Source organism: Doryrhamphus excisus, chromosome 10 (genome assembly GCF_030265055.1).
Source record: "Doryrhamphus excisus isolate RoL2022-K1 chromosome 10, RoL_Dexc_1.0, whole genome shotgun sequence".
NCBI classification, from domain to species: domain Eukaryota; kingdom Metazoa; phylum Chordata; class Actinopteri; order Syngnathiformes; family Syngnathidae; genus Doryrhamphus; species Doryrhamphus excisus.
In genome coordinates this window covers 1,067,521-1,211,699 of record NC_080475.1, presented here as the reverse complement: position 1 = coordinate 1,211,699, position 144,179 = coordinate 1,067,521, and the positions used below count along the sequence as shown (strand labels likewise).

Genomic DNA, 144,179 nt, shown 5'->3' with positions numbered 1-144,179 from the left:
CCATGGCATCTCAATTTGGGATACAAAGCCACTTTATTTGTATTGTTGTAGACAGAACCGACTGGCCTAGTCGTCAATAGAAGGGTCAGTCTCCTGAGAGGGGTACCATGGGGGGGTGCTGTCACTTGAAGGGGCATGCATATACTGCAAATAATCTGATGTTAATTTCGGACAGTTTGCACATCACTATTTGTGATATGGGCGGCACGGTGGACAAGTGGTTAGCGCGCAGACCTCACAGCTAGGAGACCAGGGTTCAATTCCACCCTCGGCCATCTCTGTGTGGAGTTTGCATGTTCTCCCCGTGCATGCGTGGGTTTTCTCTGGGTACTCCAGTTTCCTCCCACATTCCAAAAACATGCTAGGTTAATTGGCGACTCCAAATTGTCCATAGGTATGAATGTGAGTGTGAATGGTTGTTTGTCTATATGTGCCCTGTGATGGGCTGGCGACCAGTCTAGGGTGCCCGAAGACAGCTGGGATAGGCTCCAGCACCCCCGCGACCCTTGTGAGGAAAAAGTGGTAGAAAATGAATGAATGAATATTTGTGATATGCAAACGTGTGTCACACAGACGGTGAAAACCTGACTTTATAAATATTCATTAATTTTCTATACCGCTTGTCCTTAAGAGGGTCGTGGGCATGCTGGAGTCCATCCTTGCTGTCTTCGGGCGAGAGGCGGGGTCCACCCTGGAGGCCAGCCAATCACAGGGACCACATTATGCACAATGGAGAATCTGGATTTGACCATTAACCTAGTGTTTTTTGAATGTGGGAACGGATTTGAACGGGGAAAACACACGCCACACAGAGATGCCCGACGGGGAATCGAACCATGGTCTCCTAGCTGTGTGCCCTGCGTGTTAACCACTCCAACATCTTGCAGCCTGACTTTGTGGATTTTACAATTATTAGAGCTCTCTAGACAAGAAATAACATCCCTATAGTTAACTTTACACTCATATTACCTAATATAGTGCATATAATTAGAGAAAATAAGCCATTTAGGACATAAAATGTGTGTTTCAATAAATATCTTCCAGACGTGTGGACACAAAGTGACATCAGGGATTCAGAGTTCAGTTTTAGCTGCACTATGGCCACAACAGTAGCGTGTGTTATTATAATGATGATGATAATGCTGATAATTATTACATCGCAAGTCAATTTTTCATCTATTCTCATATGTGTGACCAGAAGAAAGTAAGACGATTAAGTGGCAAAGAAAATTAGTGAATAAAAAAAAAACATGAGTGAGCGATGGCAGTAGATGCTATAGTGACATATATTCATGTTTTTCATAATGTTCATCATGTTTTTAATTTATTAATTCATTTTCTACCGCTTTTTCCTCACGAGGGTCGCAGGCGGTGCTGGAGCCTATCCCAGCTGTCTTGGGGCGGGAGGCGGGGTACACCCTGGACTGGTCGCCAGCCAATCACACGGCACATATATTCAAACAACCATTCACACTCACATTCATTATATAATTTATTAATATTATTAAGTATTCCATTTATTTACAGGATTTTTATGTTGTGCAAGGGGGATTTACTGTGTGCTGGGATAGGCTCCAGCATACCCACGACACTATTGAGGATAAGGACCATATAAAATGAATGTATGCATTTGTAATTTGCAAACCACGTACATTGGGTGACATGTTATCTTACAAATTAAGAGCAATGATAAAAACAACGCCATTTAATTTATTTCGGAAGTAAATTGTAATTGTAAATTGCCGATGGAGAGTGCTGCCATATAAAATCACGCCTACAGCTTGATGCTCTCTGAAATCAATTTACTTACAAGTGACAGGAAATGGGCATATTTAAATTAATTAGAATTTTTGAAAATAGACGTGCCTGCCAGAAATGAGGGAATAAATACTGTAGACAACTAAGAGTGTCATTCTAAGTCCATTTCTGAATCAGGCCTACCCAGTGATGAGGACAACATTGACGTATAATATTAAGGCATCGGAATAATGGTGAACATAGTCACTATTGCTGGCATCACAATTCTGGATGAATACATCACAGACACACTCGGAGTTCAGAAGCTTTAATATCTTCTTATAATATCTTCTTGTAGGTGCGTGGTTCTTCTGATGCTGTACAGACTGAAACCAGACTGAAAATGAAACAGAATGGACAGCTGTGAAGCAGGTAGTGTCCTAATACTTTTATCCATATAGTGGATTCTGATTCATTTAGACCCCACGTTCTTTCAGGGATGAGCAATTCTGATATGGTTTGGAGGCCGTAATGAAATGTACTGTTTATTAGGCCTGTAATCCAATTGGGAGGGTTTTAGGGTGGAAGGCGGCTGTAGTGATGGCCTCCATGGCAACGATGTCTGAGAGTCGTATGTGTTTAGAAACACATTTGTTGGACTTGAGAGGAGGAGTGGGGGTTTCAAATGGTTGCCTTTTCTCGGGAAAAAAATCTATCTTTCTATCTATTTTGTGTTTTGCTTATCCTACCCAGGGTCAAAGCATAGGTTGGAGTCTATCCCAGCTCTCATACATAGACTACAGTAGTGGTTTTCTAAATCACATAGCCCTTCGGACATCTGATGAATGAAGCATACTTGATATTCATTCATTCATTTTTTAACGCTTTTCCTCACGAGGGTCGCAGAGGGTGCTGGAGCCTATCCCAGCAGTCTTCTACACCATGAATTAGTGGCCAGCCAATCACAGGGCATATATAGACAAACAACTATTCACACTCACATTCATACTTATGGACAATTTGGAGTCGCTAATTAACCTAGCATGTTTTTGGAATGTGGGAGGAAACCGGAGTACCCGGAAAAAACCCACGCATGCACGGGGAGAACATGCAAACTCCACACAGAGATGGCCGAGGGTGGAATTGAACCCTGGTCCTCCTAGCTGTGAGATCTGCGCGCTAACCACACAATCGCCGTGCAGCCCGTGCTTTATTTATCACTTCCTTATTATGCAGGTGGAGAGGCAGCATAGCGGGAGAGAACAGCAAAAAAAGACAGTATAAAGGTCTTCAAAGACGGCATCAACCATGTTTACCGTCTGTCGTCATGGGGAACGTGAGATGGTGCTAACGGCGCTAATATGATTTTTAGTTTTATTTGCAGTTTTATTCTCTGTTTGGTGAATGTATTTATATTTTGTATTTGTATCTGTATTTAAGTGGTAAGATGTGGTGAACTGTGACTTTGATGCTCTTTTGCTGTTATTTGGTCTGAAATAATCAGTACGATGCTAAACTAAACGTTAATGAAAACAAAGGCACATAATGTACAGAAATCAATTAGGAAATGAATTCAATACAAGGCTTATTACTGAGCCAAATGGAGCGTATATATAGCATGAGATTATGCACCAAGCAAAAATTCACAGCAGTACAGATTAGTAGAACATTATTAAAGATCACCTCTGTGCATTTACGCGCAGCGTTAACATTTGTGAACAAAGACGAGATGAAAGGAAGAATAGAAAATACACATCTGTCTGTGCAGTGTCGGGAAAAGTCATATACTATTCTCAATATGCATCACACATGGTGTGTTTAAGGACCGATTAAAGCCCGGAGAAGTTAGGCAATCCTACTGTTGTCATTGACTAGTATTATTTTCCTATTCTAGTCCTTCACAATAACACCCGTTGATAGCATCAATGATGTTACACAGTATTTCTTCTTGTGTTCACCGGGCGATTGAGCATCATGCCGCAGTCACAGTTCAGTCATATTACTCCTTGTCCCGCCTCATCACACAGACCAAATGAATGTCGTCGCCCCCACAAGTGTGTCAGGTTAAAGATGAACGCTCTTGAGGGCAAGTGCATCTTTATTAGACACTATCAGGAGCTGATCATCACAGCCGCAGTTTGGAACACTCCTTGACACAAAGAGCGAGAACAATACAAAATTGAGATATGACATCTTCTTCCAATACCGCTCCATCAACATTATCAACATAAGAGCTCATAAAAAAAAGAATCCCGTGTGCATGTAGGTAAACCGAAGAAATACAGACGTCCCTCGCCACTTTGTGGTTCAAATTTCGGTGCTTTTTGACACGATTTTTTCAGATTTTCAGATTTAATCAGCAGTAGAGCACAGATAAGTTTCAGGAAAATATCTGTTCCCAACTAAAAAAAAAAGATGGACAGAAATTCATACATCTAAACAACATAAACAAGACATCAATTTTTCACATTTGGAACTAGGTGCTTTTTTAGACGATTTTTTCAGATTTAATCAGCAGTAGAGCACAGATAAGTTTCAGGAAAATATCTGTTCCCAACTAAAAAAAAAAGATGGACACAAATTCAAACATCTAAACAACATAAGCAAGACATCAATTTTTTACATTTGGAACTAGGGGCTTTTTGAGACGATTTTTTCAGATTTAATCAGCAGTAGAGCAGAGATAAGTTTCAGGAAAATATCTGTTCCCAACTAAAAAAAAAAAAAGATGGACACAAATTCAAACAAGACATCAATTTTTCACATTTGGAACTAGGTGCTTTTTTAGATGATTTTTTCAGATTTAATCAGCAGTAGAGCACAGATAAGTTTCAGGAAAATATCTGTTCCCAACTAAAAAAAAAAAGATGGACACAAATTCAAACCTCTAAACAACATTAACAAGACATCAATTTTTCACATTTGGAACTAGGGGCTTTTTGAGACGATTTTTACAGATTTTTCAAGGCATCCAGAATACTGTGTTCCTTGGCTATAAACACACCTACCTACCTTTTCATCAGGGAATAAAAAGTTTGTTTCTATCTTTTTCTGTTTTTTAGTAATCAGCAGTAGAGCAAAGATAAGTTTCAGGAAAATACCTGTTCCCAACTAAAAAAAAAACACAAATTCAAACATCTAAACAACATAAACAAGACATCAATTTTTCACATTTGGAACTAAACTGTGGGAGTTTGCCCAAAAAATGTCTTTTTTTTTTATAGCTAATCTGCATAAAACAGACAAGACCACTGGTCATTCATGGCTACCAGATATCCACAGACACACACAACTGGTCCCTGAATGGCAATTAACAATTTTCCGTCATGCTGTTGTTACATGTTATTACATGTAACATCAGTCTCTAAAATGAGTCAATTTGTCACTGTCATTAGCTGACAACAATGTAACTAGTACAGTTGCACAGTAATGCTGTAATGCTTGCAGTACATTCCAACATGGCAGCCTCCGGGCATCCATGTAATCAAGGCTGATAGCACCTTTAACTTTCATGATGAGTGATTGAAGTGGTAATCAACATGGAGAGTTCACGGAGCTTGTGTGACGTTCCGAGGAACTGACATGACATCATGGATGACAGTGGTTCAAACTCTGGGTTTTGGTGGATTAGAGAAAAATATTTCACCTCGAAATTGTGCTTTTGAGATTTCCTCAGATTGACTCACTAAATATGAAATATGACAAGGAACATTTTATGTGACACTACTGTCAGGACATTGCCTTAAAGCAGGGGTCTCAAACTCAATTTGCTTGGGGGCAACTGGAGCTAGGGTCTGGGCGAGACTGGGCCGCATCAGGTTTTCCAAAAAAAAACAAAAAAAAAACACATTTATTAAAAACAGAAAAATGAATAAACTTTGCTTTGGTTCCGATTTTCTACAATAAAAGCTCTGATAAAACATTCCACTGTTCTCAAATATCTTAATTTTTATTTTTCTGCACAAAATAAGATGAAAAATAAACAAACAAATCAAGAATAAAGAAAACCAATCAGTAATAAATAAATATAATAATAATAGTAAAACGGCAAATAAAAACTTAAGAAACCACATATAGTTGGTGGGTAGACAAATTATTTTTTTCAGATTAAAATGAACAAAGCATTATTAGAGCCCTGTAGACATGACAAAACACGACTATAGTCACATTTATACTTTTTTTTATTTACAACATATTGCGCAACTGCAGGGTCTTGAGACACATGCTAACTCGCAAACTAGAGAGCTAGCGACCTAAACGGTAGCCTTCAAGTTATTTCCTTTCAACTTAAATAGCCAAAAACGTACCACTTCCACACGGATAGGGAGGATAACTATTAACAGTTATTTAACCTTTAACATGAACATTAATCAAACGTAATAATTTTTTCTGGGTACATGATACCATACAGCATCCATATCAAACTTGCGCGGGCTGCACTAACCAACTTTCATATCAAGCCGGGGGCCTCAAACTAGTGTCCTGCGGGCCACGTGTTTGAGACCCCTGGTGTAGAGGGAGTCACTGAGACCAGGCCCACCCGCCTCATTTTTGACACTTCCGCATGTTGGCAAGCACAACAGCAAATTTTTTCTGGGTACATGATACCATACAGCATCCATATCAAACTTGCGCAGGCCGTGCGAACATTAAACTTTCATATCAAGGCGGGGGCCTCAAACTAGTATCCTGCGGGCCACATTTGGCCCCTACCTTAAAGCATTCAAATTCACTGTCTTCACAGCCGCCAGTACCCGGACATTGCTATGGTATGCTGTCATGTTTTAACAAGTGTCACAAGTCTTTGCCATTTCAATTCGGTGATAACATCTGTTTGTATAATGCCACCTAAAAATGACTGGCCTGATAGCGATCACCGGCTTTTGGTCACAGTGGATATGACAAGTGTGTGACTGATAATGATAAACTGTGCACACAGCAGCACAATACAAAGCATACATAAATTATGCATGCATTGTGAACAACACTTGAACGCATACTTTGTGACCCTTTGTGTCTGCAAACAGCTGTTGAAGAATTCAGTGTCTTATAAACCACACATATCCCTCCGTATTGCTAATGTTTAACACCCCCCCCCCCCCCATCCCCCACTACCATATTCATGGCGAGAAATCAAGTGTCATAGTCTGCTGCCTGTTGCTGTGGAAAAGGCCCACACATCCTTTTTGGCAGGTGCTATTCTGTTAGAGGACAAGATAGCAGGATTGAGCTAAATTAGCATTTTGAATTGACATTCCACTCCATAGCTCGAACATGTTAGCTGTCTACTTGCTTGTTTACGGAGTCCTTTGAGAAATGAATGTGAGATTTTTTAACCAACAATCACGTACAACGTGACCAGAGTCCAGACTTGGAATCAAATGTTCATAAGGGTGCTTGACGATTGATTCTCTGTCAACAGCATCATCGGATTAAACATACTTGGCAGCTGGATGGGACACAGATGCTGCAGTGTTCTAAATGTTATTTCAATTTAAATGAGGGATAGCATAGTTCTCTGTGTTGATCGAGGGTGTCCAATATGTGCTTAGGGCCACGTGTTGAAATATCTTCTTTCTTTTTGGGCTTTTCCCTTCAGGGGTCGCTACAGCAAATCAATCTCCATTCAACCTTGTCTTCTGCATCTGTCTCTCTCACACCAACTACCTCATGTCCTCCTTCACTACATCCATAAACCTCCTCTTTGGTCTTCCTCTACGCCTCCTACCTGGCAGCTCTAAACGCAGAATCCTTCTACCAATATATTCACTATCTCTCCTCTGGACATGTCCGAATCATCTCAGTCTGGCCTCTCTGACTTTATCTCCAAAGCCTCAAACATGTAATATCCCTCTGATGTACTCATTCCTGATCCTATCCATCCTGGTCACTCCCAATGAGAACTTCAGCATCCTCATTTCTGCTACCTGCAGTTCTGCTTCCTGTGTTTTCTTCAATGGTACTGTCTCTAGACCAGGGGTCTCAAACTCAATTTTACCTGGGGGCCACTGGAGCTAGGGTCTGGGCAAGGCTGGGCCGCATCAGGTTTTTCCAAAAAAAAACAAAAACTCATTTATTAAAAACAGAAAAATATACATTTGGTACCATTTTTCATTTTCACATACAGTATAATAAATCAATCCATCTTCACCACCTAGAGGAACTATCTTACTTTTTGCATTTGAAACTCTACTACATGATTATGACAGTGTAAAATGTAAATTCTTATAATTTTTCAACTGGTCTTAACATTTTCGGTCAGGAGTGTATGAACAGTATGTAGTTCAGTTTTGACTATGTGGTCTGCTGTAAAGCTTTTGTTGTCCAACCAGGTTGATACCATGACATTTTCCTTAGATAGACCTGTTATTTTCTTGCTTGTACAACAACTATACTTCTGACAAAAATAACTGAAAATTGGAATACAAGTGGCAATTTTGTGTGCGATGACCCCAAATTATTTTTGCCATAGCACAGTGTGTTGGGATACAAGTTCATGCTACAGTTCATGCTAAAGTTCATGCTTGTTATGATGTAGGATTCAGTTAAGGCTTTTGTCTCAAAAAGGTAGAAATGTTTGCACCTTGACTGAAATAGTGGTTTTGATATCGCCAACAACTTTTCAAATCTGTCTCCACTTCCAGCTTTTTTTTCACTCGTCAATGCATGGTCATCTTATCCCTCGTCTTTTTCCGAGCTAAACGGTGCTTCAGTGATTTGAAAAACGGTGTGACCCAGCACCTCACCCTTCTCCTGGGTAACAACAAACCATAACAAAATCTTTGCAACCGCTAACCCAGAGCAGTTTTCTGCTTTTAAAACCGTGCTGAATCGATGCGTTTCATGCCTCTTCAAAAAATAGAATCTGTAATTCAAGACAAGCAGAGTCAGATTCTTTTACTTTTTAGAAAAAGAACTGTCGCTCAATTGTACTTGCACTCAGGTTGAAGTTACTGATAAAAGTTTAACAATTGGAGCAGTTTTGGGAGAAAGTATGAAGACAAAAAAAACACCATCACTAGATTTTGTCAGACACTACAGCTCCTTTTCACAAAATTTGTTAAGGCCATATTCCGTATTGCTCGGAATGAATGCTGAAATGTACTCAGCGCTCGTGTACGTCAACAATAATAAACAATATACAGTCAGACATGCAATTCACCACCCTAGCATACACGGTCATCCATCTGTATTTGACCTCATGACATATGTCACGATTTTTTTAGACTAGGTTTGTGCATAATTCTCATAGTTTAACGTCATATTTTGTTACGATGTGTATTGGATCACTCACACAATAAAATAAGCCCCCTGTCCATTTTCTTATGTACATTTCTCGTCCTCAGTCGCGCTATTGTGGTGTAACTTGGGTTGCCAAACAGTTTTACTATGATCACCCAAGCTGAGGAGCGAAAAATGATAATGTCACGGTGAGCCCGCTAGCTGGCCCAGTGAGGCGAATCTGAAATCTGATTGGCTGGATGGCTCTTGTGATGGCTCTTGTGCCAGGTGTTGAGGATCCCAGAGCCAATGTAGTAAAAAAGTATTTCCTAATAAACAAAGGGCGCTCACAGGGGAGAAAGACACCAGTGACAAAAGGTCACTGGGAAGCTATAAGTACAAACAAAAGAGGTCAGAGTAGCAAATAAGGATTAGTAAGTGGCTCAGCTACTTACAGACAGTAGGCAGCAAAAATACGAGTTACAGGGCATAGAAACAAAAGGTCAGGAGCAAATGTGCTGGCAGGACAAGGCACGCCAAGGTAAACAATCTGAACGGGGAACAGTGGATTTGGAGTGGTATATGAAGGCTTAATGGCTGATATAACAAGTGTTCAGATCAGGAGAACAAGGCAAGAGTCCGCTGCAGGACAGAAAAGAAACAACAGGGGGCATCATAACATCCTGATTCTGAAGGCTATTGGTAGATTACAATTGGCAGGACATACAGTAGAAGCTGAATTTGATTGGACAAATACATTTGCAGTGCAAGACAATATCACAAAAACATACAACGGTACCACATTCACAGGATCATAAAAGAAATAAAATGTGTACTAGTCAGGAGGAATGTACACTACGGAGTACAAACATAAGTGGCCATGAATACTTGCTATACTTAATATATTGCACATGGTTGGAGTATTGCACAAAAGAAAAATGTACTGATTGGTTGCCTTGGTTACAGAGTGTATGCATATACTGGCAGCATGCTATATAGGGTCATTCACACAATAAAACCAGCTCCCTGTGGCTTTAAACTGTGAGATATGAAGCTTTAAATCAAGGTTTCCCTGGCAGGTTCGAATATAAAAAAAAACAAAGTTAACATTTTGCTGTCTTTATCAGTCCAAGTATATTCACAAAGATTATAAATGATTGGAAAATCAGTGAGGACGCGAAATCAAAGTTCTCTTTATACCCCCGCAGATGTGCCGGTGAACAGAAAAAACAATTGTCAAGTGGCGGAAGATGATGTCGATAGGTGGATTAGAAGAAAGCTAAACTCAAGAGAGACTCCAGAGCTCCGAGATAATTCCCTAATGTGCTTGAGGAGAGGAAGCTGGAATTACAGAGCGGTAGATGAATGAGGTACAGTAACCACAGATTGTATTGTCAACTAGTACTACATTCAACTCATCAGATGGGTTATTAAAGACTGGAATTGAATGTTCTTAAACACCCATACCCAGAACCAGCACCGTATTTTAACACACATAACAAACACAGTAACTGACAGCAGCATGTGGTATTTAATACCGTCTGAATGTAGCCCATAATGTACAGATCATTAAATCAGATCATATTCATTCATTCATTCATTTTCTACCGCAGGGGTGCTGGAGCCTATCCCAAGCAGTCTTCTACACCCTGGACTGGTGGCCAGCCAATCACAGGGCACATATAGACAAACAACCATTCACACTCACATTCATACCTATGGACAATTTGGAGTCGCTAATTAACCTAGCATGTTTTTGGAATGTGGGAGGAAACCGGAGTACCCGGAGAAAACCCACGCATGCACGGGGAAGAACATGCAAACTCCACACAGAGATGGCCGAGGGTGGTATTGAACCCTGGTCTCCTAGCTGTGAGGCCTGCACGCTAACCACTCGGCCACCATGCAGCCAAGACCAAGGCAAAAGTAGCAAAAAGTCATTCATTCATTCATTTTCTACCGCTTATCCTCACGAGGGTCGCGGGGGTGCTGGAGCCTATCCCAGCTGTCTTCGGGCGAGAGGCGAGGTACACCCTGGACTGGTCGCCAGCCAATCACATTATTTCATAATAAACAAAGGGCGCTCACAGAGGAGGTATATGAAGGCCTAATGGCTGATGTGTGCAGACCAGGAGAGCAAGGCAGGAGTCTGTTGCAGGAAAGAAAAGAGACAACAGGGACAGCAAATCATGACAGGGTGGAATTGAACCCTTGGTCTCCTAGCTGTGAGGCCTGCACACTAACTAACTAATTACAGATCATAAATCAATACCAGTGGCGTAATGCATAGTTTACAATAAACTACATTTAAACCAACGGGAGAGTCAATCCAGGTCAACTCAATAGTATGCAATGTTCATTTTTCTTTTTTTTTTTTTCTTGTATTTTTTCAATCGCGTAGCCTCGAAAAGCCTTTCCACCAAAAGTAACTTTTAGACCTTTTCTAATCTCAAATGGAAAAGATAACTCATGCCAGACAACAGATTATAGGGTCAGTTGGACGTATATTCCAAAATTAAATGGCTAGCCAACCAATGAAAATATTTTTCAAAGAAAGTCCACCGTCTGTGTATGAATGTGAGTTTAGTGCATTTTTTTATATCAATAACAGATTTAGTTTTTTCTTTTGTCCAAACCATGTATTGTAATTGCACGTTTTGTGCACTTATTACAACTGCTCAATAGTAAGTAAAAGTTTGTGATCCTTCTGGTTGCTGAAATGCTTTGGCATAGAGGTATTTAAATTCTTTGAAATGTTTCATTCCCAGATGTACAAACGGTAGTGTTTGATTAAATATTCTGTCTGAATCCCCCTGTGTTATCATAAATGGAGCCATACTCCTTATCGCCACATGCCAGTCCCCTGCATAAATATTTAGGCCAGAGAGCCGGGCCAACAGAAGAATACCAATACTATGTCAGCAGACCTTTATGCCACGGGGAAGCATTTTGTGGCCTGTCGCCGTGGAGATGACGGGATTCATTGCAAGAAAATTAACACGGCATTTGTTTTCACCTGGCTTGAAAATGTTTGGACTCACTTTTTATAGATGCTCTACCTTAGGGGTCTCAAACTCAATTTACGTGGGGGCCACTGGAGCTAGGGTCTGGGTGAGACTGGGCCGCATCAGGTTTTCCAAAAAAAAAAAATGCATTTATTAAAAACAAAAAAAAAACTAAAAACTTTGCTTTGGTTCCAATTTTCTACAAGAAAAGCTCTGATAAAACATTCCACTGTTCTCAAATATCTTACTTTTTATTTTTCTACACAAAATAAGATGAAAAATAAATAAACAAATCAAGTATAAAGAAAATCAATCAATCAGTAATAAATAAAAATAATAATAATAAAACAGCAAATAATAAAAACTTAAGAAACCACATATAGTTGGTGGGTAGACACATTATTTTTTTTTCAGATTAAAATGAACAAAGCATTATTAGAGCCCTGTAGAAATGACAAAACACGACTATAGTCACATTTATACTCTTTTTATTTACAACATATTGCGTAACAGCAGGGTCTTGAGACACATGCTAACTCGCAAACGAGAGAGCTAGCGACCTAAACGGTAGCCTTCAAGTTATTTCCTTTAAACTTAAATAGCCAAAAACTTACCACTTCCACACGGATAGGGAGGATAACTATTAACAGTTATTTAACCTTTAACATGAACATTAATCAAACGTAATAATTTTTTCTGGGTACATGATACCATACAGCATCCATATCAAACTTGTGCGGGCCGCACTAACATTAAACTTTCATATCAAGGCGAGGGCCTCAAACTAGTGTCCAAATAGCATAATGTATGATGCCACATGTGACCCGCCCACAGCAAATTGATCCCACCGTATGTATATGCCCACCACTTCCCAAAGGACAGTTTGGTAAATAAGCTTTGCCAAAGTCAGTCAGCTTCAGATGTATCTAATATAAGTACTGTAGCTAATACATGCTCTTGATATATGGTATTGGACACGTCAATTGAATTATATTATCAATGTATTTTCTGTATAATTTCAACATTTTTTAAGATTTTCTTCCGTAAAAATTGCTGCATTGGCAGTATTCCTGAGCAAATATAGGAAATAAACCTAAAAAAGAGGTTGCCATACGCATTCCTTCACGGCTTGGTGCGCAATCCCTGCGTCAGTGAGCCCACGCTGAGCCTGCCAGTTTGTGTTTGTCAGCATGTCGGCAATAATTGAATGTCGCAGAAACATTTATTATACACCATGATTTTCTACAGCCTGTGTAATGTCTTTAATGTAAGTGTGTCATTATCATTCTTGCTAATCGGGCAATAAAATACATGGAAATGTCATATGTGGAGCTAATTGCAGTAGCTACTCAATCGAATCTTCGAATACTGGAATCTCCGTTGAGTATGTCTATGTGGAGTTTGCATGTTCTTTCTGTGCATGCGTGGGATTTTTCCGGGTACTTTTCCTCCAAAAACATGCTAGGTTAATTAGCGACTCCAAATTGTCCATAGGTATGAATGTGAGTGTGAATGTGTGAGTGTGAATGGTTGTTTGTTTATATGTGCCTTGTGATTGGCTGGCCACCAGTCCAGGGTGTACCCCGCCTCTCGCCCAAAGACAGCTGGGATAGGCTCCAGCACCCCCGGCGACCCTCGTGAGGATAAGCGGTAGAAAATGAATGAATGAATGAGTTTTAGCACAAATAACAAATCGAATAGAGCTAGAATAGGTGCAGATTCTGGAAGAGCTAGACAGTTTTCTGTGGGGGTTATTGTGTGTAGCTGCTCTATAGGAGTTCACAACTCAATACCAGGCACATATAAGTCTATATGTGCCCTGTGATTGGCTGGTGGCAGGGTGTATCCCGCCTCTCGCCCGAAGACAGGAGATGCTGGGATAGGCTCCTGCATTTTTTATGCCGTTTATCCTGACTAGGATCACGGCGGTTGTGATCCTAGTGAGTATAAGCGGCATAAAAAAATGGGTGGATGGATACACTTTCATCAAAATAAAAACATAATTACTGGCACATTCCTAGTTTCAACACTAGGGGCAGTGCAGCGATTAAGACTTTTAAGACTTTAATTTTGGGGAAATGTCATATGATATACTACGTATTGTGACAATTGTATGTCAATGTTTATGAACTGAATGTAAATAAAGCCCACTAAGGAGGCTTGTTAGCTCGTTTTAGCAGGCAAACATAGCCTCCATAAACAGTTGAAGTAATAACTGTGCATGGCATCTCATACTGAGACCTGTAATAGTAATATCAACATAACATTTTTTTTTAACTAAAGTGAATTATTTTCCTCTTTTTCTTGTTATGCTCTTAATGAGCAACTTGTATTAACAGACAAAAACAACTTCAGCCAGGAACCTCACCACACGTCACTGCTGGAAGTGAAGGAGCACAGGGGTGCTAACTGAAAATAATCCCCCCCCTTCCCCAATTGCTTTGGCGCCCCCTCCTATAATGCATAACCACTCTTAGTGCCTCTGCTTATTAGCATTAGAGCTAAGTGTTCTCAGTAGGGCTTAGCAAAATCACTGAAACAACCTCATATTTTACGGCGGACGAGTGGTTAGCGCTCAGACCTCACAGCTAGGAGACCAGGGTTCAATTCCACCCTCGACCATTTCTGTGTGGAGTTTGCATGTTCTCCTCGTGCATGCGTGGGTTTTCTCCGGTTACTCCGGTTTCCTCCCACATTCCAAAAACATGCTGTACTGTAGTGTTTTTGTATCCTTGTTAGAACATATTTCCCATGTACAGTATGTCGATGTATTTTCCTGTTTTATTCCTTAGCCTGCATGCTATACAGCTAGGAGACCCGAGTTTGATTCCACCTTCGGCATGTTCTCCCCGTGCATGCGTGGGTTTTCTCCGGGTACTCCGGTTTCCTCCCACATTCCAAAAACATGCTAGGTTAATTGGCGACTCCAAATTGTCCATAGGTATGAATGTGAGTGTGAATGGTTGTTTGTCTATATGTGCCCTGTGATTGGCTGGCCACCAGTCCAGGGTGTACCCCGCCTCTCGCCCGAAGACAGCTGGGATAGGCACCAGCACCCCCCGCGACCCTCGTGAGGAAAAGCGGTAGAAAATGAATGAAGATGCTAAATTCATTCCATAAAACTTAATTCAGGCAGAGTATTTTAATAGCCAATAAACTCCCCCCGCTTAGACAGGTGTATTGTTTAGATTCATATGGATGAGAACGACATCTGTTCCAACTGTCTTGCTTTTTAATGCAAAGTAAGTAAAAAAAATATGACAAAACAGATTTGCTCTCTTGTGAAAGCCATCCATCATCCTGAGTATAGACGAACCTAGACAAGAGAGCAAAACTAAGGCAAAACGCTCCCTGATTGGCTGGGACATTTCTATTTAGATTTTGTTAAGATAAACTTGTCACTGTATTTGCATTGTTTCATAGTGATAGGCATGGGTTGGGATATATAGACATATGTATTTCTCTTCCTTTTGTCCTTATATTTATGCCATATGAGCTGGGAGCACTGTAAAAACATAATATATATTATTCAAGATATATTTTAGCCCAGCGCTTTCATCTGAAAGCAGTACAGCAGGCGCTTGACTAATGAAATAGTGTGTATTAAGAAACAAGAAAGAGCCAAGGAAGCGGATTGAGAATTCAACAAAAATGATTCCGAGCCATCTGTTGTCATTTGAGGAAACTCTACTTGCTGTGGCGGGAGAAGGAGGAGAAGAAGGAGGAGGAGAGTACTCTTCACCAGATGATGGATTTGAAGCCCAAAAAATACTACATTTTATTTTGGGCAGCAAGAATAAACAGCAGAATCCACAATATGAGTTAAATAAGGTTAGTGATTGGATCCCTTAATCAACACATGAATAGTAATTCTTGAAAAATTATGTTTCCAACTGCATGGTGTGCGAGTGGTTAGCGTGCAGGTCACAAAGCTAGGAGACCCGAGTTCGATTCCAGTTTGCGTGGGTTTTCTCTGGGTACTCCGGTTTCCTCCCACATTCCAAAAACATGCAGGATTGGCTGGCGACCAGTCCGGGGGGGGGGGATTCTTAAGGGGGGACGATCCTTAAGGGGGAACCCATTTTGGCGCAGTCCAAATTCGTACACAGAGGTGCACTGGACCAAATTACCAGTGCGTGGGGTGCGCCGGGGTGCGCCACTCTCCGCCCCCACTGCACCATCTTGTGCTGTGCCACCAAATTAAAGCCCTGTAAGTGTTGTTGAGGGCTGTGTGGCGGACTAGTGGTTAGCACGCAGGCCTCATAACTATGAGACCCGAGTTCAATTCCACCCTCTGTGTGGAGTTTGCATGTTCTCCCCGTGCATGCGTGGGTTTTCTCCGGGTTCTCCGGTTTCCTCCCACATTCCAAAAACATGCTAGGTTAATTAGTGACTCCAAATTGTCCATAGGTATGAATGTGAGTGTGAATGGTTGTTTGTCTATATGTGCCCTGTGATTGGCTGGCCAATAGTATAGTATAGTCACTCTGTTGTCTCTTCTAACCCCATCAGGCCTTTCAAAGCTCAGCATTGGAGTTAAGGGTGTGCGGTGCAATTCTAGAGTGCTTTCCCTGTGAGAAACCATGATGCTGGTGAGCTATTTTGCTTGTTATCTTCACTAAAGAACAATGGTAATTAAAGTGACATGGAAAGTGGGACTGGAACTGATGATTAAATGATTCCCTGGACAAAATCTGTCTATAGTGTCCCAACTCTAAAAGAACTGTGCATTCTTCACAAAGACTGAGTTACCAATGTGTGGATGTTTTGTTTTGGCACTCAACTGGTTTGTTTAAGTACACTCTGGCTGTAGAATAACCGATACAAGATGCTAAACTCATTCCATAAAACTTAATTCAGGCCTGTCCTATGTCTGCCGCAGGGCCTTCTCCCGGCTGGGCATGCCCGGAACACCTCCCCAGGGAGGTGTCTGGGAGGCATACGGACCTCAACTGGCTCCTATTGATGTGAAAGGGCAGCGACCGCATTACTGCAGATGCTGCGCCGATCCACCTGTCGACCTCACGCTCCGACCTTTCCTCGCTCGTTAACAAGACCCTGAGGTACTTGAACTCCTCCACATTTTCTTAGCATATTTTAACAGTAACATAAGGCAAGCTTTATTTTAAGATCTGTAGCAAAGCCTGTTGTTTAACAAAGCTGTTTGCTGGGAAGTGGTGGGCTTTTTCGTTACGATTGCCAACAAGAGAGGAACATGCTAAATGTTTCTCACATATGGTACTCATATTTCCGCTCGGGCATCATCCGTGCATGCGTGGGTTTTCTCCGGGTATTCCAGTTTCATCCCACATTCCAAAAACATGCTAGGTTAATTGGTGACTCCAAATTGTCCATAGGTATGAATGTGAGTGTGAATGGTTGTTTGTCTATATGTGCCCTGTGATTGGCTGGCCACCAGTCCAGGGTGTACCCGGCTCTTGTCCCATAGACAGCTGGGATAGGCTCCATGTCTGCGACCCTTGTGAGGATAAGCTGTAGAAAATGAATGAATGAGTTTTAGCACAAATCACAAATCAAATAGAGCTAGAATAGGTGCAGATTCTGGAAGAGCTAGACAGTTTTCTGTGTGGGTTAATGTGTGTAGCCGCTCTATAGGAGTTCACAACTCAATACCGGTTAAGAAAACTGGTGAATGCCTATGAAAAGTATAAAAGTATCGAAAACTGGTGAAGGCCTATAGACAAATATTACTGGTAAAACATAATTTAAAAAGTACGTTTAGCATAATAGGGTACTTTTAACTAAAGTAAATTAAAGTTTCAGGAAAATATTAGTTCCCTACTTTAAAAAAAAGAGAAAATCAGCTTTTTGTGAAAAGAAACATTTCAAGCCTTTCAAATTTTTTTTGCTTTTGTGACAGCTCAAATATCTAAACAAGTATATCAATATAAACAACACCAAAAGGTTTGAACATGAACTATTTCCAGTTTTCCTCTTTGGAAATGACGTGTGTGTATGTGTTAAAAATTCCCTACAATGTGTAACTTTCTGCACGCTACACTCCTCCACATTCTCTCACTTCCCTCCTCCTGTCATGTGTGATTTTCCTGATATTGAATGGCCTAAAAATGCTCGGAAATTCAACAAAATGTACTTAAACTTACAATTCCCGATCATAACAAATACAGCTTTAAAGGACTCACACAGTCCAGACCTCTTGAAGTTTTCCACTTTGTAGTTCTCCAAGTACGTTAGGAGTCTAACCCTGTTCTCTAAGAGGAGGTTAAGGGACACAAGGAGGGAATTCATTATCCTTGAGCAGCTCTGGGTTTTGGCAAAAGAGAGACATTGACATAGGGGATACGTGCTCCCCCCCCTTACCTCCACCCTCCTCCTGTATCTCCTCCACTAGCTCATGATAAATGGACCTGACTGGCAGGCAGGCTGAATGTGATGCCAGTAGCACAGAGGCAAACTGCAAAGAGAGAAATAAAGTAAGAAAGTGTCTTTCGGTGGGAGTGCAAATTTATTATGTTTGCATTAAATTCTGACTGTATGAAATATAGCATAACAAGATACCGTCTATAAGGGAGGGACCATAGCAGCATATCATGCACTATCGTGACGTTTCCAGCTGCAAATGGGCATCATCTGTTTTTGAGCTTTGGAATTTATTGTTTATTATCTGGATTTTGAATCACTCGAGGAAAGACGGAGTGCATTATTTGTCCTCAATCAGCAGAGGCACTGTTGATTCCGCCTCAACTAGTTTGCAGTTTCAAGAGCACCAGCATATCAGCTATGGAAAGTTGAGCTAAAGCTTTAAAGACTTCCACAATGTGCAGAATACTCTGTTCAATACACTCTGGCATGGAAACAGGAGTTGAGAACATTCAGAGGGAGATTCTGCCTTACTATTAAAGGTAATACAATCAGACAATAAGGTATTTTAGAGCTGGGCGATATCCCGATATTCATTCATTCATTTTCTACTGCTTTTTCCTCACGAGGGTTGCGGGGGGTGCTGGAGCCTATCCCAGCTGTCTTCGGGCGAGAGGCGGGGTACACCCTGGACTGGTGGCCAGCCAATCACAGGGCACATATAGACAAACAACCATTCACACTCACATTCATACCTATGGACAATTTGGAGTCGCTAATTAACCTAGCATGTTTTTGGAATGTGGGAGGAAACCGGAGTACCCGGAGAAAACCCACGCATGCACGGGGAGAACATGCAAACTCCACACAGAGATGGCCAAGGGTGGAATTGAACCCGAGTCTCCTAGCTGTGAGGTCTGCGCGCTAACCACTAGACCGCCATGCCGCCCGATATCCCGATATAAACATGTAAAAAAAAAAAAAAAAAACATGTAATGACCACATTCCCACTACCGATGTTGCGCCAAGATTGTCTGTAGTTAGTAAACGCGGCGCCCTCATGTCCGGCTTCTGACCACCACGGCACCAGCGGCAAAGTGTGTCTGACAATGAGTGCTCCTCCTCAGGCAGGCAGGTGGACGCAGCCCCCTCATGTCCGGGTTCTCCCGAGCTCCATGGCAGAAGCAGTGCTTCTGACAAAGTGTGTCCAACAATGAGTGCTCCTCCTCGGGCAGGCAGGTGGACGCAACCCCCTCATGTCCCGGTTCTCCCGAGCTCCATGGCAAAAGTGGTGCTTCTGACAAAGTGTGTCCTGACAATGAGTGCTCCTTCTCTGGCAGACAAGGTTGGAGGAGCACCAGCGGTGTCAATTCCACCCTCGGCCATCTCTGTGTGGAGTTTGCATGTTCTCCCCGTGCATGCGTGGGTTTTCTCCGGGTACTCCGGTTTCCTCCCACATTCCAAAAACATGCCCTGTGATTGGCTGGCCACCAGTCCAGGATGTACCCCGCCTCTCGCCCAAAGACAGCTGGGATAGGCTCCAGCACCCCCGACCCCCCCCCCCCCCCCCCCCCCGCAACCCTCGTGAGGATAAGCGGTAGAAAATGAATGAATGAATGAGTTTTAGCACAAATCACAAATCAAATAGAGCTAGAATAGGTGCAGATTCTGGAAGAGCTAGACAGTTTTCTGTGTGGGTTAATGTGTGTAGCTGCTCTATAGGAGTTCACAACTCAATACCAGTTAAGAAAACTGGTGAATGCCTATGAAAAGTATAAAAGTATCGATGCTATAGTTGGGCTACAGGGTTTTATGCTGTGACTGACGATGACAAAGATTAATTATACATTTTTTTGGTCAGATGTGTGTTAAAAATGCCGTAAAGCATTTTCATAGCAGACCAGTGTATGAACATACACAATTCGTATTCATGATGTAGAAACTATAGCCTGGTGGATTAGGTTTTGTGTTTACAGCTGCTAGTTTCTTCCAGGGTTTGTGAAAGTCATCGTGTCATCACATGAAAATGCCTCCAACTTCATTAAAAACAACAAAAACAAAGTGGAAACAATTCAGAGGAGATTTGATAAAATAACATACAGTCGCTGCTTTGTCTTGCTAGTTGATTCTGCAATAAAAAAAAACAAAGATACGAGACCATGCCGACCAATATTGCCCCGGCAATCTTTACACAACGCATCATACAAAGCAAATTAACTGAAGAACGCAAAGGAGCAAATGTTTTTCAGCATGGCATGCCGAGACAGAGCTGAAAGGATGTAGACAAGCTGAAGCAGACGTGTGAAAATTGATGTAGTCCAGACGAAGCAATGGACAGAGGAAAGGAAACGGGCTGTAAGGCAATTATCACTATCTCTGCCATTAGAGTTCGGACCGAGTGTGGAAAATTGTGAACTAATCACATACAAGGTGGATACATTAAAAGGAGCCCATCTCCTGAGCCTTACATTACAGTGGCGCTTCATCATTGGGAAATGTGTTTTAGAGATGTTCAAATTTGCATTGCATATGATTTTGCACTTACTAAAGGGGTCAGGGGGGTGTCATGGGGGAGGTAGGTTGAACTGGACTCTTCCAACAGCCCATCACCCACTAACATAGTCAATTATATCCCATTAAATGCCTACCAATACTTGCAGTACAAGTACTCTTTATCATTAAACTTAAGTGGAGCGTTTGACTTAATAAATTCCAATTTGAAGAATTTAAGGATACTTTTATTTTGCCAAGTGTCTTAGTGACATGTGACAAGATTTGCTGTTTTGTCTTTAAAGGTGAATTGAATGGATGTTTATTAGCTAAATCAATACCAAATATGTATTTATACATTTTAATGAGGCAAAAAGAAGTGATGATGCAACTCTCCACTGATGCATTTCACTTCAGAGCAAATTGAAGCCATGAAAACAGCCACAAGGGGGCAGAAGTGCATTTGATAAGAGCACGGCAGGGATCATTTGGTCTAGAGACAGGAAGCAGAACTGGAGGTAGCAGAGATGAGGATGCTGAGGTTCTCAGTGGGAGTGACCAGGATGGATAGGATCAGGAACAAGTTTATCAGAGGGATATTACATGTTAGAGGCCTTGGAGATAAAGTCAGAGAGGCCAGACCGAGATGATTCGGACATGTCCAGGCGTAGAGGAAGACCAAAGAGGAGGTTTATGGATGTAGTGAAGGAGGACATGAGGATAGCTGGTGTGAGAGAGACAGATGCAGAAGACAGGGTTGGATGGAGGAGATTGGTTTGCTGTGGCAACCCCTGAAGGGAAAAGCCCAAAGAGAAAGAAGAAGAAGTTCAGTTCTAAATATGTTATATTTGTAAATATATGGTTATTTTAATGTGAAACAACCCCTTTTCTGGGTTTTGTTCCCTTTTCTAGTCCAGAACTAATATTTTCCTGAAACTTACCTATGTTCTACTGCTGATTAATAACAAATAAAAAAAAGTAGAAACAAAGTTTTTCTCTGATGAAAGAAGTAAGTCAAATCTTTCTTTTGTCGGCTCCCATACTTATATGTATAATAGAACGCAATCTTCTGTGTCCCTTGAAAGATCAGTCAAAACTGTAGTCTAAAAACAGCCGGTACTGAAGTTATTGTGATGAATTTGTACTGCATTCAATTGTAGCTGATCTTTCATGATGCTCCACACCCAAGAGAACAGCATAAGTGAATACTGTTATTTGTCCCCCTTGTAAACACATTTAATACATATTGTTCTTTGCTTATATTTGATACAAAAGTGTCAATAATATAGAATATACAACTGCAAGAAACAAAGATGGCCGCGTTGAACGCAGTGATAAATCAATTATATTTACCAAACTAATGAACAAACCTGTTATTTACATTTGATATATTTGCCAGGAAAATATTTACAGTCAATATTACTTGCTCAACATTAATTTCAAGCATCTATGGTATGTTTTATAATATCCACAAGGGAATACATTTTTGGTAATTAATAACAACTAATAAAACATAATTCTAAGCAAGATTTGACAGCTGTTTTCCCGCAAAACATACACAGTACAGATAATGTTATTATTTTACTATTAAACACATCATTTGTTATAGTAAAGTACGAGGCTGCCCTCTCGTGGTCAAGTCGCGAATGACATTGGACAGTGTGTCATTACAGTATGTAGAAACTCCGGCTGGGACTAACTGGTATAGCTACGTATATCTATAGGTACATGAAAAAACACCTTTTTTGAAACAGTAATCGTTTTCTTAAAAGTCGGATAGTCTAGTTGTTTTTGTAGTTAATTAAACATTCATTTCGTGATATACTAAATCTACATTGTTGTTTCATTCGGCTTTGTCCTTAAGGTGTCGCCACAGCAGACCTTTCTGATTCGTCTATTGATTTTTGACTTGAGCCCTTTTATATTGTTTTAGTCAAATTATTCATTAGGGAATTCAAAGTATACATTAGAAATAAACAAGCAACTATAAATCGTCGTGTTTTTTTCACCTGCACTGCTGAAGTTTTGATGGCTTCATTTGATAAGTGAGACTTGTTGTAGCTAGTTTTTTTTTCATTTTCTAGTTACAGTACTTCCTGTTTTTCAGCCAATCAGCTTATTGCCTCTTCTCACGTGTTCCCCAACGATTCTTTAAGTACGGGTATTTAGTTCAGGAGTTTTTTTTCTTACTTTCACCTTTTTTGGTGAAATGGTCACTGTTTATTATTATTATTTACAGTCACTATTGCTTCTCTAACTGAAATCAATGAATGAGACATTTTAATTAGTTAATGTAACACTTTATTTCTCTTGAATATAGAACATTAGTACAGTCAATCACACACACCGAGTCAAGACGCAGAAGACATTCTGGCCCTTCTCACCCTGCTTTCTATAATGAAGGCAAACCTGGGTGGCGTCATTAGAGGCTTTGTTTACACATTCACTTATACTAGTGCTGCATGTTCCAGTTAACATCTCGTTATTTTCACAGCATGCAACTTACACAATACGTAACCATGTATTTGCAGTAAAAAATAAAATAAAATACTGCTCACAAATCTGCTCAATGGTAAAAAAAAATGTTTAAGTGCATTTATAAATTAAATTAAAATAAATACCTGGCTTAAACTTTAGAAAATGTTCCCATGTATGACTTAGATGCACCAAAAAAGAATCGCTTTTCCAACTGAATGAATTAAGATGTGGTCAAATATGAATACAAAAAAAGTACAGACAGTAATAGTATAAAAAAATCATGCATGTAAACATAGCCAACATAGTCAGCCACAGTATATACAGTGTTAATTCAGGTAGTGCATTATGAAATTGTCAGTTAAAATCCCACGACATGCACTCCCATGAAGACATCATTCAATGCATCTTCCAAATTCTTTCAGTAGTGCCATCAGTGCTGCAAAAACACATTCATTAAACACCATCAAGAACAGAGAGCGCTGCCGTGAATGAATGTTTTTTTTTTTGACATCGCATTTAACATTTTGTGAGCTAAAACTTGGCAACATTATCAGTGAGCCAAAACAAATGGATATTTCAGAGGAACGGTACAGCAATAGGAAATGATGTATTCGTAGCTATTAAATCTGATAAGCATGAAGACATTGAAACATGAAACGTTTCCAAGGATGCGGCAAAATGGCAAAGTGCTGTATTCCTGCAGAAAAATAGGCATTTATCTCTGAGTGCTATTAGGTGGAGATCAAAGTGATAAATGGTGAGTTTTTTGGGGAGGAAAACAGCTCGTTTATACGTGTGTAGCAAAAGCTTTTATATACGTCCACAGTATTACATCCACATTGTATACCAAAGACATGCTTAGAGGCACGTACAATTTCTTTGTACAGTAACAAAATCATAGCAAAAAAAGCACAATCACACACTAACAAAGACCACAGTGCACAGAAAAGCCTTGACATCATGGGAGGTGAAAAGGCAAAAAGCTGAACTTGCAGCCCTTGGAGTAAAAATATCAACATTGTTGGAACAAAAAAGAGATCAGGCATCTCTCTCATCCCTCTCTTGAGAGTTCCAGCGTCAACACCGTTTGACAATGTCACTCAAAATGTAGCTTTTCAGTAGGTACGATATTTGGTTGTCAAAAAAGTTTTCAACTTTTGTCAAGACGAGACTTGCCCTCATTTGGTCTGGGATGAGCACAGGCAATACGAAAAAGCCCATCAGTCCAATTCCAATGGGAATGGAATTAAAGGAATTAATTTTTTTTGTTCAGGTTAATTAATAACTTTGAATGTATGAGAAACAACCAAAGATGCGATGTGATTTTTGGCCCAGGTTGAGATCTCATATACTGCTACAAAGACGTTACATATAAAAATGTGGCCTTTAGGGACTGTGGAAAAAAATACAATACAGTAATCCCTTGTTTAGCATGGCAAATGATTCATTATTATTATTAATAATTAATATTATGTATAAATTATTATTTAAAAATCAAATGTTAGAGCATAAAAAACCTGTTTAGAACCTCCTAAATACCTTTTCCTTAACATAGAGCCCTCTAGACATTACATAACACCCCTATAATCACCTTTAGGAGGCATGATCAGAGAAAAGGAAGTGACAGGAAGTGACATCATGGGTTACAACAATTAGCCCGTGTCCGATAATTATCGGTATAGATAATTGTCAGTCCGATAACAGCATAAAAAATTGATATCGGTTGATATTTTTTCCCAATCACAAAAAACGATATTTGAAAAATGCTGTATACAACACATATGTTCATTCCACCACAGGAGGTATGTCATGTTACATGTATTGGTATCGTATTGGTTGATATCAGTATCGTAAATCGAGAGTTGGACAATATCGGAATATTGGTTTTCCGCAAAATTTTCCATTTGTTCTTTTTCTATTCCGCTTATCCTCACGAGGGTCACAGGGGGTATGCTGGAGCCTATCCCAGCTGTCTTCGGGCGAGAGGCGGGGTACACCCTGGACAGGTGACCAGCCAATCACAGGGCACATATAGACAAACAACCATTCACACTCACATTCATACCTATGGACAATTTGGAGTGGCCAATTAACCTAGCATGTTTTTGGAATGTGGGAGGAAACCGGAGTACCCGGAGAAAACCCACGCATGCATCGGGTCTTCCCGATCTCCACTTGACCTCCGTGCAGCCAGTATTCAGTAATATATTTCTTAAAAAACAGTGAGAGTGAATCCACTGAATTGGCTTCACTCTCAATTGACAACATTTCTCTTATAAGGGGTCTAGAGTTTTACACAAGCAAACCAGAAGGTGGTGCTAAACAACTTCTCCCAAAAAAAATCAGAGCTTTTCTTTGTGCCACTCACATGCACCCATAAACCTGTAGGGGTGCTAACTTTGTTGACCGTGACTCAAAGGTTGGGCAGGTTGGTAAACAGAAGAGTTATAATGCTATTTTTAGGATAATGGTAACTATGATGATTATATCCTTTTTAGATTTTTATTCCACTGATAATGAAGAATTTTTTTATACTTTGAATATATAAAAAGATGGGGTCAACGCCACTTTCTCTGCCTTTTGTCTGCGTCTCTGTTGTTCCACCAATAGACTGCCATCTGAGTTAGTATAAAGAACGTAACAGAGGAAGGACGGCCCCTGTGTGAAAGGAAATACAGTAATAGTCGGACAAGTTTCACACCGGACACTCGTTCTTTTTCCCCCACATTAGCCACGTTTACATGAGGAGTTTTTCTCTTTCCGAATGACTTTTCCGAAAGCAATGGTATACATGGAAAGGAATATTCCAATCGTGTGTCTACATGCGCCGCTATAATCAACCAGAATAGTCAATGGGGCATGCGCAGTAAAGCGTAAACACCAACATCACGTGATACCGACTTCCTCCAGTTTTTCTTTCACTTGTTGGAATAACTCCGTATTGCCAGTTTTTCCTTCGTCCAGTCTTGAAATTTAGTTTGGATAAAAACAAACTTTCCGCAGCAGTCCAGTGCCGATTGCTAGCCTCCATTTTTTTAAATCAAAGAACGTCTGGAGCTGCGTGTTACGTCATATCTCAGCATTCGCTGAAAGAACGCACCCGGGAACAGGAAAAGATAAAGTTCAATCTTGCTAATATTTTATAATTAAGCTCGGCACATGTTTTATATAGATATGTATTTTCTTTTTTAATAAAACTGGACTTGTGAATGGCGTATAGAAGGGTTTAGATTCTGTTCCACAGATGGCGCTAATGCACACGAAAGCTGCTTGCCAACCGCCAATAAACAACAGAAGAAGAAGAACGCAGTCTGACAACTTTCCCTTTGAATCAATCCGATTGGGGAAAGGAATATTCCACCCCTGTGAATCCGATTATATATTCATTCGGACTGGCACTTTTCTTTCGGAATGAGGTGTATACAAAGGTTAGATTCTTTCCGTTTGAGCAAATAACCGGAATGGAATTGGAATATTTGGGTCCATGTATACGTGGCTAGTGTTGCTATCCGGCAACCAGATGCTAACCGGTCCTGAAAGATCCCACTTTTGCTGGGTTCTGTGTAAAAGGAGACTTATCACCGTAACTCCATTCCCAGCTCTGATGGTGTTATTTCTGTTACAGAGGCTACCGTCACAAACAGTTAAGATGATAAAACATAAAAATGACCGGTCACCGAAGAGCAACTTGGGAGTTCTAACGTCGCCTTCTTTAATGGTCTTTCTCATGGAGAGAAGCATGCACACGTTTGCGCACGTAAAAAGCAGTCAGAGCGCTGCAGCAGGTGGTGAAGATGAAAAGCGCGATGGCGTCGTGAGCCAGATCGCCGTGAAGTCGCTCGTACAGCGGCCTCCGCTCGGTGAAGTCTATTCGCAGTGCTTCGATCTGCATCAGGGTGCAAACCATCACAAACACGTGAAAGATTTGGTGGCCCTGACCAATGAAGTCGCACTTTCCCGGGAACCAGCTCTCCGGGTGGGGCCAGGAGAAGAAGTAGGCGCTGATGAGGAAAAAGAGCACATGGTAGAGGTGGTACGCTACCACCGGGTCGGAGCAGCCTTCCTGGTAGCAGGTGTAGATGCGGTGAACGACAGGGCTGATGTCCAAACAGTAAGCCAAGGCCGAGGGCACCACTTGGAAAAGCTTGTGAGTAAGCTTAGGCAAGGCGGGACTAGCATATTTACCGTAGCAGCAGCCAAAGCACGTAAGCCAGGCTAAGAAAGCAGCAGCGGGTAAGAAGAGCCCTTGCACCCTGGCGTGCCAAGTCTCCTCGATGGCATAGTAGTAGTGTGCCAACGCGCTCCCGTACTGGTAGACGGCAACCCCGACATAATCCAGGAAGTAGAAAGTGTAGTGGGAGAGCTCGGACTTGGCAGATAAGAGATGAGCGAGCGCACTGAAGGAGAGGTAGGTGAAGGCCGCGAGGAGAATGAGAAAGAGGGGCTGAGCGTGAGGGTCTCGCAAAAAATCCACCGTCTCTGAGATCTCCTGCCACTTCACCAAGATGACCAGGGCGGCCAAGAGATGGGTCCATACGTTAATGGTCTCGTTGTGCCTTTGGAAGAGGGTGAGGAAGTAATAGCGCCAGCTTTGGTCCGGCTGCCTGTAGCCGGTGAGGATGTGACGCTCTTGGAACACCCAGGGAACGTCGGTCACCTTGACGGTGCAAGGCAGCGTGGGGAAGGCCGACTCGAGCAGCTGAGGGATCTGACGCAGCTGCTGGGCGTTGATGAACAAGCGGCCGATCTGCTCCATCACCACCGTCGCCATAGCAATCTACAAGAAGAAGATGGCCATAAGAAGTATGCAAAAAATACTACACAATTTTTTTTTTTCCTGCCCTGTTCTTGTCAGAGCACATGCTGCTCATTCCATAAACTTATTACTCGTTAAACTTATAACTGGTTATGTCAAATGATGGGACATCCCTACAAAAATATGGAGGTGGAGAGGCAGCATAGCGGGAGAGAACAGCAAAAAGACAGTATAAAGGTCTTCAAAGACGGCATCAACCATGTTTACCATCTGTCGTCATGGGGGACGTGAGATGGAAGCGCTAACGCCGCTAACCCGGCTGCAGAGACTATCGTGAGTGCACCACTATTGCACTGAAGATTGAATAGTATTTTTAACTTTGTCTATTTTTGTCTACTATTGATATATATATCTGATATATGATATTTTACCTAAATATATCGGGATATGAGTTTTGGTCAATATCGCCCAGACCCATAGTCAACCCATCAGAAATCGCAGGAGGTTATTACTCAATACAACAGTCTGACTCAGCGTGTTATCTTACAAAGAATGCTAAAATCATCACACGGCAACTTAACACTCACAAGGTATCCTTAAGAAATGTGCAAGGCAAGTACCAATACAAGGTTAAAATAAGAAAAAAATCTATTTCTGTTTCTATTTCTTCCAATGGTTGCTTGGCCATTGTGAGCCCAGCCCGCAAACTGTTTGGAAAATTGCAAACACACAAAAACAATCAGACAAAACTACTCCTCTGGTGTTCCAAAGAGATAAAATATAAAATATTTAGCACAAATTGCACAACCATTCTTATTGAAGGTGCCAGATTGCAACCAAAAATCACAATAATTTTAATACACATGACAAAAAAACCTACACCACTAACTACTATACTCTCAAATAACACATTAAAGCGTTTTAAGACATTTAAGACATTTTCTCAGTTTAGCTACACAATTCTTAGACGGGAGAAAACACTTGCTAGCTGCCTTTTTCAAGAAAAAGCAATTAACATGAGCAAAATTGCAAATGAATATATATCAAAAAGTTATGTTTCCTATTATTCCAACCCTGACACAAATAGCTCTAAAGATTTGCACTTGCTCACATTCATCATTTGTCTCAATGGGGCTTTTCATCTTTCGTCCACACTTCAGATGGCGCCCACACACACGAAGTCTGACCCACCCCTTTTCAGATTAATTTCACACATAAATGCAACATTCCAGTTCTGCAAAATGAAACTATAATTCAGTTTCTGGATTACAAAGATAGTAGCAAACATGCATAACAAGAACCTATTAAGGCAGGGGTCTCAAACTCAATTTACCTGGGGGCCACTGGAGCTAGGGTCTGGGCAAGGCTGGGCCGCATTAGGTTTTCCAAAAAAAAAAAAACGCTTTTATTAAAAACAGAAAAATATACAAACTTTTTCAGTGCTTTGGTTCCAATTTTCTACGATAAAAGCTCTGATAAAACATTCCACTGTTCTCAAATATCTTAATTTTTATTTTTCTCCGCAAAATAAGATGAAAATAAATAAACAAATCAAGAATAAAGAAAATCAATCAATCAGTAATAAATAAATATAATAATAATAATAAAAGGTCAAATAATAAAAACTTAAGAAACCACATATAGTTGGTGGGTAGACAAATTATTTTTTCAGATTAAAATGAACAAAGCATTATTACAGCCCTGTAGACATGACAAAACACGACTATAGTCACATTTATACTTTTTTTATTTACAACATATTGCGCAACTGCAGGGTCTTGAGACACATGCTAACTCGCAAACTAGAGAGCTAGCAACCTAAACGGTAGCCTTCAAGTTAGTTCCTTTAAACTTAAATAGCCAAAAACTTACCACTTCCACACGGATAGGGAGGATAACTATTAACAGTTATTTAACCTTTAACATGAACATTAATCAAACGTAAAAAAAAAAAATTCTGGGTACATGATACCATATAGCGGGCCGCACTAACATTAAACTTTCATATCAAGGCGGGGGCCTCAAACTAGTGTCCTGCGGGCCACATTTGGCCCGCGGGCCACGTGTTTGAGACCCCTATATTAAGGTTTGGTTGACATTAAAATAGAAATATGGATATATTAGAAATGTATCATCATTTTGAGTTTACCTCCCCCTGTTCCAGACAGCAAATGGTTCAGTCATTAATATAAACATGGCTTCTGCATGGGACACCAACAAAACATATAGCTGACATTGTATCAAATGTATGTACAGTATATTTTGGTGTTATTGTAGGATTACTAAATTGTATTATTTGGTTATTTCATAAACACATAGGTATGGCAAAGAGCCATCATATAATTGTATTGCCATTTGCTGCCCTCTTGTGACCGTACAATAATATACTACTTCTTTGTAATATACTACTACAACTCTTACAGTAATATCAATGTGACAATATGTCTGATATTTTGGATGTACAGTCCTGGACAAAGGTTTTGAGAATGACACATGAGTATTGATTTTCACAAAGTCTGCTATTTCAGTTTTCAGATAGTTATCATATTGTTCCAGAAGCCACGTAGATATCACGTAGAATTATTTGTCACCAAACTCATCTTGGATGGTTGAGAGAAGCTGCTATGGTGTTGTTTTGGTACCATTCTTTATCCATGCTTGTTTTCTTTAGCAAAATTGTGAGTGAGGCCATTTCCTGGGGTAAAGAACCAACTCTGCATGTCACAGGATGTTTTTACTGTTGGTCTGACACAAGAGTGATGGTCGTGCTCGCATTTTCTTATCTGGACAAGCTTTCTCCTGGACGCCCCCCAAACTATCAGAAAGGGAATTCATAAGAGAAAATGGTTTTACTCCAGTCTTCAAGTGTCCAATGACACTTTTGCAGGACACCATTCTGTGTCTTCTATGCGCTCTTCTTGACACCAGGCCAAATCTTCCCCCTAACTATGCATGCAGATGTACTCATACCTACTATATGCTACCATTCCTGGGCAAGCGCTGCACTGGTGGTGTCCTAATCCCGTAACTAAATCAAATTTTGAAGACTGTCCAGGTGCTTCCTGGACTATGTTGGGGACCCTGAAACCTTTTTCAAATCAAATCAACCTCTCTCTATGAAGTTATTAGTAAATTTGATAAATGGTTGGTTTAAGTGAAGCACTATGTGTTTCCTCGTAGGCAACCATGGCTAACAGACGAAAGAAAAAGATTTCAAGCACCACCCATACTCGCTCAATTACGATGATAGCATCTTCACCAGCCTTTGTTCATGTCAACACTCAACTATGTCAAACAGAGTATCACTAACAGATCAGCTGGTCCTTTTGTGGCAGGGCTGAAATACTGTGGAAATGTTTTGGGGATTAAGTTTGTTTTCATGACAAAGATGGACTTTGCAATTAATTGCTGTTAATATTAAATTAATATTTGTGTCAATCGCAAAACTTTTGGCAATGACTAAAAAGCCAGCCAGTGGCTAGCTAGCTGACACAGTCACGAAAGATGTGTGTTCAAAGAGTGTTTTGTTTAAATCAGAGGTCTCAAACACAACTCAAAGGGACCTCCGGGTCCAAGTCCAAGTATTCAGTCCAGAATCATGTTTCAACCAAGTAACTAACTCATCAACCAACAGGAGGTCATTACTTACTATAAGTCTGACGTACAGTCTCATAAAAAAAATAATGCTAAAACCATCACACAGCAACTTAACACTCAACAGGTACACAACGCATACACAAAGAATGCACAGAAGCTGGCATCACTCCCAGTGACGAGAGTGATGCCAGCTCCCAGCATGCTTTTCAAGCAAATAACCACTATGTAAATACTAAACATGTAATTTTAGCACCATTTACAAAACTGGTGACAGGTTTTCTATGTTTTAACAACAAAAATATTTGATTTAGAAAGTAAGGAATCTTACTTACTAAAACTTACTTACTAAATTTACTTATCAGTCCGGCCTGGAACCAATTAAACGTGATAAATGAAGGATCGTCAATGAACTTCTAAACAAGTGAGTACCACTCACCACAGTGACCAGAAGAGATGTAGCCGATACCCGCTGGACAAGTTGTACAAGTTAGCAACAAATATAAGGATAAGAAAATGTAAATTTAACAGTTGCATTGTTAAAACGTGTGCTGTTCTCCAAAAATCTGCATGCTACACTCTTGTGTAGCACAACTTAGCAGCAGTGTATAGATATATATAGGTCGTTTACAGCCGCACAGTAGGGCATTTTAATGCCTTATTGTGTCCACAATTTCCGAAACCATCAGTAAAAACGTCGAAAGTCGCAAATGAACAAGGTTGTGCTACACAAGATGGCGGATTCACGGCGACAAAAACATACGGTTCATGAGTTTTCAACGCAATGTAGTTCTGTGAGTATCACATCTTGGACAAGACTAATTGCTAAAATGCTAATGTGCTATTTCTGTTGTTACAGGTGAGGGTTAATTGTGTATGATATATTTGAGTAGCAGCAGTGATGTACGCGTGTGAATATTGGCCGTTTAGCCACACCGCTTGTATGTACAATAAAAAAATGACACCTTGTGAATGTAGCTAAGCTAATCTAAGCTAACAGATGTAATGCTATCGGTATCATAATTGATAATTAAATGCACTTATTACTGTGAAACGTAAGATACGGTGCTATTTAGTATGATGTATATTGGATTGTATACTAATACTGGAATAATTTTAATAAGTAGAAGAAGGAATATCACATGAACAAGAACATGTGACAAAATGCTAATGTGCTATTTCTGTTGTTACAGGTTAGAGTTAATTGTGTATGATATATTTGAGTAGCATACAGCGATGTATGTGTGTGAATATTGGCGGTTTAGCCACACTGCTTGTATGTACAATAAAAAAATAATGACACCTTATGAATGTAGCTAAGCTAAGCGAGCTAACCTAACAGCTGTAATGCTAACCGGATATGGCTATCAGTATCATAATTGATCATTAAATGCACTTATTACTGTGAAACGTAAGATACTGTGCTATTTAGAATGAAGTATATTGGATTGTATACTAATACTGGAATAATAAAGTAAAAGTAGAAGAAGGAATATCACATGAACAAGAACATGTGACAAAATGCTAATGTGCTATTTCTGTTACACATTCAGTTAGCTAGCGTGTTACATTCATTAGTCGTGTGTGCTACATATTTAAAAGAACTCTTATCTTTAAAATATTAGAAATGCTTAGAAAAAGTCGTTTTATATTCACAGTTGTGGGGTAATGGATATTATTACGGCTAAATTCAACATACACTTTAGGAGTATGGCCAGGGGCATGGACGATATCATTTATATTTGCCCTAAAAGCACATTTTAAACTGTTGCTGTATTGGATATCATTCAATTAAATGGGTGAGAAGTGTTGATATTTATACGGTTTTAATATCGATCATAATAGAATGCAATGGCAATAAGCACTCGATTTCCCAGAGGTATGTGTGTGTGTGTTGGGGGCACCAAGAGGAAAAGGCGTATAGTGATGAATGGTAGAAGATTACGTAACATTATCCATCCGACGTCCACACCCTTTTTTCTCAACAAAAGGTTGTGTGCACTCTTTTTAAATAATTTATAAGCAAGAAAAAAATGGTGGAATATAACCAGGAATGATACTAACATAGACTGTAGCTACAAAGACCCGGGCCTGTTGAATTGGTGGTACTCTTTGGCAAATCGCGCACCTGATCGACTGTAGAAATTCAACATGCAGTGCATTTTTTAAAAAAAAATCCAGATCTGATCCCTTAGCGGTGCTGGTTTAGCTCAGCAGATGAATAGTTTAGTGTGGAACTGGCGAGATAACCCTTCACATGTCTGTGCTTGGAATGCTCCGGGCGTATTTCAACGGAGCTCTCCCTTTTATCATCTCCGAGCGTTAAAACGAACCAGAAAAAAGACTCACCTACCTGAAAAAATGGTGGAGTCAAACCAAAGTCTTACGAAGGACATACAGCCTGATGAAATATTAAAAACATTGTGCGACGAGTTACACGGATAGAGGATGGCCGTGAGAGGGGACAGTGCTTTGGCCGCACCGCACCGCGCAGACTCCTCGTCCGCAAGGATGTCAAGGCTTTTTGACACACGGCTCATCCAACCAATGAGAGGTGAGCGGCATGTTTCGTTTCCGCCAATGAGACTTAGGGGTCTGGCTAAATCAGCCCGCCCACTCAACCGAGACGTTTTAACACAGCCAAATGATTTGTAGCACTAAGATGACACTTCCATCATAGGGGAGGTCATCAAGTGCATCACCTATTGCAGTTGAACATGTCTCTCATATTAATTTGTAGCCATATATATGTACTGTATATTAAAGTAAGTAGTAAATTATCAAGTCATTGTGATAAGACTCGTGAATTGTGCACCAAGTGTTACCATACCATAACTAAATCCATTTTCAAAATAAACTGTTCTGGGCCAAATGTGGCCCGCAGGACACTAGTTTTCAGAAAAAATTATCACGTTTGATTCATGTTCATGTTAAAGGTTAAATAACTGTTAATAGTTATCCTCCCTATCCGTGTGGAAGTGGTAAGTTTTTGGCTATTTAAGTTTAAAGGAAATAACTTGAAGGCTACCGTTTAGGTCGCTAGCTCTCTAGTTTGCGAGTTAGCATGTGTCTCAAGACCCTGCAGTTGCGCAATATGTTGTAAATAAAAATAGTATAAATGTGACTATAGTTGTGTTTTGTCATGTCTACAGGGCTCTAATAATGCTTTAATTTTAATCTGAAAAAAATAATTTGTCTACCCACCAACTATATGTGGTTTCTTAAGTTTTTATTATTTGCTGTTTTATTATTATTATTATATTTATTACTGATTGATTTTCTTTATTCTTGATTTGTTTATTTATTTTCCATCTTATTTTGTGTAGAAAAATAAAAATATTTGAGAACAGTGGAATGTTTTATCAAAGCTTTTATTGTAGAAAATCGGAACCAAAGCAAAGTTTATTCATCACAGAAATAACATTTATGATGCATGTGTAGGTGCATATATGTAGTATCTTGAAATGTAGGTAGTCAACAATATTATTAAGTCTGACAAATTTATAGTCTTATTTTATTTTTTTATTAAATTTTTATTCATTTATTTTTGTGTCCCATCCAGCCATTAGGACAGATAGTATTGTTGATCTAAATGCCTTTTTAGTCTTTTAAATGGGCCGGTAATTATCTGACTGACTAAGTTCAATAATCGTCGAAATATCGGTCAGAAATCAAAACAAAAATATGAAGCAAGCGGAACTAAAAATGGGGGCTTGTACATTGGTGCGGTGAAATGTACACATGTATCTATGCCATCCAGATGACATTGGAAGCCTACAGGATGTCATTTTGTTGTCAAGTCAATGGGACTGGCTTGCCATTCCCATGTTAGGAATCCACTAACAAAGTCTCTTTTGTTTGACTCAGAGATCTTCATTGTGTTCTCCCTCAAGCCAGTGACAATTCTTTACCCCCACACCCACCCACACTGTTGAATGTGTTCTCAGTGTGCGTTCCTAACCATTTTGACAAGCAACATGAGGCAAGAAAACAGCAAAAAAAAAAAAACACATGGAGTCTGATTTTAAAAACTCACTCCTGATCATGAGCAAGCAAAAACAGACACTTGATGAGGTTCCTGTGTGGTTTTCTGACGCCACCACAGTGGGGTACCACTAAAGACCAAGAGGGAATATGTGGTGGTGACCACAGAACCAGAAATTCAGCTAATTGTGAATTGTTAAGTGTTAGCTGCTCAGTATAACATGCACTATAGAAAAGAAACCATGTTTTGACTACAATGGAACAGTGCATTTTATACACAAAAAACAGTCAGCTGGGATAGGCTCCAGCTCACCAGTTACCCTAATGAACCCAAGTAGTATAGAAAACATATGGATGTTTTCTCCCTCTATAAATAAGTAGGAGTAAAGAAGCAACGGATCATTAGCCTCATTGTTAGGACTGCTAAAAAATATCTTACCAACTCAGACATCCTGTGTGTCAGCAGGCAATCTTCCGTCAGAATGAATGGACAAAAATTCAGTTGTATAATCTGTTGCACTTCCCATTGGTTGAATGGCCTGGTGTGCCAAAACTTCACACTTTTTATGACTATTTTTGATATCTATAGTGGTTCCGGTGACAGGATTGCAAGCATCTATCAAATTCATCCAAGCTTTCATTATTTTTTATGACAGAAAGCGTTTTGAAATTGTGAAAAACACAAAAAGTAATACTTGCCTGCAGTAAATAGAACCGCCACTAGATGTCAGTAGTGTAAAACTATTGGGCAGAAAGAACAGCTTCATTCATATCAAGTTTACTGGAAACAACGCAGGGATACAAACAAGGTAAATCAAGGTACAAAAAGATGAGGATATAGACAGTACCTGAAATTTGGAACAGCACTGAATATATGGACCAGTGTATTGGTTATAATACCTCCAAAACAGGAAATATACCGTACCTCACACCTTAAAGACTACAATGTAATCAGCTGCCATAAGAACCTACTCATGCAAAAAGGACACTAAATATTGAAGTCACTACTACAGCAATAATGTTAAGCAAAAATGCCCATTGAGAAGATTTATGAAAAAAAATATTGATCCTTTCTTCAGACTCTTGTTTTCTTCAATTCTTCAATCTTCTTGTCCTGTTTCAAGACATAACAACAGGACCGTGATTTCTGTTCTCACTGATCGTGTGTCATTCTTCTCACCTTGTCTTTGAGTTTTTTATCAAGAGCAGCCATTCGTGCGTTGCGGTTGTCCTGGTTGGCCTCCATCTTCTGATTGAGCTTCTCTTTCGTGGTCTTGCTGAAGTTGCAGCATTCGTCAATAGCCCGCTGGAGGACTTCCCTCTCGTGCTCTCGTTTCTCAGACAATTGTTTCAATACTTCAGCCTCGTGGCTCTGACAAAAAAAAGGCACAATTTTTACTATGTTTTGCACACGGCTCTTTTGTAGATTTTTTTTTATTTACCTTGTGTCTTTCTTCCGCAGCCTCCATTTTCTGGTTAAGCTTCTCCTGAGTGGTCTTGCTGAAGTTGCAGCCTTCATCGATGGCCCGCTGGAGCACTTCCTTTTCACGCTCTCTTTTCTCAGCGAGGTTTTTCATTACTTCCGCTTCGTGGATCTGGCAAAAATGCAAAATGCAGTGGAGTGGTTAACACGCAGGCCTCACAGCTAGGAGACCCGAGCTCAATTCCACCCTCATGCAGCCATCTCTGTGTGGAGTTTGCATGTTCTCCCCGTGTATGCGTAAATAAATTTTTTTTTACTTTTTTCTAATTTTTTTGTCATCGTTTTTTCTCTTAATATTTTGACTTTATTTTGTTAAATGACAGCAGTTATTTTTAACTATTTGATTTTCTTAAGGTAAATTTGTTCTCATAATTATGACTTTTTATGACCTAATTTTCCAAAATTGCAACTCAAGTTTGTTTTTCATAATAGGGTTTTCTCCGAGGACTGCGGCTTCCCCCCACATTCCAAAAACATGCTAGGTTAATTGGCGACTCCAAATTGTCCATAGGTATGAATGTGAGTGTGAATGGTTGTTTGTCTATATGTGCCCTGTGATTGGCTGGCGACCAGTCCAGGGTGTACCCTGCCTCTCGCCCGAAGACAGCTGGGATAGGCTCCAGCACCCCCGCAACCCTCATGACGATAAGCAGTAGAAAAATGAAATTACCTTGTGTCTTTCCTCCGCAGCCACCATCTTTTGAGTAAGCTTCTCTTGGGTGTTCTTGCTAAATTTGTAGCATTCATCAATGGCCCTTTGGATCACTTCCTTCTCGTGCTCTCGTTTCTCCGCCAGGTTTTTCAGCACTTCTGCCTCGTGGTTCTGACAAAAAAAAGTATTGTTAGCTCTGGTGTTTAAATTTGCTTCACCGACTGACAATAAACTGTGTTAATGTTGGAATGCTTGTACTTCTGAAGAAGAACTAGAGCTGGAAGTACTTTGTGTGGCATGTAAATCCCCCCCTACATCGCAGTTCAAACATGAGATCAGTATTGTGACCTGTTGTGTGTGTGCTTTTAAGAATTGGGGTCTTGGAAGTGATGTCAGCTAGTGCCAGCAGCAGGTTAGCAGTGTAGAGAGTGGACGACAGCAGGTGCTCAGGTGTGAATGTTCATTCCATGTGTTCTCTGCGACTGAAATGCATTGTGAGTCTCAATTACAAACAGCAGCTGAGTACCAGTATTCTACACTGGCCTCTAGGTGTCAGTAACATGACATTGATGTGACATTGACAGTCACCACAGCAGCTGTTAATGCCAACATGTGAGCGTCTTATTTATATTTATATTAGCTAATACAAGCTAGGTTAATTGGCGACTCCAAATTGTCCATAGGTATGAATGTGAGTGTGAATGGTTGTTTGTCTATATGTGCCCTGTGATTGGCTGGCCACCAGTCCAGGGTGTACCCCGCCTCTCGCCCGAAGACAGCTGGGATAGGCTCCAGCATCCCACACGCCCCTCATGAGGAAAAAGCGGTAGAAAATGAATTAATGAATGAAGCTAGGTTAATTGGCGACTCCAAATTGTCCATAGGTATGAATGTGAGTGTGAATGGTTGTTTGTCTATATGTGCCCTGTGATTGGCTGGTAACCCGTCCAGGGCGTACCCCACCTCTCGCCCGAAGACAGCTGGGATAGGCTCCAGCACCCACCACAGCACTTGTGAAGATAAGCGGTAGAAAATGAATGAAAGAAAGTATAAATGTGACGATAGGGGTGTTATATCATGTCTACAGGGCTTTAATGGTGCTAAAAACATATTTACAAGGTCATAAAAAGGTTTTATATGCTCTCCAACTACAAAAATATTACATTTAATATTGAATCTTACTTTGTGGAAATTCACTTCCCAGGAAGTAATTACCCGTGATAAACTATTTACAACTGTATAAGAGTTACGATATTAATCTCCAGTTTGTCATTTCCCATGTTAAAGATACCTTGCGTCGCTCATCTGCCGCTTCCAGTTTCCGCATAATCTCATCCAGTGATATTTCCTTCTTTTTGAGTGGGGACAGTGGAAACTGCGTTTTGATGTCAGAGGAGGGGCTCAGGAGGAGCTCAAACGCCTGACCTGAAGCCCGCTTGTTCAGCTCCTTAACTTGGAGGTCTGCAAAACAAAGACACGCGCTCACTAATTCTGGTACAAAGACAACACCAACGCACACGTTGGATGAATGTCCAACATTTCAGTTGCTGTGGACTGACCAGTTCAATTACGAAACATGCCTTGCGGGTGCCACAACAGAGCATCCATTGTGTGAGTGTCACTGACCGCCTGAGTAATTAAGGGGTTAACATGGTCTTTGGCTATCATTCGGGGTCACTGCTTTTGTCACACAGGTCAAAAGAAAACAAATCTTCTAAGCTGTGTCACAGCTGCTTGTGTTTCCAGGAAGCAAAACCAGCAAGGCTCAATACTCATAAAAGGAGTGAAGTTTCACATTTTTTTCATTGATGTCATGAAATGCATCTTGAAATAATAATAAAGGCAGCTATAGCCACGTTTACATGGACCCAAATATTCCAATTCCGGGTAATTTGCTCAAACGGAAAGAATCCAACCTTTGTATACACCTCATTCCGAAAGAAAAGTGCCAATCCGAATTAATATATAATGGGATTCACAGGGGTGGAATATTCCTTTCCCCAATCCGATTGAGGTATCTTGTACCCGCTCAATTGGAAAGTTGTCTTCATGGTGTTTTTCTTCTTCTGTTGTTTATTGGCGGTTGGCAAGCAGCTTTCGTGTGCATTAGCGCCATCTGTGGAACAGAATCTAAACCCTTCTATACGCCATTCACAAGTCCAGTTTTATTAAAAAAGAAAATACATATCTATATAAAACATGTGCCGAGCTTAATTATAAAATATTAGCAAGATTGAACTTTATCTTTTCCTGTTCCCGGGTGCGTTCTTTCAGCGAATGCTGAGATATGACGTAACACGCAGCTCCAGACGTTCTTCGATTTTAAAAAATGGAGGCGAGCGTTCGGCACTGGACTGCTGCGGAAAGTTTGTTTTTGATTCAAACTAAATTTCAAGACTGGACGAAGGAAAAACTGGCAATACGGAGTTATTCCAACAAGTGAAAGAAAAACTGGAGGAAGTCGGTATCACGTGATGTTGGTGTTTACGCTTTACTGCGCATGCCCCATTGACTATTCTGGTTGATTATAGCGGATGTAGACACGCGATTGGAATATTCCTTTTCATGTATACCATTACTTTCGGAATGGTCATTTGGAAAGAGAAAAACTTCTCATTTAAACGTGGCTATTCTGCAAAATACAGAGGGACTTCATTTAATCGAGGGAAAAAATATCATATTGCATAATCTCACACTCACCTCCAATGTTTGCCATTTCAGCCGAGATGCTGCCAGCAACAATACCACTAGAAATAAAAAGTAAACATTAAACCAAGTTGCAACGTGAATATACAGTGGATTCAAGGTAAACATGCTGAGGCTAGAACCTTACTTAGTTATATTACTATAAATTTCTACGCACTATATACGGGACACTGGAGTTCAGCATTTAGCATGCCGACAAAAGCCACATGGAAATTAATTTTCTAAACACGCATGGGAACTATTCAGTGTCAGTTAGCGTTGCATAATCTGAGACAAGTCAAAACATGGTTCCACTTCACTGACTGCCCCACTTGCACAGGTTAGCAAGTGTGAGGCAAACAATGGATGCGTGGGGATATATTATTCGGAAAGCAAACACTGCGTCAGACAGAGAATAGATAATAAATAGTAAAATAAATAGTAAAATAGTAAATATTCAGAAAGCAGGTGATATTTAAAGTGCTCGGACACTTTGACAAATGTAAATTTCAGCTTTTGCCGAAGGTTGTAGTCGGGTCGCGTGCACAGCGGCCATGTCGAGCGCCCGTTGACTCCTCAACTTGACTTTCTTGTGAAGTTTAACCCCGCTTCGGACGCTACTAGCATTACAATTACACCCCTCAAGCTCTCAACAGGATATCTAAACGACGTTAAATCCTGTTTGAACGACTACTTCAGTCTAATACTCACCTTTGTGTGTTAGAAGAGCTCGGTTGAGGACCTACACTCGAGTTTTTGTGTGTGTGTTTAACCCGCCAACCTGAGCAGTCTCGCGCAAAAATCTGTACCACTGACGTCATTACACTTCTTGACGCTGATTGGTCCGATTTCGCCAATCAGGGGGTCTGTTGCCACTGTATTAAACAACATTGTCAAAGAGACGTCACGTGAGGCACTTTATTTGTCTAAAAGTTGTTCACGTAGCTGACATAACCTGTTCAAAACTAAGCATAGTGACTTTTCAGCATTGAACGTATAAGAAAGTATAAGAAACCTGAACTTAATGAGTTGATAGACCTCATATTTTATAGGCTTTGCTTAAACCACAGTTCAGTACTACATAGTACTGTATATAGGTGAGGCTAACTGAATGCAAAACACCTGATATTTTTATTGACTCCACCTTCTTTTGGCTCACAATACAGAAAATATTAAGTCTCTAACCTGCAAAAACACCCAGAATCAAAACATAGAAATTTCCCAGAACCATTTAGTGCCCTCCTGCATTCATGTAGTTGCTCAGGGATTCACTAAGATTAAAACCCAAAATATATTTCATACAAAAGAAAGAATAAAAATGGTGAACTGAATCAAATTATGAACCAAAATGTGGTTGAAACAAGCCATTGTCAGACTTTGCTTTCATTCTTCTATCCAGTTCTGCCGGTAGTGATATCATTTTCTCCTGCAGAGCCGTTCTGGCCTATTTTATATATTTACATTTTGGTCTTTTATCTTGCTGTAAAATGAACTCCTTTAATTCAGGTTGTTATAAAACCTTTCACCAGTGTATATTGCATGATTCATGCCTCAAATAGACCATACAAAATCAGTGGTATATGGTAGATATAAAAACATTGGCACACACCATTAAAATGCCAGGTTGAAATATGACATTAAGATTAATTACTTTTAATCTTTCCACATTTATTATGACATATACAAATCTCTGCATATCTGTGTGGAGTTTGCATGTTCTCCTCGTGCATGCAGGGGTTTTCTCCGGGTACTCCGGTTTCCTCCCACATTCCAAAAACATGCTAGGTTAATTGGCGACTCCAAATTGTTCATAGGTATGAATGTGATTGTGAATGGTTGTTTGTCTATATGTGCTCTGCGATTGGCTGGCTGGCTGGCTGGCGACATAGAAAATGGATGGATATCTTCTGTATGGGGTAAAGCCGTTTAAAGCTGGGATCATAATACGCTGCCCAGAAAAAAAACAACAAACTTTTAATGTGTGAGTTTTTGTTATCTTTTTTCGGGTTATATCTACTATATTGGGTAATACAAATGTAAAGGTAACTATGTGGGTGTTATTTCATGCATAGGGGGCTCTAATAATGTTAGAAACTGCATTTAAAAATATCATAAACATGTTTTCTATTCCACTATTACTACTACTACGACTTTTCGGAAATTAATTTGTTGCACTCGGGTCTGGCACCAATTAACCGTGATAAACAAGGGACAACTCTAGTGATAGCTTAGATGTATAATGATGTGTACATTACTATTAACACGTAAACCTTAACCAATAAATGTTTTTTTAATATCCTGTGCGCTTTATAAGGATACACACTGGAAATCTCATTTACACATCCACACGCAAACACTGAATCAGAATTTTTATGAATGTCCATTTTAGCCAGAGTTTTGTATCTACATATGTAGTATCACCTATTCAAGGTGGACTTCAAAATCAGCATACAAAATGTACAGTTTTCAACTAACTGCAGGCTCTATTTTTTTGTATTTTGCGTTTTTTTTTCTTTTTTTGCATTTTATACTTACAATCCACAATACAAACTGCAATACTTGTTATTTCTTCCCAAGTTTTTGTTCAGGTGTGTACATACATGCACAATTCAATGGCCCCGGTTTCAGTGCATGTAGTCTGTGCAGTAGTATTGAGTCGCCAGGCCACTAGATGGCGACATTTCATCTAAATGCTGTTTTTACCATACAGACATTTCCTGTTTATCGTCTGCCAGCTTCAACACAAGGAAGGGCGACAACACATCCCAACATTCGGCTGTCATCATGGGAGCTTGTTTGGCCTTATGCTCTTTAGCCAGTTGTGTAAGTATTCATCCATATCGAACTGTAACCTCAACGTTTACTTCCTCGTATAATCCAACTACGAGCGCGGCAAATTGACTTGACGCCACCTAAAACGTCAATTTAGTAATTTGTGTTACGTAAGGGTACGTATAACCGTGTAATACTTTATGCTACTTCATATGAAGCCATTATTTTTTTCCAGGAAGTTAGCAAGCCCGCCGTTGTCGGGTGAACAGTCTTGGATATTAATTATTCATCTACGAGCAGATACAATAACATTTTTTTACATTATTAGTATTATTATATAAGTTTGGATTGATTCAAACCAACATGTTGTTGGCTTGTGTCGTTTAATGTTTAAGTCGAACTTAAAAGTGCGTTCTGTTGAACGACCAGCAGGTGGCGATATGCGTAGTTGTAAATGGAAATCATGTGATAGAGATGAGCAAATAATGACTAAGCGGCCACCAGGTTAGTCTTTGTTATATGTTGCATTTTATTCTTTGCTTTGTATTTACATATTCAAACATATTTTTTGTTTAATTCTTTTTGGTATTACATTTGTTACTTTTATTTTTACCTTAAGAAAAAAGGAAAGGTGTAAAAAAAAAAACCCAAAAAACTAATCTACTGTCATAATGTGTCCTCGCTGTGCAGGTTAAGAGTCAACTGTCCAACCAAAGCTGAAATAGTTGTTTTCCCTTATCTCCATCACTGCAGGCCTCCTGTCTGTGTGGCTCAGCGCCATGTCTGCTGTGTGGCTGCTGTCCCTCCTCAAACAACTCCACCGTCACACGATTGGTTTTCAGCTTTTTTTTGCTGCTGGGGACCTTTGTGGCCGTCATCATGATCCTTCCCGGAATGGAAGCACAGCTCCGCAAAGTGAGTTCAGACACAATTGTTTTGTTTTGAAATTTTACAATTTTACTTGCAATTGTTATTATACTGTCCTCTTGAGATTGATATTTTCTACACTTGCAGATAAGAAGCACATGAATTAGTTTTTTATTTTTATTTTTTATGTCTTGCAGATTCCAGGATTTTGCCAAGGAGGGACGACTATCCCTGGTGTTGAAAACCAGTTCAACTGTGATGTCATTGTGGGCTACAAGTCTGTGTATCGCATGTGCTTTGCCATGACGTGCTTCTTCTTCCTCTTCTTCCTCATCATGATTCGCGTCCGTAGCAGCAAAGACCCCCGTGCTGCAATTCAGAATGGGTAAATGTTGGAAACAGATTTGACTTGTGTTGATTTATCCATGTCTTCAATTTTTAGTAGGGCTGTCAATCGATTGATATATTTAACTCAATCGCAACCAAAGAGGTTTTTGAATTTTTTTTTTCCAACCCCAACGCCCGATCCTAAAGGCGTATTTATATGCGTTTTTGCACATTTAGTGCGCTATAAGAGTTCGGCATGCATCATGCATCTGACACACGCCACAGTAAGCAGGAAGTGGAAGAGCACAAGGTAGCGTGTAGTATGCACAAAGTTAAGTATTGAAGGGAAATTTTAAAGCGTGCACACACACACACAGTTTCAATGTGAAAGTTATTCAAATGTATCTTTTCACAAAAGGATGTTTTTCTACCTTTTTTTTGTTGTTGAGAACTGATATGTGGCTGAAACTTACCTATGTTCTGCTGCAGACTACGAAAGAACAGAAAACTGTAGAACCACTCTACAGTTCCTGATGAAAGACGAGAGTCTAATCTATCTTTTGGTTGGTTCCATATGTATATAGACCTACAACCCAATATTCTATATGTCTTAAAAGATCAGTCAAAATCCTCGAAAATGGCCGGGAGTGGAAAATGGCGGAATTAGTTAATTGCGATTAATTGCATTTTGTCCACAGTTAATTCAGAATTAATCACAGATAACGTTTTTAATCTATAAATAGTCTTCTTTGTTTTAGAAGATCACTGACAATGGATATATGTTAGCTTTATGCTAATTTTTATTCAACATTCTGTTTTTTAAATGGATCAACACAAAATGGATATCAGTGGATAAAATATGACACCGCAAGTTTTGCGACATGCAAGTTTTATTCTGTTAGTGTTAGTGTTGTGTTTTATTCTTTTATAAACACAGAAGTTCAAACACAAATGCTAATACAATAAACTGCTAATGCTAATATAATAGACTGGTTGAAGAGTCTTGAACCAGTCATGATGTGCTATACATATCACCATATTGACAGTTACTATGTTACACATTATGTCATTGTATATTGTATATCACATTGTACTTCGGTATGCGACAAAAAAAAAACCTTAAATTATATTAGGAAAGCAGGAAGTGAACAAATGTAACAGTGCCTGATTGTAAAAGTACCAGATGGAGGGGTAGGATTTAATAAGCTTTGCTTCTTCCTACTCCTTTTGGACATGTGGAACTGTGAACTGATTATGGGATGCACTCAATTGTAATCTGATGCATGTTCAAATGAAATAAAACAATTATATAATAATAATAATAATAATACTGCAAATAAATTGAAATCTTTAATCGCATGTCAAAAGAATAGTGCGTTCATTTCCATTAACTCATTAATTATCGTGTTAACTTTGACAGCCCTCATTTTTTTAACAATATTTTCAGAAAAATGTCAGCCATCTACTGTGCTAATCGTGTATTTATTTATTTTCGGTTTGTTTTTCAGTTTCTGGTTCTTTAAATTTCTGATCTTAGTTGGGATTACAGTGGGAGCCTTTTTCATCCCTGATGGAACATTTCACACTGGTATGTCCATAATTTCCTCACTTCTATAGTTTCAGCTGTTATGAGTATTTAAGGTGTTGGTATAAGTCATGTATGATGTGTGTTTCACAGTGTGGTACTATTTTGGAGTAGTGGGCTCCTTCATCTTCATTTTGATCCAACTCATTCTCCTCATCGACTTTGCTCACTCCTGGAACGCATCCTGGGTAGAAAAGGCTGAAAATAATGACAACAAATGCTGGTATGCAGGTATGGCAAACGTCTTGGTCTAGCAAGTCATGCGGCATACATGTGATATAAACAATGATTTACCCACACACCGTCTTTTGTGTTGTTACTGTGGATTCCCAGGCCTGCTGACTTTCACAGTCCTCAACTACGCTCTGGCTTTCACCGCTGTTGTCCTGTGTTACATTTACTACACGTTACCAGATGACTGCACAGAGCACAAGGTTGTCATCAGCCTCAACCTGATCTTCTGTATCATCGTCTCCATTGTCGCCATCCTACCCAAGGTTCAGGTAAATGGATTAGTACTTCTCCATTTTATCTATTCTAAAAGACTCTCCAGAATAACTCACATTTGTTTCTCCATCAACCTTTTTAGATGGCAAAATATTTTTAATATATTTTTTATATATTTTTTAAATTATACAGGTACTGTCAAAGCAGGTCCAAGACACAGCTTAATTTTAAAAAAATCCTCGGTTTCCCTTCTAAATAAACAACACAAAAATACAATACAGTAATAGTTACTGAGGAACTAATGAGTAGTAGTTAGGTAGGTAACACGTACGCTACACTGATGATAACATGTAATAGTTACAGTATCTTGCCGTATTTTGAGGATTTAAAACACTACCAAAACTTCTTTCCCAGGCACATTGATACACATACTTATGCTAATTCCGCTAACGACAGTGGCATAGATACAGCGACAACACTTACAATGTCCGCTCCCTTTGGGATGGCTGTATCTTCCAGCACAAGACATGCTCCAGTCCTCAGGTAAAAAAAATGCTGATGACAAACCAGCATCTTTGTAGGGAAATTGAGAGCTTGGTATCTCTTTGATTAGCTTAGCGAGGCGTTGTGTTAGTCCGCCAGATAAAATAGTTTTTCATGTTCGCTGCTACAATGATAATATCACTATAGCTTGGTTAATATACAAGTCAGTTATGTCAATGGAACACTGTTGGTGTTTTTGTTTTGTTTTTTTTATTTTGTGAGGGCTATAGTGTCAAAATAGGTATTTTCCATAACGTCCGTCTCATAGTAACCCCTTTTCTAGCGCTATAATGCACAGAAAAGGGAAACAAGTATGTGTTCATGTTTCATATAAGGACTGTGAATGATGGGCAAAATTCCCAAAAATTGCAGTTCCCCTTTAAGAAACAGGCCTATAATATATTATATTATTGTGTCAAACATACCTTGACACAACATCACATCTTGTCAAATCATCTTCCTGCTGGAAAATATTGAATGAATTGACTTGTGAAGCGGCATCCTCAGGGTCCTCTACAGCAAATACTTTCTATTTAAGTTACCATGAAAAAAAAATTAATTAATAAAAATAATAAATAATAATAATAATAAATAAAATAATTTAATTTAATGCAGGGAAAGACATGCAGCTATGTCTGAACCGCAAATAGTACAGTATAGCCCTCTGTAGCTGCAACCTATATCCATTACACATGGAAAACACCATACCATAACCCTGTTGCAAGGCATATGAGCCAAATGAAGTTCCTTGATATAGAACGCTATTTTTATGCATCTAGTCAGATATCGTTTTATGGTTAAAATAGTCAACAAACGGAGGTCCATTTGATGTTTTTGGTGTAATTTTACAACAAGAAGCACAGTATTGATATATGTTTTTATGGTCTTTTTTTTTTTTTTTTTTCAGGATGCCCAGCCCCAGTCAGGCCTGCTGCAGGCTTCCCTTATCTCCCTGTACACCATGTACATCACTTGGTCCGCCATGACCAATAATCCAAGTGAGTCTTATTTAACAATTACCATGGCTTTTAGTTTTTTTTTTTGTGTCAATCCCCATACTTTCTATCCGACTAAATGCTGATTTTCGACCGCTTTCCATCCCCCTCTTCAACTGTCACACATTTACAACTCCCTCTACTGGTAGTAGTAGTAAATACAATAACAGACATAAAACAGAGCACCGATAAATTTGCACCAATACACCACAAGGACGCAAAACACAATGTGGGCTCATACGCTGTTAAAAAAAAATATGCAAAATTGCACTTTAAAAAACAATGTAGTGAGGAAAAACACTCGCTGTACATACAAATGATGAATGAAATGCATAAATGAATATTTACCATCACTTTAACCTTTATTGAAGGTTGTGTGTACAGTTAAATAATTGTGAACTTCAGCAGAAACTACAATCACGATTACAAACACTTTCTGTTATGTGTCTCCTTTAAACCGTTCCCTTTGCAACCTGTGTTAACTATTTAACTATTGTGTGTGTTAACTATTTCTCCTCTCTTGTAGAGAAGTATTGGATGACATTTTTAGCTAATTGGTTATTTTTAGCCTTATGCATTATTTTAGCTGTTTGAAGATGAACTATACCAGCAAGTTGAAGTATTAGTGATTTTAGAAATAAGGAGTTAGTATGTTCTGTGTAGGCGGCATTATGAATTATCCTTACTGACCTTTTTTGCAGTACATTTAGCGAGTGAAGATTGCTTTTATAGTTATTAGCCCATATTTCCACACAGTAAGAAGTAAGATATGGTAGAACCAGAGAGCAATAAAGAGTGTGGAGTGATTTCTGATTGAGAACAAATTTAGCTTTGTTCAATATTGAAATATTTCTGGCCACCTTATGTTGTATATTTGTAATATGAGGTTTTACAGCTCATATTTTCATCTATTGTGATCCCCAGAAATGTATGGAGACATATATGTGTGGTAATCATTTTTTTGTATTTTTGAAAGTTCTGTATTGTTCTGAAGGGGATGGTTAGAGTGAATGGGTGTGCAGGATGGCTGTTTACTACAGAGACTTATTTATTTGCAGCAATCATCAAGTCATTTTTATTTTTTTAATGAGTTCAGGTTTGTAATAATGTATTGTGTTATAATGTGTGTGTTTGTGATCTTAGACCGAAAGTGTAACCCCAGCCTGTTGAGCCTGGTGTCAAACGTCAGCACCTCCACGACCCCTACTGACACGGGTCATTTGCAGTGGTGGGATGCCCAGAGCATTGTTGGCCTCGTCATCTTCTTCCTGTGCACTCTCTACGCCAGGTAGGATTCAAACTTGAATGTCTTCATTTTGTTCCTGTTTCATGATGCTTATAGTACTTCCTGTCTGTCCCCCATTGTGTGCCAGTATCCGCTCATCCAGCAACACCCAGGTGAACAAGCTGCTGCAAACGGAAGAGGGCGGCTTAACGAGCGGTGACGGCGAGGTGGGAGAAGACGGCGTACGCAGGGCCGTGGACAATGAGGAGGACGGCGTCACTTACAACTACTCAGCCTTCCACTTTCACATGTGTCTGGCTTCGCTCTACATCATGATGACACTCACAAACTGGTACCAGTAAGTACTGACTTTCCGGCTACTGCCTCAGTGTGGCCACTAGAGGGCACCCAGTGTGAAGATGGCTTATTTTCATTTCAGATGAATGCCCCCATCCACACACCACGCTTACATAATAGATATGTTTATGCATGAAGTTTGTTTCAGTTTGTTGTCGTTGCCTCTCGCAGACCCGACACCACCACCCAAGCCATGAAGAGCAGCATGCCAGCCGTGTGGGTGAAGGTGTGCTCCAGCTGGCTGGGTCTAAGCCTGTACCTGTGGACCCTCATCGCCCCGCTCGTGTTCCCTGACAGAGATTTCAACTGAGCAGGTCTTTTTATCTACAATTGGCTTTGTTAGCGGCATAATGGGAATGGAATGGAAATAATACAGGAAATGCATTGCAATATATATTATTTGGTTCTTCTTGGATTTTACTCCTCATTTTTTTGATGATTCTGATAATCAGCTGCATCTATCACTTAAGCATTAAGTTAATGGGAGCTTTAAGCCGCAAGAAGTTATTCTGTGCGCTGGTGACTCACCTTGATAGGCTTCTTCCTGCCACTCTACCGATATGTGCTGTTATCTCTTTGCTAAACTTGACTTACTTGACTATCAAATAGACCAGACACTTTCGCAATTCAAGTACAACCAATGTTCCATTTTTAGAAGACGTGTCAAAAACCAGAATCATAACGGTTCCGATTGGCCACATGTGGATAACCTTGTACTTTTGATTAGGTGGGGGTAAATGAGGGGAAACCTTCTTTTGAGCCCCAGCGAGAGGAGAGTGTGCGAGCGAGATAAGACTAAAAATGGCACAGCCCACAGATGAGGACGAGGGTTCCCTTTTTGCAACTAGACCGTAAACACAACACACGTCTTGAGACTAAACACGTGACTAGTTTTAACGTGGTATCATTCTGGTCCACTTAAACCAAGGTCACCTGTTCCCGATGTAACACCTTTCCCCCGTGTCTGACTGTGTTTGGCCGTGTTCAGCCATGTTCAACCATCTGTACCTGCATAGCAGTAGGCAGGGAGACATATTGATCTTTGGCAGTCAACCCCACGTGAGGTGCACCAGGCTCCTTGTGCTCACACATATGTCATCATTTCCAATATGGCGTGTGAGCGTGAATGTGTTTTGATCCGAATTCGGTGGTCGTGTGAATTGTTGTGATTAAATGGCGGTTACCCGCTTGTCACTATAACGGGTGCTTGTACCAATCCCGAAAAGTGTATTTGTTAAATTCATTGATTATTTAAAAACTCCACCATTTTTGAATGGTTTTTGTTTTGTATGAAATATTTTGGAGTATTGTACAGTTTTTCATCATCACCTCACGCACGTGCATTATTATCAAAGCAGAAATGCTAGTGTTCTATAGTTATATGTAACATTTCAAAACACTGTTGAGTGCCTTTTTTTTGTATTTGTTTATTATTTCATAAGAATCTGTCATGCTGATACTGTATGAGCTTATCTTGCCTTACACATGGTGAGAGGTGCGTGCATATGCTTTTGGCAAGTTAGTATTGTATGGACATTGGTTTTATTTTAAAGATTAAACACTTTAATTCAATCTTTACTGTGGCGCCGTGTCTTTGAGAGCTTAGCTGTGCACATCAAGCTCCTCCCCCTGTGACTACACAGGCAATACCACTCAGTCTGTATCTTTCAGGGCTCTTTGGGATGACAAGAACCTATGACAACATTCCAGGTATTTGAACAGTAAGGGGGCTGCATGGCGGTCGAGTGGTTAGCACGCAGACCTCACAGCTGGGGTTCAATCCTACCCTCGGCCATCTCTGTGTGGAGTTTGCATGTTGCATGCATGGGTTTTCTCCGGGTACTCCGGTTTAAGATGAAAAAAAAAATAAACAAATCAAGAATAAAGAAAATCAATCATTCGGTAATAAATAAATAAATATAATAATAACAATAAAACGGCAAATAATAAAAACTTAAGAAACCACATATAGTTGGTGGGTAGACAAATTATTTTTTTTCAGATTAAAATGAACAAAGCATTATTAGAGCCCTGTAGACATGACAAAACACGACTATGGTCACATTTATACTCTTTTTATTTACAAAATATTGCGCAACTGCAGGGTCTTGAGACACATGCTAACTCGCAACTAGAGAGCTAGCGACGGTACCCTTCAAGTTATTTCCTTTAAACTTAAATAGCCAAAAACTTACCACTTCCACACGGATAGGGAGGATAACTATTAACAGTTATTTAACCTTTAACATGAACTTTAATCAAACGTAATATTTTTTTCTGGGTACATGATACTATACAGCATCCATATCAAACTTGCGCGGGCCGCACTAACATTAAACTTTCATATCAAGGCGGGGGCCTCAAACTAGTGTCCTGCGGGCCACATTTGGCCCGCGGGCCGCGTGTTTGAGACCTCTGCTTTAGCCTGTCAACAGCCTTTATATACTGATGCCTGATTGAATAATAAATACATTTATGACCATGTTAGCATTGTAACTACGTTATGTATTATTTTATTAGACTATTGTACTGTACTGCTTCCAGCCTCTCCGGTGTTATTTCCGTTTTTGCCTGGCTTAGGAGGCAGGTTCCTGTTGCTTCTGGCTGCCATAATAGTGGCCCACTCCACTTGGCAAGGCCTGGCGCTGCACATGACACACTACGTTCTGCAGACTGACTCCCAGCAACCCTCATTGCCACCCACCGCTCAACCTAATCCACGTATGTTCTGAATCGGAATAGCCTGTACTGTGTCACACTGTGTATAATGATACTTTTCACTTTCACGTGCAAAGAAAATGACTTTGAGGGATGGCAGATAGTGAAGATGTTGGGTGTCTGTCTATGTAGGGCAGTGTGGATGTTTTGTGCAAAAACACTGAACTGGAGATAAAGAGCTTAAGTCAGCACATGCCTCACATTTATTTCAGCAATCATATCTTCTCAAGGGACAATAATAGAGAAATGAGACTTGGATGTAACTTAGAGTAGTCACTGTGAAGCTTATATAGCAGTGTAGTGTATTTTAGTTAGATGCAAGTTTTGGAGTATAATCCCTTGCAATATCACAATTGATTATCACTCCCTCACTATATCACTGTTTTTCTTAAAAAAAACATTTAATGTATTTTTGGCCTAACTAAATCATTTTCAATAATAAAAAATAGGCCTAGGTGCACATACTATACAGTACAGTATGTTATTGTTCAGTATCCTCAGCACTGATTGACTCACCCTACATTGTTACACTGCGGAAAATATTCATGCTTAATTTCTGTCGTATTTTCTATCATAATACACTACTGTATTATGTTTATTATATTTGTTTATCGGGTGTGTAATGTTTAATAAAGTATTTAGAAGGTTTCACACAGGCTTTCTATGTAATCAGTACAAAAATATTGAATTTATTAACATTGAGGCCAGGGCTGGAACCAATTAACAGTGATAAACGAGGGATGCTGGAATATGAATACATGGGAAACAAATTTTCAATAAATTATTTTTAGTGCAAAATAACACATTAAAAAAACTGTTCTGAGCTGGGACCAAACCTCTACTCTCTACCTTAATAAGCAGCAGCTGTACTGTTACACCAACAAAGCCTGACAAGTGAGTGGATGAATTTCACTATTTGTACTGTTTACTGTCATTGCTGTCAGCATTTTTAATGACATGATCTCATGTGCCTCACGCATGATAGGGCCCTTCCATGGATCAAGGGGGCCTACGCACAGTTTGTCTTGACCACTCCATCTTCTTCTTCTTCTCTCATCATCTTGGAGGTGTGTTTGGTTTTGTTATCTTGTTGGAAAACTGACATGTTGCTCTATTTTTAGAATATCACAGTTTATGTCCGTCAGCACTCATGCAGCCCCAGACCATAACAACATTGTAGCAAGCATGCTTAACAACAAAAACACAAAACAGACCAACACAAACCCCATTCAAATCCTGCTATCTGAGTTTTATCGTTGTCATAAAAACACCCACAATTAATTTTTTATATCCGTTTTTGTAATCAAATCAAGTGTTTCATAAGACTCTGTTTGAAGTGTAATGTCAGCACACAGCCAACAGCATTCATGGACGAATTATCTCAGTGTCATAAATTTGACTTTTATTTCCTCTGGTATCGCCACATCTACAAATGTGAGTTTAGTTACTCTCCCAGGAAAGATTGAAGTCATTTTTTTTTTTTGGGGCTATTGGCTCTGCTGTCATAAACCCCACCTTCATTTCCTCTGTTATGGTCTGATGCAATTTGTCACTGTAATACAAGATCAAGAGGCTGCGATGCGCTGATTAAGGACCACTTAGTGGAGCTCTGCACTCGTGCTTGGTTAGGTATCCTGGGAGTTTTACATCTTAAAGACACTGTATGCTTGGCTTTCCCACTTGAAGGGAGCGTTATCCCTTCAATTGTGTCAGGCAGGGGCTGTGGTTTTGACTTGGGATTGAGGCCCTGCTGGATGTTTGACTGTAAAAGTGCATTTGAGGTATTAAAAGAGCAGAAAGGACACGTACCAGCAAATACAAATAGACGGTGTAGGAAAGGGTGAAGGAAAATACATTTCTGGGGATCACAATAGATGAAAATATGAGCTGGAAACCTCATATTACAAATATACAACATAAGGTGGCCAGAAATATTTCAATATTGAACAAAACTAAATTTGTTATCAGAAATCACTCCACACTCTTTATTGCTCTCTGGTTCTACCATATCTTACTTATTGTGTGGAAATATGGGCTAATAACTATAAAAGCAATCTTCACTCGCTAAATGTACTGCAAAAAAGGTCAGTAAGGATAATTCATAATGCCGCCTACAGAGAACATACTAACTCCTTATTTCTAAAATCACTAATACTTCAACTTGCTGATATAGTTCATCTTCAAACAGCTAAAATATGGCATAAGGCTAAAAATAACCAATTAGCTAAAAAATGTCATCCAATACTTCTCTACAAGAGAGGAGAAATATGATCTCAGGGAAGAAGTACATTTGAAACACTTCTATGCTAGGACTACGTTATGCTAGCCATAGCATTTCAGTATGTGGAATCAAACTATGGAATGGATTGAGTAAGACCCTCAAACAATGCACAACGATGAGCCAATTCAAGAAACAATACAAGCAGTTGATGTTTGCTAAATACAAGGATGAAGAGTCTTGAACCAGTCATGATGTGCTATACATATCACTATATTGACTGTTACTATGGTAACCATTATGTCATTGGATGGTCATATCACCTCGTACTTTGGTATGTGACAAAAAATTAAAAAAAAATATTTTTTTTTAGGAAAGCAGGAAGTGAACAAATGTAACAGTTACTGATTGTAAAAGTACCAGATGGAGGGGTAGGATTTAATAAGCTTTGCTTCTTCCTACTCCTTTTGGACATGTGGAACTGTGAACTGATTATGGGATGCATTCAATTGTAATCTGATGCATGTTCAAATGAAATAAAAACATTACCATTACCAAAAGTAGGTTTGGATGCGGGATATCGGCATCGAACACGAGATCTTGTCCCATCTTGGACGCAAAGCAGGGTCAGCACAGGTTGGGATTTATCTCGGGTGTACTTACTGCATGTCCATGGTCCATAGCCCACCCAGACTGGTCACCCTCCCTGATTCAGAGGGTGTTTCTCATCCTTCAACCCCTGACACCCGGCCATCCCTGACTGCAGCAGTGTAAAGCGCTCTCTAGTACGCATGCTAACCCCCCCCTCTCCCCGTCCTCCCTCCCCTTCCCCTGCACGGCGGCGCAGCTGATGCGGTTATATAACCGTCAGTTCAGCCGGCGTCTGCTGAGAGCCAAATGCCAGGCCAAGTCTGGTTACATAAGCCCGTCAGAGTCATATTGTAGCAGTAAGGAACGCTCACGCCGCTGCGTCTTCCTGCACACGCCTCCCATCGCCGCCTCCTCTTGTCTCTCACTTCCTCCCACGCGTCTTTTCCTTTTTAGCTCGCTTATTTTTCCAGCCCCTCACACTTTTCCTTTCCCTTTCCGTGGCACTGGGAACAAATATACAGCAGATGCACAGATGCGGCTAATGTGAGATGCTAACTGACTGTAGCAGTCGCGGATGCTTTATTGAACTGCATACATACGGGACATACAGTATGTGTACATAATTACAATAGTACATATGTAATAGTAACATTTTCACCGGGTCAACTGAGGTAAAACTAGCAGGTGCAGTTCTCCAAAATACGACAGGGGGGGCTCCAAACAAAAGGATGTTATTATGCATTTAATACAATAACACACCCATTTTAAATCAACTGAAAACAATGGCGTCAGGTTTGTTGTCAGGTTTCACTTCTTGGTACATGTGTGGCTGTGGGAAAACACCTAAAAACTTATGTTAATATCCTCTAATTTTGAGTAAATGAGGTAGTAGATATTAAAGTATTGAGGTGCAGATCTAGACCCGTTAGATCTATTGTTTTATGTCCCTCATTTTAGCCAAAAGAGACACTTTTGTTCCCAATGTAAAAAAAGTACAAAGCTCATATCAACGTATGGTTAAGTGAGTTTGGTGTGGAGAGCCCTGACCTCAAACCCCATCTAGATTAGGTGCCAGCACCTCTCTCAGAGATGTTGTTTAGGATTTTTTTTTCAGGATTTTGTGGTAAACGGCAGAATTCATGGTTCCATTTATCACAGCAAGTCTTCAAGGTCCAGTCCCAGACCATCACACTACCACCACCATACTTTACCGCGGGTAAGATGTTCTTTTTCTGAAATACAACGTTACTTTTACGCCAAATGTAATGAGACACACACATTTCAAAAACTTGAACTTTTGTCTTTCAATCAAGATATTTTCTGGAAAAATTGACTAACCTTAATGTTCGTTTCCATGCAGGCTGTTTTTGTCCTGTTAATGTTTTTGCAATTTGTGGATAATGGCTCTCATTGTGGTTGGCTGGGGTCCTAAAGCTTTTCCAGAGTCGCTTTTTCACACACGGTCATGGCGGTTTGGATTATTTTCTGCCTTAACAATAAAAAGTTTCATTTAAAAAATGCATTTTGTGTTCAGTTGTGTTGTCATTGACTAACATTTAAATTAGTTGGATTATCTGAAACATTTAAGTGTGACAAATGAGCAAAAAAAAAAAAAAAACGTGGAACATTGTTAAAGGGATAATGTGGATTTCTATAGCAGTGTAGTGCATCAGCAGTGACGTTTCTTTTTCTGATGTAATGTGGGACACAGCATACTTCCCCAAAGATCTTGGGGATCATTAAGATGTTTTCTGGCAAAATTGAGACTAGCCTTAATGTTATTTTTGTTTTTGTTGGGGTTATAGTGGTTGGTCGGCCACTCCTGGGAAGGTTCCATGTTTCCGCTAATTGGGAATAATGGCTCTCACTGTGGTTTGCTGGAGTCCCAAAGCTTTAGAAATGGCTTTATAACCTTTTCCAGGCCGATAGAGCTCAATTACTCATGGTTATGTTTAAAAAAAAAAAAAACAGTTCTGTTGTCATTGACACATATTTTAATTTGTTTGATGATCTGAAACATTAAAGTCTGAACACAGACTTGCACAAAACTAGGAAAAGGGATTAATATCGTGATCATTCTGGCTCAATTTATCTGTGATCCAGTTGCATGAAAGTGGGTTATGTTCTGACATACGTTACTACGGCGATTTAGTTTGCGGACTTAGCCTGCACCAGACCAGGTTAAGGTCCAAGAACTATTTAATTGCATCCCTTATCTCAGTCAGTAGTCATCATAAATGGAAACCAATAGTCACGAAACATTGTTATCACATTCAACCACACCCACTGTCATTATTTAAACCTTGTGATCATTCATTTCAGTCATTGTAGATAAGTGATATCAGATGTTGTTGCAATCATTAGACCGTTTATTAGACAATTTACAGTTTCCCAGTATATATAAAATACAAGGTAAGAGTTATACAGTCTGATGGAGTTCCATTCCCACAATTTCACTCATTCAACTGCAAATTAAACAGATTTGTAATTACAGTACAACTACGTTTACAGAGACTTTAATTGTGCTGGTTAATGTGAATGTGTACTACATTACCCAGAAGGCTTAGCCCTCGAGCTACCAGGAAGTAATGGTGCTAAAGATGGGTTCCTAGTTTGTTAAAGTGTGTATTTGTTTATTACTTACAAAGTATTGTCTGTTTTATCAATGTACGTTGTATGAATGAAGTATTTTGTAATTGCTCTTTTACCTTACCTGTGTAAACTAGATATATATTATTATAGCTTTTTTTTGATAATTTTATTTGGAAAGTTCTAAAATGAACCAATGGTGTTTTTCTTGTCACTGTGTGATTTTTAATGCATGAGTTGGAAGAGAAATGAAACAGAAAAAAAAACATCTGCTCACAAATTGAATTTGCAGTACAGTCAGTACAGTATTATACAGGAAATAGGGTTGAGTGGATCGAAACAAATGTCGATACCACTGATATCAATTACAGTAGTAGTATTGGATCGATACTATGTGATGAGATTGATATTCTTCAGTTGTGTTTATTTTTTTCTGAAAAATATATTGTTTTGCTATTTGTATTGTTACATTGTTGAAATTATATTTTAGTTTTTTTTTTACAAACTTGGGGTATAACTTTCTGTATTAAGGAGGGCGAAATATTTATTTTTACTTTTGAGTACTAATTTTGTTCCCGGCTTGTGTGAAAACAATTGTATGTAATATAATTTTAGCATTTGTTGATATTGTGATAATCGTCTCATACTGATGTATGTATAAATTCATTATTATTATATTAGTCTCCAATGTGTTTCTTTTTAGTTTGCCTAAAATCTTTTTTTCTGATTTTGATTATTGGAGTAACTCACAAATTATACTTAAAAATCACTACATCACTAAAGGAGGCTGAAAATATCAAATAAAAAAACGTATTAGCATCGTTTGATATCGTACTAGCAATGTTTGATATCGAATCGATACCAAAATATGCAGTATCGCCCACCCTACCAGGAAGCGGTCCTCCCGCCAGCGACTGCTCCATCCCACTCATGATTATTCAAGAGGCGGGCCAGCCCACTGGAAGAGGCAGCGAGGGGGGCGGTGCCCACCGGACCTGCCGTGCGGGGTGGTGCGTCGCCTCGGAGTGTGTTTTGCTTCATGTTTTGTTGTGGCCATAAGCTGATTGTGGGCTCTCTGTCCGCTCTGACACCACGGAGGGAAGCCCCCTGACGCCCCCCACACCACCCCTTCGGTGTTCCCTCCTCCCGGACCCGCGGGCTCGGCGAGCGGCTCCATCACAATCCAGGAAATGCGGACCGCTGGCTCATTCGCCACCGGATAAATGGCTGCAGCTGTCGTACAGTAGCAAACTGGTAAATATCAACGCTCCATACACGGCTTGTGGTGTGTTTTTTTTTGTTGTCAATATGGCAGCGTGTTGTCACTGTGGGTGTAAAGTTGCTGACAGAATGGCGTTTTCCACATCAAGGCAGTGACGTGAAGTTGGCTCGCTGGTTGTTTTGTGTTAAAAAAATGAATATTTTTACAAGAACAGGCACCGCATAGTAGGTCGCTTATTTCGAATTTTGGGTGGACGATACAAACTGCTCCACAGCCTTTGGTAGTACTTAGCCACACAGTGGACACACACATACACTTGAATGATGCCCCAAACACACCAGCGAGCAACAGTGCATGCAAACAGGATTTAAAATGTAGCATTGTGAAGTTATTTGTAATGGACTTCACCTACTTCAACATGGCACACTTCTATGATGACATCATACTTACCAGCTGACTATGCTAGCAGCTTTTACTGCTTTATTCTCACCCACAACATAGCAGCACTGCATGAAAACATCATTCTGTTAGTATTTCTGGGTGTTACCTTAAAAACTAATGTTAATACATGAGGTCATATTTGAGAGGAACATCTGTCTGGCAAACAGGTGGATAATTGAGGCTTGCTCTCCTGAGGGCAGGTCAATAGGTCAACACAGTTGTTGGAAGTTTACGACTGTTGTTTTCATAGCTGGTTAAAGTCAAATTTCACTGGGATGCTGCACTGCCTTGAAGTAAGGATGATGCAGACATGGCTTACATTGCATATATGATGGAACAGACACTGCTTTAACAAGTAATGGTAATGGTTTTATTTCATTTGAACATGCATCAGATTACAATTGAATGCATCACATAATTAGTTCACAGTTCCACATGTCCAAAAGGAGTAGGAAGAAGCAAAGCCTAAATCCTACCCCTCCATCTGGTACTTTTAGTAACTTTCAGTAACTGTTACATTTGTTCACTTCCTGCTTTCCTAATATAGGTTAAGGTTTTTTCATTCATTCATTCATTAATTTTCTACCGCTTTTTCCTCACAAGGGGGGTGCTGGAGCCTATCCCAGCTGTCTTCGGGCGAGAGGCGACATATAGGGCACATATAGACAAACAACCATTCACACTCACATTCATACCTATGGACAATTTGGAGTCGGCAATTAACCTAGCATGTTTTTGGAATGTGGGAGGAAACCGGAGTAAAACCGGAGAAAACCCACACATGCACGGACGGGGAGAACATGCAAACAGAAATGGCCGAGGATGGAATTGAACCCTGGTCTCCTAGCTGTGAGGTCTGCGCGCTAACCACGCGACCGCTGGGCCGCCTGTTAAGGTTTTTTATTTTATTTTTTTATTTAAAATTTTTAAATTTTTTGTCCCGACCAGTCCAGGGTGTACCCGCCTTCCGCCCAAAGACAGCTGGGATAGGCTCCAGCATCCTCTGCGACCCTCATGAGGATAAGCGGTAGAATATGAATGAATTAATTTTTTGTCCCGTACCGAAGTACGAGGTGATATGAGCATCCAATGACATAATGGGTACCATAGTAAGTGTCAATATAGTGATATGTATAGCACATCATGACTGGTTCAAGACTCTTCATCCTTGTGTTTAGCAAACATCAACTGCTTGTATTGTTTCTTGAATTGGCTCATCGTTGTGCATTGTTTGAGGGTCTTACTCAATCCATTCCATAGTTTGATTCCACATACTGAAATGCTATGGCTTTTTAACGTAGTCCTAGCATAGAAGTGTTTCAAATGTACTTCTTCCCTGAGATCATATTTCTCCTCTCTTGTAGAGAAGTATTGGATGACATTTTTAGCTAATTGGTTATTTTTAGCCTTATTCATTATTTTAGCTGTTTGAAGATTAACTATATCAGTATGTTAAACCTTGGGTTGGTTAGCGATTGCACCATAGGAAGGCACTATGCAGGTACATTATGTGTAGTAACCTCCAATTCATCCGTTCTGGATACCAGGGCTCCAGACAGTGGCCCCTCACGCAAAATTTTAGGAGCGCAAGCAGGTGTTTATCTGTTTGTCTGGGTTCAAAATAACTTGAAAAGTTCTGAATGGATTTGGATGAAATTTGGACATAAAGGAGATGATTGAATTTTGGGGGAGATCCATATCACCATCTGGATCCAGGGATTTTTTAAAAAAGGATTCTTTAATACTGCAAGATAGGACAATTTTCGGCATTTTTGCAGGCTCCCCCACAAACCTTGCTAGATGTTAGCATGCTAATATTGGCATAGTAGCTTTTTTTTTTAAAGCAATTTTCATCGGGGTGACACTCATATGAACATTTAGCACTATCATGCTAATGCTAGGTGTTAGCCTGGTAATGTCAGCATCGTAGCATTGTCAGCATGCTAACATTAGCATAGTATAATTTTTGACCATTTTCATAGATACTATTATTGTAGGTGGTAGCATGCTAACACTAGCATATTAACATGAGCATACCAGCATTTTTTTGCGATTTTTTGATGAATAGAAACGTAAGCAGACACTTACTGCTATCATACTTCAGAGGTAGGCAGTTATTAAACACTTAGCGTTATTAAGCAATATTATTTATGAATATAACTCAAAAATAAAAAATGGTCATAGCACTTGTTCAGGACATTTAGCTTTCCCGGTACATTGTGCTATCATGATAGGATAATAATTTAAATCCAGCACTATTAAAACTACTTTGACAAAAAGAAAATAGAGGTGAGCTATTTGTGTTTTGTGTGTTTTATTCAACTAGGAGTTAAAACATGTATTCTTTGATGAGAAAATTTACATTTAACGTCACTTTTAGCTTGATTGAAGACATTTGTTGACAAAGACGGCAGTATCGGTGGAGGAGAAGCAATATACAATACGATCAACAGCATATCACGAAATTGACATGCTTAATCATTTTATGAAAGAGTTGTGTGATTTTAGTAGCACCGTGTGAGTGTTCCTTTGACTTGGATTGAGTGAAATGAATTGAAAACTGAAAGCACGAGTTACGTAATATATGACTCTGACTGGACAGACGGTCAACAGCTTAATTCTGGACAAAACGAGACAAAGATGTGATGAGGAAATTAGTTCTATTCATTGAAACATTTATTGAAATTAGTGCAAAGTGTGGCTTAGAACCCTTTGAATGGGGTACAAATGCTGTACAGTGCAGTATAATGAAACATAAGTGTAGCAAAAATGATGAAAACTAAAAAAAAAAGACAAAATCAACAGTAATTTTGCAAGAATAAAGTCAGACAAAGCTGTAATCTAACAAGACAAAGTCCTAATTTTATGAAAATACAGATGCACTTGCCTAAATTAAACATTTTCAAGCAGAAAGATGGCTGAATGAACTACTAAATGAACTAAAATACAAATACAAGGCTGAAGAAGCTTTTTAATTGTGAATGTAGTCTTTTACATTGGCCACTAGGTGTCTGTTTTCAGTGAAACAAGGGCCCAACAAAATTACCAGAAAATATTTAAATTATCTCACAACAACGATAAAAAAAAAAAAATAAAAAAAAAAATAAATAAAAATAAAAATAAAAATAAAAATAAAAATAAAAATAAAAATAAAAATAAAAATAAAAATAAAAATAAAAATAAAAATAAAAATAAAAATAAAAATAAAAATAAAAATAAAAATAACCTATGGCAGGCTAAAACTGTATAATAACCCTCCAATGTCACTTTTCTCCTTTCCACATCTGTCCGCCCACCATTAGGGTCCGCTTGGGAACACTTTTACTGTGACACACACAAACAGGAGTTTTATTTACGTCTTAAACGGCTTATTTACTGTTATTGTGTCTACTATATTGGGTAATATGAATGTAGAGCCACTTCAAAGCCGCAACTACAATACATTGACGAGACAATAGCCACCACAGGAAGTACGCTGTCAAGAATAAAATGTATCCTAAAATTGACCAGCACTACTTACCACTAAATTTGGGTGTGGTTCATTTTGGGCTTAACTGTATACAGTAAATTCTGAAAATAAATAATGGTAAAAATTAGGGATGTAAATCATGCGTGGGTTTTCTCCGGGTACTCCAGTTTCCTCCCACATTCCAAAAACATGCTAGGTTATTTAGCGACTCTAAATTGTCCATAGGTATGAATGTGAGTGTGAATGGTTGTTTGTCTACAGTGAAGAAAATAAGTATTTGAACACCCTGCTATTTTGCTATTTCTCCCACTTAGAAATCATGGAGGGGTCTGAAATTTTCATCGTAGGTGCATGTCCACTGTGAGAGAGATAAACTAAAAAGAAAAATCCAGAAATCACAATGCATGATTTTTTAACAATTTATTTGTGTGATACAGCTGCTAATAAGTATTTGAACACCTGAGAAAATGAATGTTAATATTTGGTACAGTAGCCTTTGTTTGCTATTACAGAGGTCAAACGTTTCCTGTAGTTTTTCACCAGGTTTGCACACACTGCAGGAGGGATCTTGGCCCACTCCTCCACACAGATCTTCTCTAGATCAGTCAGGTTTCTGGGCTGTCGCTGAGAAACACGGAGTTTGAGCTCCCTCCAAAGATTTTCGATTGGGTTCAGGTCTGGAGACTGGCTGGGCCATGCTAGAACCTTGATATGCTTCTTACGGAGCCACTCCTTGGTTTTCCTGGCTGTGTGCTTCGGGTCGTTGTCGTGTTGGAAGACCCAGCCACGACCCATCTTCAATGCTCTGACAGAGGGAAGGAGGTTGTTCCCCAAAATCTCACAATACACGGCCCCAGTCATCCTCTCTTTAATGCAGTGCACTCGTCCTGTCCCATGTGCAGAAAAACACCCCCAAAGCATGATGCTACCACCCCCATGCTTCACAGTAGGGATGGTGTTCTTGGGATTGTACTCTTCATTCTTCTTCCTCCAAACACGCTTATTGGAATTATGACCAAAAAGTTCTATTTTGGTCTCATCTGACCATAAAACTTTCTCCCATGACTCCTCTGTATCATCCAAATGGTCATATGCAAACTTAAGACGGGCCTTGACATGTGCTGGTTTAAGCAGGGGAACCTTTCGTGCCATGCATGATTTCACATCATGACGTCTTAGTGTATTACCTACAGTAACCTTGGAAACGGTGGTCCCAGCTCTTTTCAGGTCATTGACCAAGTCCTGTCGTGTAGTTCTGGGCTGATTCCTCACCTTTCTTAGAATCATTGAGACCCCACGAGGTGATATCTTGCATGGGGCTCCACTCCGATTGAGATTGACCGTCATGTTTAGCTTCTTCCATTTTCTAATGATAGCTCCAACAGTGGACCTTTTTTCACCAAGCTGCTTGGTAATTGCTCCGTAGCCCTTTCCAGCCTTGTGGAGGTGTACAATTTTGTCTCTGGTGTCTTTGGACAGCTCTTTGGTCTTCGCCATGTTACAAGTTAAAGTCTTACTGATTGTATGGGGTGGACAGGTGTCTTTATGCAGCTAACGACCTCAAACAGGTGCATCTGATTCAGGATGATACATGGAGTGCAGGTGGACTTCTAATGGGCAGACTAACAGGTCTTTCAGGGTCAGAATTCTAGATGATACACAGGTGTTCAAATACTTATTTGCAGCTGTATCACACAAATAAATTGTAAAAAAATCATGCATTGTGATTTCTGGATTTTTCTTTTTAGTTTATCTCTCTCACAGTGGACATGCACCTACGATGAAAATTTCAGACCCCTCCATGATTTCTAAGTGGGAGAAATAGCAAAATAGCAGGGTGTTCAAATACTTATTTTCTTCACTGTATATGTGCCCTGCGATTGGCTGGCCTCTCGCTTGAAGACAGCTGGGATAGGCTCCAGCACCCCTGCGACCCTCGTGAGGATAAGCGGTCGAAAATGAATGAATTAGGGATGTAAATCTTTTTCTGATAGATAATTGGATCCAAATGTAGATATGTAAATACACAAGTTACGATACCATTTAAAACCGCAAAATAATGTTTGTTGATGTAGACATTCATCTTACATTATAAAATAATGATGCCAATTATGTGAAGATGGCATTATTACAGTATTTTCAAATGTATAAAAGAACATGTAAATATTCCCAAGCATTCTGTAAGGCGGTGGCAACAATATTATCAACAGAATAACATGTCAAATGTCAAAATGTACTGTACGTCTCCCTCCAAGAATCCATGCACAAAGCAGTAACCTACCTAAATATAGTCTCTTTTGTTCATCTCTTCCTTGCCGTAATTAATTTAATTGTGTAATTAGGCTATTACGGCTTCACAGTCAGGAGGTCAAGGGTTTGAATCACTGTTCGGGCATCGTGTTCTCCCCATGTGTGTGTGTGCGTTTTCACCCCAAGTCAGCAGGGATAGCACGCCCGTGACCCTCATGAAGGCAAGCGGTATATAGAAAATAATGGATTGAATTAAGCTATTATTATTATTACTGTATCTTCATTATGCTGTCAACGTAGTGTGTTTTTAAATGAACTAGCCATCATGGTGACAGGGTTTGCTCAAAAGTCAAGTGTTAGCATGGTAGCATTGTCAGCATACTAACATTAGTATAGTAGAATTGTTAGCCATTTTTATAGATACTATCATGTAGGTGTTAACATGCTAACATTAGCATGTTAACATGAGCATACCGGCATTTTTAGCGATTTGATGAATGAGCAGACACTTCCTGCTATCATACTTCAGAGGTAGGCACTTATTTAATCACTTAGCGTTATTAAGCGATATTATTTATGAATATAACTCAACATCATGCTATCATGCTAGGTCAACCTAAGAACTTTCACTCCCCATCCATGACCCATCCATCCATCCATCCATCCATCCATCCATCCATCCATCCATCCATCCATCCATCCATCCATCAATTTTCTATGCCACTTATCCTCACTAGGGTCTACCGCTTATCCTTACGAAGGTCACCGGGGGTGCTGGAGCCTATCCCAGCTGTCTTCGGGCGAGAGGCGGGGTACAGCCTGAACTGGTCGCCAGCCAATCACAGGGCACATATAGACAAACAACCATTCACACTCACATTCATACCTTTCATACAATTTGGAGTGGCCAATTAACCTAGCATGTTTTTGGAATGTGGGAGGAAACCGGAGTCCCCGGAGACTTGTGCTAACCACTCCTCTGTGCAGTGTATTTGTATTTTTATTTTTATTTTATTTTAATAATTATTATTTTTCCCCCTAGGGTGGGGGGAAATTTTAGTATTATAAAAATACAAGTACAATACTTTTCCGACCTTAACATATGCAAATACGGGCTGTGTTGCACACCTTGTAAACACATTATTATTTTGATGTAAAACAACCCATTGTTGTGTTGTTTATGTTGGTATAGTTGTTTAAATATTTGAACAAAAATATTTGTTACAAAAAAATATTTGAGTCAAAGTGAAAGTTGTGCTTGAAATATATATTTTCACAAAAACCTGGTTTCCTCCCTTTTGTAGTCGGGAACTGATATTTTCCTGAAACTTCCTGAAACTCCTATGTTCCACTGCTGATTACCAAAGAACGGAAAAGGGTGGAAACAAACTTTGTTTTTCAGATGAAATCTTTCTTTTTGGTTCGATAGTTATATGGTTATATCTGTATTATATCTGTCTTGAAAGAAGGGGTTGTCTTATGAAAAATGACTGGGATAAGATAAGCAATATAATATCCCTCATCAAGTAAGTGTATATTAGATGAAAATGATTTGCTAACAATTTGACAGAATAGATGTTTACATGCGTTCTGTATTCAGGTGCATCAGAACGTGTTTGGTTGAAGTAACTTTGTATATCCATGAAGGTTCAGTAGCCAGATATAAGCAGCTCCACATACAGTTCCAAGCATTTTTGTGTAAAAGCCAGCCAGTCCTTTGATCCTGTTCTGTATAGGACTGTACAGAACGACGATACAGTAATGTTTAGGGGGCCACAGCGGTGAAGGGGGATGAGTGGAGAAAGGCCAATATGCAATTATTTCTTATTGAATCAGCACAAAGAGGCATGCTCACGGTGAGTCGGTCTTGTCTGCATGGAGACCACTTGTGGTGCCGGCTTGGAAAAAAGGTGCTAACTCAGCAGGCACCCAAGGAGAGCGCTGCTCTGTTTGCTTGCACTTTTTTTTTTTTTAAATGGGTGTGGGCATTACTGCCATATATGGTTTCTGCATTCAGTAAGGTCATCTCCACATGAACATTGACATTATAAGTTTATAAAACTTCTTTAAAATGTTTGGTGTTTTAAGGGTGGCAGCATTTGTGTTGTTATGAACTTTACTGATAGACTTTAGTGGACTTTCAACAAAAGATTTTCCCCTTGGAGATAATGTCGAATAAAGTGATTAACTTGTGATTAATCTGTCAGTCATAAAACTGTTAATAACGGGGCAGAAAATGTTTAGGTTCCCAAAGAGGGGTATGCGTACCCCGCAGATGTACAGTACGCCAAAAGTCATAGAATAACAATGATAAACAATTAGTGCCTGACATTCACAACTTACGCCTGAACGCCTCACAGTGCAGAGTGCACAGTCACAACAGATAGAGGGAATGAGAGAGTGCATGAAGTTCTTTATTGCTCTCTGAGTTATACGAAGTAAGTTTGATGAATATGTCGGACTTTTGTTGATCATTGTGAAAATATGTCAATAGCCACGTTTACATGGACCAAAATTGTCCAATTCCATTCGGGTTATTTGCTGAAACGGAAAGAATGTAACCTTTGTATACACCTCATTCCAAAAGAAAAGTGCCAATCCGAATGAATATATAATGGGATTCACAGGGGTGGAATATTCCTTTCCCCAATCCGATTGAGGTATCTTGTACCCGCTCAATCGGAAAGTTGTCAGGGTGCGTTCTTTGTGACGTAACACTCAGACGTCTCTCAGGTTTTGAAAATGGCGGCGAGTAGTCATCACTGGACTACTATGGAAAGTTTGTTTTTGATACAGACTTTAAAAGAAGTTGCTGCTTAAAAAAAAAAAACGTAGTAACTGTCCCAACAACCGTGGTAATCACACTCTCGTCCACCATCTTCGATGAATCACGTGATGTTGTTTACGTTTTACTGCACATGCCCCATTGACTATTCCGTTTGATTATAGCGATGCATGTAGACAGGAGATTGGAATATTCCTTTCCATGTATACACTTTTTTGGTACGTCATTCGGAAAGAGGAAAATCTCCTGATGTAAACGTGGCTAATGTATAGCATGTGCGTGTCAGGATGAGAGAGTGGCATCTGCAAAATTTATTTGCATCACAGGTGCTTTTTTTTACATTCCGACCTGTCACAGAAGTCATTATGCTTTCATTTCCGGTGTGTAATCTTCTTCTACACTTACAACATTCTTCCTGTCTTGACACCTATTGTTGAAGGAGTCTTTCTTTTGGAATGCGTGTTGCATAAAAAGCCACAAAAAAACTAAGAAAAAGCAAAATTCACATTCACACGTAGAGTTGATTCATCTTCTTTTCCCATTACGTGGATGCATGACCCACCAATGGAGAATCCCTTGACAATTTTCGGCATTTGTGCATGCTCCTCCACAAACCTTGCTAGATGTTAGCATGCTAATATTGGCATAGTAGCTTTTTTTTTAAAGCAATTTTCATCGGGGTGACACTCATATGAACATTTAGCACTATTATGCTAATGCTAGGTGTTAGCCTGGTAATGTTGTCAGCATGCTAACATTAGCATAGTATAATTTTTGGCCATTTTCATAGATACTATTATCGTAGGTGGTAGCATGCTAACGCTAGTATATTAACATATTAATTATATTATGAGCATACCAGCATTTTTTCGCGATTTTGATGAATATAAAAATAAGCAGACACTTACTGCTTGAGTTGATTCATCTTCTTTTCCCATTACGTGGATGCATGACCCACCAATGGAGAATCCCTTGACTCTGACATCTCTATCTCTTGTTTGCATATGCGTGAATTTGATCTTTGTGTATGTAATGTATGTAAAATAAGTATTACTATGCACTGGCTGAGGGTTAAAGAGTATTTTACAACAAAACGTTGTGGTGATTTGTGCAATGACAGACATTCCAGTGTTAGTTTTAGCATGAATGTGCATACTTTCCCGCTATATTGAATCACCGTCAGAATGCATGATGTTACTTCTGATTGGCTCAAGTGTCACTTGTCATTCTGTGAGTGTTTTTTATGTGGACCAGACATTTGTTTAAATTGCCACTGGTGTGGAAATAGTTTTTTTTTTAACTCCGTAGTGAGGAAAATATATGTTTTCCAAAATAGCCTGGTACGTATGGACTTATCCCAAAGTAAAAGCTGCGGGTCGGAGTTGCTTCCATATTTTTAACTTCATTGCAATCTGGCTGAAGTGTATACCAACATGTTTTTTTTTTTTCCAAGAGTGTTGTCCGTTCAGAGTTGTAGAACGGGTTTTCTCTACATTGCCAGTTTATTACGTAAAGTATTAAGTATCGTAGTAGACTTGCGCAATGAGTTTGTTCAGACACAATAAAAGCACTTCGCTGTGATTACAGGAGGATTGAGTCAATGTGTGAGGCCGTCGTGTGTGTGTGTGTGTGTGTGTGTGTGTGTGCTCTTGTGTGTCCATGCCTCCCACTGGTGCCACACTTAAGATGGAAAAGGGCACTTTTCTGCCAATTAACACAGGAACCCTCTGTACACTAGATTCCTTCTTTCCCCTGGCATCCACTCCACCGCTTCTTCACTTCTTGCACGCTGACTCAGCCATGCAGGTGGCAACGTGTTGATATAAGTGCACGAAATGCCAACAGACGAGAGGTCGTGCCGAGTTCCAGTTCCCTCAGACCTGCCCTTCTCATACAGATAACAAACTGCGATAACTGATGAAACGATCGGGTGGAGGGGAATAATGTGTCGTTTTGTTGCCCTTTTAAACTGAAAGACGGTTTGGTGTGATCTCTTAAATGTTAGTTTTTTTTTTTAAAGGTGTTAAACAGACGGCGGTGTTTCTGTAATACTGTACAAAAAGTGAATGTGAGATGACTGGCTGCTCCGCTCGACTGATTACTCAAAGCACTGAATGTGCTTGCGTGTGTGAGCATGCTTAGGTTTTTGTTTTCTTTTAGACAGCATGCAAGAACCTCGAAGAAAAATACAACTCAGGTTGGAGAATGATGTGTAAGCAATGGATACTTTTATCTGTTTCATTGGTTTAAATGGCTATGGGAAAAAAAAAAATTAATGGTTAATTCATTGCAGTGGCGGCACGGCGGTCCAGTGGTTAGCGCGCCGACCTCACAGCTAGGAGACCAGGGTTCAATCGGCCATCTCTGTGTGGAGTTTGCATGTTCTCTCCGTGCATGCGTGGGTTTTCTCCGGGTAGTTTCCTCCCACATTCCAAAAACATGCTAGGTTAATTGTCCTAGCATGTTGTCCATAGGTATGAATGTGAGTGTGATTGGTTGTTTGTCTAGATGCGCCCTGTGATTGGCTGGCGACCAGTCCAGGGTGTACTCCGCCTCTCGCCCAAAGACAGATGGGATAGGCTCCAGCACCCCCCCTTGACCCTCGTGAGGAAAAGCGGTAGAAAATGAATGAATGAATTCATTGCAGTTTTTTTCTACTTTAGCAGTGAACACAGCAGCTAGCTGAAAGACACATACATTAAAACCAACTACAGCCGGTGGCTATTGTTGAGAGTTATGTCAACATGCACACAGTCTCGGGACAGTCCAGCAAATGTAAACACAGCTGAAGTACTGCAGAGATACTGTACGGACTGTACAATTCAGAAAAAAAATGTGGCTTTGAATCGAGATCATGATTCCCTGGAACGTTTTTCCAGTGGCCACGTGGTTACATTTTAAATAAATCACACTATTTTTAAAGGAAAAGTACATTCATTCATTAATTAATTTTCTACCGCTTATCCTCACAAGGGTCGCGGGGGTGCTGGAGCCTATCCCAGCTGTCTTCGGGCGAGCGGCGGGGTACACCCTGGACTGGTCCCCAGCCAATCACAGGGCACATATAGACAAACAACCATTCACACTCACATTCATACCTATGGACAATTTGGAGTCGCCAATTAACCTAGCATGTTTTTGGAATGTGGGAGGAAACCGGAGTACCCGGAGAAAACATTCATTCATTCATTCATTTTCTACCGCTTTTTCCTCACAAGGGTCGCGGGGGGTGCTGGAGCCTATCCCAGCTGTCTTCGGGCGAGCGGCGGGGTACACCCTGGACTGGTGGCCAGCCAATCACAGGGCACATATAGACAAATAAACCATTCACACTCACATTCATACCTATGGACAATTTGGAGTCGCTAATTAACCTAGCATGTTTTTGGAATGTGGGAGGAAACCGGAGTCCCCGGAGACTCGTGCTAACTACTCCTTCGCACAGCCTATTTGTATTTTTATTTTATTTAATTAATTATTATTTTCCCCTCGATGGCAGGGGGTATTTAAAATTTTACCTGAATAAAAATACAAATACAATACTTTTCTGACCTCAACATATAACACAAATACAAATACGGGCTGTGTTGCACACCCCTCGTAGATAAATTTTTTGATGTAAAACAACCCATTGTTGTGTTGTTTATGTTGGTATAGTTGCTTAAATATTGTCACAAAATAATGTCAGAAAAGCAAAAAAATCACAGGGCACATATAGACAAACAACCATTCACACTCGCATTCATACCTATGGACAATTTGGAGTCGCTATTAACCTAGCATGTTTTTGGAATATGGGAGGAAATCAGAGTACCCGGAGAAAACATGCATGGGGAAAAGTACATGCACACCAAAAATTCCGGTATCATTACATGAGTTTTACGAAATGAGTTGCTATCACTACTTAATGTTAGTCCAGAATTTGTGTGGCAGGAACAATGGCGTGTGTTTATTCGATCTCAATCAAGGAAAAATACATGTATGCTAGTGTGACTGCCCAGCCTTCATACAGTATGTGCCATCTTTGGTTATGCAATGTTGTGTGGACATTGATGTATAAGCAGACAGGCAGCAGTGACTCATTCAAAGCATCATTTCATGACGGTTAATCATTACCTGCATCTGTGCAGTTGCAAACTAGTACGTTTGCTTTTGTTCGACACTCCAAATAAAGTTGATGAGACAGTGTAATGTTGAGTCTTTTCTGGTAGTTTTGCAGCACACAATGTGTCTGGCTCCTGGTTTGTACACTTGGTTATAATCTCCCCTGTGTATCAGCGCTGGGGCTTATTTTGTGCATGTGTTGACTTTCGACAGTGGCGAATGTTGTGTAAGAGTGTGATTGTAAGCTTTCGTGCTTGTACACCGCAGGTATGTCTGAGAAGGGCTTGGTCAGAATGTCATTGTTATAAGTGGGGAGGATAACGCTTGCCTGCCTGGTGTGATCACGCATGATATGCCGTGCGGACAAAACTATTTGGACGCCGTCATTACACCTGTAGGATTGGTCAATCTATGCAGGTGTAACGCATTCCAATCTGTAAGATGTAGCGTGTCCGTGCGTCATGCTTCAGTGGGGTCAGATACCACTGATAGACTCGAGTGGGTACCTGGCTGTCAAGCCTGACTTATTGGACAGCGACATTGTTATCAGCAGAGAGGGAGAAGTGAGTGTCAAGCTTTACACTCCGGTGGCTACGGCGCCGGCGGCAGTTGCATCTTCATCACACACATAACAATGGACAGCCGATCAGAGAAAGTCATTTTTTTCAAGGAGGCATTTTTTGTCATGCAAATGTATTACTCTTTTGAACTCATATTGTTTTTGAGAAGCCAAACTCTTAAGTAACCCCAGCAACTAACCAGAAGTTGGTTTTTCATCACCAAAATGGGACTAGAACTGGGATCACGGGGCCAAGTGGGGGTCGGGGAGATAAAATGTGTAAACACACTCATACAACCGGAGTTTTAACGTTTTTTTTCGCCCAATTTCACGGGTGTTTCAGGTTGCCTTTCCGACATGTTTAGTTTGGGAACTAATGCAAACGCCCCTTCTTCTCACAATGACATCATTTTATTCACATGATGTCAATTGCTGTGAAATTCCACATTTAACAGTAGATATCGTTTTTCTACAAGTCTACAGTTCCGTCCACATTTCCCTTAACTTATCCATTGAAGTGCGAATGGGAATCATTTTGAAAGCGTCATGGGCTGTAAGTGAACCTTATCAAAAAAGCACCTTAGTAGATCTCCCTTGCATAAATGTGCTCTAAAAAGTCAATGCTTGTTTAAATAAGAATTCCTGGACACTAGCCACGTATACATGGACCCAAATATTCCAATTCCATTCGGGTTATTTGCTCAAACGGAAAGAATGTAACCTTTGTATACACCTCATTCCGAAAGAAAACTGCCAATTCGAATGAATATTTAGTCTTAGGATATTTAGGATTCACAGGGGTGGAATATTCCTTTCCCCAATCCGATTGAGGTATCTTGTACCCGCTCAAACGGAAAGTTGTCAGACTGCGTTCTTTCTTCTTCTGTTGTTTATTGGCGGTTGGCAAGCAGCTTTCGTGTGCATTAGCGCCATCTGTGGAACAGAATCTAAACCCTTCTATACGCCATTCACAAGTCCAGTTTTATTAAAAAAGAAAATACATATCTATATAAAACATGTGCCGAGCTTAATTATAAAATATTAGCAAGATTGAACTTTATCTTTTCCTGTTCCCGGGTGCGTTCTTTCAGCGAATGCTGAGATATGACGTAACACGCAGCTCCAGATGTTCTTCGATTTAAAAAAATGGAGGCGAGCAATCAGCACTGGACTGCTGCGGAAATTTTTTTTTTGATTCAAACTAAATTTCAAGACTGGACCAAGGAAAAACTGTCAATACGGAGTTATTCCAACAAGTGAAAGAAAAACTGGAGGAAGTCGGTATCACGTGATGTTGGTGTTTACGCTTTACTGCGCATGCCCCATTGACTATTCTGGTTGATTATAGCGGCGCATGTAGACACGCCATTGGAATATTCCTTTCCATGTGTCTACCATTGCTTTCGGAAAGGTCATTCGGAAAGATTCCATTCGGAAAGAGAAAAACTCCTCATGTAAACGTGACTATAGTTGGCATTTTAGCTGCGATACATGGTAATGGTTTTATTTCATTTGAACATGCATTAGATTACATTTGAATGCATCCCATTGACTATTCGGCGATTGGAATATTCCTTTCCATGTATACCATTGCTTTCGGAAAAAGTCATTCGGAAAGATTCCATTCTGAAAGAGAAAAACTCCTCATGTAAACGTGGCTAATGTTTGAATTTTTACACTTGACACTAACTTCTCTTGTCCCGTTTGTGTTGAAAATGACGTCACTCTCATGTAAGTAAATCACATGTATGATTATACGGGACATTATGGGATATCTATGTGTATTCCCATGTTTGCGTTTCTGTGCAGAAGAAGCTGGTGTTGAAATTTGATGACAATGTTGAGAGTAAAACAACTGGAGGGATCCTCCCGTGGAGGTACCGTGTTGACAGATGAAGATGCATGCCTCGTGTGTGTGTGTGTGTGTGTATTGATCAATGATGCCGTGGAGGCAATGTATTTCACTACGATCTTGATGGATCTCTTCCAAGTACTCACCCTATTCTCTGCCTCGTTACGTCAGACCTGCAACCACGCTCTAATTGCAGCTTCCCACAGCACGTCCATCTGTGGAGATTCACGACTATTCTATGGCAACCTATGAGCATGCATATGGATGAGTGGGAGACGCTGCACCCTCCCTCACCTCTTCCTTTGTCTCAGCAGATACTGTAAGGCGTCCCTGCAGGAACACGACTCGGGGGTTTGCAGGGGGATTTCTTGTATGCGGGAGTTTAAGAGAGCTTTCGGGAAAGTCCTTTCAGACCTGCTGTGCATCTGATGAGCACATCTAGACGATGTCCCCGTATAATCCTTTCTCGTTTTAAGTGTTTTAAGTACCACACTCCTTAGCCCTGTGAAATCAGAACAGGCTTCGGTCGAGGTCTTTTGTCTTCCGCCCCACTCGGTCGTACATGTTGTGTTGTTTTTAAACCAACATGAAATAATCCCGATATAAAATGTGTGAAATGCGTTATAAAAAACAAAAAGTAGGCCCCGCATGTGTGGTGTGAGTGTGGGTGGCACACATGTACACATTTGTTATTTACCGCAGTGTCTCTGTTGGCAAGCTGTCTCTTTACTTTGCCAGGTAAGGTCACATAAAGAACGCCTCACTTTAGAAGCTGTTAATTATGCAGCAGTGTGGTCGACCGCCATCAACTCGGGAAGGTCATTTGTTCCCTCGACCTATTAATGCTTGAAAACTCCAAAGACTTTTTTGTCAGCATCGTGTGATTTTTAGTGACACCGAGCTGATTTTTTGTCGATATGGCACGCTTAAAGATACATACCGTTATTTTTTTTCCATTTGATGTCTCCTCACACCGCAAGGTGTATTGACACTACATGTGTTTATGTACACTGCACAGGCAAGCCCCTACATGTTTATATACATTTAATGCGTATGATGTTTTTTGCTGATGCATCCATATTGCGGCCCCCTAAAAACGAGGGCGACTGTTTCATCTAATTGAAGGTCAATATTTGCACGAGTGTTTTCCCACAGACAACTTTCCTGGTTTGGTCTAGACAGAACACAGGCTCTCTATGTGCTTTGGTGAAATCAGAGGGCTTGTCATATTCTGGTCTTGCATCGCCAGACTTATTCCTCTTTTCTAAGTTTACCCTGTGAAAAAAGCAAGTTGGTTATACTGACAGGGATGGAAACTCCCTTTTTTTTTTGTGAGATTCGCGAAAAGGATTAAAGTTTGCACAGCTCATCGGATCCCTCATGAAACGCTCGCACGTGGCTAATTAAATTCAGCAGGCATAGAGATCTTCCTGTAGGATTAGGGTTTTATGTATTCATTTTAGAGACAAGCGACAAACATTTGCAGAGGAGACATGTGAAACCTATATTCTACCAATAAGGTCGTAGTTCAGTGATATTCATCTGTCGAGCATTGCAAAATTGTGTGCAGAGTCATGTGTGTTTATGGTGATCTAAATGTACTCACCAGACACAGCAGACTGGAAAGTGGCTTATAGAGTATTTATATATCAGCGTTTCCACTCTGGTAATTGTGCAATGTCAAACATTTGACATTGAAATGTAAATGAACGCCTTATAAAAAACCTTGACGGTCTTGACGGTTTCCAACGTGAGATGTTTTCCACATCACAGCACAGCAGAGGGGGCACTATAATGATTCGGGCTGCTTTTTCAAGTTGTGCAGGGGCGTCAAATGGCAGCTGGCTATGTGGAGATGATGCATGACCGGGGTGTTCAACAGCACAATGCCACAATTCCTCATAAATTCCAAGTTTTTCTATCAATTTCTTATGCTGCTTGTCCTCACTAGGGTTGCAGGGGTATGCTAGAACCCAGTTGACTTAGGGTGAGAGACAGGGAACACCCTAGACTGGTCGCCAGCCAAGGCTCAAACAATCATTCACACTCGCATTCATACCTATTAAGATAGAGCCGCCAATTAAGCTAACATGCATGTTTTTGGAATGTGGGAGGTAACCGGAGTACTCGGGGAAAAAACACGCATGCAATCTCCCGACTCTGTGGCCAACATGCTAATCACTCGGCCAATTCCCATTAAAAAAAATCTAATTTTTTGGTTGTTTTTTCTCTTAATATTTTGACTTTATTTTGCTAAATGACAGCAGTTTTTTTTAACTAGTTCAATGTCTTAAGGTAAATTTGTTCTCGTAATTATGACTTTTTATGACCTAATTTACCAAAATTGCGACTTAAGTTTGTTTTTCGGGCTGCACGACGCAGACCTCAGAGCTAGGAGACCAGGGTTCAATTCCACTCTCGGCCATCTCTGTGTGGAGTGTTTGCATGTTCTCCCCGTGCATGCGTGGGTTTTCTCCGGGTACTCCGGTTTCCTCCCACATTCCAAAAACATGCTAGGTTATTTAGCGACTCTAAATTGTCCATAGGTATGAATGTGATTATGAGTATAGACAACTACAATACATTGACGAGACAATAGCCACCACAGGAAGTACGCTGTGAAGAATAAAATGTATCGTAAAATCGACCAGCACTACTTACCACTAAATTTGGGTGTGGTTAATTTTGAGCTTAACTGTATACAGTAAATTCTGAAAATAAATAATGGTAAAAATCATGCGTGGGTTTTCTCCGGGTACTGCGGTTTCCTCCCACATTCCAAAAAACATGGACTCCAAATTGTCCATAGGTATGAATGTGAGTGTGAATGGTTGTTTGTCTATATGTGCCCTGGGATTGGCTGGCCACCAGTCCAGGGTGTACCCCGCCTCTCGCCCATAGACAGCTGGGATAGGCTCCAGCACCTTGTGAGGAAAAGCGGTAGAAAATGAATGAAAGTTTGTTCTTCATAATAGTGTATTACGACTTGTTTCAATGTTATGATATTATTCTTGTAAAAAGACATTTTGGGGGAGATTACTTGTAGTATATTGACCTTATTTTTGGAAAAATTACTGCTGATTTTAGTATTTTTTCTTTTTTTTTCTTTTTTTTTTTTGTTAAAATATATTTTTAGAATGTGTAATAAAATAAAAAAAAACAGCTACAGGCCACAGATGGGTCCCTGAGTGGCACTTTGGACACCCCCTGGCATATGCTGTTTATACAGAACCGGAATAACGTCACTCTTTTGGGCCATCCTGCGTGTCCCCCCGATCTAAATCCAATTGAGGACATTTGGGGAAGGATGTCAAGGGGCGTTCCCGACAGTGGATGTCCTCTGTGAAGCTATCTTCACCACCTGGAGCAATATTCCCTGTAGCTTTCTGGATACACTGGCATCCGGCATGCCCAAACCAATTTTAGAGGTGATTAACAAGAATGGTGCAACTACTGTACTCTAATTACTGAGTCCTTTTTTTTGAGCTATGGCCTTAAATTTTTGATCAGCTGATGAACAGCCTATTTCACGTTAATGGTCGTTTGCAATAAATAGCTTACTCATTTCCAAGTTTTTGTCTCACTCCAGGCTGTACAGTATCGAGTGGTTAGCGTGCTCGCCACACAGCTAGGAGACCTGGGTTCGATTCCCCCCTCGGGTATCTCTGTGTGGAGTTTGCATGTTCTTCTTGTGATTCTTGTGTTATTGGGATTTTATACCTGCAGCATCTAATTGTTACGTCAATGGCCAAACACAGTTTTTTTCAGTGTAAATGTCCCAGGTTTGTACCCGCAACCTCCAAACAATAGCATGAAGTAGTGAATCACTGCAAGTCAGTGAGTAATATCCTATCCCATTGGTCACATGCCTCTGAAGATGAATCATGTACTGGTTGCTCCAGTCTCTTTTTCGGTTGTCGGATTGAAGCTAGGTTCATTTGTCGATCGGTGCAGATGTTGTGACATCTCCCACGATGATTACAGAGGCCTTTCTTAGACACGATATTGACCCCCCCACCTCCCATCCTCATTCACCTTGTGCCTCCTCTTGCCAGAGCAAAACCCCAGAGCTGCTGACACAGACTCGTCCATTGTGTAATTGAGAAAATAAACAGATGATGGCAAAAAAAAGCATGTGGTGCCCGTCATAGGACTTTGTGTTTATCCTCAGCTGCAGGATGTCGAGGCCAGTTTTTCATCACCGTTTGGGGAGCAAGGATGGATGAGGTGGGATATATTGTGGGTGAGTGGGTGGCTAGAGAGTCATTGTGGGCAAGTAGTTCAGGCTGACTCGATCACATCCATCATGCTCATGCTCAGACTGTGTCGGTGTCATAATTGTCTATCATGTGGAATGTGTTAATTGTGTTATGTTGTGTAACTATATAGGACAGGGGTCTCAAACACGCGGCCCGCGGGCCAAATGTGGCCCGCAGGACACTAGTTTGAGGCCCCCGCCATGATATAAAAGTTTAATGTTAGTGCAGACCGCGCAAGTTTGATATGGATGCTGTATGGTATCATGTACCCAGAAAAAATTATTACGTTTGATTAATGTTCATGTTAAAGGTTAAATAACTGTTAATAGTTATCCTCCCTATCCGTGTGGAAGTGGTAAGTTTTTGGCTATTTAAGTTTAAAGGAAATAACTTGAAGGCTACCGTTTAGGTCGCTAGCTCTCTAGTTTGCGAGTTAGCATGTGTCTCAAGACCCTGCAGTTGCGCAATATGTTGTAAATAAAAAGAGTCTAAATGTGACTATAGTCGTGTTTTGTCATGTCTACAGGGCTCTAATAATGCTTTGTTCATTTTAATCTGAAAAAAATAATTTGTCTACCCACCAACTATATGTGGTTTCTTAAGTTTTTATCATTGGCTGTTTTATTATTATTATTATATTTATATTTATTATTATATTATATTTATTATTATATTTATTTATTACTGATTGATTGAATTTCTTTATTCTTGATTTGTTTATTTATTTTTCATCTTATTTTGTGTAGAAAAATAAAAAGTAAGATATTTGAGAACAGTGGAATGTTTTATCAGAGCTTTTCTTGTAGAAAATCGGAACCAAAGCAAAGTTTATTTATTTTTCTGTTTTTAATAAATGCGTTTTTTTTTTTTTTTTTTGGAAAACCTGATGCGGCCCAGTCTCACCCAGACCCTAGCTCCAGTGGCCCCCAAGTAAATTGAGTTTGAGACCCTTGATATAGGAGGAACTCATTCTGGTACAACTACTGTAATAGGCTGCAAGCAGGTCCATGTGGTTAAAATGGCTTTTTGGCACATTTAACCCAACATTAGCTTAGCGGCGGACTCTAAATTGTCCAAAGGTGTAAATGTGAGTGTGACTGATGATTTACCTTTCCTGCGACTGACTGGTGACCAGTCCAGGGTGTACTCCACCTCTCGCCGATAATCACCAACTCATCCGTAAGTGGTACAAATTAAAGGAATAGGGAAAAAAATACGCAAAATGAATGGTTCCTCCAACTGAATGGTTACTCACGTCAATACATACAGTAATTAGGGCGTTATGTAAAAATAATGTCGAATTGATTACAGTTCTGGGAAAAGGACAAAGAATGCTGAAGGAAGCGCTTCTTTGATCCGAGGTGCTTTCGATTATGTAACCCTGCTGTCCTCGCCAACCTTAAATAGTCAGCAGTCCTGGTGTTTGCGTCCAGGTAGTCCCCGAGTTTTGCTGCGTCAGCAACAACAAGGAGCAACCCCGGCTAGGTCACTGCAGAGTATGAATTTTCATCAGTGCTATTGTTGATTCCATTTTTTGTCCTCTGAAGACGTGTTTGTCCTGGCTTCTTCTGATGACAATGAGGTTAGGTCATTAAAAGGGTACTGGTTTTATCTTTGGATGAATCTGACTCCGACAACTGTTTCCACAGGGAAATTAGGAGATGCTTGACTGTTAGCATGTGGCCATCAGTGGAGGGTTCAGTTCCCCTGACTCCCTCTTCTGCTTGTGCTCACAGATTCTGCCTTCGCTTAACAGCCTCCTAACTAGGAGGTATCTGTGTAGCTAATAGGGACTCTTGGACTCTTACAGCAGCTGAAGCAGCAGGGCTGGTTTCCATTCGCTGCCCCTGAGTAGGTGTCCATTACTGTGTGAATGCCTAAATTACCCAGAGGAGGGGGGGTGAGGAAAAATACTGGGGTGGGGGTCTTCTGTGTTTTGGACAGATAAATATATGCTACAGCACCTACAAAAAATGGTAAAGTTTTATAAACTTGGATATGATTACTTTTTTGGCCACTCCAAATTGTCCATAGGTATGAATGTGAGTGTGAATGGTTGTTTGTCTATATGTGCCCTGTGATTGGCTGTCCACCAGTCCAGGGTGTACCCCGCCTCTCGCCGAAAGACAGCTGGGATAGGCTCCAGCATCCCCTGCAACCCTCGTGAGGAAAAGCGGTAGAAAATGAATGAATGATTCCTTTTTGTTTCAATTCCTTTTGCGTCACTTTGCGTTAAACTAACTAGACGTCAATTGATGTGTGCATGTCAATATATGTATTGATATTTAACTCGAGATGCTCGATATTGGCTTTCTTACTAATAGCCAATATGGTCCAGCCTTTTTCCATAATATTACGACTTAAAATAAAATTATTTATTTCTGTAATATTTCAACTTTCAAATTTTTCCTCATAAATTACAAGTTGGGCTGCACGGTGGAAGAGTGGTTAGCGCGCAGCCTTCACAGCTAGGAGACCAGGGTTCAATTCCACCCTCGGCCATCTCTGTGTGGAGTTTGCATGTTCTCCCCGTGCATGCGTGGGTTTTCTCCGGGTACTCCGGTTTCCTCCCACATTCCAAAAACATGCTAGGTTAATTAGCGACTCCAAATTGTCCATAGGTATGAATGTGAGTGTGAATGGTTGTTTGTCTATATGTGCCCTGTGATATGTGCCTCTCGCCCGAAGACAGCTGGGATAGGCTCCAGCATACCCCCCGCGACCCTTGTGAGGATAAGTGGTAGAAAATGAATGAATGAATGAATGAAATTACAAATTTATCTATCCATTTCTTATGCTGCTTATCCTCACTAGGGTGGCATGAGTACGCTGGAACCCAGCTGACTTCGGGCAAGAGACAGGGAACACCCTAGACTGGTCGCCAGCCAAGGCTCAAACAATCATTCACACTCGCATTCATACCTATTAAAATAGAGCCGCCAATTAAGCTAACATGCATGTTTTTGGAATGTGGGAGGTAACCGGAGTACTCTGAAAAAAAAAACACGCACGCACAGGGAGGACATGCAAATGCCACAGAGGTCTTCCTGATCTCCTGATTCTGTAACCAACATGCTAATCACTCGGCCGATTCCCATAAATTTTTTTTCTCATTTTTTTGTCATCGTTTTTTCTCTTAATATTTTGACTTTATTTTGTTAAATGACAGCAGGTTTTTTAACTAGTTCAATGTCTTAAGGTAAATTTGTTCTCATTATTATGACTTTTTATGACCTAATTTTCCAAAATTGCGACTTAAGTTTGTTTTTCGGGCTGCACGGCGCAGACCTCACAGCTAGGAGACCAGGGTTCAATTCCACCCTCGGCCATTTCTGTGTGGAGTTTGCATGTTCTCCCCGTGTATGTGTAAATAAATTTTTTTTTCCAATTTTTTTGTCATCGCTTTTTCTCTTAATATGTTGACTTTATTTTGACTTTTGTACTTTTTATTTGATTTTCTTAAGGTAAATTTGTTCTAATTTTCCAAAATTGCGACTTAAGTTTGTTTTTCATAATAGGGTATTACGACTTGTTTCAATGAAGTTATGATATTCATTCATTCATTCATTTTCTACCGCTTTTTCCTCACAAGGGTCACGGGGGTGCTGGAGCCTATCCCAGCTGTCTTCGGGCGAGAGGCGGGGTACACCCTGGACTGGTCGCACATATAGACAAACAACCATTCACACTCACATTCATATCTATGGACAATTTGGAGTCCATGTTTTTTGGAACGTGGGAGGAAACCGGAGTACCCGGAGAAAACCCACGCATGCACGGGGAGAACATGCAAACTCCACACAGAGATGGCCGAGGGTGGAATTGAACCCTGGTCTCCTAGCTGTGAGGTCTGTGCGCTAACCACTCATCCGCCGTGCCGCCCTGTTATGATATTATTCTTGTAAAAATACTACATTTTAGGGGAGATTACGACTTTTTCCTTGTAATATTTTGACTTTATTTTTGGAAAATTACTGCTGATTTTAGTATTTTTTGCTGTTTTTTTTTTGTTAAAATATATTTTTAGAATGTGTAATAAAATTTAAAAAACAGCTACAGGCCACAAATGGGTCCCTGAGTGGCACTTTGGACACCCCTGGCATATGCTGTTTATACAGAACATTGTGTGGTTTGGAGTTTGTATACGCTCTATGCTTGTGTGTAGTAGTCTGCTCTATGAACAACTATGGTAAGCTCATTGAAGATCCCAAAGACGGCCCACCAGGGAATCCAATGTGCCAGCCCTGATCAGTCCAGTACCGCGGCCTGCAACGGATAAGCTGATATCGAAAATAGATGGATGGAAGGTTAGGCTTCGTTAAACTGTCGCCGTTTCCTTCACTGGTCACGGATATTGTTGGTGCCAATCTCGGTGTAAATTTACGAGACAAGTAAGACGGCAGGTTTCTTCCTGAACATTTTGTTCTGTTCGTTTCACAAGTGTAGCCACAGTTCTCAGAAGCGGCACTTTTTTCATTGCAGGGAAAATATCTTGTGTTAATGTTCCCTCCTGTCGACCTGCGTAATTCACACTTTATTGCTTTTCTGTGTGATCAGATTATCTTCAATGTTTTTTTTTTTTTCCACATCGGGGATTGTGTTGCATTGTTTCCTGCACTGTCATCGCCCACAGTCTAGAGCAGGGGTCTCAAACTCAATTTACCTGGGGGCCACTGGAGCTAGGGTCTGGGCAAGACTGGGCCGCATCAGGTTTTCCAAAAAAAAAAACAAAAAAACGCATTTATTAAAAACAGAAAAATATACAAACTTTTTCAGTGCTTTGGTTCCGATTTTCTACAATAAAAGCTCTGATAAAACATTCCACTGTTCTCAAATATCTTAATTTTTATTTTTCTGTACAAAATAAGATGAAAAATAAATAAACAAATCAAGAATAAAGAAAATCAATCAGTAATAAATAAATATAATAATAATAATAAAACGGAAAATAATAAAAACTTAAGAAACCACATATAGTTAAATTATTTTTTTCAGATTAAAATTAACAAAGCATTATTAGAGCCCTGTAGACATGACAACGGTAGCCTTCAAGTTATTTCCTTTAAACTTAAATAGCCAAAAACTTACCACTTCCACACGGATAGGGAGGATAACTATTAACAGTTATTTAACCTTTAACATGAACATTAATCAAACGTAATAATTTTTTCTGGGTACATGATACCATACAGCATCCATATCAAACTTGTGCGGGCCGCACTAACATTAAACTTTCATATCAAGGCGGGGGCCTCAAACTAGTGTCCTGCGGGCCACATTTGGCCCGCGGGCCGCGTGTTCGAGACCACTGGTCTAGAGGTTGCCGTCAAACATGCCTTTATGAATATTCACCAACGTGCTTCTCCTCTTAAGCCACACTGGAATTCAAGTGAGGGTGGCTATTTATGTATCAAACACCAGTCATCTTTTAAGCATTCCTGGTTTGACAGGCAAGATCGTAAGATCTTTTTTCTGCTGTGGCAGCCTCCAAATGACTTCAGTGTGTTTTGAGTGTTTTTGGGTGACGTACTGTAGGAACTATTTAGCAACTGGACGCGAGGTTTTCCTTGTAAAGGGAAGGAAAAGGGATTGCTGGCTAGTCACACATTTTCACTCACACCACTAAAAGTGTGCCGAATGATGAAGGCCTGCCAACATGTACATATTTTTCACACATTTGGACTGTTGAATACGCTTGTATGCTTTGCTGTTTTCATTTCAACTGTACATAGACATGGACCTAGTGGCAGGGTAATTATCCTGAATCATATTTCCATCACAAAATGTCTTCTGTACTTGCCTTTGTAGGCGAAAAAATTTATCTATCACTGTCACATATTCACATTGCCAATATTGTGTTGTAGCAAAATGAATGATGTAATATTGCATCAGTTGCATTGGTCATTATTTCCCTTTCTTTTTCTTTTCTAGCCAAATGCCGTGAGGTTCACAGTTGGCGACTCCTTTGAATTTGTATTTACAGGTACGTCCCCCTTTCAGATGGGGCAAAGTTGTTTCATTTTATGGCTTTTCTCTGCAATTTATTGTCTGATCAGCTAGAATAATGATGTCACACACTCCCGTTAAAGACTTTGCACAGGCTGTAGAAAGTTATAGTGTGTAGTAAATCATTCTGGAAGCATAATATTGGGGAGATGTTGAGAAACAGAAACACATTTTCAGAGGTGAAGCTACCCTGTATTTGATATACCATACCATACCACAACATAAACAACAAAAATAAGGGTTGTTTTACATCAAATTATAAATATATTTACAAATATAACACCATGAAGTATTTACAATTTCCACATTTTCACGTTAAAATTTTGCGGTAACCTTCTGCACGCTACACTCCTCCACGCTCCATCACTTCATTCTCCGGTTTCCTCCCACATTCCAAAAACATGCTAGGTTAATTGCCGACTCCAAGTTGTCCATAGGTATGAATGTGAGTGTGAATGGTTGTTTAACTATATGTGCCCTGTGATTGGTTGGCGACCAGTCCAGGGGTGTACCCCGCCTCTCGTTCCAAGTCAGCTGGGATAGGCTCCAGCATATCTTTGCGACCCAAATGAGTACAAGCCGCATAGAAAATTTGTGAAAATTATGTGATTTTTTTTCCCCACATAGCATCATGACTATACATAACCTCAGTTAGTGTCATTAATCTCTTCCAGAAGGTCCGACTCAAACCAAAACATTCGCATAGTGAGCCGAATCAAAGCTGCTGGATGTCACAGCGCCCACGATTGAACGTACTGCTTTGAGTATGTAAAGCAGGGGTCTCAAACTCAATTTACTAGGGGGCCACTGGAGCTCGGGTCTGGGTGAGACTGGGCCGCATCGGGTTTTCCAAAAAAAAAAAAAAAAACGCCTTTATTAAAAACAAAAAAAACTTCGCTTTGGTTCCAATTTTCTACAAGAAAAGCTCTGATAAAACATTCCACTGTTCTCAAATACTTCTTACTTTTTATTTTTCTACACAAAGTAAGAAACAAATGAAGAATAAAGAAAATCAATCAATCAGTAATAAATAAATAAATATAATAATAATAATAAAACGGCAAATAATAAAAACTTAAGAAACCACATATAGTTGGTGGGTAGACAAATTATTTTTTTCAGATTAAAATGAACAAAGCATTATTAGAGCCCTGTAGACATGACAAAACACGACTATAGTCACATTTATACTCTTTTTATTTACAACATATTGCGCAACTGCAGGGTCTTGAGACACATGCTAATTCGCAAACTAGAGAGCTAGCGACCTAAACGGTAGCCTTCAAGTTATTTCCTTTAAACTTAAATAGCCAAAAACTTACCACTTCCACACGAATAGGGAGGATAACTATTAACAGTTATTTAACCTTTAACATGAACATTAATCAAACGTAATAATTTTTTCTGGGTACATGATACCATACAGCATCCATATCAAACTTGCGCGAGCCGCACTAACATTAAACTTTCATATCAAGGCGGGGGCCTCAAACTAGTGTCCTGCGGGCCACATTTGGCCCGCGGGTCGCGTGTTTGAGACCCCTGATGTAAAGTATGTAAACTAAACATAACTCGCACTAATTTTATTTGTCCATTTTGTATGCATAACAAATATTTTGCTCTTTTAAGCCACTTTTGGTAACATATACTAGTCGGTGGTGAAGTTATTCTTGAGTCAGTGTTGTTCAGCAGCTCTAATGTTTTGAATGGTAAACTTGGAAAGTCATAGGAAGTAATCAACTTTATTTAGTCTTTGTGAGGAAATAGTCGGCTGACCACAAAAAAAACCTCAGCTGACTTTATTTCCCTGGAGCTGGTGTGATTACTAGGTGCCGATTTGGCAATGGGTGGATCTTACATATGATCTTATCCAACAAGCTTATCTACCTCTGCAAAGGTCTGAAATTCTGCCACTGTCCTCTTTTACTCTGCCAACTCTCGAGCTAACGCTAAAGCTGCTGTTCGTGCTTATGAGCAGTGAAAAGAGCAAAGCAAGGAAAATTATGGAGTCCATGGCATTGGGTAACCAGCCATTTTCGGTTTCTGTTTATTTTTGGTAAGAGACCTGCAGTGTAACATGTTGTGCAAGTTTTGTTTTTAACATGTAAAAAAAATAAAAGACCAAAGTAACTAATGTAATTTAGTGGTTTGGACAACAGTTTTTGTTGAGGGTTTTTTCCAGCACGAGGCGCCTTTTTAAGGTCTTGCCACAGCATCTCAATAGGATTCAGGTCAGGACTTTTGGATCATTGACCTGCTGCAGAACCCAAGTTGGTTTCAGCTTGAGGTCATGAACAGATGGTCGGACATTCTCCTTCAGGAATTTTTTGGAAGACAGCAGAATTTATGGTTCCACTTATCACAGCAAGTCGTCCAGGTCCTGAATCAGCAAAAAAACCCCAGACCATCACACTACCACCACCATATTTTACTGTTGGTATAATGTCATTTTTCTGACATGTTGTATTGTCATTGACTAATATTTACATTTTTTGGATGATCAGGAAGGGGGGAAACACTTTTCCACACCACTGTAGATAAGCGTCGGAAAACCCTTTAGAGTGAGCCTTAATAACGTTTGTCTCTTTACTTTCCCATGACGTAGTGAGATCATCCTCACTGGAAATTACCTGGCAGGGTACATTGTAGGGATCCGATTCAATCAGAGGTGGTTATGGGAGCGCTCTGCTTTATTGAGGTCAATTGACTTCTTCATGTGACTGCCAACGTGCAGCGCATGGGGGGAGCAAATTGCTTACCTGAGTAAACAAAGGATCTGCTTCACTATCAAGTGACCTGTCTGTTATGACTGAGAAGCCCTCAAATGCAACGTAATGATTGTGTGTGTGTGTGTGTGTCCTTCCAGTAAAGCTAGTGACGCTGCAGCTCAGAAACATCAGCCATACAAAGCCAGGCAAGGTGTAACAGGAAATCGATGCCACCTCCAAGCACATCAATGCACCGTCTCACGTTAACACCAGAGGCCTTCTCACTCTCTTTGTTCCTGCTTCATTCCTGCACTTTGCCTCTTTGAACGTATTGTCTATTTTGAGAAAGGCTTTGCTTAAAAATGATCAGGCCTCACTGGAAGGATGATGCTGCTTGTCTGAAGGAGGTGTGCCCCGGAGGGAGGAGAGGTAGCGGTAGTTTGAGAGAGGGGGAGTCGGGTTTCTTCCCACCACGTCTTGATGATGTGACGACAGCTGCAGGAATGCAACGCTAATTCCCCTAACTGGAGAGCTCGGTTACCGTGTCAGAGTGGGTGGTCAAGCCAGATAAAAATGTCTGATTATTTTGTCACTCGTGTTTATGCACAGCAGGATTGTGGCAGTGTGTGTGTGTGACTTGTACACGGAACCCCAGCCAGTAGCGTGTTTCTGGCTGGTCTGTAACACAAAAGTGGGCCACTTGGTTTGGCAGTAGAGTGGGTCATGTTAAAATTAAAGGCATGAATGTTAACTTTATGTGGAACTATTTTTTACTGGGAATGCTCTGGTCAGGGTTTTATGCTGCAGATTCCGATACCGATCATCCATGTAGTATGATCGTCCGATACCAATCACATAGCTTATTCATTCATTCATTTTCTACCGCTTTTTCCTCACGAGGGTTGCGGGGGTGCTGGAGCCTATCCCAGCTGTCTTCGGGCGAGAGGCGGGGTACACCCTGGACTGGTCGCCAGCCAATCACAGGGATTGATTGGCGATTTTACGATACATTTTATTCTTGACAGCGTACTTCCTGTGGTGGTTATTGTCTCGTCAATGTATTGTAGTTGTCTACACTCACACTCACATTCATACCTATGGACAATTTGGAGTCGCCAATTAACCTAGCATTTTTTCGGAATGTGGGAGGAAACCGGAGTACCCGGAGAAAACCCACGCATGCACGGGGAGAACATGCAAACTCCACACAGAGATGCCCGAGGGTGGAATTGAACCCTGGTCTCCTAGTCACATAGCTTAACCGTACATTATTTATATTTATTTAAGATGGTATTGGCAAATAAATGTTGTGCGAATTGTCCCCCCCCCACACGATTTTAGACGAGAAATGGGAGAAAATCTGAAGAAAACCAGCTTTTTCTGAAAAAATACATTTCAAGCATAACTTTCACTTTGAGACATCAAAATAACAATTTATATATGAATAAAAATTTGGGTAGTTAGCATGCAGGCCTCACAGCTAGGAGACCCGAGTTCAATTCCACCTTTGGCCATCTCTGTGTGGAGTTTGCATGTTCTCCCCGTGCTTTTCTCCGGGTACTCCGGCTTCCTCCCACATTCCAAAAACATGCTAGGTTAATTGGCGACTCTAAATTGTCCATAGGTATGAATGTGAGTGTGAATGGTTGTTTGTCTATATGTGCCCTGTGATTGGCTGGCCACCAGTCCAGGGTGTACCCCGCCTCTCACCCGAAGATAGCTGGGATAGGCTCCAGCACCCCTGCGACCCTCGTGAGGAAAAAGCGGTAGAAAATGAATGAATGAATAAAAATTTGGGTGGTTAGCGCGCAGGCCTCACAGCGAGGAGACTCAAGTTCAATTCCACCCTCCATCTCTGTGTGGAGTTTGCATGTTCTCCCCGTGCATGCGTGGGTTTTCCCCGGGTACTCCGGTTTCCTCCCACATTCCAAAAACATGCTAGGTTAATTGGCGACTCCAAATTGTCCATAGGTATGAATGTGAGTGTGAATGGTTGTTTGTCTATATGTGCCCTGTGATTGGCTGGTGACCAGTCCAGGGTGTACCCCGCCTGAGCTGCCTATCCCAGCTCTCTGACGCATTTGGCCCGCGGGCCGCGAGTTTGAGGCCCCTGGTTTAGAATGATATTATGGAGATACTCCATAGTAGTGGATTTTCTTTTGGCACACGTCATCTTAAATTTAATATTTGCCAACAAAACAGCAACACAACACAAACACACATTCATTACTTACCAGGTTTGAGCTAAACTTGATTGTCTCTTAGATATTTTACATGTGTACATCCATATAACGTATTAGATACTGCAGTATATTGGTACTAAGACCAGTATATAGCCCCCGTTTTGTTATTCTCCACTCTCTCACACCTCCACACATAAACAAGGGTGTTTTGGCCCACAGTGTCGGTATATGTGCATTGAGGTTAAAGGGTGGCTGAGTCTGCAGTGTCCTGTGAATGTCTACTACAGCATGGCGTTGAGGAGAATGGCCAGCGGGGGCACACAGAGGCGACGTGAGAGTAAACTGTAATTTGGCATGTAGGCTGAATGGAGTTGTTTGTCACGGAGGTTAAGCCATTACTGGGACGGGGGGGGGGTTGGCCTTGAGTAAATCAGAAGCGGAGGGGTAGCCTCGGGTGGTGTTGATACATTCTGCGGCCTGGTTGGGGTGTTTGACCAAAAAGTGCGGTCCAGCTTTCACCTGTTGACTCCAATTAACATAGCGGCGGGTTAACACAGATGCTGCTTGCGGGTTCTTGTGCTTCTTCTTGTACACCACGTAGCTGATTAAGTTGACATCAGACATCGGTATATGCGATCTGGATTGTGAGCGCAAAATTCAGACTAGACCCCAAGCATTAGGTTCCATGTCTGATTATGCAGGGCTGGACAATAACGATGTACCAAAACAAAATTTGGGGCAAGTAAATCCAATCAGTGATATTCCCGTCGGGCAAGTGCACTTCGGCATGCCATACTGCAAAGAGTTTTTCTTGTTGGGTGTTGGTAATTCCGGTGGTAATTTGCAAACCGATCAAAGCCCACAGTCCGCGTTTTACCCACACCCGTTCTTGTTTGTGATCAACTAATCAGCGATCGTTTGACTAGGAAAACATCTATCATGGCGTCCCTGCCAACATGGTCTAATTCTTCAATAACTTCTGAAGAAAAACAGCAAAAAGTGATGAACCAGTGCCTCCTAAACAAGTATTTTATTAGCGGCAGCAAATCAAATGATGGCACAGGTGAGTGAATCACATTGCTGTGACAATTTGAAGTGGTCACAATGAAACACCACCCATTAGATCCAATACCAAGTGCTGATTTTGCACAAGCTACAAAATCTAGCGCTTCCATTTCTCTGTGGATTTTTCTCACCTTTTGCTTTTATATATTTTTCTTTGCTAGTACACAAATGTGTCTATTCAATAATGTTTCATTGTGGTGCACAACTTATAAAAGTGCCTAGAAGTCTCTCGACAATGCAGATTTCCATGCAACGTCATGATTTATGTAGGGAAAACAACCATAAGAAATGATAATCATTTAATCTTTATTTGAGATTCTCATGTGATGCCACAAAAATTAGATGATATCATGATGGCAGTCTTTTCATTTTACATGGGGCAAGTTCGGGCAGGTAGTTCTCACCTTAAGGATTCCACATGGGCAAGTCATTTTTGTTTTTAATGTAGAGCCCTGTTATGCGTGTTATATAAATGCAAACCAGCATCATCATCATCAACAACAAAGAGGCACAGTATAGCTGAGAGAGTGAATTTAAAAGAGCCGACAGTCGGCCGCAGTCAACTGTGTGGGAGAATTTGCTCTCCAACCTTCACATTCACATCCATCTGTGAGACTTGTGGGTGCAGGCAGGACAGTTTATGACAATACCACACTTTTTATCCTCATTGCAAATGGGTCATGTTTTTTTTTATTGCAATATGTGGCATTCACATGTCTGTTTTGGCTTTAGTGCTCAGCTAAATAAAAATACACAGTGAGTAAGGGGACATTAACAGCTACTGTAAATGGGGCTGAAATCGTAAAATGGAGAGAGACGAGGAAAGGAGGATAAAGAAAAGGAGATGGCAAGCGAAACAGAGGGTGGTCACTCTCTTAGTGTTTTTGCAAGATCAGATATCACATCTGCTGAGGACACAAATCGATCTGCATTAACAAAAGAGGACCAGGCTCTCGACTCCATTAGCTGGCAGCTTGGTTGCATGTGTAAGACCTCGTCTCCGACACCCCACCAGCTCACTTCAGTCTGGTATGATCATGATTTTGAGTTTCCATATGCAAAATATGATTTTGTCACCCTTTTGTTGGGGTTCTCACCACAGTTATTTTGCAGGGTTTTTATTCCTTTGTAGCAAAAACAATTGTCCAATTCTGATTTTTATCCGGGCTGCACGGCGGTCGAGTGGTTAGCATGCGTGGGTTTTCTCCGGGTACTCCGCTTTCCTCCCACATTCCAAAAACATGCTAGGTTAATTGGTGACTCCAAATTGTCCATAGGTATGAATGTGAGTGTGAATGGTTGTTTGTCACTATGTGCCCTGTGATTGGCTGGCCACCAGTCATAGCGACCCTAGTGATCAGTGGCATATACAATTTATATATATATATATATATATACATTTTGCTATTTTTACGCTTGAAAATGCTTAATTTAGGTAATGAATGTGTGCATTTTTTACGAACAATAGGCTGTATTCATCCACAAAACAGCAATTTTTAATTTTTGAAAACATCAATATGGTGAGTTTTCTCCAGGTACTCCGGTTTCCTGCCACATTCCCACAACATGTTTGATTAATTGGCGACTCCAAATTGTTCATAGGTGTGAATGTGAGTGTGAATGGTTGTTTGTCTATATGTGCCCTGTGATTGGCTGGCCACCAGTCCAGGGTGTACCCCGCCTCTCGCCCGAAGACAGCTGGGATAGGCTCCAGCACCCCTGCGACCCTTGTGAGGAAACGCGGTAGAAAATGAATGAATGATTTTTATCCATTAAAATGAATTTTCAAGTCACCCATATTAGAAATCAACGTGTTTACAATTACTGAAAACCTCAAACAACCCATAAGAAGTGCACACATCCCTTTAAATATCTACACAGGCATCAACATTGAGCATAGATTGGCTCTGATTCCGATTAAAGGTTATGCGATTCCATGGCCTACAGCAGGGGTCTCAAACACGCGGCATGTGGCCTGCAGGACACTAGTTTGAGGCCCCCGCCTTGATATGAAAGTTTGATATGGATGCTGTATGGTATCATGTACCCAGAAAAAATTATTACGTTTGATTAATGTTCATGTTAAAGGTTAAATAACTGTTAATAGTTATCCTCCCTATCCGTGTGGAAGTGGTAAGTTTTTGGCTATTTAAGTTTAAAGGAAATAACTTGAAGGCTACCGTTCAGGTCGCTAGCTCTTTAGTTTGCGAGTTAGCATGTGTCTCAAGACCCTGCAGTTGCGCAATATGTTGTAAATAAAAAGAGTATAAATGTGACTATAGTTGTGTTTTGTCATGTCTACAGGGCTCTAATAATGCTTTGTTAATTTTAATCTGAAAAAAAATAATTTGTCTACCCACCAACTATATGTGTTTTTTAAGTTTTTATTATTTGCCGTTTTATTATTATTATTATTATTATATTTATTTATTTATGACTGATTGATTGATTTTCTTTATTCTTGATTTGTTTATTTATTTTTCATCTTATTTTGTGTAGAAAAATAAAAAGTAAGATACAGTGGAATGTTTTATCAGAGCTTTTCTTGTAGAAAATCGGAACCAAAGCATGGTAACACATGCTAACTCGCAAACTAGAGAGCTAGCGACCTAAACGGTAGCCTTCAAGTTATTTCCTTTAAACTTAAATAGCCAAAAACTTACCACTTCCACACGGATAGGGAGGATAACTATTAACAGTTATTTAACCTTTAACATGAACATTAATCAAACGTAATAATTTTTTCTGGGTACATGATACCATACAGCATCCATATCAAACTTGCGCGGGCCGCAGTAACATTAAACTTTCATATCAAGGCGGGGGCCTCAAACTAGTGTCCTGCGGGCCACATTTGGCCCGCGTGCCGCGTGTTTGAGACCCCTGCTCTACATAGATGTCTTCCCCACACTGTGTTATTTTCCAAAAGCATGAAGTCGGAGTAGTCTTTTGTGCACTCGGTGGGCTCCGTCTTTAAATAGATCGCCTTTCTGTCACTACACACCACACACGTATGGACAGAGTGTGTCAGTTTACCGGAAGACCGCACAAAACTGAAATAATCTGCCCTCAGAACAGAAGCACCCCTCTATGAGAGTACTCCTTTATTTGCACATTTTACTACATGTGTTTGCAATTTATGGCACAAATGTCCCAAATATATCATCGGTGTGACTGCCTGTAAATGCAGTAACTAGTCATTTTGTCAAATTACACCTCACGGTTGCACCGAAACAACATTAAATATTCCCCCGTCAGCATAATGTTGGTGCGGTTGCGTAGTAAGGTGTTTGCACATGTTTGCAATCTTCAGCCGGGATTGTTTTGATGGTGTTGTGTTGTTTCAACGCCTTCCAAAGTACTCCGCGTTGCTAATCTGATATGGAGAACTGTTCCTGTTTCTGTTTCCCGGGCACCCTGCTCCGTTTTCCCGTCAGAAGCCATCAGTCTAACAGACAAAGGGACAAAGCGACGACAGATGGGTGAAGGTTCCTCACTGGGAAGTCGAGTATTGAAGGTGTGGTGCTGCAAAATGGTTGACAATGAGCACATTCACGTAGATACAATACGATGCCTCGAAGCTTGCAGCGGTCGGCAACAACGCTCAGAACAACGTTCCTATTGATAAACAAAAAAAAGAGCGAGAAGGTGAGAGATAGTGTTGGATATTTTGATGAAGAAAGCGTCATAAAGGAGTAAGACACAAACGCTAGCGGCTCCTTGTGACTCATCCCACCCGTCATCCCACCAGGCCACCATGTGTTGCCGCCCTATGCACCCCTCCTGCCTCCTTTTCTTTCTGATAAGCCCCGTTCTATGTGGCGGCTCGTCGCTGTGTGAGCGTGTTTATTTTAGGCCCGCGTGAGTCACACTTCCTGTACTCTTGCCAGTGAGGCAACGCTCTATGGAACAGCGGGAGACGCGTTCATTCTCAATTCTCTCTTTCTCCGCTCGTGTCTCTCCCTCTCCTTGATAGGCCCGGGCCTCGCTGCTGCGTAATGCGGGGGCTCGCTTGAATGGATGACACTCTGGAATTCATTTACAGATGCAGCACACGCCGGCAGGAACGGGAAGCTATACGTAAATGACACATGTAGGCAGAAGGTTCATTAGTCATGAAGGAGGCCCACCTCTACAGTACCAACATGTAGCCAGGAAGTGATAATTGTAAGGAGATGCCCCAAATAATGCAGGGGAAAACCTGGTGGCTTTGTTTGTAAACAGTGTAAACAGTGATCTGATTTGTTTCTACTGGCTGGATTCCAGGGGTGTAAGAAAATATCATTTCGGCGATATATCGCGATACTTTGTTCCACGATACTGTATCGATATTAAAAATGATCACATACTACAGTATTAATTGGCCCTGTACCCTAGAAACCACCCATGAATGATACGGGAAAAGGCCGAAATGATACTGTGTCAAAGCCCAGGGCAGTGATACTGATGAAATATAGAGTTTAACCATGTCCAGTATCAGCCCCCGTAGTTGTCCACTCAGAGCGCGCTGCTCTGGTATCGTGCCCCTGAAACAACCAATCAGAGAACAGCGCACGAGTGCTTAGTGCCTAGTGCTTCTCCAGTCACCAAAAAACCCAAACTTGATTAATGGAACTTTAATTGTCAGACATTGATAAGATAAGACTGTTGATTAAATATTATTGTTGAAATATTTTTGCAATTATTGTGTTTACACTGTTTAGATATAATACATGTAATAAACTGAACATTTTCTGGAAACAAAATGGTGTTTTGATTAAATAGTACGTGATAATAAGCTCATGATTAAATAGTATGTGATAATAAGATCATCACATGGTTTGTCTGGTATCAGGCCCAGTATCATGCATGCCAATATAGTGTCAGTATACTGACACTTGGGGGCATGATACCTGGCCTGATACCAGACAAACCATGTGATAACCTATAAGTATGATATGGATATTTTTAGGTATTTATCATAGACTGTATATGGTATTTATTCAAGTGCAGACACGGCAAAGGTTCATTTCTGATTTTAATTTAAACCTCCGATCGTTAGGTGGCAGAACTTACGTAGTCAATTAGGCAAGAATTAGGCAAGAACGTCCTCACACATAAACACAATTCAACATGGCAGAATGCCAGCACATAACAGCGGCCCCTGCGGCGTACAAGGCTGAAGTGGACACATTTTGGATTTCTACACAAAGTAGGGTGTGCACAAATTGACAAAACCCATGCCGTTTGGAAAATGTGTCGTGCCCCAATAAAGTATTCGGGAAAACATGACAAATCTGCGAGACACCATGAGGACCTGCCGCTAGCAAACAATGCGAAGGTCCTTTTGTGTACTACAAAAGTAGTACTGTGATATTGCAGGTATTTTGTTTTTCAAATTGATATCACTATTTTGTTAAATAATGGTTATTTCAAGCATCCTGAAATGACTTTTTACTGATGTTAGTTACTTTGTTCCACAAAAATACTGTTCTGATGGTGGATAAGTCAGGGACTGTATACTCTGCTTTTTTTCACAGCTAATAGAATGTCAACATTTGAGCAGGATCTTGACACATAATTTAATTTATTTGTTTTTTATGGGTTTTTTTTTTGTAAATTTGAAGGTGGATGTTAAAGCTTTATTTATCCAAATGTTACACTTGAAGTTTTTACAGAGGAAAGTTTGTGATACAGCATAACATACTGTTCTAATGGAATAAAAATGTGTTTAGTAAGTGCATATTGATGGTGTAATTCAGTTTTTCCAGGAAATAATCTTTAACTACAAGAAAAACAAAAAAATATCGCCTTGTTAACAGTGATATATCGTGATATATCGTATCGTGAGCCTAGTATCATGATACGTATCATATCGCCAGATTCTTGCCAATACACACCCCTACTGGATTCCAAGTTGTTCTAAATTGTAAACAGTTTTTCCATAAAAACTTAATGACTTCAGTATCAATCTTTTAAGTGCACAAACAATGTACACTTCACTCTATCATGGTTCTTCAAAAATATGTTAACTCATTTGCTGCCATAGATGTAGTTATACGCCTTTTGTTGTACAAGATGCACAAAGAGGTGATGATGTGACTCCACAATAGAAGAGAACATGTTTGGTGTAGTTTTCAGCGGAAAAAACAGCCACACGGTGGCAGAAGTACTTTTTATAAGAGCTTGGCCTGCATCTTTGCCGTAGAAATAGATGCTTCACAGCAACTAGGAAGTGGAAAGCCGTGGTAGGTGAAGGAGGTTAGGAAATTTTAACGTGTTCACACGTGTACACACACACATAGTTCAGTTGCACATGTGAAAATAGTAAATTAGGTCATGGTGTTATAGTTGTAAAAAATATATATTTTCATGTAAAACAACCATTGTTGGGTTGTTATGTTGTGACATTGTTGTTTTGACATTGTGGCTAAATATATCTGGCTAAATTTGTGAAAGTGAAAGTTATGCTTGGAATGTATCTTTCCATAAAAAGCCTTTTTTCCTCCCTTTTTTGTTGAGAACTGATACTGATACTCTACATAGCCCAAGAACACAATATTCCGTGTGCCTTAAAATAAAAAAAAAAAGATCAAACATCACAATTCCTGGCCGTTACATAGCCCATGCAAAGCTGAAACTCAACTCTGAACCCCCGATGTCGCCTCATTCAGCTCTGCACGAGTCATGTCTTAAGTGTACAGGTGACTATAGGGATGTTATTTTATATTTAGAGAGCTCTAATAATGTTAAAAGCATATTTAAAAGGTCATAAACAGTTTTTCTATGCTATGAAAAAAAATGGATAAATAAACATTTAACAACACGTTTACCTTTAATGAAAACAAGTTGGCAATCTTTCTTGAATTCAATAATGCTTTTCAACTTCTTTATCAAAGTGTTGGTACTTTCAACGTACAAGTGACTTGTGTAACTGTTAGTTTGCAAAGAACTACAGAGTCACCCGGATGATGTTGTATGATGACATGATAGAGGGGAGACTGAGCTGGAGGACCAAGACTTCCAGCCGGGAGCTGAAAGCAGACAAACAGGCACTATAATCATTCATTCATTCATTCATTTTCTACTGCTTTTTACTCACGAGGGTCGCAGGGGTGCTGGAGCCTATCCCAGCTGTCTTCGGGTGAGAGGCGGGGTACACCCTGGACTGGTGGCCAGCCAATCACAGAGCACATATAGACAAACAACCATTCACACTCACATTGATAACATGACTCACATGGACAATTTGGAGTCGCCAATTAACCTAGCATGTTTTTGGAATGTGGGAGGAAACCGGAGTACCCGGAGAAAACCCACGCATGCACGGGGAGAACATGCAAACATAGAAAATGGCCGAGGGCGGAATTGAAACCTGGTCTCCTAGCTGTGAGGTCTGCGTGCTAACCACACGACCACGATGCAGCTGAATTTTCTGCATATATTATTTTCTATAAAATTTACATTTTGTTCATATTTTTGTGTCTGGAATCAAAATCGCCTCAGTCTTGGTCGTTTTCATTGGACCTTTTGGAAGGAATTAATAACAAAAACCAAGGTACTGTATCTGAATATTTTGGGGGAAAAAAAGAACAATATTCATCTCTCGGCTGTGTCTGCTTTTAGTTTCACTTTCTTGGTATGCCACCTAAAAAAAATGACAATTAATCATTGGACTTGGAGAATATAAATTGCTCTTAATTTTCTACCGTACGTTTCCCCCTCCCCTCCTAACATTTATACAGTACAGTGGAAACATTCATTTGGTGTCCCCCCCCCTTCTTTCTCCATCACTGTGTTTTTTACCTCACCCCCACCCTCTCTGCCTCTCTCGCAAACACACCCACTCAAGCAGTCATATCCGCTCTCACTCTCCGGCTCTCCATGCTTGTCTCACAGAGCCTGTGAAGCGTCTCTGAGGGGGGAAGACCAGACTGCTCTGTCAGGTAATCTCAACTCTTGTCTCCGAGAGACGCCCCTCTCCCATTTCTCTCCGTCTCATTTAAATCTATCTTTGTCTTGCACTTGTCTCACTTTTTTTTTTTTTTAGTTCTTCAGTACCTGTCAGATGAAGGTAAAAAAGGGTATTCTTAGCATCGCAACTCTTGGAAATTGTGTAAACATTTGGTGCAGTAGCTGCCTTTGCTCATGTCGTGTTTCACTGTTTGTTTGTGTGGGTTAGCAACTTCACACCAAAAGTAACCAATATTGATAAAACTTTGCAGGGGGGGGGGGGTGCATAAAGTAAAGAATGATGCGTGAATTATTAGAGCGCTTCCACATTCATTTCATTTATGTACTTTTTTTTCTTAATTTGTTTAGCAGTTGGCAACACTGCCACCTACAGGGCTGGAGTGGAAGAATTTATGACCACATTGAACCATAAATAAACATCTGCCTGCTTGGTTTTAGTTAGGTGCAGGATTTTACATATATTACTTACTTTGGTCTCAACATTATATCGGAAAACTGTACAATCAATTTGACCCAAAATCTGATGATGGCTTTTAGCGTTGTTTTTTGAGTAGTTAATATATTTATTTTATTCAAATGTTATTTTTCATTTGCCCCAATAAAAAAATAATGAATTGTTGTTAATTAAATACATTAAAAATAGTAATAGTAATTCTAATCATACACAATAATATATAATAATAATATAAATAATATAAATAAATAATATAAATAATATATAATAATTTATTTTATTGGTTTGTTAACTTAGCATGTTTTTGGAATGTGGGAGGAAAACCGGAGTACCCGGAGAAAACCCACGCATGCATGGACAGAACATGTAAACTCCACACAGAGATGGCGGGTGGAATCAAACTTGGGTATCCTAGCTGCGTGGCCTGCGTGCTAACCACTTTTCCGCCGTGCAGACTTATTTTAAAGTTGATCATGATTTTTTTTTAAATACAAATTTGATATTTTTGATATAAAATAGTTGTAATTTTCATTTACCGTATCTAAAAGTATTATTTATTGGGTATATTTATTAGGGATGTCAATGATGCGCGGTAACTAATTACGTTTTTAATTGTGTTTTAGCATATTGTTTAGCAAATTGTTTTAGCATAATTAACGCATATGCCTCCTGGTAAGCCACGCCTCTTTAACTCATTCAATCGTTTTTCAAAAGCCGTCCCTCTTGATTTTGAGTGCCATACAAAATGATCCAAAATGAAGTCTCACACTTGATAACGTCAGCATGGCAGCATCCGAGTCTTGGCGTTCTACCTGGCTCTGATTCTTGTGTTGAATTTAGCGGCCCGTATTGAAAGTCGAGGAAAATCCTTGTCAAAAATTTTCTGGTCTCAAACTCAGTGATCCTTCCCGAGCATCTAGAGACTAACCGATGGCTTCTGGTATGTTGTTTCATCAGCGAGTGGCGTCCCTCAAGGAATGAGAATCTCATTCATGGTTTTGCTTTAAGGTATGCTTTTTTTTCCCCCGTAACTGTGACAGATGATCATTTCAGCCTCTCAGGTGTTATTCTACGTTGTATTCGTCATGACAGTACTATATACGGACATCAACCGGCTGTCACGCAGCGGATGTCAAAGGTCATGCCAGCCTTGTCAATCCATGCGGCGGGCCAAGCATTTCCCCTCCTCACTTCCTGCTGCCAGTGTGTGTTTGTAGTCAGAGAGGATGCTGGGAGATAAATTTAGACCTACAGCTCCCTCTCCATCTGCCGTTGCTCAGAGTAGGTTTGTTTCCATGGGAACCAGCACCAGGCTACCACCAGTTAGAGAATCGGGAGAAAGAGGCATGTGTTTGGGGAGGTGAAGGGGGATGACAGAAGCTTTTTTCAAAAAAAAGCACTTGAGAGAGTTTATCTGTCCTCAGGGCGCAACATAATTTATTATTTAGCTCATATTGATATCAATGGATGCATGTGTGTATTGATGAGGAAATGAATGAGAGCAGGAGTTGAGCTAAGTGTTTGTTTTATTTGACACGCAGCTCTAGAAGTGGAGTGTCTGGACTCGACAAAGGAGAGGTGATGTGTGTGTGTGTGTGTGTGTGTGCGGTTGTACTCCGGAACATCTGCATGCCAGGGCTTTCCTAAATACTTGGCACATATACTGTATTCTCTCAGATGACATCACACAACAAAGCACTACAGAATTTTAGCAATTATTTTGTCAATTTTCAAGTCATCAAACGAACCAAGACCTTGATAGTGAGTACTTAAACTGTAGTAAGATCCCACAAAAATTACAACCTCATATGGAATTTTCATTTCATTTCAGGCCATATTAGTCACAAGAGGTTGGGTTATTTTAAATTTCATTCATTCATTTTCTACGAGGGTCGCGGGGGTGCTGGAGCCTATCCCAGCCGTCTTCTTCGGGCGAGAGGCGGGGTACACCCTGGACTGGTGGCTAGCCAATCACAGGGCACATTTTTCAAAAGCCGTCCCTCTCGATTTTGACTGATTTTTCAGGCACACAGAATATTGTGTTCTTGGGCTATATTAAAATGGTAATATACTCATGTTTCATCAGAAAAAAAGTTTGTTTCTGCCGTTTTCCTTTCTTTAGTAATCAGCAGTAGAACATCGGTAAGTTTCATAAAAATATCCGGGAGAAAAAAGGCTAAATTTTGTGAGACAAATTTAGCTATCCATCCATCCATCCATCCATCTTCATTCATTCATTTTCTAACGCTTTTTCCTCATGAGGGTCGCGGGGGTGCTGGAGCCTATCCCAGCTGTCTTCGGGCGAGAGGCGGGGTACACCCTGGACTGGTCGCCAGCCAATCACAGGGCACATATAGACAAACAACCATTCACACTCACATTCATACCTATGGACAATTTGGAGTCACCAATTAACCTAGCATGTTTTTGGAATGTGGGAGGAAACCGGAGTACTCGGAGAAAACCCATGTATGCACATGCAAACTCCACACAGAGATGGCGGAGGGTGGGATTGAACCCTGGTCTTGATTGTACAGTTTTCCGATATAATGTTGAGACCAAAGTAAGTAATATATGTAAAATCCTGTACCTAACTAAAACTAAGCAAGCAAGATGTTTATTTATGGTTCAATGTGGTCATAAATTGAACCCTGGTCTCCTAGCTGTGCGCGCTAACCACTCGACCGCCGTCCAGCCCCATCATAATTATTATCATCCCAATATTTATTGAGCACCCCTAATAAATGAGATAAATTATTATATAATTTATAATGACAGCTGGCCACACAGTCAGGAGACCTGGCTTGGAATTTCCTCTTGGGCATCTCTGTGTGGAGTTTGCATGTTCTCCCATGTGTGCGTGGGTTTTCTCCGGGTACTCTGATTTCCTCCCACATTCCAGCAACAGACATATTGGGTTAATTGACGACCCTAAATTGTCCGTACGTATGAATGTCAATTATGAAACTTAAATACAAAGACATTTAAATACATTTTTGAAGTATTTTGGATAACCTTCGCCCTGTGATTGGCTGGCGACCAGTCCAGGGTGTACCCCCCCTCTCGCTCGAGGACAGCTGGGATAGGCTCCAGCACCCCCGTGACCCTTGTGAGGATAAGCGGTAGAAAATGAATGAATGAAAGTATAAATGTGACTATAGGGGTGTTATACCATGTCTACAGGGCTTTAATGATGCTAAAAAAATATTTGCAAGGTCATAAAAAGGTTTTATATGCTCTCCAACTACAAAAATATTACATTTAATATTGAATCTTATTTGTGGAAATTCACTTCACAGGAAGTAATTACCCGTGATAAACTATGGACAACTGTATAGGAGTTTTCCCAGCCACTTGTTGCAAGGTAGAATTAGCGTAGCACGTGTTAAAAATTGCCATATATGGCAGCGACATCTATTAGGCACTATTTAAAAATGCGCCTTGATAATGTATCGTTGGTGTGGCATGGGGATGAGGAAAAAGGAAAACCCTCGTCATCAAAGAGACGGTGAAGGTCACCCCAGGACGCTGCAGCTGATTGGCTGCCATACTCAATTTAAAAAGCAGCCTCGTGGGGGTTGTGCTATACGCTGTATGCATGCTGTATGTGTATGTGTATGTGTATGTGTATGTGTGTGTACAAGTGTATGTTTTGGCATCGCGGAGGCTCCACTCAGGCATTCCTTCCCCTCATCTCTCTGGCAAAGCCCTCACTGTGTTTCCCCTGCTCTGAGCCGGCTGACTAGACTCCCATGAATAATGTAAGCAGCGTTCTCCCCTAACCTTAAAATCCCTCTAATCGCAGTGTTTAAAGGCCGGCATCGACAGCTATGTGACATTATTGTTACATTTATACAACGATGGAACAAATACTTTTATTATGGAGGAATTACCGTACTCCTTTTATTTTTGTATGCTCATCCATGTTCTCCATATATCCATTTTTAACCATCTTTTTCCACTTTGTTGCTTGCAAAAAAAAATATTCTGCTTGTGTTGATTTGACTGCACTCGCTGATTGGACTGGAATACAGTAAACCTCGGATATATCGGACTTGGATATATCGGAAATTCGCTCACAACGGACAGATAAAAAAGAACCAATTTTTCTGTAATGCATTTCCAATAAAAATTCATTGCATATATCGGATTTTTTATAACGGATTTCGCCTATTTCGGACAAAATCTCCATTCCCGTTCCAATGCATTTCCATTAAATTTCCCTCGCATATATCGGATGGCCGCATCGTTATGCTAATCTTGTTGATGTTATTGTCTTTCTCCTAGCTCCAGATTTAGGACAAATATAAAAGTGAGTGATGTCAATAATACTAGCACAGCAGTGAATGAGATCTTAACCTCACTATTGGAAATAACGAAGGCCTGACGGGCTAACAGGGCCTAGCTTAATTAACAATTTGTTATGCTCAAAGTCCAATAAAGTTAAATTCTCATTACCTTACGTCTCTTTTCATTGCCCAGTCCAGGTACATTGGAAACATAGTCAAGGAAGTGCCTTTTTATAATGGATAAAATCCGATTTACGCATATACCGGATATAAATCCGATATATGTGTAAAACGGACATTTTCCGGTATACGCATATAACGGATTTCGCTTATATCGGACAAAACCAGTGGGAACAATTGAATCCGATATATCCGAGGTTTACTGTAGTTGGGAATAAGGACGGCTTGAATAACGTATAGGCGCTGATGCATTGTTATAATTTTCTCAAGATGCAATGGCCTCCATTAAAACACTGCATCAAGGATATAATTTGAGAGATACGGTATTTTGATGTATCACACTGGCCTCGGTGATGGCGCCTTCTTATTGCTAGTGGGCTACACTTTTGAGTATCCTTCAAGTGACTTCCTAGAGAAGTACAGCAGGATTATTATTTTTTTTGTTCTGCTTCCGCTCTAAACTGACTCTAATGAAGGCTGAATGTTTTTCCTCAAACATATGGAGGGGTACTGAAGTGAGCCTCATTAAAAAAAAACTGTCTATGCTTCCCTGTCATAAACTGCAGCCTTTTGATGAGCCTGTTTACTCATTCATTGGGTCATTGAGTTTTCATTTCTCCTACCTTGCCGTGTCACACTCTTTCTCTTCGTTTTATTCATAGCCTTAAAGTTAGCGGTTGTGTTCTTAGCTGCATGTTTAGCTGTCAAGTGAACACACATTGATAATCCTCCTTTTAGAGAGATGCTTAGGCTGTCCGTGTTTCAGGAGATGAGCATTTTGCTGACTGGAGTATTTTTACTGTCTGGAAAAAATTGTGTTGATAGGCGGGATTAGCGTTGGCTGCTCAACAATAATCTAACTAAACATTGAGTTTACATACTACAGGGATTGTAGTGCAACTGTTTGGGTTGTCTTAGAAGACGTTCATGCTCAAAGACTAGCTAGGACACACACGCCGTTCAGACTAGATAGGACGGCTCTAGACTAGCTGGGACACACACCATTCAGACTAGATAGGACTGCTCTCGTCTAGCCAATGCTCAAAGAATAGCTGGGACACACACCATTCAGACTAGATAGGACTGCTCTCGTCTAGCCAATGCTCAAAGAATAGATGGGGCACACACCAGTCAGACTAGATAGGATAGCTCTAGTCTGGTTTTTGCTCAAAGACTAGGTGGGACACACACCAGTCAGACTAGATAGGGTAGCTCTAGTCTAGTTTTTGCTCAAAGACTAGGTGGAACACACACCAGTCCTGCTAGATAGGACGGCTCTAGTCTTGTTGATGCTCAAAGACTAGGTGGGACACACAACAGTCAGACTAGATAGGACAGCTTGCCTAGTTTGTACTCAAAGACTAGGTGGGACACTCACCAGTCAGACTAGATAGGACAGCTTGCCTAGTTTGTACTCAAAGACTAGGTGGGACACTCACCAGTCAGACTAGATAGGACAGCTCTAGTCTAGTTGATGCTCAAAGACTAGGTGGGACACATACCAGTCAGACTAGATAGGACAGCTCTAGTCTAGTTTTTGCTCAAAGACTAGGTGGGACACACACCAGTCAGACTAGATAGGATAGCTCTAATCTAGTTTTTGCTCAAAGACGAGGTGGAACTCACACCAGTCAGACCAGATAGGACAGCTCTACCCTGTGAGGCTCTCAGACTAGAGCTGTCCCAGTCAGTCTGGTCTAGTCGATGCTCATAGACTAGATGGGACACACACCAGTCAGACTAGATAGGACAGCTCTAGTCTAGTTTTGCTCAAAGACTAGGTGGGACACACACCAGTCAGACTAAATAGGATAGCTCTAGTCTGGTTTTTGCTCAAAGACTAGGTGGAACACACACCAGTCAGACTAGATAGGACAGCTCTAGTCTAGTTGATGCTCAAAGACTAGGTGGGACACACACCAGTCAGACTAGATAGTACAGCTATAGTCTAGTTGATGCTCAGAGACTAGGTGGGACACACACCAGTCAGACTAGATAGGACAGCTCTATCCTGTGAGGCTTTCAGACTAGAGCTGTCCCAGTCAGTCTGGTCTAGTTGATGCTCATAGACTAGATGGGACACACACCAGTCAGACTAGGTAGGACAGCTCTAGTCTAGTTGATGCTCAGACTAGGTGGGACATTCACCAGTGAGACGAGATAGGACGGCTCTAGTCTAGTTGATGCTCAGACTAGGTGGGACATTCACCAGTGAGACGAGATAGGACGGCTCTAGTCTAGTTGACGCTCAAAGACTATGTGGGATACACACCAGTCAGACTAGATAGGACAGCTTGCCTAGTTTGTACTCAAAGACTAGGTGGGACACACACCAGTCAGACTAGATAGGAGAGCTCTAGTCTAGTTGATGCTCAAAGACTAGGTGGGACACACACCCGTCAGACTAGATAGGACAGCTGTACCCTGTCCTATCTAGTCTGACTGGGACAGCTCTAGTCTACTTCAGTTTTAGTTTGAGTGTCCTATCTAGTCTGACTGCTGAGAGGCCCACTTAGTCTTTGAGCATGAACTAGACTAGAGCTGTCCCATCTAGTCTTACTGGTGTGTGTCCTACCTAGTCTTTGATCATGAACCAATGAAGCCTGCTCGGATGAGAAGTGAAATATCTTCTAAGACAACCCAAACAGTCCAGTTGGGATGAATTGAATGCCCTGAGAACACAATGACCTGGATGAATGAGAATATATTTATTTTAACATGGAGTTATCAGCCTTATTTTTCTCCACTCGTACATCTATTTAGCGGTATTTGGTATTTGTGTTATACCTGAAAGGTTTTACAAAGTACACTTTGACTCTGAGCCCTGCTCCCTGCTGGCTGTTATCAGTAGCAGAGCCTGAACCTTCCTTGCAGTTAAATCCACTGATCCAAAAGAAAACAACCACCTCCACTTTGACTCTTAAACGGTAGTGCCAGATCAGATAAGTGTAATCTTTAATTTCAATATTTGTTTTGACTCTGTGCCCCAACGCTGTGGTCTCCTGTTTGGTACCTGTGCTGTGGAAGTGGGCTGCTGAGTAGGCCACTGATTTGTCAGTCACTCTCGGTCCCACTTTGGGTGTTGTTTTACTGCACATATTTCTGCCCAGGTCGTTGTGCATTTTTTAATGAGCATATCAGGATTTTGAATTGAATTGCTTTCTTGACCACACGGTAGCCGAGTGATTAGTCTCATAGTCAATACATTGCAGTATGTGTTCTCCCCATGCATGCTTGGGTTTTTTTCCAGGTCTTCCGGCTTCCTCTCACATCCCAAAAACTGGGATGTTAGTCTAATTGGAGATTCCAAAAATGTTCCAAGGGTGTGAATGTGAGTGTGAGTGGTTGTTTGTGTATACAATATGCACCCTGTCATTGATTGGCGACACAGGTCACGGTGTATTGTATGTTGCCTCTCGTCCAGCTGGGATAGGCTCCAGCTCACCCGTGACACCAAATGAAGACGAGTGGTATAGAAGATGAATGAATGAAAACTGTTTTCTGATTCTTCAGAAGCTCCATACTAAACCAATTTATTCTGTTGGTAATGGTAATGGTTTTATTTCATTTAAACATTCATCAGATTACAATTGAATGCATCCCATAATCAGTTCACAGTTCCACATGTCCAAAAGGAGTAGGAAGAAGCAAAGCTTATTAAATCCTACCCTTCCATCTGGTACTTACAATCAGTAACTGTTACATTTGTTCACTTCCTGCTTTCCTAAAAATTTTTTTTTTTTTTAATTTTTATTTTTTTTTCACGTACCAAAGTACGAGGTGATATGACCATCCAATGACATAATGGGTACCATAGTAAGTGTCAATATAGTGATATGTATAGCACATCATGACTGGTTCAAGACTCTTCATCCTTGTATTTAGCAAACATCAACTGCTTGTATTGTTTCTTGAATTGGCTCATCGTTGTGCATTGTTTGAGGGTCTTACTCAATCCATTCCATAGTTTGATTCCACATACTGAAATGCTATGGCTTTTTAACGTAGTCCTAGCATAGAAGTGTTTCAAATGTACTTCTTCCCTGAGATCATATTTCTCCTCTCTTGTAGAGAAGTATTGGATGACATTTTTAGCTAATTGGTTATTTTTTAGCCTTATGCATTATTTTAGCTGTTGATGAACTATATCAGAAAGTTTAAGTATTTGTGATTTTAGAAATAAGGAGTTAGTATGTTCTCTGTAGGCGGCATTATGAATTATCCTTACTGACCTTTTTTGCAGTACATTTAGCGAGTGAAGATTGCTTTTATAGTTATTAGCCCATATTTCCACACAATAAGTAAGATATGGTAGAACCAGAGAGCAATAAAGAGTGTGGAGTGATTTCTGATTGAGAACAAATTTTGCTTTGTTCAATATTGAAATATTTCTGGCCACCTTATGTTGTATATTTGTAATATGAGGTTTCCAGCTCATATTTTCTATCTATTGTGATCCCCAGGAATGTATTTTCCTTCACCCTTTCAATGTCTACACCGTCCATTTGTATTTGCTGGTACGTGTACGTGTTGTTACCAAACAGCATGATTTTAGGTTTTAGGTTCCTTTAGGTTCAAGGACAATTTGGAAATTGTATTTCTTCTGACCATGTTTTTCAGCATGAAACTGTATATGGATTTTCTTATCAAGACACTTAATTTTGTTTGGTTTAGTCAGTAACCGATAATTGTGAATTGTCTGTTCATACTTGTTTTTCTTGTTTTGATCTAGAACCATTGAGACTTTGACCTGGCAACACAATTGAGGACCAGCAAAGGAGAGGAGATGCAGAGAAGATCTTGAGCGGGCTGTTAGGATGGCTGCAGCTGGACAGAAGTATAGCCGCTATACACTGAGAAATGATCTATGTTTACCGACATCAATGCTGCTCCAGGGCCCGTTTTAACAATGCCTCACTTGGTCCTCTCGAATAACTTAAGGCCCACGCTGAAAAAGGCCCTTTGTTGGGATTTACAATCGCTGTCCACAACCCCTTGTCTCTGACCTCCCTGCTGCCATGCGGTTAGGCCCATGAGGCTCCAAGGGCCCTTGCTTATGCATCTGTGAGGCCTCCTCCTCACTCTATGGAAGCTGAGCCCAGCCGTCCGGCTGACGGGGAGCGCTCTGGAAGACAAGAGCAGCAGCATGCGACAGCTGAATCCTCACCCGGGTCTTGTCCGCCGCAGCAGCCCCAGCAGCCTTCAAACCCTCGTCCCGTGCACAGAGCTTTGGGTCGACTGCAGAATCGTCAGCCCAAACGCGCTGATCTTCTTCGGTTACAGCAGCAAGCGGTAGCATGGCAGCAAACGGACACCCCGGGTCCTTCAGGAGGCAGCTTTTTCACACCAGGTTCTGCATCCACCTCATCTCTTCCTTCTACATCCTCCACCCAGGTTGAGCACGGTCACCGGATCCCATCTCAGTCAAGCCAAGAGATTAAAGAAGGGGTTAGCTCTCCGAGAAAAGGCGAGAAGAAACCCCAAAAACCAGGGAAATATGTATGCACTTACTGCGGCCGTCCATGTGCCAAGCCAAGTGTTCTTCAGAAACACATTCGCTCCCATACAGGAGAAAGACCTTATCCGTGTGCCCCTTGTGGTTTTTCTTTCAAGACCAAGAGTAACCTGTACAAGCACCGCAAGTCCCATGCCCATCGCATTAAAGCAGGTCTCATGTCCAGTCGGGATGAGCCCAGTTTAAGCGGACCAGACTGCAGCGGTATCGGAGAGGAACCCGAGGAGCCCACTGAGGGAGAAAGCACAGAGTCAGAAGATGAGACGGGCCAACACAGAAAATCGTCAAAGGAGATTTTGGCACGGCAGAAGAAAGGTGGCAAGGAGCTGCTCGGGGGGTCAGAAGAAAGCCAAAGGCCTGAGGATTCTCAGGCTGTCAAGCAAAGGTTGGCACTGAGGCTTAGTGAAAGAAAACGCGGACCCATGGCTTCTCCTGATGATGCTCCTTCATCTCTTTCCACCTCGTCTTCATCTCTCGGCCCTGGCAGTAAAGGCAGCACAGAGTCTGGTTATTTTTCTGGATCTGGCAGCACTGACCTCTCCCAAGTTAGTCCTCCGAGCGCCAGTGCCAAAACCTATGCAGAAATCATTCTTGGGAAATATGGAAGGTTGGGAGGGCAGCAGCGGAGTCCGCATCCTCAGCATTCTCATTCTCCGCTTTCTGCATTATCTGGGACAGAAGATAAGAGTATTTCTTTTACTGTACCCAAAACCCAAGTCATTGAACACATCACAAAGCTCATCACTATCAATGAAGCAGTGGTAGATACCAGTGAGATTGACAGCGTTAAGCCTCGACGCTCGTCTCTGTCAAGGAAAAGTAGCTTCGAGTCGCCCAAATCAGCCGCCCAAAAAGACCCCTACACATTTGATCCAAAGGGAGAAGCCCCAGGTCCCAGCGGTTTGAGCCACTCCCACGATCCTGAAACAGATCGATCAGCTACCCAAACATTGTCAACGGCGCCCTTGCTCAGAAGTCGCTCGATGCCATCATCTACGAGCCAGCAAGAGTTATCGGTGTCTGGAAACAGATCCGCCAGAGGTTATCGTCTCTGCCAGTCTTTTGACGAGCAGCAAGCCGCGGCAGCAGAGATTAACGTTGTTCATGCCCACCGTATGTTGAGGCGCCAACCTGCCATCGAGGTTCCCTTGGGAGCCGAGCTTATGCTGGAGGACACTCCCCCCGAGTCCTCTTCTTCAGCCAAAGTCACAGACGGAGCCAGACAGCCACAGCAACAACCACCGCAAAGCACTATGAGCCCATTTGAATGCAAAGTATGCGGGACATGTTTCCAGCATAGTGACAACTACAGGGCTCATACAGGCGTCTGCGCGGGGCAGAAAACACTGGAACAGGACAGCGGCAACGCGAGTAAGACCTGCAGAGAGGATCGCCCCCAGATGATGATGCACTATAAATTCCGAGCACTGGCTATGGCTGTGAGAAAGAGGAGGAAAGAGGAAAGTATAGAAGAGGATCTTCCAAGCCCCGGTTCCGTAGCCGTGTCAGGGGGTTCTGCAGGCCTCATTGCAGTGGCAAGCCAAGGACACAGCCAGACACTCTCAGGTGTGCTCACATATTTCCACATTGGAATTAAAACATTATTGTCTGGAGGTAGGGCGGCACGGCGGTCTAGTGGTTAGCGCGCAGACCTCACAGCTAGGAGACTAGGGTTCAATTCCACCCTCGGCCATCTCTGTGTGGAGTTTGCATGTTCTCCCCGTGCGTGCGTGGGTTTTTTTCCGGGTACTCCGGTTTCCTCCCACATTCCAAAAACATGCTAAGGTTAATTGGCCACTCCAAATTGTCCATAGGTATGAATCTCATTTATTAGGGGTGCTCAATAAATATTGGGATGATAATAATTCTAATGGGGCTGGACGGCGATCGAGTGGTTAGCGCGCACAGCTAGGAGACCAGGGTTCAATTTATGACCACATTGAACCATAAATAATCTGCTTGCTTAGTTTTAGTTAGGTACAGGATTTTACGTATATCATTTACTTTGGTCTCAACATTATATCGGAACACTGTACAATCAAGACCAGGGTTCAATCCCACCCTCCGCCATCTCTGTGTGGAGTTTGCATGTGCAGTTTCCCCGTGCATGTGTGGGTTTTCTCCGGGTACTCCGGTTTCCTCCCACATTCCAAAAACATGCTAGGTTAATTGGCCACTCTAAATTGTCCATAGGTATGAATGTGAGTGTGAATGGTTGTTTGTCTATATGTGTCCTGTGATTGGCTGGCGACCAGTCCAGGGTGTACCCCGCCTCTCGCCCAAAGACAGCTGGGATAGGCTCCAGCACCCCCGCGACCCTCATGAGGAAAAAGCGGTAGAAAATGAATGAATGAATGAATGTCTGGAGGTAATCATTACTTTTTTGCTTATGTCCATTATGTCTGCATAGACATGGTTGACATGCCATGCATATGATGTAATAAAAATGCAATATTTGGCAATGAAAACACAATTATCTCAAGAGTAGTTACGAGGCAGCGTAAGAGCAAGATCATAAAATGTGTATAATAAAAAAAAATCAGTTTCAAGTAACCCCACTATTTCAAGTTATACTAAATTCTAATGGAAACTGTTTTAGTGTATTCATTCATTCATTCATTCATTTTCTACTGCTTTTTCCTCACGAGGGTCGCGGGGGGTGCTGGAGCCTATCCCAGCTGTCTTCGGGCGAGAGGTGGGGTACACCCTGGACTGGTGGCCAGCCAATCACAGGGCACATATAGACAAACAACCATTCACACTCACATTCATACCTATGGACAATTGGGAGTCACCAATTAACCTAGCATGTTTTTGGAATGTGGGAGGAGAAAAGCCACACATGCACGAAATATGGCCGAGAGTGGAATTGAACTCGGGTCTCCTAGTTGTGAGGCCTGCACGCTAACCACTTGTCCACCATGCAGCTGGATTTTTTATTGTTAGTATTACTACTTTATTGTTACTATTACTATTATTACTACTTCACACTCACATTCATACCTATGGACAATTTGGAGTGGCTAATTAACCTAGCATGTTTTTGGAATGTGGGAGGAAATCGGAGTACCCGGAGAAAACCCACGCATGCACGGGGAGAACATGCAAACTCCACACAGAGATGGCCGTGGGTGGAATTGAACCCTGGTCTCCTAGCTATGAGGTCTGCGCGCTAAAACCACTAGACCGCCGTGCCGCCGGTTTAGTGTATTATCTTCTGATTTTATAATATATGTATTACACTTGAACGTTTTAGGTGCTTCTGTAGAGACGGAGTCAGGACAACAGCAGCAAGACAGAAAAGGCGTGTCCGTCATCCAACACACAAGCTCCTTCGAAAAGCAGGAGACATCCATGGAAAGCGGCGGCGCATCAGACGTCAAGGAGGCTCACCAAGCACAACAGCCTCATCCAAAACCATCACCCTCTACATCACGCCTCATCCGCCAGCACAACATCCAAGTTCCGGAGATCCTTGTTACAGTGGAACCTGATGCTGACATGACGTCTGTGTCACCACCAGCGACAGCATCCTCCTCTAAGGTTTATTGATAAGTTTATTATAACAGTTTTTGTTCAGCTTGCATGATAAATGTTCAAAACTATTTGTTTTTTTCTAGGAGGTAGAAAAAGTGGAGGAGTTCCAGTGGCCCCAACGTAGCCAGACTCTGGCCCAACTCCCTGCGGAGAAACTACCCCCAAAGAAGAAAAGACTCCGCTTAGCCGAGGCAGCGCAGTCCTCAGGGGAGTCCAGCTTTGAATCCGTGTCCCTACCACGCAGCCCCAGTCAAGAGAGCAGCATGTCCCACACATCCAGTCTTTCCGCTTCTTTTGAAGATCCAACAAGGACAGAGCTCGGAGTCTGGGGGTCCAGTAGCCAAAGCACCCAAATGTTAACGGTGCCATCCACCTCGCACCAACACAACCAAAGCCACAAGGAGATGAGGCGTTCGGCTTCGGAGCAGGCCCCTCAGAAAACAGAACAGGTCTCCGAAATCCGAAGTAAATCTTTCGACTTGGGTTCATTGTCATCTCAGCAGTCGGCGTCGTCGTGGAAGGAACGGAGGAAGTGTCTCCTCGTGAAGCATGCTACCTTAGGAGACCCCGAGCAAGAAGACGGGGCCGGCTTGAGTCAGCCATCCAGAGAAGACAGTCCAAAGCCTGGACCTTCTCATTCGAGCCACCCTTTGGTCTACTCCAGCTCCCCCTTCAACCCAGACGACACCGAGAATGTCTTACAAATCCTGTCTCGAGATGTTCTTCCTCCACATCCAACATTCCTACCAAGATCCACAGCTCCACGGTTTCTTAGCAGAAGCTTTTTACATTCACAAACCACTCCACCTGTACACGCAATGCAGATCCACATGGCCGAACAGATGGGTATACCGCTCCATCAACTTCCTGTCCAATTTCCCTCCATAACTACTGCTAGCCAGGCTCTGTATTTGCCTTCCCCTCCGTTACATTCCACACATGCTGTTTTACCTGCGTCGTTTGCTCTTACCCAGCAGTCCCTTGTTCCAATTTCTTACCCCTACCCACGCCCTGTCATTGCCACTTGTGTGGCACAGCTCACACCAGCCGTGTCCCTTGTGGTGCCAGTCCGCCTCCAAACCCATATACCCACCTACGCCCGTGCCATGTACACCACCTTGTCCCAGATTCTCACCTCCGCTTGTCCACAGGAGCCCATTTTTTGCACAGCCATGACAGTCATGGGCCAAGTAGAACGAAGCATGTTACAGAGGTCTTATCTGAAGGTCCCCACACCAGACGTGAAGAGCATACTTCCGTTGTCTCTTCCCGGAGAGGGGACATCAGTTGAGGAATACGGTCCACTCGGCGCCGGTGGGAGTAAACGCATGCTGTCACCTGCAGCGAGTCTGGAGCTCAGTACTGAGGCTCAGCGTCACCAGAAACGGGTGAAGGAGGAAGAGGAAGGGGAGCAACACAAGTCTGGAGAAGATTCGGACGATGTAGAGGGCAAGGGACGCAGAGATGGAGGAGGTAAAGCGGAAGAGAAAAAAGAACTGCTTGAGGTAGCGACTGTAAAAGAAGAGGGGAAGAAACAGGAGAAAAAACAGGGAGAAGAATCGACTAGCAGAAGTCAAAAGCAGGAGGAGCCTCCTGTGGAGGAGAAGAAACTCGAGCGACCAAACACCCGTTCGTACCCCAACCTCCACACATCCACCTCTGTCAACTGGTGCTATCTGAACTATGTCAAACCCAACCCGACCGCACAGAGGGACCCCAACACCTCCGTTTATTCCACCTGGAGCGTCAGTGGACACAACCCGAACTTACCAGGCCTCAGCACGAAGGTGGCGTTGTCTCTGCTGTGCTCCAAACAGAAGCACTGCTCCGAGACGTACACCATCGCCATGGCTCCGAATCCATCCAAAATCAAAAAGCCCCCTTCAAGTAGCAGCGCTCCACGAGTGTCAGAGGTAAAACCAATGAACACACGAAGGATGTTATTATCTTGTTAAACACATCTTTAGTCAGATTGTTGCGATATTTTTTCAGACCTGTAAAATCAGTTTTATCAGAAACAAAGCTATCTTATCATTGCCATCACTGTGACTATCTTAGTATGTTTAAGCTAACGTCCTGCATTGCGTCATTAACCAATCAGTACAGCTGTTGTTTGGGCTTTTAAAGGTGTTGCGACTCAGCATTTGTGTTAAAGGCATGAGAAGCGGCAGCTTGTGTTGATATGAACGAGTGTTACGTCTCACTTTTTAGGTTTGTTTGACACAATGCATACGTATTGCTCTTTTGAATGCATATTGTTTTGAGAAGCAAACCTGGACTACTTTTTTCATCACCAACTGACTCGTCAAAACGTCACTGTTGATGCACTACACTGCTGTTGAAATCCACATTATCCCTTTAACAATGTTCCGTGGTTTGAAAAAGGGTTTTGCCACCTTCCTAATTCCTTTTTTTTTTTTTGCACATTTGTCACACTTCTTTCAGATAATCCAACTAATTTAAATGTTAGTCAATAGCCACGTTTACATGAGAAGTTTTTCTCTTTTCTTTCTGAAAGCAATGGTATACATGGAAAGGAATATTCCAATGGCGTGTCTACATGCGGCGCTATAATCAACCAGAATAGTCAATGGGGCATGCGCAGTAAAGCGTAAACACCAACATCACGTGATACCGACTTCCTCCAGTTTTTCTTTCACTTGTTGGAATAACTCCGTATTGCCAGTTTTTCCTTCGTCCAGTCTTGAAATTTAGTTTGAATCAAAAACAAACTTTCCGCAGCAGTCCAGTGCCGATTGCTCGCCTCCATTTTTTTAAATCGAAGAACGTCTGGAGCTGCGTGTTACGTCATATCTCAGCATTCGCTGAAAGAACGCACCCGGGAACAGGAAAAGATAAAGTTCAATCTTGCCAATATTTTATAATTAAGCTCGGCACATGTTTTATATAGATATGTATTTTCTTTTTTAATAAAACTGGACTTGTGAATGGCGTATAGAAGGGTTTAGATTCTGTTCCACAGATGGCAGTAATGACAACACAACTGAGCACAAAATGCATTTTTTAAATAAAACTTTTTATTGTTAAGGGAGAAAAAAAAATCCTAACCGCCATGGCCCTGTGTCAAAAATCGACTCTGGAAATGGTTATAAAGCGATTTCTAAAACTTTAGGACCCCAGCCAACCACAGTGAGAGCCATTATCCACAAATTGCAAAAACATGAACAGAACAAAAACGGCCTGCATGGAGAGTTCCAAGACGGCCACAAATGAACATTAAGGTAATGAAGAAATAATTAAGAAAATATCCTGATGTAAATATACTCTGTGGTTTGATGAGACAAAAATTCAAGTTTTTGAAAGGTGTGTGTCTTATTACATTTGGCGTAAAAGTAACGCTGCATTTAAAAAAAAAAACATCATACCCACAGTAAAATATGGTGGTGGTAGTGTAATGGTCTGGGGTTGTTTTGCTGCTTCAGGACCTGGAAGACTTTCTGTGATAAATTGAACCATAAATTCTGCTGTCTACCAAAAAATCCTGATAAGAAAATATGTGTGTGTGACCTCAAGCAGGACAATAGTCCAAAACATTAACTTTTTAAAAACTTATTTTTATGTTTAGTTGTCGTTTATTTGATGATCTGAAGCATCTAAGTGCGACTAACATGCCAAAAAAAAGGAATCGGGACACTTTTCCACACTACTGTATTTAAGTAAGTGTGTTTTTCACACTGTGTGTTTGGAGTGTAGGTCCATCCCATTACGACCAGTTCCTCCACCGATGTCACAGATCACCAGCATGAAAAGGAGGACAATAAGGAGACCAGAGAAAAGGAGGCACCTTCCACCTCAAAACACAGCGAAACATCTCGTGTCCGCATTTTTGAAGGAGGGTAAGAACCATTGCAGCTTTTCTTATTGGAATGATGCATTTAAAATAGAAAAAAGTCAGAAAAATATTGCAGAGAATGACAAGTATTGGAAAGAGGGATTTCATTTGAACCCCCCAGCCAAGTTTTTCCTTCTCTGTTGGCATACGTTTCTGAGCTTTGGAGGTGTTCATTTGGAGAGCAATCAGCATGTTACTGCATGTGCATGTTCACTTTAACAATATCATAAATACCTGAATTCACCGGTTACATAAGACAGATGATTGGCTTGTTGTTTTTTTTCTGTTTGCTCGGCTCGCTACCGTTATCCACGTATCTTCTGTGTACTTTCCATAAATGCCCCAGTGATCTTTTTCCAGTAGAGCCTGTCTTCTTTCCTGGGTTTTTTGCTCCATTTGGAGTTAAAAGGTTTGCCCAGGAGGTGTGGATCTATTTACAAGAAAGCAAGTCTAGAAATAGATAAGATGAAAAAGGAAGAGGAAGGACAGATGGAAAGGGTCGAGTAATGACCAAAATGTTTCCAAACACTTTTTTTTTCTTTTTTCCCTACAATGGAACTTCTCCATTCCAGGATACTGGTAGACTTCTGATTTGTTTGAGTTTAGAAGACATTTTTGCCACACTGTAAACCCGAATAAATTAGCAGAACTCAAAAGTTCATAAACTCAAACATTTGAGTATATCAGTGCTTTAATATTTGGAGTTGATATTAGATATACGTTTTTAATTTTGGGGTGAAAAGAGAAATATCTTTCTTTTTCGCATTCTCTCTGCCATGCATTCTCCATTCTTTCATTTTCGTTTTCATTTCAACTCTTTCCATAGGAAGAAGGTGTGCATGTGTAACCTACACAGTACAAATGTATCTGATTTATTCTTAATTGATTCTTGCTTTGATTTACTTTTTAATTAACTACGATGAATTATTTTTAGTTGGTTACACAAATCTGCAAAAAAAGTTAATTCATTCATTCATTTTCTGGAGCCTATTCCAGCTGTCTTTGGGCGAGAGGCGGGGTACACCCTGGACTGGTGGCCAGCTAATCACAGGGCACATATAGACAAACAACCATTCACACTCACATTCATACCTATGGACAATTTGGAGTCCAAAAAAAAAAAGTTCATATTAATCAAAAATTATAAGTTAAATAAACAGAAAAGTCAGATAATGCAACTGGCAATCAACATTTATAAGTAGAACTTTTAAGAAAATTTGAAGTTAACTATACTTATACCAATTCATTATTTTGAGCCTTCGGATTTACAGTGTCTTAAGTTGTATGTAAACTATGTTTTTAAGTTAATCTTACTTAAAATATATGAACATAGTTCAATTTAATCAAAACATATTAGTTAAAAGTAATCAAAATGGAACAACATGTTAAATGAACTTGACATAAGTAAGTTATTAGAACTTTTTTAAGAAATCTGAGTATGCATGCATAACTTCATTTATTTAAATTTATTTAAGTACTTTGAACATTCAGGTTTACAGTGCAGCTTTCCCCCAGCAACCAAGATTTTAAAGCGCATGCTGATGTAAATATAGCTGCTCCATACTGACCACCTCCTACTGCCATGTCGTGGCATAAAATCTATATGGTTGATGGTTGATGGTTTTCAACCCACTGCTAATTATTTACTTTTGTAGACAATTCTATTTGGGCATTTACTTTACTATTGTCAACACATTACGCTGAGCAGCCAGGACAGAGGCGTGCACGCTACTTTCCTACATTTGCAAGTCTCATTTCCAGTCTATGGTTATCATCACACTTTTCTCTGTCATCATTTTTCCAGTTCTATGGTTATCATCACACTTTGCCATCATTTGTACCATACTTTGGTTGCTCCACTAAAAAATCTAAGAGAAAAAACACATGTAGAATCTAGGGGTGTAAGAAAATATCGTTTTGGCGATATATCACGATACTTTGTTCCACGATACTGTATCGATATTAAAAAGTATGATATGGATATTTTTAGCCCCTGCAGCGTACACAAAGTAGTGTGTGCGAAATTGACAAAACCCATGCCGTTTTGGAAAATGTGTCGTGCCCCAATAAAGTATTTGGGGAAACACGACAAATCTGTGAGACACCATGAGGACCTGCCGCTAGCAAGCAATGCGAAGGTCCTTTTGTATACTACAAAAGTAGTACTGTGATATTGCAGGTATTTTGTTTTTCAAATTGATATCACTATTTTGTTAAATAATGGTTATTTCAAGCATCCTAAAAGGACTTTTTACTGATGTTAGTTACTTTGTTCCACAAAAATACTGTTCTGATGGTGGATAAGTCAGGGACTGTATACTATATATATATAATTTAATTTATTTGTTTTTTATGGGTTTTTTTTTGTAAATTTAAAGCTGGATGTTAAAGCTTTATTTATCCAAATGCTACACTTGGGAAAGTTTGTGATACAGCATAACATACTGTTCTAATGGAATAAAAATGTGTTTAGTAAGTGCATATTGCTGGTGTACTTCAGTTTTTCCAGGAAATAATCTTTAACTACAAGAAAAACAAAAAAAATATTGCCTTGTTATATCGTATCGTAAGCCTAGTATCGTGATACGTATCGTATCGCCAGATTCTTGCCAATACACACCCCTAGTCAAATCTGAAAAGTCGAAATGGAACATACTGCAATATAAAAATATGCCGACTTTGGAAAGGGCAATGTTGAAGAACCGTGACTTTCTGGACAGTTTTCTATGGTTGGATGTATTTGTTGTATGGATTCTATTTCTATCATTCTATTTCTTTTATGCAATGTGTAAAATTGTCAATGTGTGCTATCCACAAATACATGTGGCATCAAGGCAAACTCAGGGATAGTTGTTATTTCTGTCTTTGAAAAGAGAAAGTGTTCATTTTGGGTTGGACAAATTTATCTAAGTTTGTAAACAGATTGCAGCAACACCAGGGGAATTTGTTGTTTTATTTTTTTTTGGGGGGGGGGGTGAGGGGGGGCAACGATGATAGAATAGTTTTTCTTTCCTATGCAATCAATCGGGAGCTGGTTCGATTTGATGCTGGCTCCACAAAACTACCACGGTGGTCTCACAGCTTCTGCCTTGTTTTTTTCCTGAGATGTAGGTGGATATTTTTAGCTGTGGTTAGAAATACATGCCAGTGAACAGCAACCCGCCCCTGAATCACTTCAACACAATGCCACTGTTGAGACTATGCTGCCGTTTTTGTTTTTTTTAATATTGCTTTTGGTACACCATGGCCTACAGCAGGTGTCTCAAACACACGGCCCGCGGGCCAAATGTGGCCCGCAGGATGCTAAGTTTGAGGCCCCACGCCTTGATATGAAAGTTTAATGTTAGTGCGGCCCGCGCAAGTTTGATATGGATGCTGTATGGTATCATGTACCCAGAAAAAATTATTACGTTTGATTAATGTTCATGTTAAAGGTTAAATAACTGTTAATAGTTATCCTCCCTATCCGTGTGGAAGTGGTAAGTTTTTGGCTATTTAAGTTTAAAGGAAATAACTTGAAGGCTACCGTTTAGGTCGCTAGCTCTCTAGTTTGCGAGTTAGCATGTGTCTCAAGACCCTGCAGTTGCGCAATATGTTGTAAATAAAAAGAGTATAAATGTGACTATAGTCGTTTTTTGTCATGTCTACAGGGCTCTAATAATGCTTTGTTCATTTTAATCTGAAAAAAAAAAATGTGTCTACCCACCAACTATATGTGCTTTCTTAAGTTTTTATTATTTGCCGTTTTATTATTATTATTATATTTATTTATTACTGATTGATTGATTTTCTTTATTCTTGATTTGTTTATTTATTTTAGAAAATCGGAACCAAAGCAAAGTTTATTCATTTTTCTGTTTTTAATAAATGCGTTTTTTTTTTTGTTTTTTTTGGAAAACCTGATGCGCAGGCCCAGTCTCACCCAGACCCTAGCTCCAGTGGCCCCCAAGTAAATTGAGATTGAGACCCCCGCTTTAGTTAAATATTGCTTATTTACGGAATCATCAGAATGGATTGTGACAGATGGACTTTTTAATTTTAGTTCATTCAGATTAAATATGTCTGTGTTTTTTTGTCCACAAATAAGCTTTTGGTAAACATGAGGATTGTGTATATAGAACTTTTTATAGAATAGAACTAAATGTGTGACTTGGTTTGTGTCTATTTTAGGTTAGTGGCAATGACTAGGCTTCCCTTTCCTTTAGCTGCTGCTAAACAGAGAGGGAGAGAAAACAAGCACACAAATTGCTAATAATGTGTGTGTGTGTGTGTGTGTGTGTGTGTGTGTACCAAGGGTGTAGTAGAGGGAAAAGCACGAGACTGAGGGCTGCGAGGGATTTGGTGGGGCATCCCCAATCCACCCCCATAAAGACGGTCTTGTTTCAGTGTGGTGTGTGTGTGTGTGTGTTTTTTTGGCTGAATGTTTGTGCTGTGTGCCACATCCGTTTTCATCCATCGTCGCCACCAGCACGTTTTGTTGTCCCTCATTACCATATTGTGTTTTAGAGGCAACAAAAAAGACAATGTCATCAGCTCCAGCAGCTGTGTCTGCATCTGTCCCATAAGCGACACAAGCTATTCTTATTTACTCTTTTAATCCTTAACCAAAGCTCCTAATTAATTGTTTTTTAAATGTGCCTTTTTTTTTAAACTTTTATGTCATTTCTTATTTTGAACAATGTATTGTGGAATTGATGCTCATTGGCCACAACTTTAGATACCTGAGTGTTAGAACTGCACTGCATCGTGTTTTTAGTATTATTTAGTATACCTATTACACCATATAGGTTGTGTACTTTCATGTATCTTAACCAAAATTGGTTCCTACGCTATTGACCCGAGTATAAGACGGTCGTTTCCCCCTAGGAAGTCTGACAAATTTAGAGTTGACAGATTTGTTCATGCAAACCGACGACTAGTCCCGAAGCCAGTCAGAGCTTTTCTTCCTGTCACTCAGACAGTGACGGTAATACATCGTGCAATGTTACTACATACAGTGAAGAAAATAAGTATTTGAACACCATGCTATTTTGCTATTTCTCCCACTTAGAAATCATGGAGGGGTCTGAAATTTTCATCGTAGGTGCATGTCCACTGTGAGAGAGATAAACTAAAAAGAAAAATCCAGAAATCACAATGCATGATTTTTTTAACAATTTACTTGTGTGATACAGCTGCTAATAAGTATTTGAACACCTGAGAAAATGAATGTTAATATTTGGTACAGTAGCCTTTGTTTGCTATTACAGAGGTCAAACGTTTCCTGTAGTTTTTCACCAGGTTTGCACACACTGCAGGAGGGATCTTGGCCCACTCCTCCACACAGATCTTCTCTAGATCAGTCAGGTTTCTGGGCTGTCGCTGAGAAACACGGAGTTTGAGCTCCCTCCAAAGATTTTCGATTGGGTTCAGGTCTGGAGACTGGCTGGGCCATGCTAGAACCTTGATATGCTTCTTACGGAGCCACTCCTTGGTTTTCCTGGCTGTGTGCTTCGGGTCGTTGTCGTGTTGGAAGACCCAGCCACGACCCATCTTCAATGCTCTGACAGAGGGAAGGAGGTTGTTCCCCAAAATCTCACAATACACGGCCCCAGTCATCCTCTCTTTAATGCAGTGCACTCGTCCTGTCCCATGTGCAGAAAAACACCCCCAAAGCATGATGCTACCACCCCCATGCTTCACAGTAGGGATGGTGTTCTTCGGATTGTACTCTTCATTCTTCTTCCTCCAAACACGCTTATTGGAATTATGACCAAAAAGTTCTATTTTGGTCTCATCTGACCATAAAACTTTCTCCCATGACTCCTCTGTATCATCCAAATGGTCATATGCAAACTTAAGACGGGCCTTGACATGTGCTGGTTTAAGCAGGGGAACCTTTCGTGCCATGCATGATTTCACATCATGACGTCTTAGTGTATTACCTACAGTAACCTTGGAAACGGTGGTCCCAGCTCTTTTCAGGTCATTGACCAAGTCCTGTCGTGTAGTTCTGGGCTGATTCCTCACCTTTCTTAGAATCATTGAGACCCCACGAGGTGATATCTTGCATGGGGCTCCACTCCGATTGAGATTGACCGTCATGTTTAGCTTCTTCCATTTTCTAATGATAGCTCCAACAGTGGACCTTTTTTCACCAAGCTGCTTGGTAATTGCTCCGTAGCCCTTTCCAGCCTTGTGGAGGTGTACAATTTTGTCTCTGGTGTCTTTGGACAGCTCTTTGGTCTTCGCCATGTTACAAGTTAAAGTCTTACTGATTGTATGGGGTGGACAGGTGTCTTTATGCAGCTAACGACCTCAAACAGGTGCATCTGATTCAGGATGATACATGGAGTGCAGGTGGACTTCTAATGGGCAGACTAACAGGTCTTTCAGGGTCAGAATTCTAGATGATACACAGGTGTTCAAATACTTATTTGCAGCTGTATCACACAAATAAATTGTTAAAAAATCATGCATTGTGATTTCTGGATTTTTCTTTTTAGTTTATCTCTCTCACAGTGGACATGCACCTACGATGAAAATTTCAGACCCCTCCATGATTTCTAAGTGGGAGAAATAGCAAAATAGCAGGGTGTTCAAATACTTATTTTCTTCACTGTACATGACCATAAATTCCAGACTATTGAGCTCAACTTAATACAAAACACAGGAGAACACATTTTTTGTGCATATACTGTGCATACGCCGCAGGTGTCTGCGTAGGTTACATACACAGAAAGACACACAATAAACCTTGCAATGCTACCTACACTCGGTGTTCCATACATCATGCGTCAGCGCAGATCATTGGAGTTCACCAGCTGCAGTAGTGAAGCTGTAGTCATTCTACACTTCATCAAAACACGATCGTTGCGTTAGCCTTTTATTAGCATTAGCATTAATTATTAGCATCTTCATTACTTCCTGAATATGCACTCTCAGCATCATGGCAACAACATTGCCACAAAAGCTATGTTGTTGTAGTGGTAGTGATCAACAGTGACAAATGTATGCCGAGACTGCAAGAGCTTTTCTTCCTGTCACTCAGACAGTGACGGTAATACATCGTGCAATGTTACTACGTACATAACCATAAATTCCAGACTATTGAGCGCAACTTAATACAAGACGCAGGAGAACACATTTTTTGTGTATATACTGTGCAATTTTCACTTTTCAGTTTACATACACAGAAAGACTCACAATAAACCTTGCAATCCTACCTACCCTCGGTGTTCCCAACATCATTCTACACTTCATCAAAACACGATTGTTGCGTTAGCCTTCGAAATGTAGTATTAGCGTCTTCATTACTTCCTGAATCTGCACTCTAAGCGTCATGGCAACAACATGATCAACAGTGACAAATGTATGCCGAGACTGCAAGATACAAGACGAGTCAACAGTGGTACCTGTTTAGCTAGCCCTGAAAATTTGCATGAAAAACCTTAGCTTGTTTTTCATAAGATATTTCTTGACCGGTTAAAAAATAGTGCAATTTGAATATTTTAAAAATAGAAATATTATTTCTCATGTAATTGAATACATTAGCTAACCAGAACACTTATCAATTGATATTTAGTTTATTCATTCATTCATTCATTTTCTACCGCTTATCCTCAAGAGGGTCGCGGGGGTGTTGGAGCCTATCCCAACTGTCTTCAGGCGAGAGGCGGGGTACACCCTGGACTGGTGGCCAGCCAATCACAGGGCACATATAGACAAACAACCATTCACACTCACATTCATTTAACTTAGCATGACAATTAACCTAGCATGTTTTTGGAATGTGGGAGGAAACCGGAGTACCCGGAAAAAAACCCACGCATGCACAGGGAGAACATGCAAACTCCACACAGAGATCGCCGAGGGTGGAATTGAACCCTGGTCTCCTAGCTGTGAGGTCTGCGTGCTAACCACTCGACCGCCATGCAGCCTATTTTTAGTTTATCTTATCAAAATAAATGATTCAGCCACTTTTCTGTCAGAGGGGGATCGAGTACAAAAAATTTGTAGGCTAGTGTAATTTTTTGGAAAAGTCAATAGACGTTTGCTCACATGTTCGAGCAAAAGTCTGCCTAACAACAAGCAGAAAAACAACCCAAACTGCACGGAAGCATTATATAACATTGAATTCCACGTCTGATTCCGAGAGAACGTGACGTCACTTGCTTTGTTTTGCTTGTAGTGGAGAAAAATATAAGGGCATGCCAACTCATAGGAGGACTTGGGGAAGACCCACAATGCCAAAGGAGCCGGAAAAAGTAGTCCGTTGAGGGGGAAGTCTTATTTTAAATTATTTTATATAATTAATCATTTATAATAATTAATTTATATAATTTATTTATATTTATAATTTATAAAAAATAATTTATAATAATTAATAATTATATTATTATTAAAATAATTTTAAATTTTGTCGTTTTTGTGTGTGTGCGATTTTGGCTTTCTTTCAAACTTAGCCAAGAAGTGTCGTGACGGGGGGGGGCTTCTGATATTCGGGTCAATATGATATTTATTGCAGTCGATGCCAAGTATTTGAAATGAGTTAGCAAAAGTGCATCTAGTATTTCTATTGTTGTGGCCAGTGACAGTATGGTTCTTTTTGCCTATTTATTTCCTGCACTGATGAACTGATGCTCTCTGTCTGCTTGGTTATTATAATAATAATAATAATAATGCAAGTTTTTGCTAAATCAATCCAATTTTAGTGTTTTTTATTTCCATACAAATGTGAAGCAACTCCCAATTGATATGTTGACTATAATCATGTGTGGTACTGATGATGGTTGTGCACAATCTACCAGGCAGCGAGATGAGTGATGTATATTAAAATGGATGTTTAATTTGTGATTTTGTGCCTTTTATGTTGGTTCTTTTTCTGTATCAATAACGCATGCCCATCCCGTCTGTCTGTCAGGTATAAGTCAAACGAAGAGTATATTTACGTTCGAGGGCGTGGCAGAGGAAAATACATATGTGGGGAGTGCGGCATCCGCTGTAAGAAGCCCAGCATGCTGAAGAAGCACATCCGAACACACACTGATGTCCGTCCATACATTTGCAAACACTGCAACTTTGCCTTCAAAACCAAAGGTTAGGGAACGGTTCACGACATATTTCAGATTTGTTTTCCACTATTTTGTGTGTTAAATGATATCCATCAATTTAAAGTCTGCTTTTTTTTCATTTTTATCTATGTTGTTGGAAAAAAATGCCCTAGTTCTACTTCTATGCCCTGTGGAAATAGGAGGCAAGTTTTAATGTGCTTTTCATGTTCCTTCGCAGGGAACCTTACCAAACACATGAAGTCAAAAGCTCATGGGAAAAAGTGCCAGGCAATGGGAGTATCTGAACCATCCACGGATGAGCCAGAGAGTGAGGAAACAGGTACTTCAAAAAGGAAGGGAAATGCTGTTACGTGACTGAATGTGAAGAAGTGTAGCTGCTTGGCGCCGACAGCTTATGCAACCACAATGTACTATTCCCCCAACCTTATGCCCTTGCATAAGAAAAAAGTATAATATAAATAATGAAGTGAGAAGAGCCCTCCACATTGCTACTTACTTTAGCAGCAAAGGCTCATGATCTCCTCCGCCATCATGTCGTCTTTGCTGACAAGACTGCACTCATCACATCCAAGGACGCGCGTTTAAAACCGTGACTTCATTCATTCACTCGTCATGTCGTTTGTGAATAGAAGCTTGCTGCTTTTCATTTACATCCTGGCCTTTTCGTCTTAACATTTCAACACAGTGTGACTCCATCAACACTATATTCACCTGTCCAGTTAATGGTAATGGTAATGGTAATGGTTTTATTTCATTTGAACATGCATCAGATTACAATTGAATGCATCCCATAATCAGTTCACAGTTCCACATGTCCAAAAGGAGTAGGAAGAAGCAAAGCTTATTAAATCCTACCCCTCCATCTGGTACTTTTACAATCAGTAACTGTTACATTTGTTCACTTCCTGCATTCCTAATATAGTTTATTTAATTATTTATTTTATAATTCTTAAAAAAAATTAGATATTTTTTGTCACATATTGAAGTACAGGTTTTTTTTATTTTATTGTTATTTTTTTTACTTTTTATTTTTTATTTATTTTTTATTTAATTTAGCATACATCAACTGCTTGTATTGTTTCTTGAATTGGCTCATCGTTGTGCATTGTTTGAGGGTCTTACTCAATCCATTCCATAGTTTGATTCCACATACTGAAATGCTATGGCTTTTTAACGTAGTCCTAGCATAGAAGTGTTTCAAATGTACTTCTTCCCTGAGATCATATTTCTCCTCTCTTGTAGAGAAGTATTGGATGACATTTTTTAGCTAATTGGTTATTTTTAGCCTTATGCATTATTTTAGCTGTTTGAAGATGAACTATATCAGCAAGTTGAAGTATTAGTGATTTTAGAAATAAGGAGTTAGTATGTTCTCTGTAGGCGGCATTATGAATTATCCTTACTGACCTTTTTTGCAGTACATTTAGCGAGTGAAGATTGCTTTTATAGTTATTATCCCATATTTCCACACAATAAGTAAGATATGGTAGAACCAGAGAGCAATAAAGAGTGTGGAGTGATTTCTGATTGAGAACAAATTTAGCTTTGTTCAATATTGAAATATTTCTGGCCACCTTATGTTGTATATTTGTAATATGAGGTTTCCAGCTCATATTTTATATATAGTTAGGAAGCAATAATAAGTGTCAATGCGTTGTGATTGCTCTTGTGAAAATGCGACATAACAGATGGAAAGTTAACGCAGTAAATGAGAGATCCCATTTTAAGAAATGGTTACATGCAAGCGGCGATGATTCAGGCTTGAATGGCGTCCCAAGGAGACCAACTGTTGTCTCGTCAGGGCCGTTCCAAAGTATTTGTAGGGAGTGCAGTCGGGCAGATGGAGGCCATACACTCTAATGAGTTGTCTTGAAGATGTTCACAGAAGTTGGATCAGCCGGTGAAGTTTTGGAGTATGAGCCTCAAGATTTGCTAATCCTTGGCCAAATTGCCTCCTTGCAAGAAAATGGACCTCTATATTGTAATATTATGCTCATACGTTTTTTGTCATAATGTTCAAATTTTATTCATGTCGATATTATAACTTTATACAAATATTTATATTTTATTCTCATAAAATTGTTGCTGTTTTTTTCACGTTTTGAAATTTTTTCGTTTTCTTTGTTGTTGTTTTTTTGCTGCTGTTTTTTTCAAACTGTTTCAACTTTCTTCTTGTCGATTTTCACGTCATAATTATAACTTTCTGCACCGATTTTCAAAAAATGACAACTTTATTTGTTATCACTGTGTGACAAGACCGAGAGCAAAATGGCCTCTAAAATGGCCTGTACTTCCTGTACCGCTAATGTCTGATGTCAAGTAGGGTGCCATCCTCGTGTAATGGAGTATTAATGTAGTAATAATGGAGAGTATTTTTATGTTTTTCAGGGGGGCGCGAGGAGCGTGCCTGTTACTCAGAGGAGCAGGAAGAACACCAGTTTTCCAACGTCGAGGAGTCTGAGGACGAAGACGACAATGATGATGACGATGACGAAGACGAGGAAGAGGAATCACATGATGACCCTCCTTCCTCTTGTTCATCCGACACCCATGTATCGACAGGGGGTCGTTCCAAATGCAGCGGGCGCTCTCGGCAGTGTACTCCAGAGCCCGAGCGTGCAGGCCCAAGTCCCAGCCCCGGCTTGGAGTCCCCCCTACGGGGGACTTGGCACAGTCGACGTGCTGCCTCACCGGGCAGCAGGAGAGCACTGTTCTCCCGACGGAGCTGGAAGGCATCACCGAGAACCTTCTCCCCCAGCAGTGAGAGCTGTTCCCCCAGTCAGAGTCTCTCCCCGCGCCTGGAGATGTCCTCACCCGTCCACAGCCTCTCCCCGAGGACAGAGCTACCCTCACCCAGCCGACAAGTGTCACCGTCCCCTGAAAGAGGACCCTCTCCCGTCAGACCCATCTCTCCTCTCCGTCCCATCTTGTCGGGCTGCTACAGGTTATCACAAGCGAGGATGCCACCCTTGCCGGTTGGAGTGCAGCAGAGGACGCTTGGATATCTTCCCTGGGAACACCTCGGTACAAAGGGTAGCTACGTGAAAGTGGTAAGTCGGCTTCTGGATTTTATCGTCACAAGGCTCGATGGGGGTGCTGGAGCCTATCCCAGCTGTCTTACCCCCGGACTGGTGGCCAGCCAATCACAGGGCACATACAGACAAACAACCATTCACACTCACATTCATACCTATGGACAATTTGGAGTCGCCAATTAACCTAGCATGTTTTTGGAATGTGGGAGGAAACCGGAGTACCCGGAGAAAACCCACGCATGCACGGGGAGAACATGCAAACTCCACACAGAGATGGCGGACGGTGGAATTGAACTCTGGTCTCCTAGCTGTGAGGTCTGCGTGCTAATCACTCGACCGCCGTGCAGCCCTACACCACAACATTCATTCATTCATTTTCTACCACTTTTCCTCACAAGGCTCGCGGGGGTGCTGGAGCCTATCCCAGCTGTCTTCGGGCGAGAGGCGGGGTACACCCTGGACTGGTGGCCAGCCAATCACAGGGCACATATAGACAAACAACCATTCACACTCACATTCATACCTATGGACAATTTGGAGTCGCCAATTAGCCTAGCATGTTTTTGGAATGTGGGAATGTGCAAACTCCACACAGAGATGGCCAAGGGTGAGATTGGACCCTGGTCTCCTAGCTGTGAGGTCTGCGCGCTAACCACTCGACCACCGTGCAGCCCTATACCACAACATAAATAACACAAATAAGGGTTATTTTACATCAAATTATAAATGTATTTACAAATATAACACCATGAATTATTTACAATTTCCACATTTCATGTTAAAATTTCTCTACAATGTCTAACCTTCTGCACGCTACACTCCTCCACGCTCCATCACTTCCTTCTCCGGTTTCCTCCCACATTCCAAAAACATGCTAGGTTAATTGGCGACTCCAAATTGTCCATAGGTATGAATGTGAGTGTGAATGGTTGTTTGTCTACATGTGCCCTGTGATTGGCTGGGATAGGCCCCAGCATATTAGCCACCCTGGTGAGGATAAGCGGTAGAAAACGAATGTGTGTGCTTGTGTGTCATCAGTCTGATGAATTCTGTGCTCCCTCCACAGGACAGAAGTGGTACTGCAGGGCAAGGGCAGCTATTGTCAGACGCCTTGTTTCCGCCTGCTTTTCGTCTCTCCACGTGTGAAGGTTACCCCGGCCACCAAGCAGCAGCAGCAGACAACATCTTCAGCCATCTTCCCATGCACTCCCAGCAAGCCAAGGTTCCCTATCTGATGATTCCCATCGGAGGAATTCAAATGGTACAAGCCAGGCCACGGTCCAATCCTTCCACCCCCTTGTCCCCCATGTCTCCTTCTATGGAGGGGCCCTCACCGGCCAGGTTTGACTTATTCTGGGGCGGGACCCCAGGACCTCAAGGGAGAAGGACTCCTGGAAGTGACTGGTCAGACTTCCAAACAGCAGGAGCCAGCCAGTCAGGACAGAGCGGCGTCGGCGCACGAGCGCTGACTTCCAAACTGGAATTAGAGACGACAGACTCAAAGCAATATGGCAGCTCACAAAGCTCCGCCCACACATGTCGGCCCGCTATTGAGACGAGCGAGCGTTGCGTGAAAGACGGACGCCCCGAGTCGTCGTTCAGCTCCCTGCGGCTGATTGGACAGCAGCCAGACGGGGAGGAGCCACCTTGTGGGCGTGAGCAGGCGGAAGCAGGAAGTAGAGTAGACGCGGCGAGAAGACACCAGAGCACCTAATAGCGTCGATTACTTTGATGCATCTCCAAGTTTGCTTTATCAGTCGTGAGACAATTTGCTTTCTTTTTTTATACCATTTTCAAAACTTAACTTAAATGTTTGGCAATATTCAGGTTTGTCATTTAAAAAAATGCACTTTTTTTCTTTGTGAAATAATGTTTCTGTAAATGTATATATGAAAATTATATATAAATATAAAGTTCCTGTATCTGTATTGATACCGGTAATCTTACTGTCTGTTTAAATATGCGTCAAGGTAATATGAGCATTTGTAAATGACCAAAATCTTTAATCATGAATTACATTTTTCTTTATTAAGTTGTTTTTTTCCAGTATTACTCCAATTGTAGTTACTTGTGCCTTTTCTGTCCGGGTTTGTGTTTTGAGCTGTATAGTACAGATAGAACATGAGAAGGCTGTGAAAACTTTATATTGGAATTTTGTGTCATTACGGAAGATTTATATTTGGTGTTTTTTGTTTTTGTTCTTAATACTGTTGCTTTAATTCCAGGGTAACCAAGCGTCACATTGATGATATATTGAAGGAGCAGCAGAAAGCCGTCAAAGGAAATGCACTGAAGTTCTATTTTTTATTGTAAGAGACTTTTGGATGAGGTATGTCTTTACAGGGACGAGCGCTCCTTATTTATTGCTATTTGATGACAATGGTCGTTGTTGTTTTATTTTGTACTCTTTGTTATTGGAGAAAAACATGTTTTCTTTTCTTACTATTTTTCATGATGTCCATGTGATTTGAACTGGTGAACAAAAATGAGGGATTGACTGGTACCGACGGATCAAGTGCCCTGCAAATTTCTCACACAACCAAATTTGCAGTCATTGGGGAAAAAAAATAAAACAAAAAAAAACATTGCACCAAAAAGTCTTTGGCGTGTGTTTTTTATTTAGTTTTTGTACCGTTTGTAAGAGTGGCCAAAGTGAATTTTGCATATACTCAAGCAATGAGGATACCTGATGTATGTATATTTAACTTGTAATACCCCAGATCCACCTATGTGTGGCGCTGTGAACAGCCACTCAGATTGGCAGATTGACCGAGTGACTTTCCAAAACAGAAGAAGAACGAACTAACGCGCGTAACTTCGCTGTCTACCGCTTATGGACGTGTTATTACTTCCGCATAGTCGTTATGGAGTATAAGGGAGCGAAATCTAAGGAGAATGTCGACTGGGGTGAGTTATGTCCGTCTAAATATTCAGATATGATGGATTTTTTGTCAACGCTCACTTCTGGTCACGTGACGGCGTATGTGACGTCATCGTTGTCGTGTAGCCTAGCTGCACTGATGCTAACACTCTAGAAGGCTAAAAACGATAAAATACCCTAACCCTATTTTCAGAATAACCCTATTTTGACCCGAAAACATCCTGTCAACAAATTTAAATACATTTCTTGACCAAAACGTATTTTACAAAAAATATTTTTAGCTCAGAGCAACTAGAGCACATAGGTAGTCAGATTTGAGGAACAGAGAGGACTGTTTACTATTTGTAGTAGTGATGTTTAATTATGGTATACACACTAATGAAACCATAATATGTTTTTATTTCATTATAATTATTTTTACTTAATTCCTGCACACTATTATACTGCAGGGTAGAGATCTCCAGCACATTTTCATTTAAAATATAATTCAACAAGAAAAGTAAAAAAATTTAAAAATCACAAATTTTTGCAACAATAAAGTCAAATATGGGGAAAGAAGTTTTAATCTATCAAGAAAAAGTGATTAATTTCCAAGAATATTGTAAAATTATGGATAAAATTTCATTTTGGTACCACAAAGAAAAAATAAGAACAAAAGCATAATTTTTAAAAGTTGTAGTTTTGTGAGAAATAAATAAGATTGCCATTTTTTTAAAGAATAAAGTCCAAATATTATGAGAATAACATCATCACCACAAGATATTTCACAAGAAAAAAGTTTAAATGGTTGAAAATAAAACATAAACAGGGAAAAAAACACATTGAAAATATCAGTAATGTTATGAGAATAAAGTAGAAATATTGTAATACAGTCATAATATTGATATAAAGAATGGTAACATTATGACATATGTTTTATCATCATAACGTTGTGAGGGTATCACAACAATTTTTACATTATTAGTAACAAAACAAAGAATAAAGTTTCAATGTTTGGAAAAAAACAGATTGGGAAAAAGTGGAGAAAAATAATCATATAATATTACACAATGTACTTGAAGTATATATAACTTGTTAGCATATCTATCCCATATTCTTTGATTTTATATGCATCCTTCACTGGGAAAAGTTTTTAATTTTAGTTTTCTTTTTCAAGGTTGAAAAAGGTTGTGTGCTGTTTTAAAAAAAAAGGTATGATAATTTTAAGAAGTCATACTTTCTTCATGGTTGCAAATATGATCCCTTATCTATTTCTTGCAGCATCATTCAAAGAAAGAATCATTGTCATGGTAACACACGCACATGCAGTGTAGCACAAACCCAGCATGACCACTAGAGGTCCTCGTTCAGTCACTTACCGAAAGCAGCTGGTGGCTGATCGCCTCCTCGAAAGCAACGCGAGTGGTTGTCATCGTTGGGACAGTTCAAGTCCGTTTCCATAGCAATCTTTGTACATAAGCTATGGGAGTCGCTAACATTGGACATTTTAAATGCAAAATACCCACTTTATTGTTAACATTTTGTAAACTTTTTTAAAAAGTTTACTGTAAGGAGAAAAAGTTTATATTATTGGTACTTTTTTTTTGGAATGAGGTGTATACAAAGGTTACATTCTTTCCGTTTGAGCAAATTGTAATATTTGGTTCATGTATACGTGACTAGTGACCACTAGGAAGTGCGCTGTAAATGCTAACATATTTATGTCTAAAATGGCTTATTTTCTATTATTATGTCGACTATATTAGGTAATTGTAATAGTAACTGTAATAGTAGTGCATTGTTTGAGGGTCTTACTCAATCCATTCCAAATTTTTCATTTTTTATTTTTATTTTTATATATTTTTATTTTTTTTATTTTTTATTTTTTATTTTTTATTTTTTATTTTTTATTTTTTATTTTTTATTTTTTATTTTTTATTTTTTATTTTTTATTTTTTATTTTTTATTTTTTATTTTTTATTTTTTATTTTTTATTTTTTATTTTTTATTTTTTATTTTTTATTTTTTATTTTTTATTTAATTTAGCAAACATCAACTGCTCATTGGTTATTTTTAGCCTTATGCATTATTTTAGCTGTTTGAAGATGAACTATATCAGCAAGTTTAAGAATTAGTGATTTTAGAAATAAGGAGTTTGTATGTTCACTGTAGGCGGCATTATGAATTATCCTTACTGGCCTTTTTTGCAGTACATTTAGCGAGTGAAGATTGCTTTTATAGTTATTAGCCCATATTTCCACACAATAAGTAAGATATGGTAGAACCAGAGAGCAATAAAGAGTGTGGAGTGATTTCTGATTGAGAACAAATGTAGCTTTGTTCAATATTGAAATATTTCTGTCGACATTATGTTGTATATTTGTAATATGAGGTTTCCAGCTCATATGTGAAGATGAACATAGGGGTGTTATTTTATGTGTACAGGTCTCTAATCACGGTAAAAGCCGTTTAAACAGAATTTCCATGCTGAAAATATCACTGAAATCAATTCACTCATCGCGGACAGGTGTGGAACCAATTTACCGTGATAAACGAGGGATTACTGTATAAAGCATCAGCTTGTGTTGCTATTGTGAGGCATTCACTGAACTGTGAGTTCTTGTGAAGCATAGCCCATCCGAATTCCTTTGGGAAGGGGAGATTATTTTCCTCTTAACATAAGGATGTGTGGAATGTGTGACATGGCCACACAGCATCACCACTGTATAGATTTGACAACACATTCTTGCTTCAGAGGTTACAAGTTCAGTTCCCGCAGGAGTGCAGATGTTCTGCTCTCCACAGGCATCCCATCACTTAAGCAGCTCTTCAGCTGGTATAGGATGGATTTTTTTTTTTAAAGCAGGTGTTCAATGTAACCTTCTGGTTGAGCATGTTGTGCGAAGCCCTCGCTGTCATGTCAAGTCACAGCAGGCGTCCCACAACTGGGCCACACTCAGTGGTGATGCTGGTTGAGCTTTACGTAACTTCCTCTTTGTGGTTCCTGTATGGACGGACATGGGAGGTACGGAATGCCGCAAATCAGATTCATTATGAGATTTATCATTGTCTAGATTTTATTGTGGCTTTAAACCAGGGGTCTCAAACATGCGGCCCGCGGGCCAAATGTGGCCCGCAGGACACTAGTTTGAGGCCCCCGCCTTGATATGAAAGTTTAATGTTAGTGCGGCCCGCGCAAGTTTGATATGGATGCTGTATGGTATCATGTACCCAGAAAAAATTATTACGTTTGATTAATGTTCATGTTAAAGGTTAAATAACTGTTAATAGTTATCCTCCCTATCCGTGTGGAAGTGGTAAGTTTTTGGCTATTTAATTTTAAAGGAAATAACTTGAAGGCTACCGTTTAGGTCGCTAGCTCTCTAGTTTGCGAGTTAGCATGTGTCTCAAGACCCTGCAGTTGCGCAATATGTTGTAAATAAAAAGAGTATAAATGTGACTATAGTCGTGTTTTGTCATGTCTACAGGGCTCTAATAATGCTTTGTTAATTTTAATTTTAAAATATATCTATCTATCTATCTATCTATCTATCTATCTATCTATCTATCTATCTATCTATCTATCTATCTATCTATCTATCTATCTATCTATCTATCTATCTATCTATCTATCTATCTATCTATCTATCTATCTATCTATCTATCTATCTATCTATCTATCTATCTATCTATCTATCTATCTATCTATCTATCTATCTATCTATCTATCTATCTATCTATCTATCTATCTATCTATCTCTCTCTCTCTCTCTCTCTCTCTCTCTCTCTCTCTCTCTCTCTCTCTCTCTCTCTCTCTCTCTCTCTCTCTCTCTATCTATCTATCTATCTATATTTATATCTATATCTACCTATCCATCCATCCCATGGAGGCTCCATGGCAGGCAACTGTGGGCGGAGCCTTTGTTGTGACATCACAGGGAGAGGTAGAGTATAAAAGAGTCACACAAACTGAACAGCGGCATAGTGACAACACAGCAATGACCACACAACTGGACAACATGTGGTCTCACGTGACTGTTTTACTTCTCATCACGTTTTGGGCATCTGTGCAAGATGGTGAGTGTGCTTTTAGCATCCTGTTTTACGCGTCCACCATATTGGCTCATTCAGGCCAGGGAGGATGTAGTCGACATAACACAAGCTGTTCACCTGCATCGCATCCACCTTTAAGTGTGTCACCTATAATGGACAAAGTTCAGTGCGACACTTGATTTATTTCAAATGTGGCGGTTGCTCAGCATAAATGCTGTACATTTATGTAGCATTTATGCTGTACACGCCGTGTGAAAGCATGTTTTGACAGGTCAAGGAGCACAGGAACCATTTTGCAAACAAGCTCATCCAATGACCAACAAGTTGTGCAAAAATAGAATAAATACAATAGTCAATGAAAAAACGCTTGGTACAACTAAATGTACATTTGTTTTGGACAGATATAAGAGTTTAATTTAAGAGCTGATGTCTAGCAACTTCCATGCTTTTCTAGAGAATAACTATAGCTATATATTACTCACATGAGCTGTTTTTGTTGTCATCATCATATTTATCCAAATAAAGGTACTTTAATTTGTGCCAGGCATTAAAATGAAGAAGAAACTGAACAAACAAGAGTGATCCAAGAATAGTTTCCATGATTGTAGATGGAATACAACACGTTGCTTTAAATAGGATGGACAATTTAAAGACTTTTAAAAGGGCTTTTATGACCTACGGGAGCTTCTGACATTTATAGTTTTATTAAAAAATACCCAATAATACCTATTGTCTTTGTTAAAAAATAAATAAATAATAAATACACAAAAGTTAATTAAGTAGCCATTTATAATACAAAGAGCATATTTTTGTTACTTAAATGTGTTTTCTCCTTGCCAATTAGAGAACCAAGTAAATAACAATAATACAAATTCAGACAAAAATAAAAATAAAACCCATAAGACAAATTATTTTGTCTTATGAGTTTTATTTTTATTTTTAAATTCAGAAAAAAATAAAAAATAAAACCCATGAGACAAATTCCTTTGTCTTACGCTAAAATGCTGAATAAATAAATAAATAAACCCATAAGACTATTTTTTTTGTCTTATGGGTTTTATTTTTAAATTCAGAAAAAAAATAAAACACATGAGACAAAAAAAATGTCTTATGGGTTTTATTTTTATTTTTGTCTGAATTTGTATTTTTATTATTTACTTATTATTTACTTATTATTATTTACTTATGGGTATTATTTTTAAATTCAGAAAAAAACATAAGACAAAAAATTGTCTCATGAGTTTTATTATGTGTTTTATTTTTATTTTTTTCTTGTCTTATGTATAAGACAAAAAAATTTGTCTTATGGGTTTTATTTTTATTTTTTGTATTGTTTTTTTTTTTAGATTTTTTGTATTGTATTATAATTATTTACTTGGTTCTCTAATTGGCAAGGAGAAAACACATTTAAGTAACAAAAATATGCTCTTTGTATTATAAATGGCTACTTAATTAACTTAATTACACCTTTTTTGTCTGTGAAGTGTGCAATAACAGTTTTTTTAACTTAACCATCATAGCAGACCAACATCATACCTCTATCATTCATCAATGTCATGAATTTACTGTAATATTTCATGTATGCATATGCGACTATACTAGTCGTACGTGACTATTCAACACCCACGGAGGGAAAGGAAGTCAAAGTCTATTTTGCATATTTTGCAACATCAATCTTTGCTAGACTTTTTTTTAATAAATGTGTCGTTCTTGTCACTAACAGGTTCAGCGATCCCGCCACTGAAGACCCAGGAAGCGCACTCTAGTGATGACGTCCCACTGCCGAGGATGAGGAGCAAACGCTGTGCATGCAGTAGCGTGCTGGACTCTGAGTGTCATTACTTCTGCCACTTGGACATCATCTGGGTCAATACCGCCAGGTGAGCATGGGCAAATCAGTTTAACATAGCATGGTAGTCCAAAGAACATATAGACACACATTATTATGGTATATTCAATGTAGTTGAATGCAACATATGAAATGGTAATGGTTTTATTTCATTTGAACATGCATCAGATTACAATTGAATGCATCCCATAATCAGTTCACAGTTCCACATGTCCAAAAGGAGTAGGAAGAAGCAAAGCTTATTAAATCCTACCCCTCCATCTGGTACTTTTACAATCAGTAACTGTTACATTTGTTCACTTCCTGCTTTCCTAATGTAGTTTAAGTTTTTATTTTTTAATTTTTTTTTAGTTTTTACAATCAGTAACTGTTACTTTTGTTCACTTCCTGCTTTCCTAATGTAGTTTAAGTTTTTATTTTATTTTATTTTTTTTTATTTTTACAATCAGTAACTGTTACTTTTGTTCACTTCCTGCTTTCCTAATGTAGTTTAAGTTTTTATTTTATTGTATTTTTTTTTATTTTTACAATCAGTAACTGTTACTTTTGTTCACTTCCTGCTTTGCTAATATAGTTTACGTTTTTGGGGTTTTTTTTTTGTTTTTTTTTTGTTTTTGTCCCGTACCGAAGGTGATATGACCATCCATGACTGGTTCAAGACTCTTCATCCTTGTATTTAGCAAACATCAACTGCTTGTATTGTTTCTTGAATTGGCTCATCGTTGTGCATTGTTTGAGGGTCTTACCCAATCCATTCCATAGTTTGATTCCACATACTGAAATGCTATGGCTTTTTAACGTAGTCCTAGCATAGAAGTGTTTCAAATGTACTTCTTCCCTGAGATCATATTTCTCCTCTCTTGTAGAGAAGTATTGGATGACATTTTTAGCTAATTGGTTGTTTTTAGCCGTATGCATTATTTTAGCTATTTGAAGATGAACTATATCAGCAAGTGATTTTAGAAATAAGGAGTTAGTATGTTCTATGTAGGCGGCATTATGAATTATCCATACTGACCTTTTTTTGCAGTACATTTAGCGAGTGAAGAAATGGACTTTGTCTTTGTGCAGTAAAACCACAATTTATGGCCTCGGTGGTACTTTATCACGACGACGACGACGGAGATCCGCAGGCAGGTGTACTTGTGAAAACGTGGATGACCTAACCTGTGCCGGCTTCTGCCATCACAAGTAAGTCCAAAACCAATCAGATGATACCAAGAATTCATTAACGACCTACTCTATGAGGTATGTGAGCTTGCGTGTGTTGTTTTCCAAAGGTAAACACAATTTTCCAATGGGGACACCAAGGAGTGGTGCTTTGATTTATCATCCTTTGTTGGTCTATTAATAGCCAGTGTTACTGTGCTTTCTACTTGCCCTGCAGGTCGGGATCATCAAAATAAAACAGTTGAGGTCACAGGGAGGAGATTTATATAAAGTGTGTCAAATATGTAAGCGTTCGGGATAGTGTCAGGGACTGTGTGACAATGTTGAAAACACAGCATCGCATACTTTTAACAAGTAAGGGTGTTTTTTCCTGATGTACACAAACATCTGCTGGTTATAGTGGACTTTTTAAAAGTTCAGTTCTAATCTGTATTGCATACCGAGGAACATGACTAACACCGACATTGTTTTCCAGTAATGGGAACTCTTATTAGGGTAATTACTCATTAGTAATTACTAATGACTTTATTAGGCCGTGGCTGACATTGAAATGTGTCACGTTATTATGCACTCGGTGTGTGAGAAAGTGCTTGATTTCTTTTTTTTTTTTTGCATGTTTGTCAGAACTAAATGTTTCAGACCATGAAGCAAATTCAAATATTAGTCACAGAAAACACAAGTAAACACAAAATGCAGGTTTTAAATTAAATATTTTATTATTAAAGGAAGAAAAAAAAACCTTAGAGGCAACAACTGCAATCAAGCATTGCCAATAACTTGCAATGAGTGTCTTACAGCACTGTGGATGACTTCCTGCCCACTCACCTTTGTAGAATTGTTGTATTTTTGCCACAATGGAGGCTTTTCCAGCATGAAGACTTTTTAAGGTTAATAGGATTCAGGTCAGGACTTGGACTAGGCCACTACAAAGTCTTCATTTGGTTTTTGCCCAGTGTCTTTCTTATGATGGAGTCATGAACACCAACCTTAACTGAAGTAAGTGAGGCCTACAGTTCTTTGAATGTCGCTGTGGGGTCTTTTGTGACCCCCTTTGGATGAGTTGTCATTGCCCTCATTTTGGTTGGCCGGCCACTCCCGGGAATGTTCAACACTATGAATGTTTTTTTGCCATTTGTGGATAATGGCTGTCATTGTGGTTTGCTGGAATCCCAAAGATGTTTACAAAAATATCTCAATGGGTGGGGGGGCAATTATGTTTTCACACAGGACTTTTTTTCTCCCTTTATAATAAAAAGTTATATTTTAAAATAGCATTTTGTTTTCAGTTGTGTTGTCGATGACCAATATTTAAAATTGAACTAAAACATTTAAGTGTGACAAACATCGGGAATGGGGGAACCACTTTTCCACACCACTGTTTATCACTGCAGTCGCCATTGTTCAATACCACTACACAGGAAACTATCTCTTGATATCTCATGACATCTGTCAAAATGTGACATTCATGTTCAGAAAATATAGTAATAAATGTATGAATTAATCCTAGGATTAATGCAAATGGACTCATTTTGCTGGTCTCCATATATTGCCATGTGCATGCCTGTAATGGTAATGGTTTTATTTCATTTGAACATGCATCAGATTACAATTGAATGCATCCCATAATCAGTTCACAGTTCCACATGTCCAAAAGGAGTAGGAAGAAGCAAAGCTTATTAAATCCTACCCCTCCATCTGGTACTTTTACAATCAGTAACTGTTACATTTGTTCACTTCCTGCTTTCATAATATAGTTTAATTTTAAACTATAGTACAAGGTGATATGAGCATCCAATGACATAATGGGTACCATAGTAAGTGTCAATATAGTGATATGTATAGCACATCATGACTGGTTCAAGACTCTTCATCCTTGTATTTAGCAAACATCAACTGCTTGTATTGTTTCTTGAATTGGCTCATCGTTGTGCATTGTTTGAGGGTCTTACTCAATCCATTCCATAGTTTGATTCCACATACTGAAATGCTATGGCTAGCATAACGTAGTCCTAGCATAGAAGTGTTTCAAATGTACTTCTTCCCTGAGATCATATTTCTCCTCTCTTGTAGAGAAGTATTGAATGACATTTTTAGCTAATTGGTTATTTTTAGCATTATGCATTATTTTAGCTGTTTGAAGATGAACTATATCAGCAAGTTGAAGTATTAGTGATTTTAGAAATAAGGAGTTAGTATGTTCTGTGTAGGCGGCATTATGAATTATCCTTATTGACCTTTTTTTGCAGTACATTTAGCGAGTGAAGATTGCTTTTATAGTTATTAGCCCATATTTCCACACAATAAGTAAGATATGGTAGAACCAGAGAGCAATAAAGAGTGTGGAGTGATTTCTGATTGAGAACAAATTTAGCTTTGTTCAATATTGAAATATTTCTGGCCACCTTATGTTGTATATTTGTAATATGAGGTTTCCAGCTCATATTTTCATCTATTGTGATCCCCAGAAATGTATTTTCCTTCACCCTTTCAATGTCTACACCGTCTATTTGTATTTGCTGGTACGTGTCCTTTCTGCTGTTACCAAACAGCATGATTTTAGTTTTACTTAGGTTCAAGGACAATCTATTATCATCAAAGCATCTTTTTATTGTGACCATTTCTTCTCTGACCTTTCTAATGATTTGGTCTGTATTCCCTCCAGAACAAAAAGCAGTGGTATCGTCTGTGTTGTCTCTCGCCTCCAAACAGGCAGGAAGGCCAAATCGTCATTTGACAACACTAAACAGCCAAAGCATTCCTGCCTGGACCTTCCTCCTTTTAGAAGATGAATAGATTAGCTCTTGCACCAAGCTGTCCTATCTAGTCTGATTGATGTGGTTCCCATTTAGTCCTTTAGAAGCATTCAACATTGCCATAACCTCTATCTTATTGTTTATAGCCTTGAAATCATATTCTTAAAGAGACAGTTCAACCCACTTAGCATCTTGAGGTGATTTTTCTAGTAATAACACAAAGAAAAATTCAAGCTTTTAAACATTTTGTTATTTTTTTCCCCCCACAGAGGTGCAGCAAGAAGGTCCAAAACTGATTGATAAAGGAAACAAAATATGCCAAACATCCACCAAACGGCACCAAAAAAAAAAACAATGACGCTACTTAGATGGCGAAGCAAGCTGACACGTGTCCATCGGAGGAGGCTGATGGACCATAAGGACGTGTGTCCGTTCTGGAAATGTGTGAACGGTGCAAAAAGACAGAGGTCTGCGAACACACCACGCAAATAGAGCACTTTGCCTCCAGTTGTCAAAGTGTCGTCAGTGTCATTCTGTCACTGGAACGAGAGAACGGGCGGAATAGCGTAGAGTCTCATTGCCTGTTCAGGGGACTAGTGGTGCATGATGGATCAGGTTTCATCAACACCGAATGGACAGAAGACACAAAACCGAGAACTGGCCCATGTTTATGTTCATCCTGGAACTGAAAGTCTTCCCAGAAGAGTAAAAAAAAAAAAAAAATCCTGTCCCAATACTTTTGCATATACTAATTGAGCCAATGTGTAGGCTTGATCTCTTTTGTTTACCGAAATAAACCGGCGCCCTGATGCATGTTGTGGTTGCTTGTTTTGTCACCTTTGACCTTTAGTGTTTGCTTTAGGAAAATGTACCGCGTCAATGAGCAAAATCACCTACAGCGTCCCATAGGACCTTCATGGGGGACGAGCAAACACATCTGTGACTTCAAAAGGAGGCCCCGGAATGGATGAATGATCCAGGAATGCACGCATGAATCAATAATAAGTTGACTTGCTATTCAGAGCCAGTGCAGACGCTGTTATCACAAGGATCCCGGGCAAAGAATGCGCGGTTTAGTAACATTGCTTAAGGGGTGGAAAGGGACGTACAAAGCGGCCTGTCGCCCTGCGATATGCTTGCACAGGAACGTGGAACTTTATGTTTTTTGCATACTTGTCCCACTTAAATTGTTCATATCCATCCATGAATCCATTTCATATACTGTTTATCCTCATTAGGGTTGTGGGGTGGTATGCTGGAGCCTATCCCAGCTGACTTCAACCAGCCAATCACAGGGCACATATAGACAAACAACCATTCACACTCACATTCATACCTATGGACAATTTGGAGTCTCCAATTAACCTAGCATGTTTTTGGAATGTGGGAGGAAACCGGAGTACCCGGAGAAAACCCACGCATGCACGGGGGGACCTGCAAACTCCACACAGAGATGGCCGAGAGTGGAATTGAACCCTGGTCTCCAAGCTGTGAGGTCTGCGCGCTAACCACTAGACCCCCGTGCCGCCTTGTACCATTACATTCATTCATTCATTCATTTTCTACCGCTTTTTCCTCACGAGGGTAGCGGGGGTGCTGGAGCCTATCCCAGCTGTCTTCGGGCGAGAGGCGGGGTACACCCTGGACTGGTGGCCAGCCAATCACAGGGCACATATAGACAAACAACCATTCACACTCACATTCTTACCTATGGACAATTTGGAGTCGCCAATTAACCTAGCATGTTTTTGGAATGTGGGAGGAAACCGGAGTACCCGGAGAAAACCCACGCATGCACGAGGAGAACATGCAAACTCCACACAGAGATGGCCGAGAGTGGAATTGAACCCTGGTCTCCAAGCTGTGAGGTCTGCGCGCTAACCACTCGACCGCCGTGCCGCCTTGTGCCTTTACATCACAATGTAATTTACATAAAGTAAGATTAAGATATGCCTTTATTCGTCCCTCAGTGGGGAAATTTGTAATTTCCACAACACCACATTTCATAAAAAAAACATAATACAAACAGTAAAATATAGTGGTGGTAGTGTGATGGTCTTGGGCTGTTTTGCTGCTGTCAGGGCCTGGAAGACTTGCTAAATCATAAATGGAACCTTTATACTCAGTATAGTTACTCCAGACCCCATTCACTGTGCAATATCTGATCAACCTCCATGTGCAATATTAAGGGCTTTAAATATATTAAGTTCTATGTAAAGTATTTCCATAATGCCTCATATTAACTCTCTAACAGGATCTCAGTGTATAGACTGGTCATATATCTCATCTCGTTTCATATTATCTACATACTGTATTGTATATAACTCTGGGAAAAACTGTTGGTTTTGTTAATACTTGGGTTGTTTATATTGTTTATTTTTCTACATTGTGTATTTTGTACTGCTTAACTGACTCTGTACTCTTGCTGCTGTGCAATACAAATTTCCCCACTGAGGGACGAATAAAGACATATCTTAATCTTAATCTTGCTGCTAAGTGTGGCCCAACCAATTAGATTTAGGGGGGAATCACTTTTTCCACACAGGGTCATTTAGGTTTGGATATTTTTTTCTCTCTTAATAATAAAATGTTTATCTAAAAAAAAAGGCATTCAATTTGTGTTCTCATTGACTTATATTTTAATTGGTTTGATGGTTTTAAACATGTAAGTGTTGAAAACTCAACTACTGAATGTAAAAATGTTAATAACGTTAATATTTTCAAAAAGGGAAATTTAAATAATTGGAGAAAAATATGTTGGGCGGCACGGCGGTCTAGTGGTTAGCGCGCAGACCTCACAGCTAGGAGACCAGGGTTCAATTCCACCCTCGGCCGTCTCTGTGTGGAGTTTGCATGTTCTCCCCGTGCATGCGTGGGATTTCTCCGGTTTCCTCCCACATTCAAAAAAAAAACATGCTAGGTTAATTGGCGACTCCAAATTGTCCATAGGTATGAATGTGAGTGTGAATGGTTGTTTGTCTATATGTGCCCTGTGATTGGCTGGCCACCAGTCCAGGGTGTACCCCGCCTCTCTCCCGAAGACAGCTGGGATAGGCTCCAG

The 144,179-nt window shown here is 40.3% G+C and overlaps 5 protein-coding genes across 9 annotated transcripts; 3 read left to right on the top strand and 2 right to left on the bottom strand.

Annotated features, from left to right (window-relative positions):
* Positions 1–24,973: 24,973 nt before the first annotated feature.
* Positions 24,974–34,130, bottom strand: paqr7b (progestin and adipoQ receptor family member VII, b). Its single transcript, XM_058083648.1, has 2 exons — positions 33,977–34,130; positions 24,974–28,050 (listed from the first exon to the last, which is right to left on the bottom strand). The coding sequence occupies exon 2, from the start codon at positions 28,042–28,044 to the stop codon at positions 26,986–26,988; it is 1,059 nt and encodes a 352-aa protein (XP_057939631.1). The 5' UTR covers positions 28,045–28,050; positions 33,977–34,130; the 3' UTR covers positions 24,974–26,985.
* A 2,255-nt stretch (positions 34,131–36,385) lies between these two features.
* LOC131136596 (uncharacterized protein C6orf163 homolog) lies at positions 36,386–41,275 on the bottom strand. The gene is made up of 7 exons (XM_058083649.1): positions 41,139–41,275; positions 40,443–40,489; positions 39,034–39,203; positions 37,761–37,913; positions 37,050–37,202; positions 36,788–36,979; positions 36,386–36,721 (listed from the first exon to the last, which is right to left on the bottom strand). Exons 1-7 carry the CDS (start codon positions 41,246–41,248, stop codon positions 36,683–36,685), a joined length of 864 nt encoding a protein of 287 aa, XP_057939632.1. The 5' UTR covers positions 41,249–41,275; the 3' UTR covers positions 36,386–36,682.
* A 1,862-nt stretch (positions 41,276–43,137) lies between these two features.
* serinc2l (serine incorporator 2, like) lies at positions 43,138–51,117 on the top strand. Its single transcript, XM_058083647.1, has 10 exons — positions 43,138–43,250; positions 43,953–44,114; positions 44,264–44,451; positions 45,902–45,981; positions 46,072–46,209; positions 46,312–46,481; positions 47,876–47,966; positions 49,107–49,251; positions 49,337–49,546; positions 49,717–51,117. The coding sequence occupies exons 1-10, from the start codon at positions 43,212–43,214 to the stop codon at positions 49,853–49,855; spliced, it is 1,362 nt and encodes a 453-aa protein (XP_057939630.1). The 5' UTR covers positions 43,138–43,211; the 3' UTR covers positions 49,856–51,117.
* A 7,503-nt stretch (positions 51,118–58,620) lies between these two features.
* On the top strand, positions 58,621–131,019 carry LOC131136489 (transcription factor HIVEP3). 4 transcript variants are annotated; one of them, XM_058083364.1, is made up of 11 exons: positions 58,621–58,915; positions 84,534–84,585; positions 98,443–98,489; positions 108,173–110,521; positions 112,212–112,498; positions 112,576–114,405; positions 116,207–116,349; positions 125,248–125,423; positions 125,616–125,717; positions 127,787–128,448; positions 129,500–131,019. In XM_058083364.1, exons 4-11 carry the CDS (start codon positions 108,526–108,528, stop codon positions 130,145–130,147), a joined length of 5,844 nt encoding a protein of 1,947 aa, XP_057939347.1. In that variant the 5' UTR covers positions 58,621–58,915; positions 84,534–84,585; positions 98,443–98,489; positions 108,173–108,525; the 3' UTR covers positions 130,148–131,019. The 4 variants fall into 4 exon arrangements, with proteins under 4 accessions (XP_057939347.1, XP_057939348.1, XP_057939349.1 ...); XM_058083365.1 differs by lacking the exon at positions 84,534–84,585; XM_058083366.1 differs by lacking the exon at positions 98,443–98,489.
* Positions 131,020–131,188: 169 nt separating this feature from the next.
* On the top strand, positions 131,189–141,916 carry LOC131137216 (endothelin-2). Of its 2 annotated transcripts, none has more exons than XM_058084900.1 (4): positions 131,189–131,340; positions 137,070–137,226; positions 138,267–138,386; positions 141,388–141,916. In XM_058084900.1, exons 1-4 carry the CDS (start codon positions 131,298–131,300, stop codon positions 141,416–141,418), a joined length of 351 nt encoding a protein of 116 aa, XP_057940883.1. In that variant the 5' UTR covers positions 131,189–131,297; the 3' UTR covers positions 141,419–141,916. The 2 variants fall into 2 exon arrangements, with proteins under 2 accessions (XP_057940883.1, XP_057940882.1); XM_058084899.1 differs by lacking the exon at positions 131,189–131,340 and adding an exon at positions 135,291–135,370.
* The last annotated feature ends 2,263 nt before the right edge of the window (positions 141,917–144,179 follow it).

Coding starts and splice junctions, on each gene's coding strand:
- paqr7b (XM_058083648.1), bottom strand. CDS start 28,044: ATGGCGACGGTGGTGATGGAGCAGATCGGCCGCTTGTTCATCAACGCC.
- LOC131136596 (XM_058083649.1), bottom strand. CDS start 41,248: ATGACGTCAGTGGTACAGATTTTTGCGCGAGACTGCTCAGGTTGGCGG. Junction 40,490..41,138: donor AGCTCTTCTAACACACAAAG/GTGAGTATTAGA, acceptor TTTTATTTCTAG/TGGTATTGTTGCTGGCAGCA. Junction 36,722..36,787: donor ATAAAAAACTCAAAGACAAG/GTGAGAAGAATG, acceptor GTCTTGAAACAG/GACAAGAAGATTGAAGAATT.
- serinc2l (XM_058083647.1), top strand. CDS start 43,212: ATGGGAGCTTGTTTGGCCTTATGCTCTTTAGCCAGTTGT. Junction 44,452..45,901: donor CGTGCTGCAATTCAGAATGG/GTAAATGTTGGA, acceptor TTTGTTTTTCAG/TTTCTGGTTCTTTAAATTTC. Junction 49,547..49,716: donor ACACTCACAAACTGGTACCA/GTAAGTACTGAC, acceptor TGCCTCTCGCAG/ACCCGACACCACCACCCAAG.
- LOC131136489 (XM_058083367.1), top strand. CDS start 108,526: ATGGAAGCTGAGCCCAGCCGTCCGGCTGACGGGGAGCGCTCTGGAAGA. Junction 114,406..116,206: donor GCGCTCCACGAGTGTCAGAG/GTAAAACCAATG, acceptor TTTGGAGTGTAG/GTCCATCCCATTACGACCAG. Junction 125,424..125,615: donor CTTTGCCTTCAAAACCAAAG/GTTAGGGAACGG, acceptor GTTCCTTCGCAG/GGAACCTTACCAAACACATG.
- LOC131137216 (XM_058084899.1), top strand. CDS start 135,292: ATGACCACACAACTGGACAACATGTGGTCTCACGTGACTGTTTTACTT. Junction 135,371..137,069: donor TTGGGCATCTGTGCAAGATG/GTGAGTGTGCTT, acceptor TGTCACTAACAG/GTTCAGCGATCCCGCCACTG. Junction 138,387..141,387: donor GCCGGCTTCTGCCATCACAA/GTAAGTCCAAAA, acceptor TTCCCCCCACAG/AGGTGCAGCAAGAAGGTCCA.